Source organism: Budorcas taxicolor, chromosome 22 (assembly GCF_023091745.1).
Source record: "Budorcas taxicolor isolate Tak-1 chromosome 22, Takin1.1, whole genome shotgun sequence".
NCBI lineage: Eukaryota > Metazoa > Chordata > Mammalia > Artiodactyla > Bovidae > Budorcas > Budorcas taxicolor.
The window spans coordinates 26,646,113-26,790,291 of NC_068931.1; the positions used below are offsets into that span (position 1 = coordinate 26,646,113).

The 144,179-nt window shown below is 39.4% G+C and overlaps 2 protein-coding genes across 2 annotated transcripts; both read left to right on the forward strand.

Annotated features, from left to right (window-relative positions):
* The first annotated feature begins 4,308 nt into the window (after positions 1 to 4,308).
* On the forward strand, positions 4,309 to 39,521 carry DSC2 (desmocollin 2). Its single transcript, XM_052660446.1, has 16 exons — positions 4,309 to 4,377; positions 12,957 to 13,041; positions 14,203 to 14,402; positions 15,524 to 15,643; positions 17,023 to 17,178; positions 18,393 to 18,537; positions 19,705 to 19,871; positions 23,864 to 23,998; positions 24,795 to 24,980; positions 26,688 to 26,938; positions 27,288 to 27,421; positions 33,243 to 33,470; positions 36,001 to 36,237; positions 36,623 to 36,750; positions 38,368 to 38,658; positions 39,324 to 39,521. Exons 1-16 carry the CDS (start codon positions 4,309 to 4,311, stop codon positions 39,519 to 39,521), a joined length of 2,730 nt encoding a protein of 909 aa, XP_052516406.1.
* A 19,117-nt stretch (positions 39,522 to 58,638) lies between these two features.
* On the forward strand, positions 58,639 to 110,652 carry DSC3 (desmocollin 3). Its single transcript, XM_052660472.1, has 16 exons — positions 58,639 to 58,707; positions 66,439 to 66,523; positions 68,393 to 68,592; positions 69,968 to 70,087; positions 76,048 to 76,203; positions 77,662 to 77,806; positions 80,839 to 81,005; positions 84,468 to 84,602; positions 84,989 to 85,174; positions 91,346 to 91,605; positions 91,715 to 91,857; positions 93,504 to 93,728; positions 96,065 to 96,289; positions 99,169 to 99,290; positions 108,062 to 108,322; positions 110,455 to 110,652. The coding sequence occupies exons 1-16, from the start codon at positions 58,639 to 58,641 to the stop codon at positions 110,650 to 110,652; spliced, it is 2,697 nt and encodes an 898-aa protein (XP_052516432.1).
* The last annotated feature ends 33,527 nt before the right edge of the window (positions 110,653 to 144,179 follow it).

Below are 144,179 nucleotides of genomic sequence, written 5' to 3' on the forward strand. Positions count from 1 at the left end.
TTATAGAATGCTGTTTATGTATCATTTTGCATACATAAATGATGTATGCATACATACAATCTCTTAAATTGAGATTAGCCTTTTCTTTTACAAAAGCATCAGCATGAGATGAATTGCAGATGAAGAGGGGTTTGCCTTAGGTGTTTGCCTGGAGCACAAGCCTTTTCTGTTTTAGGCACCACAGCAATCTCAGTGCTGGGAGCATGCCGGAGACAGAGTAGATACTGAATAATACTTGTCAAAGTAGTTAGTAAATAATTCAAAATTCTGTGGTTCTAAGGATATATTTGTTCATAGCACTCCACGGTGGCACATGTCAATGGCATCTATTAAAGGTACGAGCAGACATGGTCAGGTTCACCACAACTGCCTGGGAATTCATTCATTGGCTTCTTTTTATTGCTGTGCTGTGCTTAGTTGCTCAGTCCTGCCCAACTCTTTGCAAACCCCTGGACCATAGCCCGCCAACCCTCTGTCTATGGGAATTCTCCAGGCAAGAATACTAGAGTGGGTTGCCTTACCCTCCTCCAGGGGATCTTCCCAACCCAGGGATCGAACCCAGGTCTCCCACATTGCAGGTGGATTCTTTACTGTCTGAGCCACCAAGGAAGCAAGTTTATAATAAGAATTGACTTATTGTTTGCTTCACTTATTTATTTTAAAAATAAATTTTGAAAGGTAATCGAAATTGAAGAGTACACTCTTACTGAGCACAATTTGGAAGAAAGCTTCAAAGAAATAAGGACAGCATTAAAAAAAAATATTTAATGGATAATGTGGCATTAGAAAGAAAAAAACATTTTTTCCTATCATAAAAGGACTTGGATGGTCCTTGCCCTAAGAAGCTCACAGTGTAAAGGACAGATAGGAAAAATGAACAGAATTTCTATTGAACATGTTAACCACAATACTAGGAATGCATGCCAAGAGGGCTATAGAAATACATGGTGGACATTCAGTAAATGTTTGTTAAATGTTGAAAAAAATTGATCCAAATTTTCAGTAAGTAGGAAACTAGCACAGGCTGTAGCATCTCATCTTAGGGTTGCACCATTTAGTCCTTTTGAGTCAGACAAAGTCTGAAGGTCTTGTCAACAGGAAGGAGGCTTAAGGATCTGGGATCGGTGAGTGCATTAACACTGGGTTTCAGCCCTCGAGCAGGACCTGAGGAGAGATACTGGAAAAGTAGGAACTAAGGAGCTGTCACAGGGATGAGGTGGGTTGTAAAGGTATGGGGCTGTGGGGTAAAGAGGGATACCCATGTTAACCAACACTTACGGAGTTCTTAGAATGTGCTAGGTTTTATTCTGCATGACTTCATGAACCTTATTTAATCCTGTAACAACTCTGAGAGGCAGTTTAATTGTGCTCTTTTTACCATGGCTATCAGACATTTTCCTCTCTACTCTCACCTGTAAATAACTAGCCAATGTCCTTCAATCTTGTTTTTGTTTTCTCCTTTCAGTCTGTTTCCTTTGCTTTGGGGTTCCATTCTGTGTCACTGGCCATGCCAAGAGAGATGCACCCTGAACATCACATGTCCACATGGACCCTTCTCAGTGGACTCGTGCAGCTCAGAGAGAGCTGTTGCTGTGTGCACATCAGTGATGAAGTGGTATTTTGTTGTTCTTGCCATTTATATTCAGTTACCACTTTCTGAAATTAGAGAATTGTGAAGCCTGGTTGCAGAGATGTGCCCCATGGGCCTGGGGTTGCTATTGGTTCATCTTTTTAAGAACAACTCTGGTTCTGACTTTCTCTTTGAAAAGGAACACCCATCTCCAGCCAACTTTCTCAAAAATCAGCCACAAGGAGTCTAAATAGTTTAATTTTAGACATGGAAGCCGCCATAGACAGCATCCAGTATTATTTTAATTATCTTCCTTAATGAATGAGAGTGCTGAGGGCTGAGGTTACCTGAGCAGCCCAAAACACAAAGGAACTTGGTCCTAACTGTTGGTTTGGTGCGTCCTTTACTATAGCCCAATGGAAAATCACTTCAAATCAGCAAAATCATGTTCACAGCCAAAAGACATTCTTAAAAAAAATTCCTCTTCTCACATTTCATGTCTCTTTAAATTATATCTGCTGTTTCAAGATCGTATTATTAAAGAAACTATTTCAGAAGCCATATAATGTAATCTAAAACTATTAAATAAATCTGGTCCCTTGTTTAGAGTTTATATTTCATTTCCTTAAGAAATTCACGAAGAAACAAATTACCATCTTAATAGCTTCAGTCAGTTACCTAGTGTGAAAGATGAAAATAAGGATCTAAGGCAAATTCTTTTCAAATTACCCTCTTCCCTTTTCTGGAATGTGGAAAAACATGAGTCACCCTTAGGTGTTTAAGGTTAAAGGGTAAGCAAGAATTTGAAAATGTTCTATTATCAAAGACCATAACAGCCTGAGTACATCTGTCGAACACGAAACTGGCATGATATCACCATTAACAGGATGAGGAGTGTTAATGAAATCACTGCTGGAAAAACATAAGGGTTAAAAAATGTGGAAACAGAAGGATGTCAACCAGAGTCTCATGCCGATGACCCAGGCTGATTTTACAAGCAAAGTTTCAGTGATAATTTTATAAACATGGAGACAACAGAACAGCTCACTATGTGTCATTCAATAATAAAATAGAGCATGGGACTAATACTTAGAATGTAAGACAGGCACTGTTTGACAATACTCTTGAATTTAAGTATATGGTCAATATTACAATAATTTTGGCTCTGTGTATAATGGTATTGGGAGCACACATGTTTTCAACAGCTGAAATCTGAGTGTTATGGCTGGCTTTTCAAACAGGTTTCTCCACACACCCCTGTGCAGACAAACCAAATGAAATGGGACAGGTTTCTCCTTTGTGGTCAGACTTCTCTAGTTTAAGCCAGTAATTGAAAAGAGGTACGGCATAATGAGTCAGAATGCCCCGTCATTGCTTTCTGAAGAGCTGCAAGAATACCACTTTTATATTTTAATCTTCCAGGTTAAGCACTCCTATAATTCACCTGGTTTAAGTATACTTCAAACCTAAACATAGATTCTATCCTATTCTTTTTCTTTTCTTACCACAAACTCTGGTTTGGGTGATGGGAAAGGAAGAAATCTCAGTGAGACGTCCAGGAGTCCAACTTAGGAGCTAAGTGATAAGAAGGTCAGTGGTTGGCTTTAACTGTGACAAAGAAGGGTCTTGGAGAAAATCAGGAGGCCACATTTAGCCAACGTCTAGGATCTCAGAAAGATTCCATAGTTAACTCACCCTTGATGCCTGGATTCCCTTATTTTAATTAACTAATTAATTATTTCAATTTCCTTATATCGTTATTATTCTGGCCATGACATTTATTTACCAAAAAAAAAAAAAAAAAAAAAAGACAAACCTCTCCCCGGAAACCAACGATCAAACAAGACCCCAAGAAAGGTGTGCATACTGGTTGTCCGCAGGAAATTAACTCCAGGAGAGTGTGGGAAACAGTCTCCCTGGGTGCTCGACCGCTCAGGCGTGTCCGACTCTGCGATCCCAAGGACTGCAGTCAGCCAGGCTCCTCTGTCCATGGGAATTCTCCAGGCAAGAATACTGGAGAATACACGCTCTCCTCCAGGGGATCTCCCCAACCCAGGGATCGAACCCGTTTCCCGCATTGCAGGCGGATTTTTTTACCGTCTGAGCCACCAGGAAGTCCAGTCCCCCTGGGGCCAATCCTCTACTAGGTGGGCCTCAGGCAGCCGCGACACCAAAGTCCGACCTCTCCACCTCCTTCCCCGGCGGCCTCTGCGGGTCTGCAACTGACCACAGCGCGCGGGGCGGAGTCGGGTCGGGAGCGCGCCCGGGTCCTCGCCCCTTCCCGCGGCCCGGCGCGCTCGGGGAGTGAGTCTTTGTACAGTCAGGGCTTCTGCTGGGCAGGGCCAGCTGTTAATCCTCCAGGCGGACACCGGGGCGTGGGGGGGGTGGGGGGAGATGGGGCATATAGGTGGCGTCCGCTGGTGAGAAACACCTAGCGCAGGTAAAAGGGCGGCGGCGAAAGGGAGTTCCCACCTGTTGCGTTCTTCCAGAAATGAATACATAGGAGGGGCCGATCGGTGTCTTTCGGACGCGCCTGGAAACCCCACCCTCGGTCCGAGGAAAAGCCTTTGGGCTGAGAGGCTGGAGCTTCAGAAAAACCGAGAAGAAAAGCAGCTCCTCCGCGCGCCAGGTTCTTGGCCTCGCACTCCTGCGCCCCGGCCGCGGCCCTTCGCCCTGCCGCGCCCTCCCTCCCCCGGCCTCCGGGTGCCTCGGCCGGCGACCTACCCCGGAGTCCTCCCATGGCGCCAGCCCGAGCCCCAGGCTCCCCCAGCGGGGCCCTCTGCCGGCAACTCCTACTGACCCTCGCGGTGAGTGGCCGCCTGGACACCGGGCCCGGAGGGCGCACGGACAGATTTGGGAGAGAGGGGCACCTTTGGGAGCAGAGATCTGTGGGTGGCGAGCCAGGCGGGGGTTCTTGGCGCTTGGGGCTGGCTGCAAAAGTGCAGTCGGTTCGGGTGAGGGAGGGCGGACAGAGGACGGCGACCTGGGTGCTTCGATCCCGCAGGGGACGAGGAGGAGGGTGTCTCCGGTAGCGGCTGCAAACGCCCATGCAAATCCGTGGCCCCTGGGTACGAGCCTCCGAGCGCCTCCAGCCCGCTCACCTCGCCGGGGAGGACAGTCCAGGCCGGCTCAGGGTCGGGTTCCGGCCACCGACCAGGCGAGCCGCTGGGCGGACGCGACCAAACGCGCCGATCCTGGGGTGAAAGAGAGGTCTAGGCGCCTTTTGGGGAATTTATCTTAGGCTGTAGGTGAAGGGGAGGGAAGCGCGGAGACCGAGCGGTCTGGACCCTCTGCGCGTGAAAATAGTAGACAGCTCCCAGATGGTCCTCAGTTAAGGTTTCCGTTGTGGGTCCGCACGTGAGGTTTCACTCCCTTTAAACTTTGGGGAAATGGTCGCCTCGGAGGCATCCGGATTCTTCCTCCCACCGCCCGCCCCTCCTCGCCCTCCAGCTTCAGTTTCTTTTTCCACTTGGTGAAACACAATAGCTACAAGCCCACCTCCCCAAAGCGCTGAAAGAAAGTGGGGGTGGCCTTATTTGGAAAGGACAGCGCCACCACCCTCACCCCGCCGTCCCCGGGCAGAAAAGCCTGGGATCTCCTTGGGGGAGGGGCTGCAGCCGCTGAGAAAGTATGGGACCAGGAGTTCCCCAGACAGAGCTCCCGGGGTACCCTGGGAGGAGAAAAGTCACGGAGACCGAGAGCAAGGGGGCTAAGCCCGTAGTGGCCTTTTCAAGCTGAGCCGCAGGCGTTAGGGCTCCAGGCAAACCTGAAGGACGCGGGGACGAACCTGGAGAACAGACAGTCAGGGAATTCCTTCTGGGACTGGTGGAACTGGCGGCGTGAAATATCCAGTTAATTTCCCTTACTCTACCGCTCTCCTGTTTCACGGAATTCCTGAAATTTTTAATGAATGAAATTGTAGTTGTTGCTATCATTAGAATGGCTTTCCTTCTGGACTTCAAACCTTAACTCATTTCCTGGGGCACGTTAATAACACAAAGGACCCGGTGCACAGCAATTAACAGTTCACACTCGAGGAACTCGAGAATGGAATATGTAAATAACGGTCATAAAAGGTATCTTGATTTTGATTAGATTCTCAGTAAAGTTGACTCCCCCACACCCCCCCCCCCTTTTTTTTTTGGACGCTTCTTTCTGAACCATTGACCTTCAAGGAAAAGAGCACAATTAGGCTCAGGCAATGAAATGCACAGGTCATAAATATTCCCAGGCGGCTCAGATGGTAAAGAATCTGCCTCCAGTGCAGGAGACCCAGGTTTGATCCCTGGGTCGGGAGGATCCCCTGGAGGTGGGAATGGCAACCCACTCCAATATTCATGCCCGAAGAATTCCATGGGCAGAGGAGACTGGCAGGCTACAGTCCACCTGGTCGCAGAGTAGGACACGACTGAGCAACTAACACTGATATACTAACAGAAGTTTCTGTGTGTCTTCTCAGATTCTTTTTAGAAAAAGCAGATATAGGGAATAATCTAAGGTTGAATAATCCTCTTTCTTTGACCTTCCTTAGCTTCAAAGCTGCATTGGCCAGAAGTGGGGTGACTCTGGCCGCACCCCTCATCCTGCTGCATTTTTGCTGGTCGGGTTGAGCTCTTCTGAGGCTCCTGTGCACGTCTGAAGAGCCCTGGCAGCCTCAGATAGTTGTGGTTGTGAGCCTCATGTGTTTGTGTAGAGAAGAGAAGCGTTACTGAATAAAAATGGCTTGTGAGACAATCTCTTCCTCCCCATGCACCCAAGTAATCCTTCACCATTCCATGAACCAGCTCCCAATTTCCTAGTCCTGCCTCACCTCACACATTTGCACTCCGCCTCCACCTCAATGTACTTCCACTATGGCTCAGCCGTAAAGAATTTGCCTGCAATGCAGGAGACCCGGGGCTGATCCCTGGGTGGAGAAGTTTCCCTGAAGGAGGGCATGGCAACCCACTCCAGTATTCTTGCTTGGAGAATCTTCACAAACAGAGGAGCCTGGTGGGCTACCGTTCAGGGAGTCTCAAAGAATCAGACATGACTGAGTGACTTTCTGCCCAACACCTAATGAAGCTTCTCTCTCTAAGGTAGTCAGGGATCTCCATTGTTAAATTCAAGTCATTCCTTAATGCAATTTCATCTTGTGATTGGAGCCTTTATGAAAAAGCTAATCTACCAATACATAAAGAGTTCTTATAAATCAAGTCCAGCATTAACATGAAAAACCATAAAGTAATAAAAATGTCTCATAAAATATTTCAGCCTCACTCATAATAGGGAAAGGTGAATTTTAAAACTATATTGAAATGTCATTTCTCATTTGGCAAACATCCAAAAGTTTGAGAGCAGGCTCTGTAGGCAAGAATGTGGAGAAATAGAAGCTCTTAGATGGTTGGTGAGTGTAACAAAAAATTACAACCTTTATGATCTATATGGGTTGTGACAAATGCGAATAGAAACTGTTTTGCTTCTTTGTATCCTATTTGTATGCACTTAGTTCTGTTGATATACCAAATGCTGCATCCTTTTAATTACTGAGACTTCCTAACACCTTTCACTGTCATTTAAAGCTAATATCCTTTCACTGCTTTTTTTTTTCTTCATAATTTTTCTGTTTCTGTTTATTAATTGTTTATGTTTTCCTTATGACCTCTTTAAAAACATATCAGTTATCACTTCATTTTTTAAAAACCTTTTTATTTTGTATTGGGGTGTAGCTGACTGACAATGTAGTGATAGTTTCAGGAGAACAGTAAAAGGACTTAGTGATACTTATACCTGTAGCCATTCTTCCCCAAACTCCCCTCCCATCCAGGCTACCACATAATATTGAACAGAGTTCCCTGTGCTGTTTAGTAGGTTATCCATTTTATTATTATTTTTTAAGCCTGAATTGTTTTTTTTTTTTTAATTTATTTATTTTTGGCTGCACTGAGACTTCCTGCTGTGCATGGTGGGCTCTCTCGTTGTGGCGAGCAGGGGGCTGCTCTTCGTTGTCGTGAGTGGCCTTCTCATTGCAGTGGCTTCTCTTGTTGCTGGGCCTGGGCTTTGGTTGTTGCAGCATGGCATGTGGAATTTTCCCTATCAGGGGTCGAACCAGTATCTCCCTCATTGGCAGCAGATTCTTATCTACTGTCCCACCAGGGAAGTCTGGTTATCCATTTTAAATATAGCAGTGTGTACATGTCCATCCCCAGACTCCCTAACTATCCTTCCCACCCGGTTTATGCAACCATAAGTTTGTTCTCTTAAGTCTGTGAGTCTATTTCTGTTTTCTGAGTAAGTTCATTTGTATCATTTCTTTTTAGATTCTGTGTATAAGGGATGTCATACGCTGTTTCTCCTGTCTGACTTAAGTTCGTTTGCTCATTATGACAATCTCTGGGTTTCCTTATGATCTTTTAAGTTAGCTAGTTTAGTTCTGGAAAAAAAGTACTGTTGGGATTTATTAGGTTCATAAGCTTCATAATTTAACTTTGTGTAAATTGATATACTTACATTGTTGATTTTTTTTTCTATTCAAAATAATGATACATATTTATTTTTGTGCAAGTCTTTTGTGTCCTTCAGAAAAATTTTCAGATTTTTCTCACTTAAGCTTCAGTTTACTTTTTGGTATTCTAGCTTTTTTCTTTTACCACTTTTGAAAATGATTTCTTTTTTCCCAATATATTGCTTAACTGGCTTTATGTGGACGAAGACTAATGATTTGTGTATTTTAGCAGTTATTTCTGCACCCTTACTGAAATTCTGTTACTGTTTTATGGTTAATTTGCTTGGGTTTTCCAGATAAATAGTCATATCAAATGCATTTTACCTCCCTCTTTTCATTCATATATCTAATATACTTTAATGTAATGTTAACTATAGGTGATGACCCTTGGGAAGTCCATCTTGTTTCTGAGTTTAGTGAGGCTATCCTAGTGCCTATTGGTGATGTGATTCTCATGTAAAATAAAATTCATATTGAAATAGCACTTATCAATTCCTACTGGGGGCTCTTTTTTTTAAAAAAAGTTTAAGAATGGTTATTGAATTTGGCCAAATGGTTTTCAGCAGCCATGGTGCTGATCACATGCTAAGTCTACTTACTTAGTGGCTTGAGTTTCCTAGACCATCCGAATGACATGAGGGTGGCTCGCAAGTCCATGTGAGGCCAGTTTGCTTCTAGCTCATACCTACAGTGAAGGTTCTGCATTTGGGAATCCAGATTAACGTGAGTGGCTCTTCCCTTAGATCTTGGGCAGATCCATGCTTTGATTTTACTCCCTTCTATTTGAGGCCAAAAAACCAAAATCTAATCTTTTCAGATTAGAAGTTTTTTCTGGTTACTCCTGTGTTCCATCTTAATCCTCAGTTTTTGCCTAGGACTTCCTTGTAAGATGTTTTAGGATGCTTTAAAAACATGTATCCATCATTCTTAGTTTTGGCCCGGAGACTTGACTGAACGCCCTAGGTCCCTTCTTGGCAAAGAAAATTGTTCCCCGAGTTCATTTGTCACACTGGTCAGAGTTACCTTACTCCAATAGAAAGTTGCTTATGTCATTTGTGTGTGTGTGTGTGTGTGTGTGTGTGTGTGTGTGTGTATGTGTGTGTGTATGCACGTGCTAAGTTGCTTCAGTCTGGTCCAACTCTATGCAACCCCATGGACTGTAGCCCACCAGGCTCCTCTGTCCATGAGATTATCCAGGCAAGAATTCTGGAGTGTGTTGCCTTGCCCTCCTTCAGGGGATCTTCCCGCCCCAGGGATTGAACCCACATCTCCCGTGGTCCTGCTTTGCAGGCAAATTCTTTACAGCTGAGCCACCTGGAAAGCTTGCTTATGTCATTTATCTGCTTAAAACAAATCTTTGATTTCTTATTATCTTTAGGGAAAAAAGATCTATGTGTGTCCTGTGTGAAGGCTGTTGAGACTCTCCCCCACACCTGCTTCTCTGAATCCATTTTCAGTTCCTCTCCCTCTTGTGCTATGTACATCAACCAGGGCAAATGGCATTTTCAGGTTTGTAGCTTCTCTGGGTCTTTGCACATGCAGTTCCTGTGTTGGGAACAACAAGCTCGGCCTCCCTCGGACGTGACTAACATGTCTCCCTTCTTCACCTGTGCCTTAGAAGGGGCTGGTTCCCAGCGCTCTCCCAAAGCACCCTGAACTTCCCTGTCATAGCTTTTATCCTCCTGTATTGAAATTGCAAATGTCTTACCTTTGACGTGAATGTTTCATGAGAACCCTGTTTGCTGCTTGTGTCTGGAACATATTAGACATTCAATAAATATTCGTTGAATGAATGAATGAGTGAGTGGATGTCCAGAACACTGTTATCTGAGATGCTGTCTTAATTTGGCCATCCTCACCTTTTCCATCATTTTTACCTTAGTCCAAGTCACCACCCCTCCTGTCTTAGATTCCTCCTTGCTTCCACTCTGGTCCTCTATAGTATGTTCTCTGGTGGCTCAGAAAATAAAGAATCTGCCTTCAATGCAGAAGATGTGCGTTCGATTCCTGGATTGGGAAGGTCCCCTGGAGAAGGGAATGGCTACTCACTCCAGTATTCTTGCCTGGGGAATTCCATGGACAGAGCAGCCTGGCTACTGGTAAAGATGGTGAAGAATCAGACGGCAAAGAATGCTAAAAATCAGATGGTAAAAAATCCGCCTGCAATGCAGGAGATCCAGCTTTGATTCTTGGGTGGGAACGATCCCCTGGAGGAGGAAATGGCAACCCACTCCAGTATTCTTGCCTGAAGAATTCCATGGACAGAGGAGCCTGGTGGGCTACAGACCATGGGGTCACAAAGAGTTGGACTTGACTGAGCGACAAACGCTTTTGCTTTTCCGTCTGTTTTCCTGTGGCCACCTGAATGAATCTGTGTAAATGCTCACAACGTGATGCCACAGTCTCTAAACATATGGTTGCTTCTCTTTGCCCTCAGAATAAAGCTGGCCTCGTTCCTGTGGCCCTTTAGACCTTGTCTACTATGCCCACGACTGTCTTTTCAGTATCGTCCTGTCACTCGTCCCTCTCTGTGTTTACTGCCATTATGTTTGTTGTTTGAGTTGCTCAGCTGGGTCCAGTTCTGTGATCCCATGGACTGTAGCCTGCCAAGCTTCTCAGCCCGTGGGATTTGTTAGGCAAGAATACTGGAGTGGGTAGCCATTCCCTTCTCCAGGGGATCTTCCTGACCCAGGGATCAAACCCATGTTTCCTGCTTGGCAGGCAGATTCTTTACCACTGAGCCACCTGGGAAACCTGTATTTACAGTTCCAGGCTCCTTTGTGTTCCTTTGACACTCCAGGTGAAGCCGCCTCTCAGGGCCTTTGCTGCAGTTTTGCTCCACTTGGAAGGCTCTCCCCTAGTCAGTGAATTGGTTTGCTTTCTTGTTTCATCCTCGACTTTTCTTTTATCACCCTCTCTCCCTGTTGTACTTTTCTTGTAACACTTAACTCGTGGCGTTATGTGATCTTTGTGCATTTGTGTATTGACTTTTTGTCTCTCATTATAAAATAATCTCAGTGAAGTCAAGGAGTTCTCTTTGTTCACTGTGGTAGCCTTTGAACACTGCCTGGCACCTGGGCAGCAACCAAGAAACATGGGTTGAATGAATCAGTGGGTGTGTGCTTTCTGTCACCTTGGGCTGGGCTCTTCACATGTCTTCCTCTTTGCTCTAGACTAGGCAACCAGTGACAATTCTCCTCATCTTTTTGTTTCTCAGTATTTTTATTCGAGTATAGTCTCTTAGTTATGTTCATTGCTCAGTTCCAATTGAAATGTAATCTCTGCCATGCTTAGTCCTTCATACACAATTTAAATTGGATAATTAAAGGGTCTTTAATGTGTTTTGGGGGAGAAGGCAATGGCACCCCACTCCAGTACTCCTGCCTGGAAAATCCCATGGACAGAGGAGCCTGGTAGGCTGCAGACCAAGGGGTCGCTCTGAGCGATTTCACTTTCACTTTTCACTTTCATGCATTGGAGAAGGAAATGGCAACCCACTCCAGTGTTCTTGCCTGGAGAATCCCAGGGACTGGGGGAGCCTGATGGGCTGCCGTCTCTGGGGTCACACAGAGTTGGAAACGACCGAAGTGACTTAGCAGCTGCAGCAATGTGTCTTGGAGATAAAAATTTTCATTCCAATTTTGACAATTTTAATTTATGTTTATAGATTTTTAAATAACAATGTAAATGATGGTTAGTTATTTTGCTTTTGGTCAAAAACCTTTGCAAAAATATAGGAAAAAAAGACTCAATCTTTCAGAAGCATCCGTTTATAGTTTCAGTGAGAACTAAATTTATTTTCAGTGGGCTCAGATATGTATTGTATTGGAACTCGTTCACCATAAATCACTAAATCGTTTACATTAAAAAAAAAATTTTTTTTCGTTTACATTTTTTAAGTGAAATATTTTTAACACTGACCTTAATTTTCATTAATGAGAAGTTCAAAATAAGTTCATATTTCAAAGTTGTGTGCATGTATGCGTGGGGCCACATGTAAATAATTTTTAAATATCTCCATGGCAGTGAGTCAGGGCTTGTCTTTAAAAGTGTTGGTCTTTTCTTTAGAATATTTTTGATTTGGTACCACAACTCATAGGCAGTTCACAGATAATTGAAATGGTTTGCTGACTCATTAGATTTGTTTTTATTTTGTTATTTTTACATATCTGTGCTGCCTTCCTCGGAGAAGGCAATGGCACCCCACTCCAGTACTCTTGCCTGGAAAATCCCATGGATGGAGGAGTCTGGTGGGCTGCAGTCCATGGAGTCGCTAAGACTTGGACATGACTGAGCAACTTCACTTTCACTTTTCACTTTTATGCATTGGAGAAGGAAGTGGCAACCCACTCCAGTGTTCTTGCCTGGAGAATCCCAGGGACGGGGGAGCCTGGTGGGCTATCGTCTATGGGGTTGCACAGAGTCAGACACAACTGAAGCGACTTTGCAGCAGCAGCTGCCTTCCTAATAGTTTCCAGTGTTTTCCCACAAAAGGGTGTCATTACTGCTGCTATTGCTACTGCTGAGTCGCTTCAGTCGTGTCCGACTCTGTGCGACCTCATAGACGGCAGCCCATCAGGCTCCTCCATCCCTGGGATTTTCCAAGCAAGAATACTGGAGTGGGTTGCCATTTCCTTCTCCATTATTAACTCCATTTTCAGACTAGGAAACAAATCCCAAGAGGATAAGGAATTCTCTGGGTTTACATGCATTTTGAGGGAAGGAACTATGGCTCTCTATTGGTTTTATTCTATGCAATTTTTTTTCTGAATTCTTAATCCCATTATATGCTTGGCATTTTATTTTGATAATTTTGTAAACTGATTTATAATTATACAAATGTGTGCAAACTGTGTACACATGAAAAGGCTCTTTTTCATGCATAATATTGATTTATTTTAGATCTTAACATTTGCCTGTGATGCCTGCAAAACAGTTATACTACATGTTCCGGCTAAACTAGATGCTGAAAAATTTATTGGTAGAGGTAAGAAACTGCCACAGTATGTAATAAATCCTAATTTGCTGTGATCTTGTAAAATTAGTGTAATCTTTAGAACAGTGACTGTGTTGGAATTAATAGTTAAAACTAATACAATACATTGTAATACAATACTTTTTAATACATGTGTCAATCCAGTGAATGAAATATTGTTCTTTATTGAAAGACATATAACATTAAATTGTTTTAATTTGCTTAATGAAGTAATTACTAACATTTACATTAGATGTAGGCTATGATATGCCTCAAAACATGTCTTTGAAATTGAGAAATAGTATTGAAACTATTTCTTGAGTTTAAAGGTGTGGTTTTTGGATTTTTGTCCTAAACTATTTTGGCATCTTCCTGACATTTATTTCCAAGTTTTTTTTTTTTTTAAGTGGGCTTTTCTGGTGGGGAAGAATGGTAAAGATGATGACGAATCAGATGGCAAAGAATGGTAAAAATTAGATGGTAAAGAATCCACCTGCAATGCAGGAGATCTGGGGTTTGATTCTTGGGTGGGGATGATCCCTTGGAGGAGGAAGTGGCAACCCACGCCGGTATTCTTGCCTGGAGAATTCCATGGACAGAAGAGCCTGGTGGGCTCTAGTCCATGAGGTCGCAAAGAGTCAGACATCACTGAGAGACCAACACTTTCATTGCTTTTTTATCAATTAGTTTTTTTCATATAACTCAAATGTATAACTAAAGATCGGATCAATGTAGAGACAGAATATGATGACTATTTAACAACAGATGCAGAGTTCAGTAATAATTTAATAACTCCCAGTTTTAATTTCTAGGTTCTATTTAACTTAATTTATGTGTTTTATTGTGTTGCTCTGTGGCTAGTTTCAGTTGATAAAGAAAAACTTCTTTTGGTGTGAGTTTAATATTCAAACTGTGGAGTTTACATGTCTTTAAGAACAAATGTCTCTTTTTAAAAAAGGATGTGAAGTAGGTAAAAGACATGGTAGATATGTGTAATTAAGAACAACTTAATTAACCATGTAGTTTCATATGTCCTTTTAAAAAATGCAAAATTTACAAGTGTCAATGTAGTTAAAGTTTTTGATCGTCCCACCTCGAATGCATAGCTTACGGTTAAAATTATATATTGCTTTGATTTACCTCACAAATGAATGCTCTGTGCATTTTCTACAGTTAACCTGAAGGAGTGCTTTAAATCTGCAACCCTCATTCACTCAAGAGACCCTGATTTCCAAATCTCAGAAGATGGTTCAGTCTATACAACACATGCCATTCTTTTGTCCTCAGAGAAGAGCTCTTTCACCATACTGCTTTCCAACACAGAGACCCACGAAGAGAAGGAAATACTTGTCCTTTTAGAGCATCAAACAAAGGTATGCCAAAGTATGATGAAAAAAATGAAGTATGATGAATTGACTTCTTCAGGTGTAACTCACATGAGCAGAGAAGATGTGAATCAGAAAAGATAGGGGTTAGTTTAGCTTGAAGAAGAAGGAAAACCATGACTCAAGATAACAGTGTGGAAATGGAAAAGAGTGGCTCAACCTAGGTTATCCCAGGTTATAATTTCCTTTTATTTGGGGCATAAAAGGAGAAGTTGGCATATGGGACAGAATGAGAACTTGAGATTAGACATGGAGCAACGTTTCTTGATCTTCACTGTGGAGTAGGTTTCCAAAACAATAGACATTATTGCTTAAGATATTCGTATGTAATTTGGGGTATGTAGCTTTTAAAGATTCAGGAACTCATATGGCATGTTACTTACTCGTATGACATGTTGCTTAGTATGATGTCTTATTTGGGCAGCGGTACTCGGGTCATCATACCTGAGGCCTTCAGAGATAGGTTTCATGTATCTTGGCATAATTTTTACTCTTAGAAAATGGAGGGCTATTTTAGGTGAAGGTTTGGATCTCATGCACGCAGTTGACTTTGTGACACCCCAAATCAAAGTGACTTCTGTTCAGCCCCTGGCCATTACTCATGACGGCCGTCTGAGAGTTGTCACTGTGTTTCTCTCCTCCTTCTGACACAGATCTCTCTGTTGGTCCCCTGGCTCTTCCTAGTTGCTGGTGAGTGGAAGATGCTTATGCTGAATTTAGAAGGGCACCTATCCACTTAACGTTCTTTGCATATCTCTCCTCCTGTGTTTCTGCATGGCAATGTGGCAATAGTTAATTTTTCTTTCCAGTTTTGCTTCTAGGCTTCCGATTCCATCTCTCTCTCTTCCATGTTCCCACCAAGTTATTTTCTCAAGAGGATTGTTGAGATAACAGTTAGGGCAGGGTTTTCTTCTTCTTCTTCGTCTTTTTTTTTTTTTTTTTAATGATATTGACATTTTGTTTAGTTTTCAAGCACTACTATGGTCCTACGCCTCCCCAGCTAATCCTCATGAGATAACAAGAGAAGAAAGATGTATCAGTTTTCAAGTTTAAAAATAAAGTAGCTGTTGACTTGATTATTTTTTGTTGTTGTTGTTTTCTAAATTGAGGTACTAAAGAAAAGGCATTCTCAGGAAAAAGTTTTGAGACGTGCCAAGAGAAGATGGGCTCCTATTCCTTGCTCAGTGCCTGAGAATTCCTTGGGTCCATTCCCACTTTTTCTTCAACAGGTACAATTTACTTTCTTTTCACTGTGAGAGTCTATGGTTTCCATCTCTTTTAAAAATTTGGACAATGAGTATGCAATTATTTTAAAAAATGTGTATATAAGTGAATGAGTGTGTCTATCATATGCTTCAATATGTAGTATAAATACATCTCTCTATACCTGCATAAACTTTTTTGCATTTGTAGTGATGCAAAAGCCATTTATAAAGCTGTAAAGCCCATCTAGCACTCTCAAACACATGCTTCTTCAATGGGTTTTCATATCATCAAGTGTATCTCAGAGCCTGGACGTAGTCTAGAAAACCTCCAAACATCTTCCATAATAAAGGATGAAATTGTTGATAAAAAGTCAAATGCCATGAAAGGGAAAGACGATACACCTTTCCATGGTTTCTTTCCAAGTTCACTGTTAAATCACACTGGGTCCACATTTTCTCTCTCTTAATTTTCGGTGGAAACGTCAGCAAATGTTTGTGCCTTCCTCCACCACCAGCGCTCACTACGAGTCAGTCTAGCCCTTAGATTTCTTTTCCACCTATTCTTGAATCAGTGAGAAAGATACCTTATTTAGAGCCCACCAATAAATTCAGTGCAACTGAGAGAAGAGCATTTTAAAATTGAGAAAAAAATGTTCTGAAAATAATCGTGAGTCATCCTGATAGGTAGTCAATATCCTACTAAGAGATGAAAACACTTTGGAAAAAAATGTGTTTTGATGTAGAATCTAGTTCCCTGACCAGGGATCAAACACATGCCCCCTGCATTCAAAGGCAGTCTTAATCATTGGACTGCTGGGGAAATCCTAGAGAAAATTTTCCTTTTGAATCAAATATCGAAGTAGCACATTCACCAGGATATTCTGTCATTTCCATTTTCACTCTTTTTCATCCTCCTGTTGAACCCCTATGATAAAGACAATGCTGAGAAATAAAAACTAATTAAGGAAACCACTTTCCAATGTTTGCCCTACAGACAGTATACTTTAAATCCAATGTCTCAAATATTATGTTATATATAATAAAACTTCAGATGTTAAAACAGTTGACAAAAGGATAACTTTTCATGCTCAGAATACTTTGTTTTCTAAGACAAGAAAAGTCCAGAATGCTTGATCCATGTGGGTACATGTAGTGAAAGTATTTGTTAGTTATTCTGGAAAACTAAGGTGCTCTTTCATTATTTTCCTCATGTCTTGCTCTTGAATTTCTCAATTATTAGGCTTCCTTATTCTATTGTTGTCTTTTATTCATACATAATAATAAATTAAAGAAGGTAATTACTTATTGTAATAAAAAATATCAATGTGATTGCATAAATATGTAGATGAAAGTTTTGCTGAGATACAAATTTGTCTTTTATGTATATACTGTCTACTTTCTAGATTCAATCTGATACAGCCCAAAACTACACTATTTACTATTCCATAAGTGGGCCTGGAGTTGACAAAGAACCTCGCAATTTATTTTATGTAGAGAGAGATACTGGAAACCTGTTTTGTACTCGTCCTGTAGATCGTGAAACATATCCATCGTTTGAGGTAACGTTTACATATTGTTTAGTAGCATTAAGCTTGGCTCTTTCGCCTCTCTTCCTCAATTCAATTACTCTTTTCTGTCTCCTGAGTTTCTCATCTGTGCTCAGGTAGTGTTGTACAGACCTGATAGTTGCCTGGAAGCAAAAAAGAATTTTATAAAGTAAGTAGTCTTCAGTTTTATTAGGTTGTTCTGGGAATTACAGTTTTACTATTTCTGTTTTCCAAAGATAAAAGAGCACCACTTTGAAAGTAGTTATTTATTTGGCAGAAAAGATCTGTGAACCTCTTTATGGTACTGAGAATGATGCCGTAGGAGATAAGTCAAGCTCAGAAGTTAAGCCTCAGAACCTTTGCAATGAAAGAAAATTAATTTGTGAGCAAGTAAGGAGTGTGGACAGTGTTTAACTAGGATAACAAGGCATTTCATCATCTAGGCAACCTCCCATGGGGGATGAGTGTTAAAATGTAAGAATTTAACCTAATGTTGTATTGAATTTCCCACAGGAACTGGTCATTTTGCTTAACTCAACTTTAGTTATATGTTTTTGGATGAATTAATTCTTTAGTTTCATAATTACTATGACATGGTCTTCTAAGTACCTGTGATGGTCTGTTCTTTCTATGACAGCTGTTAGGAGATAAAATGGAATTTAAATTCATATTGTATAATCAAAAGAATAAATTGCATTCTAGACACAATCTATGGCCATTTGGTCCATTTCTGACTCCCCTTTTTAAATTAATTCTTATGAAGACAGTTATCTAACTATAGCCATCAATATGACTAAAATTCTAACTAGAAAATAAAATAGTATCTCAGTTGACTACACCTGGGGAGTTTGGAATCCTAAGAATTCAGTTATAAAAGATCCAGAAAATTGTATTTAAAATACATGCACTTGAAACTTTCAAACAAAACAAAATAGTTCTCAGGACCCTTTCAAGAAAATAATAATAAAAACCATTACACTCATGAACAACAATACAGCAATGGTGAGGAAACCAAATTTATCTATGTTATTATATTAGATATACTATATTATAAATGCTATAGTACACCATGAAATTAGCCATCTCTTGTGGCATTAAGATTATGCTCACATTCAAAAGTAGTAACAAATGGTGATGCCTAACAGTCTCCAAATGAAAGGCAAAGCATAAGCAAGTTTGAACCATATTTTATTTTCACTTTTTTTTCATTGTTACTCTCTTCACAGCTGGTTGCCTTTGCAACAACTCCAGATGGATATACTCCAGAATATCCATTGACCCTACTCATCAGAATTGAGGATGAAAATGATAACTACCCAATTTTTACAGAAACAAATTACAGTTTTAAAGTTTTTGAAAACAGCAAAGTTGGTGAGTACCCACCTTGGCAATGTATGGCAATTTAGTGTTTCAGTTCATTAGCTGACTTTCATTCTGGCCACTGGGAGGTAGCCTAGCCTGCTGCCACAAATAAGGGACTTGCCAGACAGGTGGCTGTGGGAGGCATTTTACTCTGCCTTTTGCTAGTTGTGTGCTGTGACCTTGGGCAAGTTTCCTAATCTTGACAAGCTTTGGTTTCTTCATCTGTAACATGAGATATTAACGTACAAGGTTAAATGAAGTGCAGTAAACCTTGAATGCCAAGCACAGTGGCTGAAAAATAGGAGTTACTCAATGTTAGTTTGCCTTTCTGTGTGAGATGAAAGAAATACTTTTAAGAGGCCATATTTTCTAAATATTCTAAGATTTTTTTTTTTCTGAAAAGAAGTTATTGAGCAGTGGAAGTCTTAGCCTTGAAGAGATCTGCTGATGTTCTATAGTGATTAAATGATAGACTGTATTCTGGGCATCGCTGGGCTTCTCAGGTGACCCTAGTGGTAAAGAACCTGCCTACCAAGGCAGGAGATGTAAGATATGTGAGTTCATTCCCTGTATCGGGAAGATCCCCTGGAGAAGGACATCTTGCCTAGAGAATCCCATGGACAGTGGAGCCTGATGGGCTACAGCCCATAGGGTCGCAAGAGTTGTACACGACTGGTGTGACTTAGCACGCATGCACACATGCATTCTGGGCATTGTTATAAAGGTCTTGGAGAATAAATTTTCTCAATCTCTTGAAAAATGGACCATTTCAACTAGGAGTTAGAATTAGATTTTTAGTCTTCCTCTAGAAAGATCTCAGTAAGCTAAGAATTTTCAGAGCAAAACTGACCCATAGGATCAATTTAAGTGCAGGCTTATAAATAGAAAAAGCTTAAAGAATAATTGGAATTCTTTAGTTAAGAAATACTAAGGCCATAGGGGGATATTATCAACATTTATAAAATTATGCAGTAAACATAGTAAATATGGATATGGTCAAACACTGGGATATTTAAAAGGAAGTGATACTTTATATGGAATCCTGAAAATATACAAATGCTATTCCTATTATTAATTTTGTCATGCAAAACTTTTTTGTGGTAGAGAGAGAGGAGTCAAAGGGGAAGTTGAAACTGTAAAGGTTTTGGAAATTAAAGAGGATTTTTGTGTATGTAGGTACTACTGTGGGACAGGTTTGTGCAACAGACAAAGATGAGCCTGACACACTGCACACGCGTCTGAGATACTCCATCATTGAGCAGTTTCCAGCATCACCCACCCTCTTTTCTATGCATCCAACTACAGGCGTGATCACCACAACATCATCTCAGCTAGACAGAGAGGTAACAAATATTAACAAATAAAACCTGATTTGTTGTTCAATCACTGAGTCGTGTTTGACTCTTTGTGATCCCATGGAGTGCAGCATGCCAACGCCAGGCTTTCCTGTCCTTCGCCACCTCTTAGAGCTTGCTCAGACTCATGTCCATTGAGTCAGTGATGCCATCCAACCGTCTCATCCTCTGTCGTCCCCTTCTCGTCCTGCCCTCAATCTTCTCAGCATCAGGGTCTTTTCTAATGAGTTGGCTCTTTTGGTGCACCTGTGTTTCTCTGTATATCACCTGCAGATAAGCTTTTGAAAAGCATATTGTGAATCTAACAAAAATTATTTTAGGTAGGTTGATGGAGGTCATTATTTTGAACTGCTAATTCATTCTCTCCTGAATTATATGATTTATAAAATCAAATTTCCTAATATAAACATATTTATAGTTGAAAAAAATAAGAAATGTTGTAATTGTACAGTAAAACTTGGAATTTGTAGAATTTTCTTATCTACAGATAACAATGCTTCTCTATCTGTGTAACTTGATTAGCAATCTCATCTACATTTTCCTCTTACATAGGTTAAGTGAAAGTTTATCTCTTGCTGATGTCTGATTCAACATTTTCAGTTGACTGACAGGAATCCTTATTTGAACATTTCACAGCTACCTAAGATGCAGTGCATCTAGAATTCTTCTTTCCTTCTGAACATGCTCTCTTTCCCATGCTTTTAGTTAAAATGACATTAAAATGTTCTTTTCCTTTAGTGATTTTTCTATTTTCACCTTCGCTTTATGTTCTAAAAATTGTATTTGATGTCTCCTCTTGCAAGTCAAATTACTTTCCAAAGCATGTTATTAACTCCACAATGATCTTATATTCACATCTATCCATTGTCCCTGCAGCTAAACTAGTTTAGTAATTACTCATTTTGTTATTCAACTGTTACTCAACTGTTAGCATTTATTTATCTGAATTCTTATAATAGCTTATCTGGCCTACTTCCTATATTTATAATCCTTAATTTTAAAATATAGTAATATGTGTTTGTCAGGTTTCTCTTTGATTCCTAAAACTCTGTATTAATTCATTTCCTCTCCCATGAATTAGGGAAGTGGTTTGCAAGTTTTCTGGTCTCAGGAGCTCTTTATAGTCTTAAATTTTATTGACAATTCTAGGCTTTTGTTTATGTGGGTTATATTTATCACTGTTTCATCCAAAAATGTTTAAAACTGATAGAAATTAAAAAATATATATTTACTTACCCATTTAAGATATTACATGTTAATATAAATAATATTTTTATAAAAATAATTACATTTCCAAAACAATTTAATGAGGAGTAGCATTATTATACATTTTACAAATCTGTTTAATACCCGACTTAATGTAAGGGTGATTGGTTTTCATATCCCCTGCATTCAGTCTGTTATCTAGTTTTAGTCAAGGTATATAAAGAAAATCCAGGATGACCTGAAGTTAGAATAGAAAGGAGTGTTTTAATAGTAACTCCAGATCATTGTGGATAGTCTTCTTTGACATACTACCCCAAAGCTTGACAGGTAGTAGTTTCATAAATGCTTTTTGCAGTGTGCACTCTTAAGAAGCCTTGTCTGTGAGCTTTCATACTTTGTCACATCAAAATCCATTGTCTTGTACTGTAAGTGACCAATTTATTTACCGTGTGTGGTTTTGTAACATCGTGCATTGGTCATATGGGAAATACTGGCTCACTGAGTTATGCAGATCCTCCAAATATTGACACATTTAATTAAACAATATTAAAACAATCACCTACTCATCTCCATTAATACCACAATAGTTCATAAACGTTTTCTAGAATCCTTATTTTTGCTTGAAAGCTCCAATTGATCATTTGCATCAGATAGCCTTTTCTTTAAGTGACAGATTTGCCTTATGTGTGTCAAAATGTCTTCCAGATACCAAACTGAATAACCCTAGGTGTCTTTTATGTAAAAACAGTTTAGCTTCTAAATCAAACAATCCTGAAAGTACTTTTCCTTGGAAGAACATCGTATTATATTATGCAGAAGGGCTTTTACACATACCTCCCATTTCTTCATGTGGACTGAAGGTTGAGATTTAATAACAGTGGTTAAAATTAATCATTTTTACTGCATTTACAAGGACATTCCTAAGTAAAATTTCTATTTTTAAATTCAATTTTATTATTTATAATTTATATATTCTTACAATGAGTCTGTGCCAGTGAAAGGGCTTCCTGGGTGGCTCACGGGTGAAGAATCCATCTGTAGTGCAGAGTGGGTTCAATCCCTGGGTCAGGAAGATTGCCTGAAGTAGGAACTGGCAACCCACTCCAGAGTTCTTGCCTGGAGAATCCCATGGAAAGAGGAGCCTGGTGGGCTATGGTCCCTAGGGTCACAAAGTCAGACACGACTGAATCAACTGGGCAAGCATGCATGCACGCACATGCCGGTGAAGAATGGGGTATCATTTGCTAAATGAATGGATTGCTGTCATAGGTCTACAGATTATAGAGATTCTTCATGGAATTTGTATGCTCAGGAAGAGCAGGTTATAAACCAAATTTTCTTTTATCATCAAGCCTTAAATAGATTATTCTGATAAAACACTTGAGAACATTTGACTAATGAAGGAGTCTTGGAGTTCTTTTACCCAAGAAAGCTTTGGACTCACTTTCTGATCCCAGGTTTCTGATTTTTTTTCTGTTGGTCTTCCACACTTTAATCTCTTTAAGCATCAGAGCTTTTCTTCCATCTGAAGATAATCATAGGTTGATATTTAAGTCCCAACCTTCATTTCTGTCTTTGTGTTATCTGCTAGTTGATCATTCCCAATAAATCGTAGCTTGCTACAAATAGAATCCATATTTCCTCCTAGAAGTATACTAGTCTGAGCTTTTAAAATTTTTGAATAAAAGAAGACCATTAATTGTTTCAACTCTACATATGTGATTGATTATGAGAGAGGAGTAAATCAGGAAAAAGTCAGGAGTGTAAAAGTATACCCATTGAGAGAAATATTATTAATGGTTTTATTTTAGGTAATATTGAGTCCAGTGCATGAGGACTAGAAAGTTTAAGAAGTCTAAAGGAAGGATAGCTTCTCTGATAGCTCAGTTGGTAAAGAAACTGCCTACAATGCAGGAGACCCCGGTTCAATTTGGTTTTCTTAGAGAACGGCAACTATTCTAGGTGGAAGGTCAGGAAGTTTTTTATATATTTTTTGTCTTATAAAAGGTCAGTTACTTAGCAAAGGTATTATTATCATTTTATAGAAGAGGAAAACTAAGGAAAAAGATTTTTTCAACTGCCAAAGATTACATTTGTTATTTTTGAGCTTGGCAATAGAACCCAAGCTTCCTAATGTTCAGTCTAGGTGGCATTATTATTAGAGTTGCTGTTAATCCTTTCATATCTCAATACTTGTGACAGATGAGACCGTTATGAGGGGAAACACACTTTCTTAAACTTACTAGTGATGAGTCTGCAATCTCTAAAGAATGGAAAATCCTTTAAAAAAAGACACTATTTTCCATGAAGAGAAAAAAAAAATTTACAAAGCTCCAGAACTTTCTTCTCATGCTAATTTAATGATCTTTTAATAAATGTCAAGTAAATATTTAAAATCCACCACTTTTACAAGAGAGTATGTTATTGCTTTATCATAAGACTGGTATAGAGTCACTGTTAATGTATTTTTGAATGTAAGAATGTACTTTGAATAGGAGATAAAGATTTTAATTAATTACTAGGCAATTTTAAGTGTGCTATGACAATATTTTTTCTTTCTGTTAAGTAATACAAAAGCCAAGTTGATTCTATGAGTAGCACTTTAAATCTGAGAAACTATTATATTTTCATAAATTAATTGAAAATTAGTATGAGGAAATTATTCCTCTGGCAGTACATGAAAACTATAAAGTCTAATAGTGTACTTCTTTAATTTATGATTTCATTTATAATGTTGCTTTCACTCAGTAATTAAATTCTTACTTTCTTTTCAGCTAATTGATAAATACCAGCTGAAAATTAAAGTGCAAGACATGGATGGTCAGTATTTTGGTTTGCAGACAACTGCAGCTTGCGTCATTAATATTGAAGATGTGAATGACAACTTGCCAACATTCACCCGTTCTTCTGTAAGTGTGTGATTTTAATATAAGAAAATGTAAAAGGCAGAGTTAGTTGCTAAATATGCATATCTCTCTTCATGCCCAGTGATTTCAAATGAAGTTTTCCCAGCCATATATAAGTAGTTTGGACTTAGGGTTTAAAATCATGTAAATATAGTTTGGGGCTTCCCTGATAGCTTAAGAAAGAAAGTGAAAGAAAGTGAAGTCGCTCAGTCGTCTCCGACTCTTTGTAACCCCATAGAGTGTAGCCTACCAGGCTCCTCCGTCCATGGGATTTTCCAGGCAAGAGTACTGGAGTGGGTTGCCATTTCCTTCTCCAGAGGATCTTCCCTACCCAGGGATCGAACCCGGGTCTCCCGCATTGTAGGCAGACGCATTACCATCTGAGCCACCACTTAGTTGGTGAAGAATCTGCCTGCAATGCAGGAGACCCCGGTTCGATCTCTGGGTCGGGAATATCCCCTGGAGAAGGGATGGGCTGCTCCCTCCAGTATTCTTGGGCTTTCCTTGTGGCTCAGCTGGTAAAGAATCTGCCTGTAATGCGGGAGGCCTGGGTTCGATCCGTGGGCTGGGAAGATTCCCTGGAGAAGGGATAAGGCTACCCACTCCACTATTCTGGCCTGGAGAATTCCAGAACTATAGTTCATGGGGTTGCAAAGAGTCGGACGTGACTGAGCAACTTTCACTTACACTTTTCAAACATAATTTTTGAAAATTAGAAGAGCCAGGCTTACTTTACATGATGTTCTGCTTTTGTGAGAGTTACTAATTAAACTTCTTTTGTCATTTTTTGTTATCTTAGTATGTGGCATCGGTGGAGGAGAATAGAATTGATGTGGAAATCTTACGTGTTGCTGTTCAGGATAAGGATTTAATTCATACTGCTAATTGGAGGGCTAATTATACCTTTTTAAAGGGTAATGAAGATGGAAATTTTAAAATTGTAACAGATTCCCAAACCAATGAAGGAGTTCTGTATGTGGTTAAGGTAAGAATAAATCAGCAGATTATTATTTGCAGCTTATAATATGATAGATTAGCATATTAGAGCTTAATGAAAAGAGAGGAATTCTAGTAAGTGTAAATCTAAAATAGTTCAGTAAATGTAAATACTGTGTTCTTCATGTATATAGTGGGATGATTGTACTCGTTTTGGGGAACATTTTGAAAAGGTATGATAGTTTAGAATTATTACATATATGTATGTTCAATTAATAAGATATAGTACCCACTTTGTAACGAGTATCTCTGGTTTTTTTTTTTTCCTTTTTTTGTTTTAACCAGTATCTCTTAACAGTCAAAAAGCTAGCACAGTTTTGGCACCAGTGAGACACTGCCAGGCTATCCTAGTCCATTCTTTCTATCACTGTGTCAAGGAGCTGCTAGTTCATTATTGAATTTCCCAAATAATGAGTTATTCTTGGTCAGACTCATAGGGAAGCTGTTTTATAGATCTTTTCTTGTGGATACAGTGTACATTATGTTCTTTACTTCCTGGTTCAGAACGGGAGTCCTCAACCATTCAAAGATGTAAATACTTCCAAAACCTCTTTCTAATAATCTCTAATTATCTCAGGAGACATCACTGCTAATTCAGGTGGCAGAGTTAACCCATAAAGTCATCTGAGCTCTGGCTTTGGACAAAACCATAGGAGCCTATGGTTCTGCTGCTTCTTTTACTAGAACATGATTCTATCCTGGGTCTCTGGTTTCGCTTTTCTACATTCACAAGGAGAATGGGTTATAAAAATGATGATTGGTTTTTCTTACTGTGATGAAAATTAGCTGCATTCTGTGGGTTAATTTCTGCTTCAAACAGCAAAGGGATTGTCCCTTAAATCTTGTTTCTTTCTTTATCCAATTCTGCCCTAATCCTTGGCATTATAGAAAGGAAAATTATCTCTGTGAAATCTAAGACCTGACAACACAGGGAGCCCAGCTTGGCACTCTGTGATGACCTTGAGGGGTGGGATGGAGGGAGGGAGGGATGGAAGGCTCAAGAGGGAGGGGATGTATGTATATATAGTTGTTGTAGTGCAGAAACGAACACAACATTGTAAAGCAATTTTCCTTCAATTAAAAAATAAAGGGAAAAAATCTGTCTTCTGGGAAATGGTTTCACCCATTTTTAATACAGCTATGAATCAGGCAAAATAAAATTAATACCTTCTATTAAACTTGATAGTACCCCCATTTTTTAAAGAGTAACTGGGGTAAAAAAGGTAGAAAAGAAAACTGTATCACCCATAATCTTTCTGTTTTCTTGTCTCTTATCTTAAAAACATCTTATAAAATTTGACCCACCTTTTCTGCCTTAAACAAGGTATAGATATTTGTTTTCACCTCAGGAGGATAGGATAAACTGCATCCAAACTGATGGAATAGTAAGTTACTGTTGATTAGGGCATCGAGTCCCAAAAGTAATATTTCAAATAATAATAGTTAATTAAATACTATCTAAAATTGCCGTTAGGACCTATGATATTGTGTTAAATTTGCAATTGAGGGATTTTTTTTTTTTTGCTGGCTCTACCCAAATACTGAATCAGCACATTTGTGGGTATATGTTTAGTATTTTCATGACTCTTCCTGAGCCAGCACTTAGTACATATTCCCAAAGCTAACTAGCTACACACTAGTTCACATGGCCAAATACTGCATCTTGATCTGATTATCAACATGCTTGCTTTTGTAGCCACTGAATTATGAAGAAAAACAGCAGCTGACCCTGCAAATTGGTGCAGTTAATGAAGCTCCATATATTGGTAGTTCAAGATCAACCATGAACATGGCAACAGTCACTGTTAATGTACAAAATCAGGATGAGGGCCCTGAGTGTGACCCTCAGGTACAAACTGTTCGAATTAAAGAAAACGTACCAGTGGGAACAAAGAACGTTGGTTATAAAGCATACGACCCGGAAACAAGAAGTAGCAGTGGCATAAGGTACTTGTAATTCTATTTTGGTGAACGTCAAATTGACCATGTTTTTTTTTCTTAGAAAAGAAAAAAAATTTCTGTGTACATTGGGCTTCCCTGGTGGTTCAGCTGGTAAAGAATCCGCCTGCAATGCGGAAGACCTGGATTCAATCCCTGGGTTGGAAGATCCCCTGGAGAAGGGAAAGGCTACCCACTCCAGTATTCTGGCTTGGAGAATTCCATAGTCCATGGGGTCGCAAAGAGTCAGACCCGCCTGAGCAACTTTCACTGTTTAAAATGTATAATTTATTTTGATACTGTTGTTTCAATTTGACTTATGATCTGTTCTGCTATTTTAACTCATCATTATTTATAGGTATATGAAGTCAAGTGATCCAGAAGGGTGGGTTGATGTGGATGAAAACTCAGGAGTAATCACAATTTTGAAAAGACTCGATAGAGAAGCCAGAAGTGGTGTATATAATATTTCAATCCTTGCCTCAGACAAAGGTAAGGACTTTGTGTTTAAGCCAGCTATGTAGACTCTCAATCACGTACATCCTGTTTTTAAATTAACACTGTACATTCAAAGTTTTTTCCTCCCCAGATGACAAGTATTGAGGGGTTTGTTATAATTTATTAACTCGAGTTTGCTTTCCAGTAGCACCTTCAGTTTTGTATGTAAGTATAAAAGAATTTAGTCATAGAAAATATATGACTGTACTTTATTAAAATTAAATAACCATTCATTTTAGTGAAGAAAATTACTTTAGTAAAATCAGCTTCATTTTATTTATTCATATCTCTTAAAAAATACTCACTTCAGCAGGAAAATTGATTATAGAGATAATATACTTAATTTCCGCATAGACAGTCCTAAAAGGGCTTCCCTGGTGGCGCTAGTATTAGAGAACCTGCCTGCCAGTGTTGGAGACATAAGAGATTCTGGTTCAGTCCTTGGGTCGGGAAGATCCCTTCGAGAAGGACATAGCAACCCACTCCAGTATCTTGCCTGGAGAATCCCATGGACAGAGGGGCCTGGCAGGCTACAGTCCATGGTGTGCAAAGAGTCAGACATAACTGAAGCAACTTAGCACACACAATCCTAAAAACGTATCTGATACTATAAAATTAGAAAACAAATACTGTGAATCCACAAAATCATGTAAAATGTAAAGTCATTTTCTATGAGCCCTGTATGGAGAAGGAAATGGCAGCCCACTCCAGTATTCTTGCCTAGATAATCCCGTGGACAGGGGAGCCTGGTGGGCTGCTGTACATGGGGTCGCACAGAGTTGGACACGACTGAAGCGACTTAGCATGCATGCATGCATTGGAGAAGGAAATGGCAGCCCACTCCAGTATTCTTGCCTGGAGAATCCCAGGGACAGAGGAGCCTGTTGGGCTGCTGTCTATGGGGGTCGCACAGAGTCGGACATGACTGAAGCGACTTAGCAGCAGCAGCAGCAGGAGCCCTGTAAAACTGGAATGTGAGCACAATGATCAGGAATGGGATCCTCTTATTACATAAAATATAATTTTTACTGTAACATACACTTGAACTTTGTGCCTCTGTAAAATAAATGTTAATTACAGTAAACATAAATTATTATACCATAGCTTGCAAAATAAGATTTTAGAAGTGATTTTGGAAGATGTTTTAGGTACTTCAGCTTTTTCTACATTAATGAGAAATGGCTCATATCCATTGATTGATTTGGTAAAGTTGAAACCATTTTTAATTTAACTTCATACAATTAAAGACTATCCTTAAAGACGTCAGCTTCCTTTGCCCCTTTGTCAAGACATGCTTTTTGGTCAAAGTCAAGTGAAAAGAGAAATAACATGAATATCAAGTCCATTATTTTTACATTTTATATTGCAGTTGGCAAATGGTTTGTTCATTGATGAGATAAAAATTAGTCTGGAATGAGAGATTTTGGATATGATTTTATTCCAAATTTTCCTCTGTTGCAGAGGAGATAAAAATAAGCAAGAGAGCAAATGTTTCATGGTGTTTAGAGAGGCACTGTATCATCCTTGTGGTCAAAAATAAATGTATAATGTGGTCTTTTCCATTCATTTCTTTTGAAGCTGGTCAGGGATAAGTAACTCCACGTATTTTTTTTTTTTTATATGAACTGAGATTGTACTAAAGTATGTTTTTTGTTTATTTGTTTTCATTCTTTACCTTTTTAAAAGATCTGTATCAACTCATTCCCTTTGGACCTTCCCCACCCCACCTACTTCCATGTGAGAAATGCTGTCTCCTGTGAGCACTGACCTCTGGGCTTATGCTAAATTCCTCTCTCCGGCTTCCCTACAGCACTTGCTTCTTCCTCTTTTAAAAATTCTCCCTCAAGTCTTCAGTGTCTCAACTTTTCCACACATTCCTCTCATATCTCTGAACTTTTTAGTTGTATTGCCTTCCCCTCTTCTAAACATAGGTCTTTTTTAAGCTTTGAGTTCAGTTTCCTTTCTTGATCTAACCTCAGTTGGCAGTTTCTCCCAGGTGTCTCCTCTGTGTAGTTGAGTTTTACATTTCTTCTCTTGTAAGATTCACACTGTTGGGAGGAGGAGTGTGCTTTCAGATTTGTAAAAGCATTTAGCAGGAGAGTGTCATGCACATAAATTGTGGACCACCTTCCAGGACTTTTTTGAAATTGGTATTTACCCATATAGAATTGGGAACCAGGACTTCCCAAGTGGCACTAGTGGTAAAGAACCTGGCTGCCAACGCAGGAGACATAAGAGATGCGGGTTTGATCCCTGGGTCGGGAAGATCCCCTGGAGAAGGGCATGGCAATCCACTCCAGTATTCTTGCCTGGAGAATCACATGAACGGAGGAGCTACAGTCCATAGGGTTTCAAAGAGCTGGACACAACTGAAGTGACTTAGCATGCACACACGCCTATAGAATTATATTAATATTAGAAGCTGAGCATTGCATGCATATACTCCAGTAAATAAAATAATATTATTTATTATTAACACATGAAGAACAGAGCTGTGAGACACTGAGTTAGATGTCTAAAATCTTTGGTTGACATATTCTATACCAATACTGATCACAATGTGAAAAAAAAAAAGTTTATTGAACAACTCTACACATTACATGACAGGGGAATTCAAGCATTTATTACAGTGGTAGAACAGCAAACAATGTAGACTAGGTCGGTTTTTAAAGCCATTACAATCAATCTAATTCAGTCAGTAAGACATGTGCTTTCAACTCTGTGTGTGGACCCAAATCGTATCCTGCAATCCTTATTTTCAGAGCGAGCAAGAAAACACCACGTAGCATGAGAACCAGAAAAATCTGAGGGAAGAGAATATTCTGCCCTAATAGAAAAGTTTGTCAGGCAGATAAAATACATGTTTGCATATATTCTTGCTACCTTTCTGTCTTTTTTTTTTTTAAGTTGTCCTAAGTGAGAGATAGTTGCCTTGTTTCTTGTATCTCATTTCTTCTCTTCTAGTTCTCTTTCCTTCTTGCTGAACTATATCTTTCACTAGTTCTTTCAATGGTGCGATGTGGGTGATAAACCCTCAGTTTTCTTGTTCTGAAAAATATTTCAATATCATCCTCATGTTTGGTTTTGTCATTTGACTTGCTTTAAAATTTCGAGTTAACTCTTTCTTTCCCTCAGTACCCTGCAAGTGGTACTCCATCGTCCTTTGGCATTTCTTGTTGCCAATGCTTATTTTAGTGTGTTGTCTTTTTGTAGGTCATACATCCAGATAACTTTTGTAGCTCCCTAGGTTGTGTTCAATATATAGTTTTAATTCAGTGTTTATGCTGAGAATTTAGTTTTATTTACCCAGTAGTGCAGTCAGATCAGAACATTAAAAAAAAAAAAAAGTCCATGTTTTTCTTTAATTCTGGGATATTCTCAGCCAGTATTTCTTTAAGTATTGCTTCCTTACCATTTTATTTATCCTTTTCTTCTAGAGTCCCTATTAGATGATTATTAGATTATTTCTACTGGAATTTCAGCTGTCAATTGCATTCTTATTTAAACAGTTAACTTTATGTTTTTGAAAATAGTAAATATACATGATTTGAAGCTATCTTGCATAAAGTGAGTTAATCTTCTGATTAGTGATTTTGTTGGCTTTCCTTTAAACATTAACCTTGCTCATTCTGGAAGTTTAATTTGCAGGATATTAAATACGAGGTATTGACTTGCCTTCATCTTCAGACTTTTGCTGTATTCCACTGTCAGTTCAGTTCAGTTCAGTTCAGTTCAGTCTCTGAGTTGTGTCGGACTCTTTGCGACCCCATGAATCACAGCACGCCAGGCCTCCCTGTCCATCACCAACTCCCGGAGTTTACCCAAACTCATGTCCATCGAGTTGGTGATGCCATCCAGCCACCTCATCCTCTGTCGTCCCCTTCTCCTCCTGCCCCCATCCTTCCCAGCATCAGAGTCTTTTCCAATGAGTCAACTCTTCCCATGAGGTGGCCAAAGTATTGGAGTTTCAGCTTTAGCATCAGTCCTTCCAATGAGCACCCAGGACTGATCTCTTTTAGGATGGACTGGTTGGATCTCCTTGCAGTCCAAGGGACTCTCAAGAGTCTTCTCCAACACCACAGTTCAAAAGCATCAATTCTTTGGCACTCAGCTTTCTTCACAGTCCAACTCTCACATCCATACATGACCACTGGAAAAACCATAGTCTTGACTAGATGGACCTTTGTTGGCAAAGTAATGTCTCTGCTTTTTAATATGCTCTCTAGGTTGGTCATAACTTTCCTTCCAAGGAGTAAGCATCTTTTAATTTCATGGCTGCAATCACCATCTGCAGTGATTTTGGATCCCAGAAAAATAAAGTCTGACACTGTTTCCACTGTTTCCCCATCTATTCCCCATGAAGTGATGGGACCAGATGCCATGATCTTCGTTTTCTGAATGTTGAGCTTTAAGCTAGCATTTTCACTCTCCTCTTTCAGTTTCATCAAGAGGCTCTTTAGTTCCTCTCCACTTTCGGCCATAAGGGTACCCCAGAGCAATTTTGTAGTTGCTTCCACCATGTCCTTTTCTGTGGCCCCCAGTTCAGCACCCGTTTCTTAACTTGATGGGCTGTGGCTCCTGGCCCATGATGACCCTGGAAATACAACTGGTCCTGTTGTTGGGTTGAGGTAGTGGCTGCAGGGCTCTGCCTGGTCTCCTCACTTTCCTTAGGAGGGCAGCTTCGTATAAGACACAGCCCTGGGTTGCAGATGGCACAAGTTTACTTCATCCTCTTTTCCACTCTTCATAACCATGGCCTGCTTATTAATAAGCAGAAAGAAAAAATAGTTTATAGACACAAGTCCTGGATTTATGTTCACTTTTAGGCTTACAACTGTGTTACTCATTTGTAGCCGGGACCCATGCCCACTTCATCTTCGAATCTCCCAGATTTTCCACTGCAGAGCTCTGTCCCAAGTAATTACTCAGTAAGTTTATTGACTGTATTGATAGATGAATTCCTTAGGCTACCTCAGAGTGATTATTTGGGTTTGCAAGTGATTTTCCACTTCTGGGGTCTTTTGTGTGTTAAACATTTTTGTGTACTAATTTTGTTCTAATCTTCCAAATGCATATCTTATGCCTTTTACCCCTTTTACTTTTCCTGCCCCCAAACCTTCGGAGAAGGCAATGGCACCCCACTCCAGTACTCTTGCCTGGAAAAATCCCATGGACGGAGGAGCCTGGTAGGCTGCAGTCCATGGGGTCGCTAGGAATCGGACACGACTGAGCGACTTCACTTTCACTTTTCACTTTTCACTTTCATGCATTGGAGAAGGAAATGGCAACCCACTCCAGTGTTCTTGCCTGGAGAATCCCAGGGATGGGGGAGCCTGGTGGGCTGCCGTCTCTGGGGTCACACAGAGTCAGACACAACTGAAGCAACTTAGCAGCAGCAGCAGCACCAGCCCCCAAACTTTAAGTGCTTTCCACATGCCTTCCCTTTCATTATGTCCAGAACATAGGTCTGTATATGTGTTTTCCCACCTTATTAAATCTCCTTGTGTTTTGACTATACCAGAAATGCCCTTTTCGGTCCTCTCTTCCTTCCTCTTTTTAAAAATCTGTTAAAACTCACCTCTACAAAAATTCCATGTCTATTGCAGCTTTTTAGTGAATGGACAACAAATCTAAATAGCAGTTATTTTTTGTACAACATCTTTGAAATGGATTATGTCTTTCTATTAACGTATTTTAATGATGTAACCTAAGACTGTACCTGTTCCTGTTATTTCTGTGGTACAAATGCCTAATGTGTAATTGCCTAATAGAAACTCAAAAATCAAGAATTATATTTTCATATCCAATTTTCTAGATGGGAGAACATGTAATGGAGTACTGGGGATTATTCTTGAGGATGTGAATGATAATGGCCCAGTCATACGTCAGCGGACAGTGATAATCTGTAAAACTGTCATGTCATCGGCCGAGATTGTTGCTGTAGATCCTGATGAACCCATCCACGGCCCACCCTTTGACTTCAGTTTGGAGGGTGTTTTGGATTCAGAGGTACTTAGAATGTGGAGACTGACAAAGGTTAACGGTATGTATTTCTAAATGTTACTCTGTCGTTTTCAGCATCAAAATGTCTAAAATATAGAGGAATAATTCGCTGTACGGTAACCACCAACAAATGAACGTGAGTTTCTCAGTATTGGTGGGAAGAGCCTGTTTCTGGTCAGTCCTGTGCCAGGATTCCCTACGATTTGCGTGAATTCTCATTCCCACGCTACACGCTATCCCTCCTGCCCCAACCCCACCAGACTAGATCTGATAGAACCACTGCCAGGCTTGTGTGCCTCCCACGCACACAGATTTTTCACATGGCGGTGGTGTCCTTGGTCAGAAGGGAATCCCCATCCTTTGCAGGTGTGTTCTCAGGGAAGCGGACACTGAGACAGTCTTTCTAGGCTGAATGTTTATCAAGGCGTTTCCTAGGCATCAGTACACGTGAATGGAAAGAAAGCAGAGTGGAGCAGAGAACTCAAGCTGCAGCTCGGGCCAAAGGACACCCTTGACTAACGCATGAGTCATCTCCATTCCTCAGTGGCCATTCTGTTCTGTGCTCTTTCGTGACTCTGTCAGTGGTTTGGGCTGCCCGAGGGGGCATGACCTTTGGCAGGAAGGCCCAGTCCCTGGTGGTGCTGATAGTCTCCCAGGCAGCTGGGACCATACATCCCTGGTTGCAGGGGATCTGGGAGTGCCTCACTGTGTCCACTGTCTGATCCCTTTTCTGCTCTGCATTGACTTTCAACCATTTCTTATCTAACGTTTTTTATGTGGGATTCTTCCCCGACTTGGTCCCAGTGTGTACTTCTGACTTTACCTTTGTTAAAATCTATGGTGACAAGAATGGCAAAAGCAAAAGGAACTTCTCTCCGGGCCACCGTTGTCTCACTCCCTACATCAGCTCTCAACTTTCCAGCACATTCTGGGTCTCCTGACTGCACAACCTGTGCACCATGTCCTGTCACTCCAGCTTTCATGACCCTAACTCTAGCCTTCATCTACTGTAAACTGAATGGGGGTTGCCTTTAAAATGCCCTTGAATGGTTTTCCTCCCCACGCTTTCAGTGAATATTTCTTGATTTCCTATTATAAGTTGCTCTGTGAACTGACAGACAAAATTTTCAGTGTTTTTAATAACATTCCAATGAGTCCCAGGTAGAGCTAGTGGTAAAGAGTGTGCCTGCCAATGCAGACATAAGAACTGTGGGTTTGATCCCTGGGGGAAGATCCCCTGAAAAAGGGAATGGCAACCCACTCCAATATTCTTGCCTGGAGAATCCCACAGACAGAGGAGCTTGGAGGGCTATAGTCCATGGAGTCGCAAAAAGCTGGACACGACTGAAGCGACTTAGCATACCAATGAGTGTGCATGTGAGAAGCAATCTTATATTTAGATGACCTCTCTACTTCTTTGGTGTCATAACATCACATCTTTTTATGTAATGTTAAAAGAGGCAGTAATTTTAAAAAATTCCTACTTATTTAGTACAGTGAAATGCTAACAGGATTATGTTGGTCAAAACTGTATTAAAGTTTTGCTGGGCTGTGCAATAGTCCAAAAGCCTGAAAAGTGCTAAGTGGAGAAGACTGTGTTCTAAGGAGGCTTTAGGTCTCATTATACTGTTTATTCTTCTTGGGCATTCATTCATTTATTCATGTGTAAGATGGGATTATAGGGGGAAGAAAACAAGACAGACAATGCAAATAGACCATGGTATGTTTTGAATCATAAATCTCGGTTTTGTTAGTCTTATTATCATTTCTTACACATTCATGGACACCGGGTTAATCATGCTTTCCTTTAAAATTGACTCAATTCAGTGACTTATTTTTTTTACCCAAGTATTGAAGGTTTACATTTAGAGCATCAAATATGAAGTAATAAAAATGTCCCACTGGGCCAGCTAACTGGGGAGAATTATTCTGGGGCATGGGTACGTATAATCTATATGTAAAGTGGCATATTTTTGGCTCTGTCCCCAAGACTGTTGGATTTTGATCTGGATATTTTTCCACTCTTGACTTAAAAAAAAAAAAATCAAAAGCAAAAAATATAAGGTTGGTCCCAGTGTCTTATAGGATCATGAGGAGAAGTTCCAGCATCATAATTGATGCCTTGATAGTAAGTTCATGGTTTGGCATAATATATGAAAATAAAGTAAGGAGAAACATCTGGAATTCAGACTATGAAATTCTCTGATGAATCGTGCATAAAAGAAGATATATTAAAATTAAAATTTGGGTCATATTAAAAATTTTTAAAGATACGATAAAAATCAATCTCTTAACAAATCTATTATTTGTGATGAGAAGGATTTGTGTATGGACAGATAAAATATATTATTACAAAAGCCAAAAGACCTTTGTACAAAGAGGCAGCATAAACAAACTTGTATATGATCAGAAAGGCTTTGTCCAAGCACACTTACAATCGAGTAGGACTTGAGCCATTCCCATTAGGAATATCCATTGTATGGAAATGATGCTGAATATCTTGTCACTAGTTATTTATGCTCAGGAGAAATCAATGACATTCTATAAGTCATGGTTTTATTTCCTTTCAGGTACAGCAGCACGTCTCTCTTATCTGAATGATCTCCAGTTTGGAAAATATACAGTCCCTGTGAGAGTTACGGATAGACTTGGCCAGTCACTCGTCACTCAGTTAGACGTGATATTATGTGACTGTGTTACCCCAAATGACTGCGACATTTACCCAAGGCCGAGGACTGGCAACAGAGAAGTGATACTTGGAAAGTGGGCCATCCTTGCAATACTGTTGGGCATAGCATTGCTATTTTGTAAGTCCTTTCATGAATTTAAACGATAACCTTTAAAATAACTTTCAGGACACATTCTTAGACTCAACACTGTTATCTATGGCTGCTCATTTGTATGTAGCTGCGTTTCTATTTAACACACACATGTTTAATTCTTATATTGAAAGTGCATGTAGGTATCATATTAGTGCTGTCGTAATTGGTGCAGACATGAAATTCAACACAAATACAGCACTGAGCGTGTCCTTGTTTGTGGCATATCTATTTAAGGCAGGCTTTTCTAATGGATGCTGCTTTGACTCAAGCAATAATATTTATGTTTTCTGGAAAGTTGTTTTTGTATTTGTCATCATAAATTCATAACAGTCTTTTATGATAAACCAAAGTCATCTCTCTTATCCTGCAGGTATCTTATTCACCTTGGTCTGTGGGGCTACTACTGGGGCAGCCAAAAAGCCAAAAGTATTTCCTGATGATTTAGCTCAGCAGAACCTCATTGTGTCAAACACTGAAGCTCCTGGCGATGACAAAGTGGTAAATGTTTGTCTTTTCAAAATAGATACAGACGATAGGGATTTCCCTGGCGGTCACTGGTTAAGACTCTGCACTTCCACTGTAGGGGGTGCCGGTTCAGTCCCTGGTCAGGGAGTTAAGATCTCTCCTGCCACGTGGTTCAGCCCAGATATTAGTATACATTCAAACAATAAATTTGCCTAAACAACTGTAGTGATCTTTTCTGGGAAAAGTTTTTTTGAAATCAGATAGCTTACAATATATAACATGTCATCAGTTGCAGGGGACAAATTAAATGACATTGATCCCATGGTGATATGTGGCATTTCAATTTGGCCATGTAATGTTACTTAATAGTAAAAATCCTTTGGCATATCAGTATTTTTTTTTTCCCTATTTCAAGTGTGTCACGGCTTCAACTTTAAATCCTGTCTTTTTTATATAATTGAAGCTGCTGGTTGTACTGTAAAAGGGTTTCATTTAGTTATTCACCAATCATCAGCATAATGATTTTAATTTTTTTTCTGGCAGCAGCCATAAAATGACTACAGGCTTTAATCATCGTGGGAAGAACTTTAATGGAGGCTTTCAGGCTCTACTATGGGTTAGAAAGGAGCCTGCAGTCAAATGTATGAAGCAATCATGCTAAAAGGTGATTGCACTGCTTCAGCTTTGAGTTCCAGCCTTGTATGTGGATGAAGGAAAAAAGTGAAGTGAAAGTCGCTCAGTTGTGTCCAACTCTTTGCAACCCCATGGACTGTACGGTCCATGGAATTCTCCAGGCCAGAGTGCTGGAGTGGGTAGCCTATCCCTTCTCCAGCAGATCTTCCCGATCCAGGAATAGATCTGGGGTCTCCTGTATTTCAGGCAGATTCTTTACCAACTGAGCTATGAGGGAAGCCCCAGTATGTGGATGAGGAATAAATAAATTCCCTACCAAAATGTAATTGATGATTAGAGCAGGAAGGATCTAGAAAACAAAAGGATGTTGACATCTAGGAAGGTATTAGAAAAAATGAAACTTAGAGTTTCCTAGAAAAACGTAACATGGGAAGTTAGTGTCCAGAGCTTTGGTGTTCTTACTTTCTCTGCTGATTTGTCTTTGTTTAATTAGATGACAAGGATTTAGTATTGCTGCTTTTTACGGCAACTTGTTATTTCTGTTAATTTTGTTTCAGTTGAAGGGAACGCAATTAGTCACTGAATAAAAATACCGATTATTATTTTTGTTTTTGTTCTAGTCAGGTGAAGGGAATGAATTTAAGCAGCATCAGTCTGTGTGAGACAATAGTATGGAATCCTGAGCCTGAGATGTGAGATGCTGGAAGGATTTCACAGATGAAGTTGTACAGTATTCTAAGCAGTTATTAAAAAAGGAGTACACATCAGGTTTTCTGACTTGTCTCAAGGCTCAGATCACTTGACATCTTGCAGTTGGCTTCCTGTATTGGAAGCTACCTAGTGAAGCAGTAGAATTAAGGTAGTTAGGTACCCAAGACTGCCAAGATAGATTGAGTTCCAGCCCTTGGAATGCTTACCTCCTAGCATGAAAATTCATAGCATTATCTGCATGATTTGTTCTTTTTCTCATTTTTTGTTTTTCTCTGTATTTCCCCAATGCCAACTGTTTTGTTTCAGTATTCCACAAATGGTTTCACAACCCATGCCGTGGGTGGCTCTGCTCAGGGAATTTGTGGCACCCTGGGATCCAGAGTGAAAAGTGGAGGGCAAGAGACCATCGAGATGGTAAAAGGAGGGCACCAGACCATGGAGTCCTGCCAGGAAGCCGGGCATCATCACACCCTGGAACGGTGCAAGGAAGGTGGACAGCACACTCTGGATTCCTGTAAGGGAGGACCAATAGCAACTGACAACTGCAAATACACGTACTCCGAGTGGTACACTTACACTCAGCCCCGTCTTGGTGAAGTGAGTTTCCCATAAATCTGTTTTGCTTTCTTTTCAACTTTCTAAATGATTATGAAATGATTATGATCTTGATTTTTCACCTAATGGTTAATCTACTCATTAGAAATTTGATTTTCCTTAACTTTGATTGAATTGCAATCCGAGGTTAAATGGGTATTGACTTTTCTTCCTATTTTGTTTGGTTGTTCATTCTTTCTGAAAGAATAAGATGATACTTAAATTCTTTTTCTCATGGCTTTGTGTTGCCATTTCTCATTGGACAAATCAGGTCTTAGAGACCAACAGTGGAATCTGAGGCAACTCCAACCTGCAGTCACTCTGCCTATCTGGAAAGCTTTGAGCCACATGCATTCAGGTTCAGTTGTACGAATGCATTTCACATTAGTCATAATCTGGAAAGGGAAAGCAATGATAACTTAAATGCTTGCATACTTGCTGCCACATGTGTGACTTTTAGAAACCTGCTATGTAGTTAATTAATTGATGGTTTAATTTATGATACAGACCAATCATGTGCATTTTTTATACATAGGAATCCATTAGAGGACACACTCTGGTTAAAAATTAAACAATGAAAGGTAAATCAAAGCAATTATTTTTATGCTAGTAAGTCTTGGTGTTTAAAATAATAATAATAAAATATGTTGTGTTTTTCCTCTTGGCAGAAGGTCCAGCAGTGTGATCAGGATAACACCCATATGCAAGCTCAAGACTACATCCTGTCCTATAACTACGAAGGAAGAGGGTCGGCAGCTGGATCTGTGGGCTGTTGCAGTGAACGACAAGAAGAAGATGGGCTTGAATTTTTGGATCATCTGGGACCCAAATTTAGGACACTTGCGGAAACATGCATGAAGAGATGAGTGCCTTCTAGATGGTCTACAAAAGCCAATGGGTTTATCGTCTTTTTTTTTTTTAATAAGCTAAGATTTTTTTAAACATAAAAGATGCTATATTTGGGGCTTTTCCCCTTTATTTTGTTGGGATCTCTTTAGCCAAATGCGCATTCACTGAGGGATGCTGTAAATAACTGCCCAAATTTCCTGGCTTTTTCATAGTGTTTAATTACTTGCCTTCCACCTAAGGACACCTGCAGATAGACAAGAAAGTCTGCGTTATTGTTTACATTTGGGTATAATGACAGCAGCCAATGTATAGTGCAATACAATGTAATGAATTCACGTGTATAGCATAGACTACTTGAAGTAGAACCAAGTGGAAAATTGTGGAGACCTTGCTCTAACTTCATCTTGAGTTACCTAATTCATTAATCGCTTGTATGGTACTTAAAGACTGCTGTTCTCCTAAACATTCTAAAGTGTTTATACTGTATTCTTGATGTTGTTTTAGTCTTGTAACATGACCTGTCTTCATAAACAAGTGTTGACTGTTATTATAATTACATTTTGGTGGAGTTTACTTTCTACCTTGTATTCTTTGTGAAATCTGGCACTGACTTACACTTGCTCTGTTACTCACCTTCTCTGAACATTTACATTTTAAAAAATGCTTTAAGGGTGTATTTTTATTTCGTGAGGCTTTGGTCTTTGGTCTCCTCGCCCCCGCTCTCCACCGCCCCCTCGGGTTCTGCCTCTCTCTCCTCCCTTCCTTCCCTTCTCCCTCTCTCTCTCTGTCTCTATCTTGTTTGTTCTTAAAGTTTTTATTTGGGTTGGAGAATCTAAATATAGTTAAAAGCCATCTGTCTTTCCTCTCTTATAACGTTCTGTGTTTCTCTTTTATATAAGCACCTATATTCTTGGCTTTTCTTAAAATCAATGTAATGTTGATTTTATTGTTTGGACCGTTTTGGTGCTTGCTTCATTATCTTCTCTACAAAGACTCTTTAATTTTGCCACTAAATTGTAGAAATATATCATGCTTTTATTAGATGCAGCATTTTTTGTTAACAAAAGAAATACTGTAATTAACATTGGGATGTGGGCATTTTAGTATATTTGTTTGGTTCTCAGTTGCTCAGTGGTGTCTGACTCTTTGTGACTGCATGGACTGTAGATGCCAGGCTCCTCTGTCCCTGGTATGTCCCAGGCAAGATTACTGGAGTGGATAGTCATTCCCTTCTCCAGGGGATCTTCCCGACCCAGGGATTGAACCCATGTCTCTTGCATCTCTTGCACTGGCAGGCGGATTCTTTACCACTGCAGCACCTGGGAAGCCCAGTAGTATATTTATAGTTCATTATTGTAAAGATCCAGTTTATAAACGCAAAATAGTGATGGTTTTTGAAATAAAGTTTGAAATGCAGGGATCTTGAAAGCTGTCTAGGAATAATATAGCTTTTTAGATGAGATGGCTAGTTACAGCTATGTGTTTGTAAAGTTTGTTTTTTTTTAATATTATAAGATTAAAGTTTTTAATGAATGTAGAAGTGGTCCAAACAATTTAAATTTTGAACTGATAAGACAAAATTAAGCTTAATAGCCAACCAAATTCCAGGGTAGGTTTCACAGCTGATTTCAGTCAATGAATTTTCTATCTATACTAACCATTGGACATTTAAAAAATATTTCAATATTTAGAATTGTTAGTAATATGCCTGCTTTTGAATTCACAAGATTGGCTTATACCAATTAAGAATTAGCATTGGGTAGTTTATTGAATAATCTGTTTATCTTTTCAGTAGTTTCATTGCTGCTCAGTCAAAAATACAGTTTCTCAATGTTATTTATAAAATACTTGTGCATGACTAGTTATGATAAAGCAAGTCAGGTAGTTTTAAAAATCAGTGTGTTTGTTAATCATGTGTCTGATGTGAGCTTATGGGATGGTGTTTTCTTACTTAAAGAAGTGAGGCTCTTTTAGAATCCTGTTCTACACATTTTAGGATTTTAGAGTTCGATTTGGAGAGGTCTTTGGTTGTTACCATCACATTTATCTAATTTTACTGTTCTAAAGACTGTGATTCGATGGAATGTTGGTTAAGTTGCATAATTTCTCCATGTCTGGTTTTTTTCACCTAAAATGGGGGATAATAAATAGAACTCCTTTTCTAGGGTTCTCCTGGGGTGGCTGTAAGACATTTGAATAAAAAATGGTTTTTAAGCATGAAAGTCACTCAGAGTGGTCCACCCAAAAGGCACTCCTAATAAAACTAAACAATTTAAAATAAGTTGCATTAATAACCCATTTCATGTTAACAAAGATCAATTAAGAAAATAAGATAATGGGAGGATTGTCTTTGTTGTTGTTATTTTGTTTTTGACTTTTGAATATCTGTCAGTTGAGCATATGTTTCTCTGTAATGATCATCCAATGACTGAGTCTTCTGTTTCCAGTGTTTCAGAACATACATTGCAAAGACTGCTGAAGTATCTGCAAAGGATTGCTTTGTTGCAAGTAATATGAAACTACTGTGTTCAAATTGGATGGAAAGAAGAACATCCACTTCTTAAAATGGGCACTAATTCTGGACCCCTATGAAAATTGCATGTGCTTAAGACTCCTCCTTCAAGCTTATTCTTAGCTGTTCTTCTAGCTTTTTCTGCAAAGGAATGGTTTCCCTCAGAGGCAAGCAATTGCTTGCCTGGGAGTTTAAGACTCTTTGGCATTCACCAGGGTAACCTAAATGCAAACACTCCAGAAAGACTGCCTTGATGCAAATGCCCAGCCCCACACTTATTGGCTGTGGGATTGGAGAAGTCACTCAGACTTTGAGTCTAGTTTCCTCACTTGTATGACCTGTACTGAGGATGTTGGAAGAGTCTGCATGCGTGCTAAGTTGATTCAGTTGTGTCTGACTCTTTGCAACCCCATGGACTGTAGCCAGGCTCCTCTGTCCTCCAGGCAAGAACACTGAAGTGGGTTGCCAGGCCCTCCCCTCCTCCAGGGACTGGAAGAGTCTACTTCATAGTTGTCAGAATTAAAAGAGTTAATTCATGAAAAGACTTGGCACCAACTTAGCCCTCAGTATATATATTGGGCTTCCCTGGTGGCTCATGGTAAAGAATCCACCTGCAATGCCGGAGACCTAGGTTTTGATCCCTGGGTTGGGAAGATCCCCTGGAAGAGGGCATAGCAACCCACTTCAGTATTCTTGCCTGGAGAATCCCCATAGACAGAGGAGCCTGGCAGGGTCGCAAAGAAATATATGTATGTTACCTGCTGCTATTATTATAGGAGAGGAAGATGCCATAGTTGGGAATAATCATAGATCCAGGCTCCACTTTCTTTTTAGCTGACATCTTGTCACGATGTTCCCATTTATTTTCCCCAGAAGCTTGGTCAGTGTTTTAACTGTGATAGTCTTTGAGAACATCACAGCTAGTAATAGTGTCCAGATCGCTCACTCTTGGTAGTCAAGAAGTTAAATCATATTCATAGCCCACAAATCAGTATGATCAATTTTCAGACTTAAACAAAAAGTAGATAAAATTCCTCATAAGCCATACACTGGTGTGGGAAGCAAAAAAGGAAGCAAAAATACTGCTTCAATAGGGGAAACCTACAGGGAATTGCCATTAGTTCAGTGCAGTCTGCATTTGGGGGTCTCCATGTAATCATTTTCTGCTTTTAGGGATCCCCCATTTTGATACTGGCTTTATCTTGGTTCCCATTTTTTTTTTTTAGTGGAAAATCTGACTTTGACAACAAGCTTTCCTTTAATCTCCATCTCCAGCCTTTTCCTGGGCTCCTGATTGAAATCTCAAGCTTAGATTTTGCCCTGGTCGTCCCCTTAGGCAGTAATGTCCTGAAGACAAAATGCTTCCTTCTATGGACCTAGAACCATCATTTTTTCTACCTCCATGCATAACAAAGCTCTAAGAGGTTGCATGAGATCTGTGTAGGTCTGCACCTCTCATTCCCGTTTTCTGTGAGACCCACGTGACTCTGGTAATTTTTAACTCATTATGAGTAAAGACAAACAGTATGTTACCACATCCAGTCAGGCCTTCCCGAGTTTCCTGTGTCGTATCCTTGTAATTACATGAAACTCTAGAATCCTCAGTTTCTCTTTTTTGCCTGCATGGCATATCCTTTTATTGCCCCAAACTGCCAAACTTTCTGAGAATTTTAATCACAATTTCGTTTGTTCACTTCTTTGCATACAGTCATTTAATGTCTTCCCAGTACCGCCACGGAAGGCCTTCCTAATACAGACTGTGCTCATATGTCAGAAGGAGCAAGCTGAATCAGCTATGTTTGGTGTCCACACTGGCACAGGACAAGGCATGGTGGAGTTGTCCCTTGTGCCCCTCAGAAAATCTGTGCAAAGCTAAGAGGTTAGAGCTTTCGAGTTTCTGCTGATTGCCTGCCTACTCTTAGTTATGTTAGACTGTAGGAATGAGGATGGAGCAAAGTGCTAATTCTGTCACAGTTGACAAAGAGTAGCAAATTTCAGCAAATTGCTGACATATTTGCTGACACTATCTTTTAGAGTGTGAGTTCATAGCTCATTTGCTTCAGAATCATCCATGGTGTTTGTTAAAATAAAGATCTTGTATTGAGTCAGAATCACAGGGTTGACAGGCTATTGAGAAGAAATATGGAAGGCTGTGCTTTTTCATAAATTTCATAAAGTCTGAGAACCACAGAGAGGGATTGGTAACTAGGTTTTGGTAATTATTGGGACACTTATGAAACAAATATTTTAAAGTTTTGCTCCTTCATATCAGCTGCTTTGTGCAAAATGCTGGAAATGTATCAAAGTTGACACGTGAGTTTGTAAAATCCCATAATTGCAGTTAATTAGCCATTTCTGAATGAATTTTCTGCTCTGATTCCTGCCAACCACATGGAGGGAAACTAGAGGCAAAATCTTAAGGTAGGATCGTGGGATGAAGGTACTAAGTAAACAATAACAGTGAACTAATTTTGCTGCATAAATGCTGCTAGCCAATAAAATACATGCAAATTATGTTGTATATATTCCCGGAACAAATCAGGGTTGTCAAATCTCCAGAGACAAATGGGACAAGGAGGTCAGCACTAGGAGCAACAGGTGACTCTGTCTATGAAGTGGCAGATACTTGGCAGTGTTATACTGTTACGTGGAAGCTGTGACAGGTAGGGTGATAGGCACTGATTGCTAGATAACCATGATGGCTAGGAGCTCCAGAGGGCCTTATGAAATAGGACAGGAACTTGGGGAAGAGTTGAGACTTTGGCTTAAAGAATGTTTCCTGTGGGAATTGGGCCAACTGGAAAATTTCTGAGAACCAAGGACATGAGGTGGAGCCATGGGGAATGAGATGTTGTGAAAGCTAGAGTTGAAAGGAGAGTGATGGGGTCAACCTACTGAACTTTGGTGCAAAATTACCAGTCAAATCAGGTAAAAGGAATTTATCCTGACAAAGTGAGATAATGGTGCAAAGACTCTACACACACGCAAGGATGTTTAGCTCAGTGATGTGAGATACGTGGATAATTGGAAATAAGCTCCATGTCCCATAATGGGAAAATAAATGATTTGTAATACATTATTGTGATACAAGGTACTATAAGTGAGGATTACGAATGTGGTGACTATGGACCCTAACTCTGACAGACATGAATCCAGATACCAACTTTGTTTCCACTAACTGAGGAGCCTTGGTAAGTCATGGGAACCTCAGAATTCTTATGTATAACATGGGGACAAAATAGGAAGAAATGACATAATACATGTAAAGATTCTTTCTTAATGCTTGACTCATCAATGTATTAATAAATGTAGTTGTGATGATGATAATAGAATAGTAGGCTCTAGTCCATGGGGTCGCCGAAGAGTTGGACATGGTTTGGCAGCTAAGAAAAGGTATAAAACATAGCATTCATTAAAAAATAGAATAATTCTCTAGATCAGTATAATTCCATATTCATAAATGTAAAACTATGTAATATACTAAAATATTGAGTGGTAATCTCAGATGAAATATTTCTTCATTATGTTTCTGTGTTTCCATTTTACAGTGAGTCTTTATTGTAAAATCGGGGGAAATTGATAAATAACAAAAGTTCATGGACTTTAGGCTTTTGGAGATTTATAGAACTCTGAGAAAAAGAAAGAAAAACTTTAAATCTTAGCCTTACAACATCAAGGCTACAATGAACATACATTCACAGTAAATGACTGAGTTGAAGCAAAAAAATTTTTATCATTTCATAATAGAATGTACTCATGTTTTTGGTCTAAAATTTTACATTGTGTGTGTGTGTGTACTCAGTTATGTCCAATTATATGCAATCCTATGAACTGTAGCCCACCAGTCTCCTCTGTCTATGAGATTATCCAGGCAAGAATATTGGAGTGTGTGGCCACTTCCTCCTCCAGAAGAGCTTCTCAACCCAAGGATCCAACCCTTGTCTCCCAAGTCTCTTGCATTGCAGGCTGATTCTTTACCACCGTGCCACATGTGAAGTCCTTTAACACACAAATTTTATCATTAAATTTTCATATGCTGGCTAGGGACCAAGAAAAAGTAATCAATTTTCTAGACATGCCAAATGAACTGTTTCAAATATTTGCATGAGTGCAACTGTGAACCAAGTAAATTGTTCATTAGTAGTAAGCCAAGCTTTACCACTTCCTCCTACCATGGACACGAAGTTAAGACTTTCAGAAGACTGCTGAAAAAGTCATTTTCTAGTTATTTTAATATCTCCTTTACACATTTCCACATAAACATCAGTAACTTAAATTCCTTCTTTTTGCATGATGCATATGGAAATGTTTTAGAGTATAAATATCATTTTAAAACTTCTAATTACTAAAATTATTTCCAAAACTCTTTATATGGTTCATTGACTGTTCACAATAAAAGAATTTGGATAGTTTCCTAGAACAGGATTTAACTTGCAGATAGAGTTTGATTGTTTTATGGTTATAATTGGGTGCTGTTTTCTTACAAGAATAATAATAATTTAAAACCTGCCAGTGCATCTTTACATTTAAGCAGGAAGGCAAAAAAGCAACACAATGAGTTTCAACCATTTTTGGTTTTAACAGATTACCTCCATAAATTTTATTTTTAAGGAAAAGGAATATGGGTCCAAATTCTGAATTTTTATCTCAACTGTTTTGGAACTCATCTGCATCTTTAGCTAAATCACATAATTTCTTCTTTGGGTGTATGTTTCTTCAGTAAAATTAGAAGTTAGTCTAGATTAACTTCCTTGGTAGCTCTGATGGTTAAGAATCTGCCTGCAATGCAGGAGACCCGGATTATCTCCCTGGGTCAGGAAGATCCTCTGGAGAAAGGAATGGCTTACCCACTCCAATATTCTTGCCTGGGAAACCCCATGGACAAAGGAGACTGGCAGGCTCGACTCTTTGGTTGCAAAGAGTTGAACATGACAGTGCTTAACACACTAGACCAGATTAAATATCTAGTCACTTTGTTATAATTTTCTATGATCCTTTGATATAATTTTCTATGATCCTGTTAATTAAATATGAGTGAAGTGGTAATTCAGTCTTGGTTTATTACTGATCTCCAAACATCCTCCAAGTCAAAGAGATTGCATTGCAGTATCTGTGGTGTGGGGGAATGTACGTCAAGGACTGGGAAGGGTAGTTGGATTAGTCTGGTGTTGGTTCCAGGATAACATGAAGCTGGTTAGTGTCCCTGATAAAATGTCTTTAACAGACAAAATGCACAAGTCTATCCAAGAACTCTGCTGATGCTTTGATTTATATAGTTGCCTGGATATGTGCCTAAAACTCAATTACTTAAGTTCTCTTTTGCCTTTTTTGGGGTCTGAATTCCTTTCGGAATTCTTCCAATAACATTTTGGCAATTTTCAGTCTCTTGCAAAACCCTTCTACTTTTTCATTCTTTCTTTGTTCTCACCATTTCCTTCCTTTCTCGACTTCAGTTTACTTATTCATTACTATATTCCATTATAACCTCAACTTTCCCTTTCCGTCTTTGTAATTACTCAGTAAAACCCTATCACTGGATAAACCCCATTTGCCAACTATTTCATGAATCTTACTTGAACACGGCTCAAGAAAAAAAAAAAAAAACAGTTAACCATGCTGACTCTCACAATTCTGCCCTGTTACCCAAGTTCAGGGTTTTTCAAACAGGGAGACATGGACAACTGGTTGAGACACAGCCAGTTAACCTGAAGAATGATCACCTGCATTACTAATGAATTAGAAGGCGATGAACAGAAATGGTCACTGTGTGTTACACATGGGAATAGTAGGTATTATTCATGAAATTTAAGTTCCAGATTACAAGTATGAAATGTGTACTATTTTCACAACATTAAAAATACTTCTTGTCTAGTACAGTCAATAATTCAAAAGACTGGTCTGGTGAATTTGCTATTTTACACCTACTCTCTGCATAAGTCTCAATTGACCTTCCGCACTTGGCAGATAACTTTGCATCTGCTTCTAATGGCAAAATAAAAACAGAAGAGAACTCCCTTATCTTTCCACCACCAACTCTACCAGACTCCAACTATACCATGTAATTTGACCTCCATCCTTTATAATGGTTGAATTTCTCTCTTTCCCTTTAAGGCAACCTCTCCAATAATACATTGGTTCCCATGCCCTTTTGCTTCTTCAAGATTTTTGTTCAAGAAATGAAACCTCTCCAGTGTGTGCGTGTGCTTAGCCGCTAAGTCATTTCCGACTCTTTGGGACCCCACAGATTATAGCCTGCCAGGTTCCTCTATCCATGGGATTTCCCAGCAAGAATACTGGAGTGACTTGCTATTTCCTCCTCCAGGGGATCTTCCTGACCCAAGTATAGAACCCGAGTCTCCTATGTCTCCTGCATTGCAAGCAGATTCTTTACCTGTTGAGTCACTGGGGAAGCCCAAACTTCTCCTGCATTATCCATAATCTGTTCTGGCCTGGATCGTTTCCTGGATCATTTTCTTTCCTGGATCGTAAATAAAAATGCTTAATGGAAATAACAGCCTGGATATAGTAGTTTTTATGTGCCATACTGTAAGGACTTTACATATGTTAGTTATTTTTATGCTCATTCAAATTAGGAACCATTATTATTCCCATTTTATGGATGAGAAAAGTGAGATAGAAATGTTAAATGACTATTCAGGGTAGTGGTACTAGGATCCAATAGAACCAGACTAAGCAATCTGACTCCAGAATCTAGGTTCTTAACCACTCTGCAATTGGCTTCTTTCATGTGAATACAACTTATTTACCTCAAGTTGTTCTTCAGCTATTGCCTCATTTTTTTTCTGTCCCCTTTCATAGAAAAACCTACATAACAGAGACCTGAATGATGTTTTTGCAGAAGACTGTGAGTCCCACAGAACATTTTAGAACCCAATTTCAAATTGCTTAGGCTGACAGCTCCACATACCTGCCTCAAACTTCACACATCTAAATGTGTCCAAACTTTACACATCCGAATAAAACCCTTTGTATCTTAAGCCAAATTCTGTCCCATTTCCTTCATTCGTTTATTCATTGTGTTCATACTGCTGCTTAGTCCAAAGCCCTTGTCTGACACTTTTGAATCTTCTCTTTCTCTCGCATCCCATCTCCAATCTATTGATGACTCCTACGAGGTTTAATTTCATCACTAGTTTCTTAACAGCAGCCATAATTGATTTATAAAATATATAACTCAGACCATGCCTCCCTCTCTCACCACTACCCAAAAATCTTTCTATATCTTTTTTTTCAAGAGGTTTCTATACATTTTTATGAGCAAATGAAATCTAAAATAAAACCTAAACTCTTTAACAGGGTTATGAGTTTTTTTTTTTCCTTTGTTGCTTCTTTTTTACCATGTTATGTGATAGCAGCTTTCATTCCACTCCAGCACCTGTTGGAGTCTCTGTGTTCTCGGAACAGACAAGCTTGTTCTTGATATCCAGGGCTTTTGCACCCTCTATTCTCTCAGACTGGGATGCTTTTCTTCCAGATTACTGGTCCCCTCTATCATTCAGGTCTCCAAGCTCACATCTTGATAAATCTGGCTAGATGACCTGTATAAAATACCCGTTTCCCAGGATATTTAAACTAGCTTGGGTATCAAGGCTGTTTGGTCTTTAAAAAAGGAGTGGCAGAAAGCTTATGGTTTCAGGAAGCATGACTTCGTCACTGTCAATTACATGTGCTTTGAGAACACTTCTATTTTTATTGTCCCACTTGAGACTCCAGAATCTGCAATGGAAAAGCAAAAAAGTAGGCAAGCCATGAGCCAAAGTAAGAGATTTTTAAAAATACAAAACCCAAGGGGTGGGTTTGTACATCTATGGCTATATACACCTATGGCTAATTCATGTTGATGTATGATAGAAATCAAACCAATATCATAAAACAATTATCAATCAATTAAAAATAAACATAACAAAAAAGAAAAGTAATCCCCAAATGTAAAAAAAACCCCCAAACCAAAAGGATTTTACTGGTGGTTCAGTGGTTATGAATCAGCCTTCCAATGCATGGGATGCCAGTTTGATCCCTGGCATCAGGGAGTTAAGATCCCACATGCCACAGGGCAACTAAGCCCACATGCTATAACTGCTTAGCCTGCTGGTCACAACTGATACTCGATGTAGCCAAATAGAAATAAATAAACACATAAATATTAAACCAAAAAACAAAACCCCTAAAATCCAGGTAGAAATGAGCAGACGTATCTCAAAGGGACCTGTGGTTTTTTCAGACCACAGGTTTGAAAGTTATATCCTGATACTGCCTTGCAGTACTTAGTGTGAAGGCAATGGAAACACTCTTCTTTGTCCTGTGTTTACTGTGTTATGATGTTAAAAAGTCTCACATGATAGCTTTGGTTGTCTAAGTGGAATGAATACCAAAACAATACCTGATCTTTTTCTTCTCCCACGGTGGCATGTGGGATCTTCTCCGACCAGGGATCAAACCCATGTCCCCTGCATTAGCAGGCAGATTCTTTACCGCTGGATCACTGGGGAAGTCGGGAATGTAGAAGCTCTTGACTCACTCTGAAATATGATGACAGATACAAAACCTAGGAAATGAGGAGACTGATGTTGCAAGAATTCAAGTCTTTGGGTTCTCCTACGATGAAAATTCCTAACCTCTTTTCATCTACAAGTAAATCATTGGCTTGCGTGCATCTAAATAAATAGTGAGAACTGTGTTAATTGCAAGCAAAGTGTTAATAAACTGAAAAAACTGGTAATCACTTAAAACTCCAAGCCCCAAGAGTTAGAATAAATATTCTTGCCTTGAAATAGGAAAACGGAGCCATTAGAACCTTTCTAGCCGTGAATATTTCACCAAAGGTAGGAAACATGTAGACCTAAATGAGTCTGTGGAGGAAATACTTCCTTGATATAGATTTCTTTCATAATTGATTGCAGTAAGAATAAAAAAATATAGGTAACAACAGTCCAGGTAATAAGTGGACCAGAAACCACAATATATTTCACCATGTTTACCATGAAAAAACTTGATGAAGTATACAAAAGCAGACCTGAGTCTTTCTTGTAAAGTATTGATTAAATAGAGTATATAAGTGCTAAAAAGAGGGCTAAAAAATGGGGAAATGATTTACCTGTAGATGAAAAGAGGCTAGGAATTTTCATCGTAGGAAAACCCAAAGACTTGAATTCTTGCAACATCAGTCTCCTCATTTCCTAGGTTTTGTATCTGTCATCATATTTCAGAGTGAGTCAAGAGCTTCTACATTCCCGACTTCCCCAGTGATCCAGCGGTAAAGAATCTGCCTGCTAATGCAGGGGACATGGGTTTGATCCCTGGTCGGAGAAGATCCCACATGCCACCACTACTGCACCCACGTGCTGCCACAGCTGAAATCCTTGTACTCATGAGCCTGTGCTCAGAAACAAGAGAAGCCACTGTAAGAACTACTGATCTTGGTGATGATATTCCTCAATTTGAAGGTAGTCTACTTGCGGTTCCACTGGATTTGTTTTTAAGTTCATGTACATGACTTTTGGCATGTACAAATTTAGTAACATTATGATGCCTTTTGTCCTACGTAATCTACTACTGGGGACATATAGGAAATAAATGAAACTCTATGCCTACAAAAAGACTTACACATGTTCACAGCAGCTTTATTCATAAATGATGGTATTAATAACACATTTACACACATATATACATCAAGTTTCTGTCCCTGGTTTGGGAAGATCCTCTAGAGGAGGGCATGGCAACTCACTCTAGTTTCTTGCCTTGGAGAATCCCCATGGACAGAGGAGCCTGGCAGGCTATAGTCCATGGGGTCGCAGAGTCGACACGACTGAGTGACTAGGCACAGCATACCTGGTCAAACTTGTACACTTATATTTGTCAAAACTTACTGAAGTGAATGCTTAATGTCTATGAATTTTATCCTATGTAATTCAAATGTAAAAGGAAAATTCTTTTCTAAAAATTTACACGTTCACAAGATGGAGAGGCTAGAGACTTAATAACTACCTAGCCCAGGACAATTATGTCAAACAACTTAACAGGCAATTTAAAATTTCAGTTACAATCTCTAAATAGATGGGGTTAGAGTACCCAGATCAGGCTGTCTTGGATCCCTGTTATTTTTAGAGGGAATTTCTTTATTTTACTAATACTATGTTGTTTCCAAAAATGTCTCTTTGATTTCGCCTCAACAATGGCCAAGTACAAAGGTTCACTGTGAACTAAAGAACGTTGCTAAAAAAAAAAAATAATAAAGAACATTGCTTCCACTTGTTCAAAATTAAAAGAAAGGATTAGGGGAAGAATAAGCTAGAAGGCCATGGACAAACTTGAGGAAAAAAAAAATACCTGGCATATTCCTGGCCAATTGCCATTACATAGGATCTCCTGCTTCTTTGAATAGAAAAGTTTGGAAAACTATTGCTGAGAGAGACTAGTAGAGCAAGGCTCAGACCATCTGTTCTCAGAAACACTTTGTTTATTATGATAAAGGAATGTGGCTGAAAGTAAGATGTCTTTATCTTACATTATGTCATAAGAACAGTGTGAGCTTATCACTTTCCAGTATCTCTCTGGAGAGAGAAAACTTTATTCCCAGTGTGCCAATGAAAAGGAAAAGTTGATATCGGGTGACATTAGTGTCAGATATCTTGGGAATATTGTCATTTAGTCAATAAGTCCTGTTCAGTTCATTTGTGACCTCACGGACTGTAGCCTGCCAGGCTCCTCTGTCCACGGGATTTCTCAGACAAGAATATGGGAGTGGGTAGCCGTTTTCTTCTCCAGGAGATCTTCCTGGCCCAAGGATCAAACCTGTGTCTCCTGCTTGGCAATCAAATTCTTTACCACTAAGCCATCTGGGAAGCCTTGCAAGTTAAAACTAGAACTTGTCAATGAGGAAAATATATAGCTTATTATAACACTGAAAGGCAAATGCAAGTATGATCCTTAAAAGCCATGCAAGAAAAGAACCTTTGCTTTGTCCTTTAGTGTTTCAGTGAACACTAAGTAGCTAATTGGTGGAAAGCTACTGCTCATCTGGATACAGAAGGGCTTGCGAAACTGAGCAGGCTGAAAAGAGAAAGAAAAAATTAAGAAGAATAAATCTTGAGTAAATGACATTCAAGAGTAGATAATGAATAATCAATAAAATAAATGATTAATAGCAATAAATAATAATTGCTGAAGTAAATCATTGACTGCACATAGAGAATTGGTGGGAAAACCTGCTTCTTCCTTCCTGAGTGCGTTTCCTGAGCAGGGGGTCCGCCCCTTCCCCCAGCTGGTTTTGAGGGATGGTCCTTCTAAATTTCTGGAAAGAAAGAAGGCTGACGGTGCAATGAATCAGATGAATGACACATGGGATCTGGAAGGTGGCCTGTTCACACCTGTAGCCTTGGAGCTCAAGTAACGCCCTCTGAACAACGGAAGCACAGTGAGCTCCTGGCATCATGAGAACATACAGGAGAAACTACAGCCTCACCCAGTGGGAGGACATCTTCACGCTGAATGAAGCAAAGGATTATGGGAAGGTTCTAAGATGAGAAGAACTAAGTTCAGTCTGTAACAGGGCTTTGTTACACTGGGTTCCTCCAGTTACTGTAAGAAGTCATCACTCACACAATGGAGTTGCTGTCTGTGTGGAAATTCCTATTCCTTCCAGCCTGGTGTGAAGTCATCAGGAGACCACTCCTCCTCTCTCCTTGAAAGGCTTGTTTGCAGAAGACAGGCTGTTGGTCAAGGCCTCTGAAGATTTCCCTGGAGGAAGAGTAAAACCATTGTCACAGTGGCTTGAATCATTTCTTAAGGAGAGACTGAAAGGGAGCATTTCTGAACCTGGCACACCCTATCTGGATTGAACTGTTGACAAGGTTGTTACTTAAATGGAATATTTCTGAATTTGAAAGATGTACCAACGCTCAAACTGTGTATGTTTGATGCAAAGTGAGAGCAAAAGGCCACACCTCTGTGGAGGGGAATGTTTTCTCTGAGAAGAAATGGATAGTCCTACTGTCAATCACTCGCTGTAGAGATCAATCCTCAAGATTAAGAACTGAGCATGAAAGATGAGAAAGTGTAAACTGCTGTTCCCCGGAAGGCCAGGTCTCGTTGTGGTCTTGTTCTGAGGTTCTCTTTGCTTCCTGGAGCATTTCTGTAGGGGTGAAAGGAGAGCTTGGAGAGGTGGCTTGCCAGGGGGAAGACAGGAGGGGAAGGAGGCAGATGGAGATCCTGGGATGGCTCTTGTCCTGAGCAGCAGTGACATATTATAGCTTACTCTTGACTTCAACTGTCTCCAGTAGTCTTTTTAAAAGACCGCCAAAATCAAGCTCTTCTTAGTGATGCTCTGGGAATTTAGTGGAGGAACTTCAGTCACACTTTGAAATGTGGTAACAGGAAAGCAGAGTCCTCTCCTGGAGGCTGGCATGGCAGTAGCAGAGTTTTTTACTCTTGGAGGAAAGGGGCAGCAGGGATGAGAGAATCCAACTGTCTAGCTCCCAAGCACCAGGGAGGAGCTTTCTCCAAAACAGCAAGTGTACACATTAAGGGGTGCGTTCCTGTGTGCTCAGTTATGTCTGACTCTTTGCAACCCCATGGACCATAGCCCGCCAGGCTCCTCCGTCCATGGGATTCTCCAGGCAAGAATACTGGAGTGGGTTGCTACGCCCTCCTCCAGGGGATCTTTCTGACACAGGGATCGAACCCACGTCTCCTATGTGTCCTATACTGGCAGATGGGTTCTTTACCACTGAACCACTTGGGAAGCCCACATTAAGAGGAGATAATCCTGGGGAGCTAATTTCTAAAAATAAAGTCTGGGAAGGCTCCTGGCATTTGAATACATGTTTGTACAGTCTTCCTCACTGTCGCTCCAATAAGCAATTTGTTTGGATACTGTTTATCAGGGTGACTATTTCTCCTAAACAATATTCTACAAATGCCTCGGAGCTAATGTTTCAGGGCAGAGCTCATCTGTGTCACTAGCAGCACTGTTCAATGTGAAACTTGCACTCAGTTTTATTGTCCGCTTTTCATAAGTATTTCTTCCCTACCAGCAAATTTGTGCCAACTATCATACAGTTTTTCGGTTGTGTTTTACAGGGATATGTGAGGAGACCCACATTTGGGGTGTCATGCCTATTTAAACCACTGAGAAGAGTGGGTGTGTGAAACCAGCACCTGTGGGCATGGAGTTGTGTAAGGCAGCCTTCTTAGTGGGCCAGGTGTCAGCTCCCAGCTCCTAGGGTCATTATCCTTTCTGTGGCTAGAGAGTTCTCTTAGCTATGGAGAACTCTTCCTAGTGATCTTAAATTTGCTTTCTACTGAAAAAATTGATAGTTCACCTAGATCTCTGACATTTTATACGTTAGCATAAGCTCACCTTCCATTTTTGATCTATTTAATTATTGCTCTCACTCCTCAAACTAAGAAGATAACGAGGAAAACTAATATTTCTTTTCCATTTTTTGCACATTATTCTTTTAGTAGTGACTTACTTTGCAAATTGGGGTAAAGTATTGAAATAAAGATATTTCAGAATAACTCTTTATGGTTTACAATGTCTCGTGATGATTTTAAAATAATGCTGTTATAGAAGGCATCTGATTCTAACCATATTCAAACCAAAGCTCATATTTTAAATACATTTTCAATAATCTCATTTATAATTATAATTTTCATAGGAAAAATAAAAGCAGTTTCAATTTATCTTCAAGTCATAGTTATGTTATAATCATAACTGCCCATGAAGATTCACTTCTAAATTATAAAAAATGCATTGCTTTTTATTGGGACTAGGCTAATATACACATGATGGACAGATATATGCCTTAGCAAAACAGGAAATTCCAAGATAGTTGCTAATACTCCATATAGAAATTATTCAGTATTCATATTGCACCTAGAATTTTATAATACAAATAGAAAATATCACCCATATGCTTCCTTTCAGCATTTCTAGAATAAATCCCTATAACTTTTATTTTGTAGAAGCCATGGAAACCATGGAAGCTCAGAGTAGCTGTCATATAATCAGTAGGTTTAACAATCGGCTTAATTATACAGTACATGATAGTTATCTTATGGTTTTAGTCGCATAGAAGAGAGTAGGAATCAGGTCAGACTCTAGTGGACAAAGCTGAAAGTACTGAAAGACTCTGATGCTGGGAAAGATTGAGGGCAGGAGGAGAAGTAGGTAACAGAGGATGAGATGGTTGGATGGGATCACTGACTCAAATGGACATAAGTTTGAGCAAACTGCAGGAGATGGTGAAGGACAGGGAAGCCTGGGGCGCTACAGTCCACGGGGTCACAGAGTTGGACATGACTTAGCAACTGAACAACGACAACAAGGAATACCCATATAATGGCAGAAAGAGGTTCATTAATGAAGTTAGTGAGCCCATTTAACTCACCCAAAGTGATCATTTTACAGACTGAATGGCTGGCTCTCCATCTCATCCAGGATGAAATTCAACTCCTCAGCCTGGTTTGTTAGGAGACTATCTTTCTAACCTAATTCCCAGCTCAGGAGTTCTTCCATCCGTGGTTCTGAAGAAACTTCTTTGTGTTTCCTTGACGTGGGAAACCCTCAAGATTCTCCAGAGTTCCACTAAGGTTATTTCTATGGCCTTAACCCCAAACATGCTCCTACCCTTCCCCTTTTCTCTGTTGGTTCTTATCTCAAGCATTATTCAGCCCTGGAGGCTGAGGGTTAAAAATCAAGGGGCCAGTAGATTTCCTTTGTGATGAGAGCTATGGTCCAGGCTTATGTTTTAAAGTCTACCTGAGGCCAGAAAACACTTTGAGAGGCTCGGTCTTGAGGTCATGGTCAGAGTGAAGGTCCGGAGGATGGGAGATGAAAATAGTTGGAGTGAAGTGTGGAGAACTTTCTCTGAGACTGGAAGAGCTCCTCCATACAGAGGCCTCCAGAGGTGAGACAAAGACTCTGTTGAGTGCATGGGAGCCTTGCATGCCTCAGAGACAGGACTAGGAAACTGAGCTCAGTGTCTGCATCCTGAGAGCTTAGGCCTAGTAGTTCAGGAAAGCCCAAGACTTTAGGAAAACCCACGACTTAGACAAATAGCCTATAGGGGGTGACCAGCATGGGATGAATGAAGGTCTTAGTGCCTTCTCTGAATAATCTGCACTGCCTGAGAATCCTGACCTTGGAATTTGTGTACAGACTTTGAGACAGCAACAACACATGTCCAAGAGGGAGTTCATCCTGAGTCTAGTAGGTGGAGGCTTAGAGAACACAACTCAGTCTAGGGAGAAATAAAGAAATGTGCCCTTATGTTAGGGTGCTTCTCAGGCAGTGTTAGTGGTAAAGAACTTGACTGCCAATTCAGGAGATATAAGAGACTCAGTTCAAGCCCTGGGTTGGGAAGATCCCCAAGAGTGGAGAAGGGAATGGCTACTCACTCCAGTACTCTTGCCTGGAGAATTCCATGGGTTGAGAAGTCTGGCAGACTACAGTCCATAGGGGTTGCAAAGAATTGGACATGACTGAAGCGACTTGGCATGCACACCCTAATGTTATAAGCTACCTCTTTATTAAAAGGTTTAGCATACTGGGCAATGATCATTACCTTTAATCCCTTCTAGACTTTGCATTGCTCTGGGCGGGATCTGGGTTGTTTCCTTTCTTCCAGCGCCTGTGTAACTCTTGGCCCTGATGAACGTTTGTTAAATGATATTGAATCTGGAAGCCTCATTTTAGACTACAAGCTTTTGTGTGGTGAATTTCTGTTTGACCACGAACTGAAAAACTGCATCTTATATAATTACCAGGTAATTCCTCAAATCAATAGTTTCATATGAGAACAAATTCTTTCTTACAAGGTTCAAATAAGGCCACACCATCGGCCGGACATGAAAGCTCTGAGCTTAATCCCTCACATTTGGGGTGCGTGAAAATGGTGAGATGTCAGCATTTCCTTTATTTGCTTTCAATTTCTGATGTACCCAGTGTCAGCTTATTCGTGCCACTGGCGATAATTTCTCCTCTGTCCTTTATCTTATCGAGGGAGTGAAGTTTGGGAAGAATACATATATATTTTGCATTAACAAGGAGACTGCGCTCAACGTTTTATCAGAAGCTGGAGGGAGGATTCGCCGGTCCAGTGACAACGGTGTTCCTGGCACCTAGGAGCGCCCGTGTTGGGGCAGGGATCCCTGAAGGCGGTTTGGGGTTCTGCAGTGGGAATGCGCCGAGCGGCGTCTGCGAGGAGGACGCCCCAGGAGTCGGGGCGGAAGGCGGGGCAGCCGCGGGGTGCGGGGCGTGGGAGAGCAGGCCGAGAGGGGGTGGCCTGGACCGCTTTCACGCGAGCGAGCACCCCGCCGGGCCGCCTGGAAGCCGAGGGGCAGGCTCGGGCAGCTCCCCCGGCGGCTCTCGCGGTGATAAAACTTGAGAAATAACAAGGAGGGGCGGCTCGGCGTCTCCAGAGTCCAATCCCGTCTCAGGAGCGAACACGCTCTCGGGCAAGACAAGCCTGAAAGAGGCCCGGGCGACTTAACGAGCAGCCGAGAGCAGCGCACCCGCGGCGCCCCTGCACCTCGGCGGCCTGTGGTCTCCTGCATCCCGCCCGGTGTCCGCATCCTCCCCTCCCGGGCCCCGCGCCCCGATGGCTGCGCCCCGGCCCCAGAGCTCCCTGCGCGGAGCCCTCTGCAGGCAGCTGCTCCTGACCCTCGCGGTGAGTGGAGCCCGGGTGGGGTGGGACCTACCCAGAGTCGGGATGGAGCGGGGGGTGGTGGGGGATGGGCCGTGGTCCCGCTGGGGGGCCGATGCGGGCGAAGACGACCGAAAGGGGACGTCCGCGCCTCTGCTCAGTCTTGCGGGGGCACGGACCAGCCAGATTCGGGCTCGGTGGGCTGAGGAGAGGAAACGCGTCCTAGCGAGACGCACCCGGACCGAGGTTTTTATTTGGGACTTATTCGATTGTTTGAAAGCGGGCTGGGCTCTGGTTTCGCTGAGCTCCCTTTTGCGCCGCCGCGAGTGGTCCGGGGTCGGGGTTCGCGCTCCTTTCTTGGCTCCTAGTGATGGTGGTGGGGATAGGTTTGGGTAGAGAGGGAAGAAGAGTGTTTGGTTAGGTTTCTGAGGATCCCTGAGTGAGTTACAGGGCGTTACTGGTGGCTCAGACGGGTAAAGAATCTGCCTGCAATGCAGGAGACTCGGGAATCTATCCCGGGGTTGGGAAAACCCCCTGGAGATGGCAATGGCAACCCATTCCAGCATTCTTGCCTAGAGAATTCATGGACAGAGGAGTCTTGTGGGCTACAGTCCATGGGGTTTGTTGCAAAGAATCGGACACGGAGTGAGTTACTCCGGGGTCCCTTAGGATGGGGACATTGGTGGGTGGAGGGGTTGGAGCGGTGTCCCTGGGTCCCGGGGTTGAGTTACCCCTGAAAAGCGGCTTCCAGGTTTTGCCTCGTTTGATGGCTATTCAGTAACTCACCGGAGTGGTCCACCCACGTGAGCCACCCGGCTTGGGGCAGAGTGTACCTGGGGCGTCAGAGGGTGGACAGCTGAATTAGGGTTGGAGGTTGGGGTTCGGTGGTGTGTTTGGGGAGTGGGGTAGGGTGGAGCAGAGCAGATAGAATCAGACTGAGAGGAGTGTTGGGGTAGGAGTGTGGGGTTGGGTGGCACTTTGTCCCGGTGCAAGGAGGATTGCACAAGTCTAGAGCCCAGCCTGGGGTCTTTTGTGCCCGGGACACCTGAGACCCGAGATGAGATTCACCCGGAGAGGAAGTTTGGGATGATTCTCGAACTCGGGAGACACAAAGCAAAAAGTGGGGACCCCTGATGGTGTGATCCCGCTGAGCTGCGTTCTGGGCGTGCTCTGGAAAGGAGCCTCGGACCCTCGCCTTCCCCGCGCGTGAGGTCGGGTGGCGAGAGGGACTAGCCTGGCTCCGGAGCCGGTCGACTCAGGCTAGCCAACTAGTGCTTAGTGCTCTTCTGCCCCCAAGCAGGGCGAGTAGGTGCAAGCTTTGTCCTCTGTTTGAATCATCGAGCTACGAATAAAGGATTGGTAGCTATGATCTAACATATTTATGGACAAAGCATCGCATAAATGGGCATGTCGATCTGCCTGGCAGCTATTCCAAAAAAAAAAAAAAAAAAGAGCTGATGACAGGACTCTTTACACAGGAGAGCTGCTCTCAGAGTGTGTTCTGTTCTGATATATTTCAAAGCGTTTCCAGCTAATCTGTTTAAAAGCGTGAATTTAGTGTTTCATGGTTTCTCTGAGAAAGGAATTTGGGAACGGAGAGAAGAAACTGTGGAGGTGCTGTGTTCCCAAGATTTCCCGTGTATTCACTGGAGGGGAGGGAGTGGTATTGGAGGAACTGTCTGGGTGGCAGGGGGTGGCGGATCGGGTGTTGGGTTGTGGCAAGACAAGATAGTGCCTGTATTTAAATAGAGATAACATCAGCTTTAGTATATGATTTTCTTGTTTAGGATTATTTTTTAAAAGAATTTCCTAAAGATTAGATTAAATGATATCTTGGCTTCCCTGACCAGGGATGAAGCCCACACCGGCTGCATGGGAAGAGAAGTCAGCCACTGGACCACCAGGATAGTCCTGAGACTCCTTGTTGACCATCTTATGTCTGTATTTCCTTTTGACTCCCAGGACCTCTCCACTTTTCAGTTTAATATTTAAGGGCATAGCATTTGGGAAATGCAACTTTCATTTTATAGAATCCTTAATGGCGCTCTGAAAGACAATCCCTTGTTTAAAGTGAGAGCCCTTCAGAGAGTTCTTTAACACAGAACTGAAACTTTTGACGTATTCACTTTCCCATGCAGCCACCCCGTAGTTTGTGGGATCTACCTTTTTCACTTTTCTTTTCTGAATCTGCATCCCTGTCCCACCCTTCTAGCCTCAGTATACTTTGTGTGTGCTCTAAACTGCTATTTAATGCACTTAGTGGCTCAGTCATGTCCGACTCTTCGACCCCAGGAACTGGAACCCACCAGGCTTCTCTGTCCATGGGGATTCTCTAGGCAAGAATACTGGAGGGGGTTGTCTTGCTCTCCTCCAGGGGATCTTCTCAACCCAAGGATCAAACCCAGGTCCCCTGCATTGCAGACAGATTCTTTACCTTCTGAGCTACCACAGAAGCCCCTAAACTGCTACAATTAACTGCAAATCCTAATCATGTTTCCTTACACATATACAAAGAAGGGGGCTGGTGGGGAAGGGAAGAAAGGAGAGGGAGAATCTAGAAAAGAACCATGTCAGATCTTCCTATTACTACTGAAAGAACTGAGTGTCTCTTAAAATGTTTCTCCTTTTAATGTAACACAAATTGTTAGGAATGGTGAAAACTAATTTGTATTAGCTCAGTTGCTCAGATGTCTTATCCTCTATTATAAATAATGAGATCCTTTTACATGTGTATTTAATGTGTTTGCCATATCAAATCCACTTTGGGAATTAAATTTTCTATTCTATATTATACATAGTGTGTACTTGGACATGGTTAATCTATCATTTGCTAAAAGGGCTCTTCAAAAGGAATTAAAATAGCATTTTCCTTTATAACATACTTTCCCCCTTGAAGTATGTGGAATTCTACCTGCAACCTATGTTGACAACCTATGTGTGCTGTGTCCTTTCCCAGAATTTATAGCATTAAATAATGAGAATAATATGACTCCTTTCCCACACTTTTTGTTTATTGCTGTTCTTGATAACATTTGACATATTCACCTTTTTAAGATAAAAGCGAGTATAATACTATTATCTTTTGCATTGGAGGGAAAAAAAGCTTAGGACAAATAAAGGAGGAGAACTAGCTTATTTCTAAACTGTGTGCTTAAGAAGTCAGAGTTGTATTTATTTACATCAGTGCATCTTTATTTACCTTCTTCAAAGAAGGTTATTGTTATTGGTATTCATACTGAGATACAGCTATATTCCATTGTACTTTCTGAGTCACTAAATATGTGTAAGCCATGCACATTTTTTGGTCCTGTTGTAATCCTTGTGACAGTTGCTATGCCATATATGGTAACTCTGGTGACCTGTGGCTAATTATACTTCCCATTTAGGGTCCCATCTTATGGAGTTTGGATAGAAAGAAATTTAGTAGACTCATCAAATCATTGAGAATATAGAAAGGTAAATCTTACAATTCAAGGTGATAAGAGTTTGAAAGGTAAGATTTCTGTCTTGGAGACAGCCAGTGTCCACAGGAGAAATGATGAATTGGAAATTCTGTGATCTTTATGCTCAAGGAGATATCCTTTATTTTCAGATAGTCTATAAACACCTATTCTTTGGCTTCTTTTTCCTCTGTTGAGAAAGGTGTCATTTTAGAAAGCCTACTTATGCATTCACTCTAAAATTGAGCAATAGTACAAAGGTGAAACACTGGCAGGTACACTGTTTTTTTTTCATTCTCTCTTGGCACTTAGACAGTTCCTTGAGGATTTGATGATTTGTACGATAAGCTTTCTATGATATGATTAATTAAATTTGGACAGTACTGTGAAATGAAACAAAGCAATTTATTTTTTCCAAACTAGCATAGACAATACTTTATATTATCATTAAAAAAAGATACATTTTAAAAAAGATACATTTGTTACATTTTAATTTAAAGTTGCTTACAACTGTAAGTTCTATCAATCAGATATTTAAAGTTGTTCTAGAGGGTTCCTCATTAAAAGAAATTCTTTTATAACTCAGTCAATCCAGAATTCATTAATATTAACAAATTTTTGTTTTGTATCTTGTATTTTTCATTGGGCAGTCACCAGTTATTCTTAAAATACCTTTAAAAGTTTGTCATGTAATGGTGGTTTTATTATTTTTTTCTACTTTATTTTCAGTAATATATCCAAGTCTCACTAGCATAGCATTACATGTCTTTCTATTTCAGGAAACATAGCATGACTGAAATTTATATGTGAATATCATCCTTTGCAATGTCCGTCCCTTATATTAGGGCATCTCTGATAGCTCTGCTGCTGCGGCTAAGTCGCTTCAGTCATGTCTGACTCTGTGCGACCCCATAGACGGCAGCCCATCAGGCTCCCCCATCCCTGGGATTCTCCTGGCAAGAACACTGGAGTGGGTTGCCATTTCCTTCTCCAATGCATGAAAGTGAAAAGTGAAAGTGAAGTCGCTCAGTCGTGTCCGACTCTTAGCGACCCCATGGACTGCAGCCTACCAGGCTCCTCTATCCATGGGATTTTCCAGGCAAGAGTACTGGAGTGGGGTGCCATTGCCTTCAGATGGTAAAAAATCTGCCTGCAATACAGGAAACCCTGGTTGGATTCCTGGGTCGGGAAGATCCCCTGGAGAGGGGATAGGCTACCCACTCCAGTATTCTTGGGTTTCCCTTGTGGCTCAGCTGGTAAAGAATCTGCCTGCAATGCAGGAGACCTGTGTTTGACCCCTGGGTTGGGAAGATACCCTGGAGAAGGGAAGGGCTATCCCCTCCAGTATTCTGGCCTGGAGAATTCCATGGACTGTATAGTCCATGGGATTGCAGAATTGGACACGACTGAAGCGACTTGCACTCACTCTCTCCCCGGAAATCCAATTCGTGCCATAATTTCAACCACTCTCCAGCTACTGCTGACTCCCTGATTTGTATATCTGGCCTTGAGTTGCCCTTACGTATAGGTCTATCTATCTAGCTGTCTTCTGGACCTTTCTGCTTAGATTTCCCGTGTGTGTGTGTGCTCAGTCGTGTCTGACTCTTTGTGATCCTTTGGGCTGTAGCCCACCAGGCTCCTCTGTCCATGGGATTCTCTAGGCAAGAACACTGAAGTGGGTTGCCATTTCCTCTAGGTGGAATCTTCCTGACCCAGGGATCGAAACTGCATCTCCTGAGTCTCCAGCATTACAGGTGAATTCTTTACCAATGAGCCATCAGGGAAGCCACTCTGCTTCCACTAGATTTCCCACAGGAATATAGAATTTAATATACACCAGGCAACACTCATTTTTTTCACCGTTTTTGCCATCCTTGCTAGTATTCTGCTCCTCAAGGAACTGCTCTCTTCCTATATTGGTTGGTGATACTTCTGTCTGCTCATCTACTTTATCTATTCTATATTATAAATGGTACGTACTTGGACATGGTTAATATATCATTTGCTAAAAGGGCTTGTCAAAGGAATTAAAATAGCATTTTCCTTTATAGCATATTTTTCACCTTGAATTAATTGTACATCATTTCCAGTGATGTTTATTATACAGAGACAAAGACGAATGACCTGCTGCTATATATCCAGCATGGATAAATTACACAACATAATTCATGCAAAGAAATCAAGTTGCTTACAATTAGTGTATGACTATATATATGTAAGGCTTAAAATTGATAAAATGAACCAGTCTTCTTTAGGGGTACATACACATGGGATACAATTAAGTGGAAATAGGGATGTAAATGATTTACCGAAATAAGAAATCATCCGTTAGAGTTTACTTGAATTTGGAGAGGTCCCTCCATCAGGGAAGAAAATGCAATTGGGGAGAGTTAAATAGGAACTTTGAAAATAATAGTAATGTTTTATTTCTAAAACTTTATAACTTTAAGGCAAACTATAACTTTAAGGCAAGTGCCCTAGTGTTTCTTTTATTTTTTATTAAAATACATGTGTAGTTAGAATACATCTTAAGGGGGACAGTTTTTTAAAAAATGAAACAAACAATATAGAGGATTAACGAAACCAAACACTATTATTTGAAAGTACAGACAAACCTGCTACAATTGCATAAGTGAAAAATAGAAAAGGCATAGATAAAACAATATTAGGAATAAAAACAGTCACATTTATGGAGAGGATAGAAGTTTTAACAAATAGATAATAATATTTATGTATTATTCTAGCTAATCTGAAAAGAGACAAAATAGGCAATTTTCCACAAGGTAAAAATTGCCAACATTGACTTGAAGAGGTGTACAAATTCTAAATAGACTTATAAAGACACTGAATTGGAAGCCAAATACCTCCACTTACACACACCCTCATATCCATCAAGCCTAGACCTGTGTGATAGGTGAATTCTTCCATAAATTTATGGAACAGATAACCTCTACCTGATATAAATTGTTTCAAAGAATAGGAAAAAAACCTGGAACTCTCCCTAACTCATTTTATGAAGATGGTATGAAAAAAAGTAGAAGCCTGATCTCTCTTATGATCAAGTATTTTAAATATTAAAATCAATGGCAGCAAACCAGACCAATAATGTATTTTTAAGAACATAAAGGCCTGTTTATGGAATTTCAGTTCTCTTCCATTCATCTATATGTTTATCCTTATACTAGTACCACTCTGCCTTGATTATTGTATTTTTGTAGTAAGTTTTGAAATTGGGAAAATTTTCAACTTTGTTATTTTTCAGGTTAATTTGGGTCTTTCATTGCCCTGAATTTCCTCAAGGATTGATTTTCAATTTCTGCAAAAAAAAAAAAAGCCTATTTGGGATTTTGATAGAAGTGCCTTGAATCTGCCAGATGAATTTTGGAAATATGTGTTTTGACCTATGAAGAGGGGTTTTCTATTGTAAATGAAATTGTTTGTTTACTTTTGGTTTCAAATTCTTTTCATTGCTAGTGGACAGGAATGCAATCAGTTTTTGTGTGTTAACCTTGTATTCTGCAACCTTGCTGAAACCATTTATTATTTTTGATAGTCTTTTAGTGGATTCCTTAGGATTTTCTATGTGTAATACAAGATCGTATTATTTGAAAATAGAAACTATTTTGCTTCTTCTTTCCCAGTCTGGATGCCTTTTATTGTGTGTGTGTGTGTGTGTGTGTGTGTGTGTATCTGCCCTGGCTAGAAGCTAGAAGCCCTAGTACAGTGTTGAATAGAAGTGATGAGAGCAGGTATCATCGTCTTGTTCCTTCTGTCAGAGGAAAGCATTCAGTCTTTCTCTGTTAATCATGATGTTTTTCTTAGATGCTGTTTATTATGTTGAGCAACTTCTCTTCTATTCCTAGTTTGTTGGAAAATTTTAAATTGTAAATCAGTGTTGGATTTTGTCAATTGCTTGCACCTATTGAGGTGATCATATGGCTTTGTTCTTAATTCTTTAAAAAAAAACAAACCTACTTTACTGAGGTGAAATGGACACACAAAAAGCTGTTCATATCAAAGCATACCCCCTGATGGGCTTGGTGATAAGTATATAGCTGCAAGATCATCACGCTGTATACCATAAGCATATCCATTACCTCCAAGTTTTCTCTTGCCTTCTTCACTGATTGTTATATTTTATTTTGGTAAGAACACTTAAGTTTTATCCTCTTAGCAAAAATTTTAGTATACATTACAGTATTGTTAACAGTAGGCACCATGCTATACAGGAAATCTCTAGGATTTATTTATTTTGCATATCTAAAACTTTGTTCTCTATTCTATACTGTATTAATATGACCAATTTTTCCCTTAGGTCTTCAGTTTTGCTTGTGAAGCCTGCAAAAAGGAAACATTTATTATACCTTCCAAACTAGAGGCAGACAAAATGATTGGCAGAGGTGAGCACTTTCAAAACAATGTTTTTAAAACAGAAATGTAATTTACTTATGCTGGAAAGAGCGTATTATCCAATCTTTGCTTTTGGAATTAGCCTGAACGTATATATAGTTAGATATAATTCAAGATATGTTAAACTATATGTTCTATTCTTTATAACCCTATAGAATTTTGTCATCGATTCTAAGGCAAATGTTCTAATCCATGCTTTTGTAGTCATTTATGTTTTAACAGTAAAAATTATGTAAATAATTATATGTAGAATGTAGCCCTTTCATTACTCCAGGATCCAAGCATTTGAGAGACATATGTAAGGAGCTCAGAGAGTCGGAGCAGAATTTTTATCAATGCTATGGCTGCAGTGAGAAATATAACATGGTGTGCTGTTCCTTTCAAAACTGGGTTTATCAGTCATTTGCCCAGTGAGAAGTTGCTGCTGCTGTTGCTGCTGCTAAGTCGCTTCAGTCGTGTCCGACTCTGTGCGACCCCACAGACGGCAGCCCACTAGGCTCCTCTGTCTCTGGGATTCTCCAGGCAAGAACACTGGAGTGGGTTGCCATTTCCTTCTCCAATGCGCAAAAGTGAAGTCGCTCAGTCATGCCCGACTCTTAGCGACCCCATGGACTGCAGCCTACCAGGCTCCTCTGTCCATGGGATTTTCCAGGCAAGAGTGCCGGAGTGGGGTGCCATTTCCTTCTCCGCAGTGAGAAGTTGGAGAACCTCAAACTTTCCCAACAACCAGGCAGCTCTCTTCAGATGGAATTTCTCCATGGAACAGGAAATACTGGAGGAAAATATCATGATTTTGTTGAGAGATACAGCTTGTCCCAGAGATACCAAATTTACTTTTTCAAAAAGCGTCCCATTCCTGGGAAGGAAGAAAAGAAAGGATGTGAAGAAATGTCAGGGGTGTTCCTCTAGGGAAATGGACCAGAGTTTATCACTCTGGTAAAAGCGTGAACAGAAGGGAAATAAATCATCACTTCTAAAGATGTTTAGTTTTCTTTCTTTTCTTTTTTTTTTGACTTAACGTTTCCATCTGTGACAGATTTGAATTAAAGTGAAAACACTACACATGGGTAACATATGAATTCTTTGAGAGGATATTACTCAAGTGGGTATTAGAATATCACTTTGGTTTCTGTTAAGGCAGATAAGTGGAAGAATGGGATGTATTTGATACTTTTAGATATAATATTGAAACACTGGTGTGAGACTTGTACTTTATAACTTTGCACTTGGGAAATTTCCCAGGGAGAGAAGAATTTCAGAATTTCAGTAGGAAGCCCCAGAAAGAAAGAAACAACAGCACAAAGAGAACTGTGGTCCCCAGGGGAGTTAGTGAGGTTGGGTGGGGCAGGAAGAGTTTAAAGATTTTTCTTATTTGACTATTTGCCGAACTCATATACTCTGTCACTCTTTGAGTTCATGTGTATAATTTCTGGCTGAAGACAGGTGTATCTTAGAAGACTTACTATATTGTTAAGAAAAGCTCTTCTGTTTGTTTATCCAGGTGTGCGTGCGTGTGTGTGGGTGTGTAGTTCAGCTTTGTCCTGATTGCAACATGCATATGTCTTCAATAGGAAGATCATTTTCATAAGCCTTTTAGAAGAATATAAAAGTTTTAAGTACCTTATTTAAACAAATATGCAATCCAGAATTATCATTTTTAACAGAAGAAGAATGATCACTTTTAAAAAGTACGTGTAAAGAAGCTGGCTAAAATATTTGCTAAATGCAGACTGATTGGTTCATTTCATTCCACTTCAGGGTTTTGAAGAAGATTGTATACATTATTAGAACATTCCTCCCCCCCCCTCCTTTTTTGGCATGTGTTTCTTACTTTACAACTTGAAAATTCTTACTTGCAGTTAATTTGAAAGAGTGCCTTGGGTCTGTAGACCACATCCAGTCCAGTGATCCTGATTTCAGAGTTCTAGAAGATGGGTCAGTATACACAGCCCACGCTGTTGTGTTGTCTGATGAGAAAAGATCTTTCACCATACGGCTCTCTGACGCGAAGAAACAGACACAGAAAGAGATTCTTGTGCTCCTGGAATATCAGAAGAAGGTATTCAAAGTCCATTGATATTTTCAGGCGTGTTTTTCTTCTCATTTAAATGCTCTCATTAAACATTGCAAAGAAAAGGATAAAAAAGATTTATCTTCCTCTTCTTTTTTTCCCCTTTCTGTTTGCTTTCCCTTCCTCCCTGTCTCCTTTTCTCCCTCCTCTTCCCCTCTCGACATTGGTTAGACATTGACTTTGGATCTGGCTTTATTGGATCTGATGGCACCTCTCTGGGAAGGCTTCTTCCACCTCCAAAGTCTACTTGCTTTTGCCTGCCTGCGTTGGTTTGGTAATCCCTCTGTTGCAGCCTTGGTAATTTTTTATTAGTGCAAACAACCTATCCACAGTTGCTTAAGGACATGAGTCAATCTTTGTTACCTCTGTTACTACTGCTCAGTTACCCCTGACCCTGAGTCAATAGGTACATTTTAAATTAAGGCTAAGTGCAGTAGTTCCCAGTGATGTCAAGTGCCACAGTCATTCTGATGTTAAAATAGGATGGAAATCCTGTAGTATGTATGTGTCTGAACGGTATTAGCTGTCAGCCAGTGATTATTCACTGTAGTTCCAGATTCTACATCAAGAGGAAGGCTGTTGTGAATTACAACTAATCAGTGTGAAGTGTATTATAGTAATGAAAAAAGTCACTTAAATTAATAAATTTATGCTTAGCACTTTAATAATTGCTTAATGTATTCTTAATTAATTCTCAGGAAATACCACATCTTCCTTACTATACCATGAAATGAAATGGAAATCACTAAAAACTCCAATAGAACTTTCAACAATGATGGAAATGTTCTGTAATCTGCACTGTGTGATATGGTCACCCAACATTAATTAATTAATGACTACTGACAATTATCATGTGACTAGTGCAACTGAAGAATGGAATATATATTTTACTTAATTCTAATCAACTTAAATGGTCACATGTGGCTTGTGGCTTCCTTATTGGACAGTGGAGTTAGAGTGTTCAGGCAATGAAGAAAATGCATGATCTCACTCTGGTTCACCTGAGAGTATGAGGTTTTAGCGGAAAGAACAAGTAAGAGCTGTCTATAGCTTGTTAGAAAGAGGATGCATTCTCTGTTTCATTTTGGGACAAAACAGAAAGAACTGAAAGTACAGTGATGATCTTCCTAATCTGAAAGTTTGGTCAGGATTAATATAGAAATGTATACAAACGGAAATTCTTTGGTTCATGAAACCTTTAAAATCTGGTTACATTTTTTTAACCTAATTCAGAGAAGATCGTATTATCTAGTCTTTAGGTTCAGCATGCACATACTGGAGACTGGTCCATGTACTGTTTTACAATGAAGTAGGCTGTGATGCTTTTTGTTTAAAATTGTTAATTGTCTTTCTCTCGATTCAGGCATTGAGGAAAAGACACGCTAAAGAAACTGTTCTCAGGCGTTCCAAAAGGAGATGGGCGCCTATTCCCTGCTCAATGCAGGAGAATTCCCTGGGACCTTTCCCCTTGTTCCTTCAACAGGTAGGTTTTCCATTCCTTCTGACTGGGATTGCTTTAGTTCCAAGAGTCTGTTTTGTTCAGGTTTTGGTAATTCTTTAAACATTTAAAAATCAACAGATTTGAAGATAATCATGAAGAGTAAAATCACTAAAAAATTAATAATGAGAAACACTAGAACATCACTAAAAACTAATAATTATAATATGGTAAAGACTCTGTAGCCATTAAATGATCTTTATTAGTTAATTCATTCATTTAGCAGCTGGCTATTGAGAACCCACTCTGTCCTGTCGAAAGCACTGCTCTAAGTACTTAAGCTAGAGATACATTTAGTCATTTGGGCTTCCCAGGTGGTGCTAGAAGTAAAGAAATTGCCTGCCAATGCAGGAGAGTTAAGAGATATGGGTTTGATCCTTGGGTTGGGAAGATCCTTTGGAGAAGGGCTTGACAACCCATTCCAGTATTCTTGCTTGGAGAATCCCATGGACAGAGGAGCCTGGCGGGCTACAGTCCTTAGGGTCACACAGAGTTGGACACAACTGAAGTGACTTTTAGCATGGCATGACCTTTGCTCTCATGACCTTCCCTGGTGGCTCAGATAGTAAAGAATCTGTCTGCAGTGTAGGAGATGTGGGTTTGATCCATGGGTCAGGGAGATCCCTTGGAGAAAGGAATGGCTACCTACTCTAGTATCCTTGCCTGGAGAATCCCATGGACAGAAGAGCCTGGAGGGCTACAGTTCATGGGGTCGCAAAGAGTTGTATATGACTGAGTGACTAACACTTGCTCTCATGTAGTTTATGAATCTAGTGAGGAAGATAGAAGTAGGCAAATGATTGTAACATGAAGTGATAAGCCCTGAGATGGGAATGGATTGGGGTGATCTGAGAATTCATGGGGTGAGTACCATGTCCTGAGATGACAAGTGGTAAAAAACAAAAAGATGACTTAGAGGGGGAGGCAACTAAGCTCAGTGCTGAAGGATGGGAGAGTGTCATGCAGGTAAATTGTTGCAGAAGAAGAAAGAGGGACAGAGGTGGAAGCAAGCATGGTTCCTCATAGGAGCTCTCAAGAGCTTAGTCTTCCTGTGTGTGATGGGAGTGGAACAGGAGATGGGGCAGAAAGGCAGGTAGGGTCCAGCTGGAATGGGCCATTTGTGCTCTGCTGGGTAGTTTAACTTCTTCCTAAAAACAAGTCTTTTTAAAGCAGGGTCAGATTTACTTTTCATAAATGAAAATAAATAATAAGTGTGCAATGAAAATAATGACTGAGGCGGAACTATGGCATGGAGCTCGCCTTTTTCCTTTAAATGTCTATTACTCCGGTCAGTGTTTAATGCTAATGGTGCCACCTGTGTCCTACTTATTTATGTTTTTAACTATGCTTCCGGTGTCTTTCTCGCTTATAGGAAACTCTACCCAGTGCTGTCCCTTTGTTTCTTCTTTTAGGTAATTGTACTTTAAGCACTGATGAGGCCTATTAAGAAATTGATTTCTGATTACCAAAGTTATAGTGATCAGAGATAATTACGGCCTTAGTACTGTTAAGCCGGTCACCACCTCTCAATCCTCGTTTCCTTGATGTGTGTGTCCATTTGACTTAGCCGACCTCTCCCTTTCTTCATCCAGGACAACGCTCACCCAGCTTTCCACCTTTTTCGCTGGCCACTCCTACTTGGTATGTCTTGCTGGTTCATCCTCACTCCACTTCCCCCTATTCCCCACCACCCCAACCTCTGTCTTAAATTTTGGAGAGCTCACCTATGAACCTTGTCTCATGTTTATTTATATTCATGTTCTCAATGATCTCATCCAGCTTCATTGCTTTAAGTACTTTTTATACACTGGAAACTTAAAACTTCATTATCTCTAGCCCAAAATGCCTAATTAAGATTTCCACCTGGAGGTTAAGTAGACACGTCAAACTTTGCATATAAAAATCAAACATTTGGATTTTCTTACTAAAAAATATCCTCTCTTCTCAATTAATGGCAGCTCCATCCTTTCAGTTGTTACCACAGTAGAGTCTGTTTGGTAAGGTTTTATTGTGGAGAGCATACTTCTCCTTAAGGAATTAATAGATAGGAATTTACTGCGTTCGTGCCAAGTCGTTTCAGTTGTGTTCCACTCTGTGCGACCCGAGGACTGTGTAGCCTGCCAGGCTCCTCTGTCCATGGGATTTTCCAGGTAAGAATACTGGAGTGGGTTGCCATTTCCTTCTCCAGGTGAAATAGATGTTGAGCCCCTATTTATCATATCCAACCATTCTTTTCAATTAAAATTGTAATTCCTTTATTATTATAGGACAAAAATCTAGCTGTATTTTACTAAGATCTTAAATTATACAGGATAAATATGACAGAGATTTAGTCATTTCATGTCAAAGTATGATCCAGTAAAGAGATTCTAATTTGAGAAATCACCAGGGACCCAGGCTTCTTCCTTTTTAGGCTTGGCCATCCTTCAGGTTCAAGATGGCTCATCCTTCTGTCCAAATGATGGAACACACGCCTCCACTTTTCTAGAGCACAGTCTGAGTCTCACCTCTGTTGGGTTGGCCAACAGTTCACTTGAGGTTTTCCGTGAGATGTTATGGAAAACTCTAACAAACATTTCTGGCCAGCCCAATATTATTATTTTTTTTTTGCTAAATCCCATTGATCCCTTTTTGCATGATCATACCTAATTGCAAGGGAGATAGAAAAATCTTTCTTCTGGACCATCTTATGCTCAGCTGTAAGTTCTAACATTAAGGAAGACGGGCAGAATAGACATCGGGGAATACTAGCATCCTCTGACTTAGTGACATCCCTGACTTCAGTCTTCACACCACACAGCCAATCCATTGTCAAATCCTGCTGGCTGTATCGTCAAATTCGATCCAGAATCTAACTGTTTTTCACAACTGCTGCTGCTGCCATGCTAGTCTAACAAATAATTCTCTCCCCTGAATTTTTACAGTAACGTTTTTTTTTTTTTTAGCAGTAACTTTTAAATAGCCTTCCTGTTTCTTCCCTTACTTCTCACCCAAGTCTAATCTTGACAGAACAGCAAGAATTAGCCTTCTAAAATATAAATTGGATATTGTTGTTTAGTCGCTTAATCGTGTCTGACTCTGTGAGATGCCATGGACGGTCACCTTGAAGCTTTCTCTGCCCATGAGATGAGATTTCCCAGGCATACTGGCATGGGTTGCTATTTTCTTCTCCAGGGAATCTTCCTGACCCAGGGATGGAACTCGCATCTCCTGCACTGGCAGGGGAATTCTTCACCATGGAGCTACCAGAACTCCAGAAATTGGATATTCCAGTTCCAGTTCAGTCGCTCAGTCGTGTCCAACTCTTTGCGACCCCATGAATCGCAGCACGCCAGGCCTCCCTGTCCATCACCATCTCCCGGAGTTCACTCAGACTCACATCCATTGAGTCAGTGATGTCATCCAGCCATCTCATCCTCGGTCGTCCCCTTCTCCTCCTGCCCCCAGTCCCTCCCAGCATCAGAGTCTTTTCCAATGAGTCAACTCTTCGCATGAGGTGGCCAAAGTACTGGAGTTTCAGCTTTAGCATCATTCCTTCCAAAGAAATCCCAAGGCTGATCTCCTTCAGAATGGATTGGTTGGATCTCCTTGCGGTCCAAGGGACTGTCAAGAGTCTTCTCCAGCACCACAGTTCAAAAGCATCAATTCTTCGGCACTCAGCCTTCTTCACAGTCCAACTCTCACATCCATACATGACCGCAGGAAAAACCATAGCCTTGACTAGATGGACCTTAGTCAGCAAAGTAATGTCTCTGCTTTTGAATATACTATCTAGGTTGGTCATAACTTTTCTTCCAAGGAGTAAGCGTCTTTTAATTTCACGGCTGCAATCACCATCTGCAGTGATTTTGGAGCCCCCCAAAGTAAAGTCTGACACTGTTTCCACTGTTTCCCCATCTATTTCCCATGAAGTGATGGGACCGGATGCCATGATCTTCGTTTTCTGAATGTTGAGCTTTAGGCCAACTTTTTCACTCTCCATTTTCACTTTCATCAAGAGGCTTTTTAGCTCCTCTTTACTTTCTGCCATAAGGGTGGTGTCATCTGCATATCTGAGGTTATTGATATTTCTCCTGGCAATCTTGATTCCAGCTTGTGTTTCTTCCAGTCCAGCGTTTCTCATGATGTACTCTGCATATAAGTTAAATAATGAGGGTGACAATATACAGCCTTGATGTACTCCTTTTCCTATTTGGAACCAGTCTGTTGTTCCATGTCCAGTTCTAACTACTGCTTCCTGACCTGCATACAGATTTCTCAAGAGGCAGGTTAGATGGTCTGGTATTCCCATCTCTTGAAGAATTTTCCACAGTTTATTGTGATCCACACAGTCAAAGGCTTTGGCATAGTCAGTAAAGCAGAATAGATGTTTTTCTAGAACTTTCTTGCTTTTTCCATGATCCAGTGGATGTTGGCAATTTGATCTGTGGTTCCTCTGCCTTTTCTAAAAGCAGCTTGAACATCAGGAAGTTCACGGTTCACGTATTGCTGAAGCCTGGCTTGGAGGAGTTTGAGCATTACTTTACTAGCATGTGAGATGAGTGCAATTGTGCAGTAGTTTGAGCATTCTTTGGCATTGCCTTTCTTTGGAATTGGAATGAAAACTGACCTTTTCCAGTCCTGTAGCCACTGCTGAGTTTTCCAAATGTGCTGGCATATTGAGTGCAGCACTTTCACAGCATCATCTTTCAGGATTTGAAACAGCTCAGCTGGAATTCCATCACCTCCACTAGCTTTGTTCATAGCAATGCTTTCCAAGGCCCACTTAACTTCACATTCCAGGATATCTGGCTCTAGATTAGTGATCGCACCATCATGATTGTCTGGGTCGTGAAGACCTTTTTTGTACAATTCTTCTGTGTATTCTTGCCACCTCTTCTTAATATCTTCTGCTTCTGTTAGGTCCATACCATTTCTGTCCTTTATCGAGCCCATCTTTGCATGAAATATTCCCTTGGTATCTCTAATTTTCTTGAAGAGATCTCTAATCTTTCCCATTCTGTTCTTTTCTTCTATTTCTTTGCATTGATCGCTGAAGAAGGCTTTCTTATCTCTTCTTGCTATTCTTTGGAACTCTGCATTCAGATGCTTATATCTTTCTCTTTTCTCCTTTGCTTTTCGCCTCTCTTCTTTTCACAGCTATTTGTAAGGCCTCCCCAGACAGCCATTTTGCTTTTTTGCATTTCTTTTCCATGGGGATGGTCTTGATCCCTGTCTCCTGTACAATGTCATGAACCTCATTCCATAGTTCATCAGGCACTCTATCTATCAGATCTAGGCCCTTAAATCTGTTTCTATGTTACTATTATCTAAATTCTCCAATGGCTCTCAGTCTGACTCCAAGAAAAAGCCAACATCCTTGGAATCTCTTATATGCCATTGCCCTGTTACTGCATTCATTGTCATCTACGACTTTCTTTTCCCTTAGTCCTCTCTACTCCAATCACACTGCCTTCCTTGAACACTCCAGACATCACCCTGGTCTGATCACTTTGCACTTCCTGTTTCCTCTGCCAGGAAGAGTCTTCTCTGTTTATTGTCATTCTTTTCAGTTTTGCTAATTCATCTCCCTAAGAAACATTCCAATTGACATTCCTTTCATCAGGATATGAGAGTCCTTGTTTGCCTCATCCCTGCCCACAATGGGTAGTATTGTTTTTTTCTACCTTTGCCAAATCACTAGATGGGAAACTATGCCTTTTTGTTTTCAATTAGGTTTTCTTTGGTTACTATTTATGTTGAACATTGTCTTCATTAAATTTGGGAGCTTTTAAAAAATCTTTTGCCAAATTATCACAGTTTGTTACCATTTTGCAGGTTGATGAAGTGACAAAGGTAATTATTCTTAAAATAATCTCTTTAAAATAAAAAATGTAAACATATATGTTGTATTTAGAAAACAGCATTTTAATGAAAAAATTTTTACATATGCTTTTTCCTTTTAGGTTCAATCTGATGCTGCACAGAACTATACCATCTTCTATTCAATAAGTGGGCGTGGAGTTGACAAAGAACCTTTAAATTTGTTTTTCATAGAAAGAGACACTGGAAATCTGTATTGTACCCGGCCTGTGGATCGTGAAGAATACGATGTTTTTGATGTAGGAGCTTTATCAATACACATGACTCTTAAGTGATTAAACTCTGTTTCTCCTGATACTCCGTCTACTCTTTCCTGTCTTCTGCACTCTCTTTTTTGAGGGCATCTTAAAGACAAAGGAAATAGATTGTATAATATTTTGGAATGCTTGGTCTGCTCTTTATCTCAACTTCTGTTAGGTAAGCCTAAAATGAAGCCAAGAAATTTAATTGCATTTGGATGTAAATTCCAGCAAATTTCCAAAAGTTAGTTTTGTTTCTGAGGTTTTCCTTCTCTCTTTGGTCATGGTCCTTTCTCTTCTCTCTAGGACATGGCCACAGTTGATTGGAAGAGTCATCTTCCAATGTCCCTCTTTTGCTCCTTTTTTTTTTTTTTCTTTCTTTCTTGGTATTTCTTCAGCATGTATGATTATCTGATGATATCTGAGAACTACATAATGTAGCAAAAGTGGGAGACCAAGCCCAAACAAGGCACAATAAGTCAGTATACTGATAAGGATGCTGCTGCTGCTGCTGCTAAGTCGCATTAGTCATGTCCGACTCTGTGCGACCCCATAGATGGAAGCCTACCAGGCTCCCCCGTCCCTGGGATTCTCCAGGCAGGAACACTGGAGTGGGTTGCCATTTCCTTATATCAATGAGGAATAAGTCACTTAATTTTCAGTGTAATAATTCAGACAATTTTCAGCATGATATAATAAATGCTCTAGGGTTATGTAATTATTCCTGTGGTTCAGGGGAGCTGATTCTCCATAGAAAAGAGGGCTTCTCTTCCTAAAAGAAAAAGGAAGAGGTGCTAGGTAAGTAAAACATGACTGATGGTCACCATGTGACACTTTGCTTTTGGCTGGAAAATTTTCAATTCAGTGTTATAATCACATGCTAAAGAGAAATATATTCTATTTGACTTTACACTGCTTTTGGTTAACCAGTAACGCAGAAGTAAATGTAGTGGTTTTGTGAGAAAACCTCTTACAAATATGTGATCTATGAGGTAAAATAATAAAGGAGCTTAGTAGTGACAAAATTTGATAATCTTTACTTTATTTAGATGATGTAGTTTGGATTTTTCCCACTGCAGTGAAGTGACTTGTTTCTCCCTATATGATTTTATGATTATGGGGAGAATAAGGACTATAATCCACCCTGCTATATTCACATTTAATTCCTTAGTCTAATGGCCTGACACGCTGTATTCTCTGACACACTGTATTCTGATCTAGGATTTATTTGAAGTGTAGCCACTTCTACCAAACACTGAGTAGTTTGAACTATAATATTAACAGTGATAGTCTTTCTACCTTCAATGCTTTGATAACTAAAGAAGTATTAAATAGAAATTTTTAGAATGATTTATTACTGAAAAGATTTGCAGAGAAGTTAGTAGATAAAGCATAGAATTTTTTCTTGCTGGAATCTTTCAAAATGGACTGTTCAGTTTGCTTTTCACTATTTTACAGCTGATTGCTTACGCGTCAACTGCGGACGGATATTCAGCAGACTTCCCTCTTCCACTGCCCATCAGAGTGGAGGATGAAAATGACAACTATCCTATTTTCACAGAAGCAATTTATAATTTTGAAGTTCCAGAAAGCAGTAGAATTGGTAAGACAACACCGAAGAGCAAAATATGCTGTATTAAATGTTTATATACATTGTTGGAGAGATTGAGTTTTTACTCAATGCCAGATCATTGTGAGATGACACTGGACTCATATCTACTTAGTTGGATGCATATAATCCCATCAGATTCAATCAATGTGTAATTTACAAGGTACTGTAGGAGTTTGATATTATAGGCTTCCTAGGTGGCTCAGTGGTACTGAATCCACCTGCCAAGCAGAAGATGTGAGTTTGATCCCTGGGTCAGGAAGATGCTGGAAAAGGAAATGGCACCCCATTCCAGGATTCTTACCAGAAAAGTCTCATAGAGAGAGCCATGGGATTGCAAAAGAGTTGGAAATGACAGTGACTAAACAACAGCAACATAGGAGTTTGTGGTGTTGCCGGAATACCAATGAATTATAAAGGGAGATAACAGTTATTCAAGCTTTGTACCATATTTTGCTTTTATACTTCATTTCATTTTATTATTATGTGGGTTTATCATTATCCCCAGCTCCAAGGGAGGATATGCAGTGTAGACTCTAATAAAACTAAAATCAGTGTAGATATTTTTATTAGGTTTTATATAGGAAGGTGTTGAATGACATCCACTGAGTATACAGTTTTTTAAGCTCCTATTTATGTCTTCTCTTTAAAGTACTGTTTTACTACTCCCAGTTTAGGGTGAATACTGAAATAACTTTAAAGAAACGTGCATCACATGTTCTCCATCCTAAACACCTGCTCTCACATGAGGGAAAACCATATGTTTCACTTTAGTTCGCCCTTAAATGTGGCATTCTTGATGTCTTCTAGACTTGAAATGTGAAAAATTGTTGTTCGTGTATTTGTTGTTGCTTGGCTGGGTTCAACTCTGCAATTCTTTGGACTGTAGCCTGCCAGGCTCCTCTGTTCATGGGATTCCTCAGGCAAAAATACTGGAATGGGTTGCCATTTCCTCCTCCTGGGGATCTTCCCGACTCAGGGATTGAACCCACGTCTCCTGTGTCTCCTGCATTGCAGGCAGATTCCTTATTGTAGAGCCAGCAGAGAATTACCTCTTGCAATAAAGTTGAAAGGAAACGAGCTGAACCATAAAGCAGACTTTACCAACTTGCTTATTAATGTTTCTAGTATAGTTATTTACATCTTCACTGGATTCTTACAGCTGCTCTTTCTTTTTATATTTTGCTTTGATAATTTGGTGTCATAGATGTTAACCTCCTTAGTACTCACATGGTACAATTAAAAAAATAAAAATAGTTGATTTGGAGTTTAGGAAGCCTAGTTTTTGATTCAGGGTCTGTTATTATTTCACTGTGAGAACTCACTGAAGTTCCTTTGAGTTCACTGATCTATAGAATGAGTTTAATTATGTTAGATGATTTAAAATGTTTTTAACCTCACAAGTCTATGACATTTTACATTTTTCTATTTTCAAAGAGGGATTATTGGTCTTAGATTTTTTCTCTAGCATTCTCTCTCTTTGGTAGTAACAGAGAAAAATTGAGGATACTTTGATGCCCAGATTAACCCAGGATGCTTTAAGCATCTCACACCAGTAGGTTCAGACCAAGTTAAAGCTGTATTAGTCTAAAGGTGTTCCTTGAATTTATTTCACACACACATGCTTTGGGCAAAGGATGCTCAGCTAATACTGAAGTATACACTTGTGGAAAAGAATTTTCAAGTCAAGATTTTAGGACGATTTTATGTAATAAGTAAAGGTGTTCTATATCCAGAGAATTAAAATAGTGTTTATGTCTTCCTGTCAGTGAAATTGCAGAAAGAAAATTTATATCTTACAAAGCTTATAAATAGTTTTCTATGAGAAGATAATTTATTTTCTTATAATAAGATTATTACTTCATGTCTTCATACTGATCCACTGCAAAAATCTTTTTGTTAGTTATAAATATGTATTTGGACATTCTCTACAAATTTATATCTATATTTGTATACATACTGGAGAAGGAAATGGCAACCCATTCCAGTATTCTTGCCTGGAGAATTCCATGGACAGAGGAGCCTGGCAGGCTACATATATATATATATACATATAAAAATATATATATATACATATATGTATATTTAAGCACAAATACATACACATATATAAGGTTTAAAAATATAATGACAAAATTATTAAAAATTAATACTTCCTTGCACTAATACTTTTACTTGCTTTTATTTCCTCAAATATAAAATTTCAATGAACATATGTATCATGTATATGATTGTATGTGTCTATATATTGTTCCTCAGGCCAGCCTCACATACAGGGCTATAGGTAAAGTGGATTTATGTATTATAATTTCATGGGAACACTCTTTTTACACTTTAAAATGCCATATGTATGTCCTCTTTGATACCTGAAATCTTTTACCAGAGCAATATTCATACTTTCCATACTGATGAAAAATACCAGTAGCTCCAACTGAAGCAACAGTTGACTTAAATTCTCCCTAAATAGTAAATAGTATGAAATAAGATAACGTAGGGCTGGCAGCAATGGGGTTTGGATACTAATCTGGTGAAAGAATGAGGCAAGTCAAGAATTAGCAAAAAGAAAATCGTAGAAAGGAGAGACTGAGATGTGAAAGGTCAACATGATCATCTATCCAATTATATTCCAAGTCAACCTTGATTAATTATTAATCAAAACTCTTGATTTTGAAAACTCTGATTTACTTTAGAGATATGGTTTATCTCTCCATATTTCAATATGTGGGAATACGTGTTGAAATTATTCTTAGATGCTATTTATATGTTTTTCAGTAAATTTACTTTCAAATAGTTTAAACTGTGGACAAAGTAAATCTTGATTCTTAGCATTAAAGTTTTTCATGTTATAAATTTGAAGTCATCTTCACCAGTACTATGTAAAGATGGAATATTGCTGGTAAGAAATACAACTTAAATGAAGTTTCCACTATCAATGTTAGACTTTGAGAAGTGTAGCTACGCCTAAACATATTTTGCAGTTCTGAAAAGACTCCTTTTTTCTTAAAAAAAAAAAACCAAACATGTAGGTACTACTGTGGGAGTGGTTTGTGCCACGGACAGAGATGAACCAGACACGATGCACACGCGCCTGAAGTACAGCATTTTGGAGCAGACACCAAGATCACCTGGGCTGTTTTCTGTGCATCCCAGCACAGGTGTGATCACCACAGTCTCTCATTATTTGGACAGAGAGGTAACTTTCACAATCTACAGATTTATTATTTTACTGGAGGTTGAACCCACTACCTCCAATTTACTATAATTGCTATCCTATGGATTAGGCATGTGTGCATGCCCAGTCATGTCTGACTCTTTGTGACCCCATGGACTGTAGCCCACCAGGCTCCTCAGTCCATGGGATTTTCTAGGCAAGAATACTGGAGTAGGTAGCCATTTCCTACTCCAGGGGATCTTCCCGACCCAGGGATTGAACCTACATCCCCCGTGTCTCCTGTATTGGCAGGTGGATTCTTTACCACTGAGCTACCTGAGAAGCTGGTGGATTAAGAGTTTCTCATTTTATTTTACTTAGGCATAAGACAATAAGAATTCCTGGCTATATTATTAAGACTTGTTATAATATGATTTCTATTTCCTTATATAAGAGAAACCATGAGAGATAGAAGTAAAAATCAATTAGTATTCAGGAGTGAGAAAAAGATATTACTTATGAAAGTTGATATTATTGAATATTGTTTTAGTTCTTGTGTATGACTAGTTGGTTCTAGCTCAGTGTTCCAGCTCAGTTCTCATGTAGGACAATTAGTTTTGCTTGTCCCATGAGTATAGATCACACCCTGATCCCTGTCCTGTTATTATAGATAAGTACTTGGAGAAGGAAATGGCAACCCACTCCAATGTTCTTCCTGGACAGAGTAACCTGGCAAGCTACAGTCCATGGGGTTGCAAAGAGTCAGACACGACTTAATGACTAAACAACAGAAAAAAACCAACATTTAATCAGGAAAAGATTAGTTAAAGTAGATGGATTGTCAAAAATTTGCAGCACTATTTGGATGATATTAAGAGTGTATTGTTATGTGTATAGCACTTAATGCTCAAATTCTTTATGCATAATTTTAATTCATCTTGATAATTTCCTTGTTGGATTAGGTAGGGATTACATCCACTCTATGGAGGAGAAAGGTGACAGTCAGAAGGATGGATTGACTTGCCCTGGTCAAATTACTGCACTGTATTTTCTGATCTTTCATTGTTGCTCTTATACATTTCATCAGCCCATATTTAATCCAGAGTTTTGCATTATTGACCAAAGCAGATCAATCAGTTTCACATGTACAAAGAAGCTTTATTATAACACTTCAGTGGTTATAACATAAATGGAAGGATCGATATGACTGGGAGAGATATTAAAACAGAAATCAATGGTATTTGATCCCAGAGCAAAAGGGAGGGATGGTGAGAACATATCAAAAAGAATTAAAAAATTACAAAGCTTTTATTTATTATTATTTTTATTTTTGTGGGATTGTGACATTCTATGTGATAAAACGCACAATGGTCATAACAAATGGGAATGTTTGAAGGGAATTATATGAATATATTTTTGTATCTGTGGGATGTGGTAATCAAGTGAAAACAAGGATTTTTCCTAATTTTTCAATATTGACAAATGAGACTTATAGTAAATAAATAAATTAGGGTTACACAGCTTGTAAGATACAGATTTGGGATCAAACCCCAGATTTGCTCACTTGATCAAAAAAAATCGAATGGGATTTTGTGGGTAACAACCATGAAATGTGTTGTAGGGGACAATGCAGGAAGTAAAGAAATGAAAAAGGGAAATGAAGAAACTTCATTTAGAGGAGGATCTCAGAGAGTTCCAGAGCTTTTGGAAGGAATAGTTTGGGATGGGAATGTTAGTTTCCACTGTAAAAGAAGGATGAGTAAAATAAAGACCAAGGAAGGGATAGAGGGAAATAGAAAATGATGAAAAATAAAAGAATGAAAGGAGTGGCTAAACAAGAGTAAAATGAAGAGAGGGCAACAGGGGTGATTGTGCCACAAACCAGTGAGTCCATTTCAGCATCAGCACACTATCTGCAAACTCCAATCTCAGAGGTCAACAGTGATCACCTAACTGCCTAATCCAGTGGTTAATTATTAAAGCTCTATTGCTGGCAATTATGAAAACTCTCTCTTCTCTTGGATTTCTGGTTCTCCTCCTGCTTCCCTGATCTTTTGTTTTGAGCATCTGTCCTTTGCTTATTCTTCTTACTTCTAAGCATGAAATACTAGTGTTCCTTACATCCTCTGCTTTTCTCATCCTTTATTCTCTCCCCTGATAACTCAGTTGGTAAATAATCCACCTGCAATGCAGGAGACCCTGGTTTGATTCCTTGGGCAGGAAGATCCTCTGGAGAAGGGATAGGTTACCCACTTCAGTAGTCTTGGGCTTCCCTTGTGGCTCAGCTGGTAAAGAATCCACCTGCAATTCAGGAGATCTGGGTTCAATTCCTGGATTATGAAGATCCCCTGGAGAAGGGAAAGGCTACCCACTCCAGTATTCTGGCCTGGATAATTCCATAGACTGTACAGACCGTGGGGTTGCAATGAGTCTGATACGACTGAGCGACTTTCACTCACTCTTTCCCTGGAAATTTGATTCTTGCCATAATTTCAATCACTCTCCAGCTACTGCTGACCCCAAGATTGGTATTTCAGTCCTTGAGCTTCCCTTAAGTATAAGTCTATCTATTCAGCTGTCTTCTCGACCTTTCTCCTTAGACTTCCCGTGTGTGTGTGTGCACTCACTCATGTCAGACTCTTTGTGATCCTTTGGACTATAGCCCACCAGCCTCCTCTGTCCGTGGGATTCTCCAGGCAAGAATACTGGAGTGGGTTGCCATTTCCTCTAGGGGATCTTCCTGACCCAGGGATCGAACCTGGATCTCCTGAGTCTCTTGCATTACAAGCATATTCTTTACCACTGAGCCGTCAGGGAAGCCACTCTGCTTCCATTAGATTTCCCACAGGAATATAGAATTCAATATACACCAGGAAAAACTCATTTTTTTCACTCCTCCTTGCCAACCTTGCCAGTACTTTCCTCCTCAAGGAATCACTGTCTTCCTGTATTGGTTGGTGATACCTCTGTCTGCCCATCTATCTAAGTAGGACCCCAGAGCAGCATCCTCAGCCCCTCTTTCTTTCGTAACTATGCATACAATCTGTTCTCAAGTCAAACTGCATTTTGACTTATAAATAACTTTCCTATCACCCTTGCTTTTTGTTCTTATTGCTAATGCCCCAGCTTTTGACTGTTTCAGGAGGCTTCAACAGGTTCCTTGGAATTCCAGCTCAGTTCACTCCCAATTATGCTCAACCTTCTTTAAAAACATTCTTTCTAAAACTCAAATGTTCCTATTTTTTACTCCCCATATGACTCCCATAAAACCTTCTATTACCTGCAACCTAAAATGTAAATCTACTTTCTTACTATGGATCTTTGTCACTGAAGCTCTGCCTACTTTCAGCTTTCTTCCTGTCTACCATGCTTTTGGGTGTATACAAATAGGGAAGTCAAGTAAAAGCATGGATACACATTAATAGAAGTGTGTGCCACTGTGGTTTCCTTTATACATCCAAACAAAGGTTTTCAAAACTAATTACATATTTCCTTTGTTTTCAGGTTGCAGACAAATACTCATTGATAATGAAAGTACAAGATATGGATGGCCAGTTTTTTGGATTGATGAGTACAGCAACTTGCATCATAACAGTTAAAGATTCAAATGACAATTTGCCCACTTTCAGACAAAATGCTGTAAGTGGATAATATAAAAATTGATTTCTATTGCTGTTTTTAATTTAATCTGAATTAATAAAGTATTTATCATTCTTCAAAGTATCTATGCTTATTTTATCAATAAAATGAAACAGATGGCATATAAATCTCTTTTATTTATTCATATTGGTATTTATATTATCTTTCTTTTGTTAAAGGCTATGGTATTAGTCTTCATTTGTAGCAAAGTTCTTCATTCATGTAAAAGTAACCCTTAATAAAACAATGCTTTCATGATTCATGTTTTGAAATAATCTAGGCAAAAGCTTTAAGAACAAGTACTTTTGGAGTGAAAGACATGTTTTACTTTCTTTGTAGAAGTTTCCCTTATAAGATAAGGTTTTAATGAGTTCTCTCTGTTTCAGTATGAAGCATCAGTCGAGGAAAACATGGTCAATGTGGAAATTCTAAGAATACCTATAGAAGATAAGGATTTGATTAACACTGCCAATTGGAGAGCCAATTTTACTATTTTAAAGGGCAATGAAAATGGACATTTCAAAATCAGTACAGACAAAGCAACTAATGAAGGTGTTTTGTCTGTTGTAAAGGTACAGTAAATAATGAATAATTGACAATTTGGCAAGTTTTTTTTTTCTTTTGCTTTTATTTTTTAAAATTAATTTATTTTAATTGGAGGCTAATTACCTTACAATATTGTGATGGTTTTTGCCATACATTCATATGAATCAGCCATGGGTGTACATGTGTTCCCCATCCTGAGCCCCCCCTGCCACCTCCCCCAACATCCCATCCCTCAGGGTCATCCCATTGCACCAGCCCTGAGTGCCCTGTCTCATGCATCAAACCTAGATGGCGATGTATTTCACATATGATATTATACATGTTTCAATGCTATTCTCTCAAATCATCCCACCCTCGCCTTCTCCCACAGAGTCCAAAAGACTGTTCTTTACATCTGTGTCTCTTTTGCTGTCTCACATATAGGGTCATTGTTACCATCTTTTTAAATTCCATATATATTTGCATTAGTATACTGTATTGGTGTTTTTCTTTCTGACTTACTTCACTCTGTATAATAGGCTCCAGTTTCATCCACCTCATTAGAACTGATTCAAATGCATTCTTTTTAATAGTTGAGTAATGTTCCATTGTGTATATGTACCACAGCATTCTTATCCATTCATCTGCTGATGGACATCTAGGTTGCTTCCATGTCCTGGCTATTGTAAACAGTGTTGCGATGAACATTGGAGTACACGTGTCTCTTTCAACTCTGGTTTCCTTGGTGTGTATGCCCAGCAGTGGGATTACTGGGTCATATGGAAGTTCTATTTTCAGTTTTTAAAGGAATCTCCACACTGTTCTCCATAGTGGCTGTTCAGTTCAGTTCAGTCACTCAGTCATGTCCAACTCTTTGCAACCCCATGAATAGCAGCACACCAGGCCTCCCTGTCCATCACCATCTCCTGGAGGTCACTAAAACTGATGTCCATCGAGTTGGTGATGCCATCCAGCTATCTCATCATCTGTTGTCCCCTTTTCCTCCTGCCCCCAATCCCTCCCAGCATCAGAGTCTTTTCCAATGTATAGTGGCTGTACTAGTTTGCATTCCCACCAACAGTGTAATAGGGTTCCTTTTTCCCCACACCCTCTCCAGCATTTATTGTTTGTAGACTTTTTGATAGCAGCCATTCTGACTGGCGTGAGATGGTACCTCATTGTGGTTTTGATTTGCGTTTCTCTGATAATGAGTGATGTTGAGCATCTTTTCATGGTGTTTGTTAACCATCTGTATGTCTTCTTCTTTGGCCCATTTTTTGATTGGGTTGCTTATTTTTCTGGAATTGAGCTGCAGGCGTTGCTTGTATATTTTTGAGATTAATTCTTTGTCAGTTGCTTCATTTGCTATTTTCTCCCATTCTGAAGGCTGTCTTTTCACCTTGCTTATAGTTTCCTTCATTGTGCAAAAGCTTTTAATTTTTATTAGGTCCCATTTGTTTATTTTTGCTTTTATTTCCATTACTCTGGGAGGTGAGTCATAGAGGATCCTGCTATGATTTACATCAGAGAGTGTTTTGCATATGTTTTCTTCTAGGAGTTTTATAGTTTCTGGTCTTACATTTAGATCTTTGATCCAGTTTGAGTTTATTTTTGTGTATGGTGTTAGAAAGTGTTCTAGTTTCATTCTTTTACAAGTGGTTGACCAGTTTTCCCAGCACCACTTGTTAAAGAGATTGTCTTTTCTCCATTGTGTATTCTTGCCTCCTTTGTCAAAGATAAGGTGTCCACAGGTGTGTGGATTTATCTCTGGGCTTTCTATTTTGTTCCATTGCTCTATATTTCTGTCTTTGTGCCAGTACCATACTGTCTTGATGACTGTAGCTTTGTAGTAGAGCCTGAAGTCATGCAGGTTGATTCCTCCAGTTCCATTCTTCTTTCTCAAGATTGCTTTGGCTATTTGAGGTTTTTTTTTGTATTTTCATACAAATTGTGAAATTATTTGTTCTAGTTCTCTGAAAAATACCATTGGTAGCTTGATAGGGAGTGCATTGAATCTATAGATTGCTTTGGGTAGTATACTCATTTTCACTATATTGATTCTTCCAATCCATGAACATGGTATATTTCTCCATCTATTTGTGTCATCTCTGATTTCTTTCATCAATGTTTTATAGTTTTCTATATATCAGTCTTTTGTTTCTTTAGGTAGCTTCATTCCTAAGTATTTTATTCTTTTCATTGCAACAGTGAATGCAATTGTTTCCTTAATTTCTCTTTCTGTTTTTTCATTGTTAGTGTATAGGAATGCAAGGGATTTCTGTGTGTTGATTTTATATCCTGCAACTTTACTATATTCATTGATTAGCTCTAGTAATTTTCTGGTGGAGTCTTTAGGGTTTTCTATGTAGAGGATCATGTCATCTGCAAACAGTGAGAGTTTTACTTCTCTTTTCCAATATGGCTTCCTTTTATTTCTTTTTCTTCTCTGATTGCTGTGGCTAAAACTTCCAAAACTGTGTTGAATAGTAGTGGTGAGAGTGGGCATCCTTGTCTTGTTCCTGACTTTAGGGGAAATGCTTTCAATTTTTCACCATTAAGGATAATGTTTGCTACGGGTTTATCGCATATGGCTTTTATTATGTTGAGGTATGTTCCTTTTATGCCTGCTTTCTGAGGTTTTTTTTTTTTATATCATAAATGGATGTTGAATTTTGTCAAAAGCTTTCTCTGCATCTATTGAGATAATCATATGATTTTTATCTTTCAATTTGTTGTGATATATCACATTGATTTATGAATATTGAAGAGGCAAGTTAAGTTTTAATATATTAGTGGTTTAATCAATTAAATGGTTTCAGATTATACACTTTATGAGTTGTAAGATAACTTAATCTATTTAGTCCAGCAGTTCTGCTTTTATGCTGTCTTTCTTCTATAATTTTGTTATCAGTTATTAGGCACCTACTTATGCTTGAACATTCTCAATTATTAAGGATCTTGACATCTCCACTGGTAGCTTACTCCATGTCTGGAGAGCTCTGATCCTCAGAAGGTCTTATTTATACTGTGTCTAAATTATTCTCTCTATAACCCATGTCTTGGACCAGGTTTTATATCTAACGCTTTACAGAACAGGTGTAATGCTTTGAAAAGGCTTTTATGTCCTTTGAGACTTACCCTGTCTAGGATAAATATTTCCAATTCCTTTAACAATAGTTAAATGATATAATTTATTAGATCATATTGTTCTCACTCTTTCTCTTTTGAATATAAGCCTGGGTGTAGTTGATCTTTTTAAAAGGTGATATCGAAGATGAGATATAGTATTACCTCAAACAGCACTGAATAAACATACTCTTTGTTCTATATAATGTACTGTTGGTTGCACTACTACATTCTAGGATCCATATTATGAGGGCAGAAAAAGGTCTTTCTGGAAAGACCCTTGGTTTTGTGTTCTTAACCCAGAACAAGAAAGAAAATTGTCTTGTAGTTTAAAGCACTTACTGTGTGCACTAGTGTTAAATGTCATTCTGAGAACTGTACAGAAGAGAAAACTTAGTCTCAGATACATTAAGAAACCTACACAAAGTGACACAGCTTGGATGTAGTAGAGACAAAATCTGAGTCTATGTTTCTTTGATTCCAACTTGTTGTTGTTCATTGGCTAAGTCATGTCTGACTCTTTGTGACACCATGAACTACATGCCAGGCTTCCCTGTCCTTCACTGTCTCCCGGAGTTGACTCAAACTCATGTCCATTTAGTCAGTGATGCCATCCAACCATTTTATCCTCTGTTGCCCACTTCTACTGCTTGGTCATATTTTTTCCAGCTGAATTATAGTTGTTTTAATAACATATTTAATACTAATATTCACTGTTATTCTTTCAACTTTGTGACTTTTTTCCCTTGGTCATTTTAACATAGAGCATCTTTAGTTCCATCTTCACATTACATTTTCTAGGGAGTTGTTAGCATCTTAGTGCAGGTAAGGGATATTATGGAATATTTTTGGACAGTTTTTTTCTGTTGATGAAACAAAAAGATACCCTGTGGTTGAGGAGAATTCATAATTCTTCAATAATCATTGTTTCATCTCACCAGATTTCTAATTTTGAAGAGTTTAAGCCACTAAGGCAATATCTAGCTTGAGCCTTAAAAATTACATAAAGAAACTCTAGGGCTTATAGCAAGTGACTCTAGATCAAACAAACTGCACTTTTTCCAGGGCAGCAGCTGTTTTGTAAATTCCTATCCATTTCTCATCACTAGCAGATGCTCTAACTCTCAGCATGACCATAGCAATGCATGTAATTTGTGAGAGAGTGTTCATTAGCAACAAATAAACAGACATCAGTCCTTTTTCTCTCTTGGTGATACATTTTCTGAGCTTTTAATAAAAGAGTCAAAAAGAGTTTCACATGCATTTTGCAGATTCTAAGATTCAGAAATTTTTTTGACTTCTTATTGGACTAGTATTAGTATGCTTCCCAGGTGGTGCTAGTGGTAAAGAACCGACCTGCCAATCCAGGAGATGTAAAAGACAGAAGCCTGGTGGGCTATGGTCCACAGTGTCGCAGAGTCGGACATGACTGAAGCAACAAAGCACAGCACATTAGTACTTCAACTTGATAATACTCAGGTGTGGAGAAAGGTTTAAATGAAAAATTTTGCTCTTCAGTTTTGATTTTGTTTAGTATTTAGCCAGTGATTATTTAATAAGCAGAAAAAGAATCAAAGAAAAATTGTTCTAATGTAGAGAACAAACGTGATTGCCAGGGGGGAGGAGGAGAAGAGGAAAGATGGACTGGGAGTTTGAGGTTAGTAGATGCAAATTATTACATATAGAATGGATAAACAACAAGGTCTTACTGTATAAAACAGGGAATAATATTCAACATTCTGAGATAAACCATTGTGGAAAAGAATATAAAAAACAATATATATGTATAACTGAATCACTTTGCTGTATAGCAGAAATTAATACAACACTATAAATCAGCTATACCTCAATAAAAAAGAAAATGCTTTAGTTTTTCAGTACAGTAAAATAGTGTTTTCTAGATTTAGCTTGATTTGCTGTATAAAAATCAGCTGTAATTAAAGAATTGGCTCAAAAGATTTCAGAGGCTGGTGAATCAATTAAGCATAATTGTAGTCGTGTGGTTAGGAATACTGACTTAAACCAGACTACATGGCTTCAAACTCTAGCGCAAGAGTTTCTTTTGGCCATGGGAAAACCAATTTATCTCCTCTTCTCTTTTTCCTGCTTTGTAAAATGGGGATGATGATAATAATAGTGCCAACTAGCACATATATTTTTCTTGGGTGTGTGCATGCTAAGTTGCTTCAGTTGCGTCTGACTCTTTTGCCACCCTATGGAACATAGCCCGCCAGGCTCCTCTGTCCATGTGATTCTCCACGCAAGAATACTAGAGTGGGTTGCCATGCCCTCTTCCAAGGGATCTTTCCAACACAGGGATTGAACCTGTGTCTCTTACATCTCCTGCATTGGCAGGTGAGTTCTTTACTGCAAGCATCACCTCCTCTGCATTTTCACTGTGAGAATTTCTTTGGATAAACTACAAGTGATACCAAAGTATAATTCTCAAATTGTCAAACATAAAATTTTCATGCAAGTAGATGATGAACAGGGGTAAAAATTTTATTCAACAAAGAAGGAATTGGCAAAAAGCCAAAGCAGATTTCTAAGAAGAAATGAGAACCTGTGTGGATTTTGATAGAAGGAAAAGCTTAAATAAAGATTGCTTAGTTGTATGCCTTACAGGACAATTCAAACATGCATTTGAAATATGGTTTCTATCAGAGATAAAATCACTGCACCATTTCAGTTTCAAGTCAACATCTAATTTTATAAGAGCCCTTGTCAGTGGAAAATATTAATAGTAAGTTGAACATTCTCCATGAGTCAGATGACCCTTAAGTTCGTCTTCTAAACAAGGCCAGAATTCTGTCTTGTTTTTGTATTATCTTCAGGTTCAGAATATTTTCCCTTTGTAAGAATGAGCTATAGAAATATTTTAGGAATTGGATTCCACAATTTTCAGGCCTCTTTTGCTAAAATCGTAGTGAAAAATTACCTCTCTTTAGCGAAGGAAGAAAGTCAATATTGGCTAAATGGGAGCACAGAATTTATGCAGCACTGTTCATAGTGACAAAAGTTCACTTGTTATTTGAAATACCTAATGTATTTTACACTGATGTTGATATACTTGTCCTTTTCTTTTTTGAAAGCCACTGGATTATGAAGAAAACCATCAAGTGGTCCTGGAAATTGGAGTGACCAATGAAGCTCCATTTACTAGAGATGTTGCACTCAGGATGACAACCATGAACAGAGCTGTGGTTACAGTTCATGTGAAGGATCAGGATGAAGGGCCTGAATGCCGCCCTGAAGTCCAGTATATACAGATTAAAGAAAACTCCGCAGTGGGTTCAAAGATCAATGGCTATGAGGCATATGACCCTGAAAGTAAAAGTTCCAGTGGTTTAAGGTACAAAGAAATCTATAACCACATACTTACAATGTATTTGTAATGATTGAGACACTAATATATCAATGCATTTTATAGTGCTAAAATCATTTTTATTTTTTATTAACAGGTACAAAATATTGCATGATCCTAAAGAGTGGATCACCATTAATGAAGGTTCAGGCTCAGTACAGACTTCCAAAACTTTGGACAGGGAGGTTATAACACCCAAAAATGAGTTGTATAACATTACCGTCCTGGCAATAGATCAAGGTAAAACACGAGTTTTCATTTGGGATGTTACAGAAGAGTTAGAGAATAAACTGCAGTTATTTCTGGGCAGAATTACTCCTGTGCTATGTGCGTGTCTGTGTGCTCAGTCTTATCCTACTCTTGGGACGCTATGGACTGTAGCTGGCCAGGCTCCTCTCTCCGTGGGATTTTCCAGGCAAGAATACTGGAGTGGGTTGCCATTTCCTTCTCCAGGGGATCTTCCTGACCCAGGGATCGAACCTGAGTCTCTTGTGTGTCCTGCATTGGCAGGAGGATTCTTTACCTCTGCGCCACCTGGGAAACCCATATTCTTGTGCTGAAACTGAAGTCTTAGTCGCTTAGTTGTGTCCTACTCTTTGTGACCCCGTGGACTGTAGCCTGCCAGGCTCCTCTATCCATGAGATTCTCCAGGCAAGAATACTGGACGGGGTAGCCATTCCCTTCTCCAAGGGATTTTCTCAACCCAGGTATCAAACCCAGGTCTCTTGCATTGCAGGCAGATTCTTCACTATCAGAGCCACCAAGTAGATAGAGTTCTTAGAAATTACTTTAAAGATTGTTTCTATTTATTTTAACCATAAGACAAGGTGAAACTGCTGTGACATGAAACCATGCCTTCTTTATCTTTGTGCCCCTAGCATGGCAACATCTTACAAGCTTATAGATTTCTGTGTCAGAGGGCAGAGGTGAAACTCAAGTCTAGGACTAGATGAAATGGTCTCACCAGCCTCTTCTAGATCTCTTTATGTCTTTTTAAATTAAATCATTAAATAGCTCAGCTGACTATAGAGTCAAAATGATTTTTTCTTTACATTCTGTTCCTTAAGGAAACCCAGAATTTCTCAACCCTGGCTAACTATGAAAATAATTGGGGATGTTTAAAAGTAATTTCAAGGTATAGACACTATCTTAGACCAACTGAATTAGAATCCCTGGTCTGGGAGCCTGGACATCATATATTTAAAAAAAAAAATCTGCCTAGATGGTTAAAATGCATACCAGGATTAGAAAAGCTTTTCTGTGGTCGCTTTACTCTTTCTAACATTTGTACCAAAAGGAACCCAAGGAACTAGAGAATTTGAGATTCAGACATTTATTTTTACTTTTTGGTAAAAATTCTGGTAAAAGGTTTATGGGCAGTTATATGTGATACTATCAACAGCACAGTAGTCATTTTAGATGCTCTACAGGTTTCATTTATCCATCTACCTTCTTATTTGCCATTTTCTCTAATTATCAGTTTATTTATTTAAAAAACCCAGAGCTTTCCTGGTGGCTCATTGTTTTTAAAAAAAAAAAAAAAAAAAATCTGCCTGCCAATGCAGGGGACTGGTCTGGGAAGATCCCACATGCTGTGGGACAACTAAGTCTGTGTGCCACAACTCCTGAGCCCATGTACCCCAGAGTCCATGCTCGGCAGCCAGAGAATCCAGTGCAATGTGAAGCGCACTGCAATTAGAGAGAGGCCTCGGCTTGCCACAACTAGTGAAAGCCCACGTGCAAGCAATGAAGACCTGGCACAGCCATAAATAAATACATAAAATTAAAAAATTTAAAAAGCCCATGCATATTTAGAATCGAGCTGATTTTTTTTTTTTTCCTTAAAAAACTGTGAACTACACTCAACTTTTTTTCTTTCTTCCTAGATGGTAGATCATGTACTGGAACCCTTGCAGTTAGCATTGAGGATGTGAATGACAATCCACCAGAAATACTTCAAGATTATCTAGTCATTTGCAAAGCAAACATGGAGTATGTTGACATTTCAGCTATTGATCGTGACAGTTCTGTCAACGGTGCTCCATTTTACTTCAGCTTGGCAAACACTTCTCCAGAAATCAACAGACTATGGACGATCACCAGAGTTAATGGTATTTTATGAAAAATAATGATTTGTATGCTCTGAAATAACTGAGGCTGTGTTTACTGCTTTATTCACATGAAACATAATGTAAAATGGGTTCTCGAGAACAGATTTTAGAAGGCTAACTTTAACTTTTGCAAATATTGTATGGGGCCTGTGTTATATATTATATTAATACATAAAATGAAAACAAAACTCATAATTTTTATGAAGGCAAAATTTGCAGTTACAACAAAGACAAAAACCCTTGTTAAACTATGGGGCAACTTATTATTAAAACAAATTGCTTTTGCTGTGTTTTTGAAGTTACTACAGTAAGATGAAGAAAAAACAGAAGATGGGCACCTTAAATTTTAGTGTAAGCAAACTCTGGAAATGAGCTATCTGGGTATATGCGATAAGCACTCTGTGATGTTCTGGAAGGAAACATGGTAGGCTATGGATAGAGACCAGCCACTGAAGCCTGCAGCGCAACCTAGTCCAATGGTAGTTTCTAGAGGCTTCAATTTTCTATGTTACAGCCATAGATCACTACTGATTTGTTACTATGCTATGCTCTTTCATGCAATTCGACTGTTGCATATGCTGTTCCTTCTGCCTAGAATACCTCCTTCCCACTTCTTTGTTGTCGTTGGTTAGTTGCGGAGTCATGTCTGATTCTTTTGTGGCCCCATGGACTGCAGCTCACAAGGATCCTCTGTCCATGGAATTTCCCAAGCAAGAATACTGGTGTGGGTTGCCATTTCCTTCTCCAGGGGATCCTCCTGAGAAGGAAGGATTGACTCTGCATCTGCTGCTTTGGCAGGCGGATTCTTTACCACTGAGCCATCAGGGAAGCCTGCCCACTTCTTAGCTTGGTATTAATTCATAATATTTATGAAGAACCTACTATCCACCTATTCTGTCTACATATAATCTTCATGTTTTATGATTATCTGTTTACCTTTCTGTTCTAATACATGACTTCCTCAGAACATTCATAACCCATCTGTGTATTTCCAGCACCTAATTCAGTGCTTAGTAGATACTAACTCCTTAATAAATGTTTGATAAACAAATATGCATAAAAGAAGGAAAGTACCAGGGCAATAAGTAAGCATTGGTGTTTAGAAGGTTTTAGTAGGAGAGCTTGGCAGGAGGAAGGATGGAATCTGGTGGTGAAGGGCCTTCTGTACCAGCCAGACTGACCTTTGTATGGCTGGTGATAGCAGGTACGCATTGAGAGTGTGCATGCAAGGCAATGCTGTATTGGATTTATGTCTTTAAAGAAGTGACAGGGATAACAATTAGGAGGGTAATCTGAAGAGGACAGAGTTGAATGGCAAGAAAAGTCAGAGGCTGCTGCGCTAATATGAATGAATGAGACATAGATATGGCTCAGCTTGTGGTCTTGAGGGACGAGAGGGACTTGAAAGGTTTTACTTACGGCACAATATAATCCTGCAAAAGTTCCAAATAACCCTCAGTGGTAATTCACATTCCTCTGGGGAGCTTTGGGTCTGAGGTACAGCCAGAAATCTTTGAAGTTCTTAATAGCTGTAACAGTGCATTTAAGAAATGCTTAAACATTACAGATCACTTCCAGGAGGTACATTGCCGTATTTTGTCATTTCATTTATTACAAAACCCAAAAGATTGTCATTGCCATTGAAAGTGTGTGGAGCTTTTGGTCAGTTGATAATATGGATCATTGAAATAAGGTAACAAGATCATGGGGGAAATATCACAGTTTGTAGAAATTTGTGTTGTTAGGATATAACTATATCCATGTTGATGTGAGCCTACCTAGCCTGGAGGATGTTCATTAGCTTTCTGGTATTGAGATTACTTCCAGAGGGAAGGCGTTATTAACCAAGGGTCTGTTGTGTTTTGAAAAATTGTCTTATACCTAAAGACAGTGGACAGGTACCAGGAGGTAAATAAATAAGAGAATACGAACGTGGGACATCTGTTATGTATAACTGGTTGGTGTTAATTTTTTATGAGTATCGTAACCTGCTACTTTAGAGAAATGCTTAGAGTGTATGTCAAGAGCCAATCTAGCGTCATTAGCTTGTTGATAAGAGAAGAGATAAGGGGGTATTAAATATTGCTGAAATGCTACTGGGTCACTGCAATGCCAAGTTATTTCTTCAAGCCTCTCTTCGAAAAAGTTATAGTGGGTGACATATATACGGTGGTATTAGTACTTGAAAAGGTTGAAGATCGTCACCTTTCTTTATCCATTTTCACGTGGCAGGTAGTTCCCCGAGAATGATATCTTTAAAAAATAGAGGTGGTAGAACAAATTTTAAAGTAGGAATCCACGTTCATTAAAAATATAATTCCTTTATTTTCTTTCAGATACAGCTGCCCGTCTTGCATATCAGAAAAATGCCCAATTTCAAGAATATTTCATTCCTGTTGCTGTAAAAGACAGAGCAGGGCTATCTGCAACAAAAACCTTGAGAGTGAACCTCTGTGATTGTACTAACCCCTTTCAATGCCGGAGCACTGCACGGAGCGCGGACGTGATACTTGGCAAATGGGCGATCCTTGCCATACTTCTGGGCATAGCACTACTTTTTTGTAAGTCCCTTTACTTACCCAATGTCAACATAAAAGATAAATATGAGTGCAAGAAAAGGTCTTTAAAAAGAAATCTTGTCCAACCATCCATCAGACATGAGTCCCCTTTACAAATTCCTTTTTGTGTGATTTTCTGAGTTCGGATTGCCTCTTTCTGTGAGAGGTAGCAAGATCCTTTTTGAGATCAGAGACTTCATACTGGGACAGAACCATTGAAAATTCCTTAGATCGTGCCAAACCCGTCATGCTGTAGCTTTTATTTCTTGGTCCTCGTACTACCCCATTTAAGGTCAAATCAAACAATCTAAAAACTTCTGCCACATGCAAGTCCACCAAAAGCCACTTGCATTTTACATCATTTCATTTCAGTTACAGATTTGTGGGAGATGTTCAAATCACAGCAGTATTTCTTCTTAGTTGTACCCTACCAGCTTTATTAAATTCTGTTAACCTCCTTCTTATCAGTTGTATAGTTCCCAATAGTGCCATGTTTTTTCTTGTCTTTTCATTTCCATCCAGTCCTTCAGCCTATTTTAGCTGTTGTTCCTTTATTCTGTGATAGGACAAGTGGTTAAGAGTAAGACTCTGGAACCAGACTGTCTGGTTTTGGACTCTGGCTGTATTATTTTTAAGCTGTGTTATATGGGGCAAGTTACTTTTTACTGTGCTTCAGTTTCCTCCTCAGTAAAGGGGATGACTGTAGCAGCTTATTTTCTTATTTATTTTTAAACAAGTTTTATTTATCTATTCATTTATGGCTGTGCTTGGTATTCATTGCTGCATGCCTGGGGATTTTTCTCAAGTTGCAGTGAGTGGGGGCTACTCTCTAGTTCAGTGCGCAGGTTTCTCATTGCGTGTATTCTCTTGCTGTGGAGCATGGGCTCGAGGGCATGCACTTCAGGAACTGTGGCATGTGGGCTCAGTAGTTGTCACTCACGGGCTCTAGAACATGGGCTCAGTAATTGTGGCTCATGGGCTTGGTTGTCCCACAGCATGTGGGATCTTCCTGGACCAGGGTTTGAACCCATGTTTCCTGCATTGGCAGGTGGATTCTCTACCACTGAGCCACCAGGAAAGCCCTATAATAGCTATTTTATGGGGTAACACTGAAGATTCACTGAGTTAATGCATATGAAGAGCTTAAAACAGTGCATGGTACATTTGTAATGTGTTCATTGTTTTTCATCAACTCAACAAAATAAATACTAATATATGTTGAAAAAGAGAAAGTGAAAGTCACTCAGTCGTGTCTGACTCTTTGCGACCCCATATACAGTCCATGGAATTCTCCAGGCCAGAATACTGGAGCGGGTAGCCTTTCCTTTCTCCTTACTAGCTGAGCCACAAGGGAAGCCCAAGAATACTGGAGTGGGTAGCCTATCCCTTGTCCAGGGGATCTTACTGACCTAGGGTCTCCTGCATTGCAGGTGGATTCTTTACCAACTGAACTATCAGGGAAGCCCAATATATGTTGAGCACCTACTATATACTGGAAGTGTCTAGGTGCTTGGGTTTCATCAATGGACAAAGCAGATGAAAATTAACAAACCAAAACAAAGTCTTCCTGTGACAGTAAAGTGATAAATGAATTAAACACCCTGGAGGGAAAAATGGAGCGAAATAATTAGGGTCTATAGTGTGGTAGAGTGTGTATGGGTGAGGGTGGGGTTGAATGTTAGTGATGGTCATTTTCAATAGGTGGTTGGGCCAGCCTAAGTGAGAAGGTTATCCTTGATGATTTTTGAAAGAATCAGCCAAGAGCTTTTGGTCAGAGGGTAAAGTCAGTTCAGAGGCCCTAAGGTGAGGGAATGCTTAGAGAAATCAAGGAAGGCAAGGAGCTTGAAGTGGCTTGAGAGTAGGGGATGAGGGAAGAGGAGTAAGAAATGGAGCCAGAAAAGTAGCAAGGGGCCACAATGTAACTGGGGTTGGTCCACTTTCCATTTCCTCCTCCAGGGGATCTTCCGGACCCAGGGATTAAACCTGGGTCTCCTACATTGTAGGTGGATTCTTTTCCATCTAAGCTACCAGGGGAAGCCCCTGTAAAGGGCCAGCTAGTATATATTTTAAACTTTGCAGGCTGTATGGTTTCAGTTGTAACCAATCACATTTGCTCTTGTATCAAGAGAGCAGCCATAGAAAATATTTAAACCATTGGCATGACTGTGTTCCATTAGAATTTGATTTATGGACATTAAAATTTGAATTTCATATACTGTTCACATGTAATTAACTATTATTCTTTTGAAATTTTTCAGTCATTTACAAATATAAAAACCACAGCTCATGAGTGATACACAGCATGGTGGGCTGGATTCAGGGCTATAGGCTGGCAATCCTTGGTATGAGGGCTTACTGAACCTTGTAAAGAATTGTGGTTGCTGTTGCTATTAGTTTTATTATCACATATTCCAGCTTTGTACATGAGGTAGAATAAGAATTCTGAATATGTAAATTACAAAGTAAATTTAATTAAGATACCTGGGGAGATAACTCTATTCTGGGGTGGGCGGTGGTGGGGGGAGAAGTCTGTTTTGTTATATTTTCACATTGGCGAATCATTCTTTTGTGAGTCAGTAAATCTTTTTAAAGTCTTTGTCTAAATAAATATCATTAATTTTTAAAAAATTCATGATTTGAAATACTTAAATGGTGGGTGGAATTCAAACTCTTAAAGAGGGCTGTAATAAAAATATAAATATAATTACTTTAAATTTAAAAGTAAGCTAAATCATGGCCTATTACTTTAGAAAGGCCAAGGTCATCTGTGGGGCACCATGTTCAGTGTCTTATTTTCTTCTTGTGTATCTTAGGTAATAAGAAATAAAAGATGAGTATTTTATTCTACGCATGTTAAACTTTTGTTTTTGTTTTTAACTCAGCTATATTGCTAACTTTAGTATGTGGAATTGTTAGTGCCAGAAATAAAAAAGCTTTTCCAGAAGATTTGGCCCAGCAAAATCTAATTATATCAAACACAGAAGCACCTGGAGATGATAAGGTGGTAAGTGATTTTTTAAAAAAACAGATATTTATCTCTGAGTATTTTCCATAATTTCTTTAACTCATCCATAGGAAGTTACTACAAAATTTAGAAGTTAATTTATATTCTTAATTTGATCAGATTTTGTAGGCATAAATATTTTATCTGCCAATATTCAAAGACTTATGTAGCGGCTTTTATTAAACATCTTACACCAGATATATTGTTTTAGTTATCTTTTTTCCATCCTCTCATGTTATGATTTACTACTACTGCTTTGATGTTGTGAATTTACTATAAGAGCAATCTTTTTTGACTGCTCTCCACAACATGTATTTTCAGAAATTATTTGTTTATCTCACTCTTTGACCATTTATAATTGGAAAAACTTGCTGAGAACTCTCAAGATAAACTAAGAAAATATAAAAAAGATATATGTGTTTTAAAAAATGTATGTGTGTGTGGGACAGGTTTAGATTGGAAGATAACTGCCATTATTTTTTCTTACATATTTCTGTGGTGCTTGGGCCTATGCTTCTCTTTGGGGGGAAATATATGAAAGAGTTCTTATAAGGCATATTCTCACCTCAAAAAGATTTCACATTATGAAAAATTGAATCTACTCTTGTGGGAAAACTAAATAGGAACATGACAGTAAATAGCACCAATTTGTTAGGGTACAGGTGGAGTTCAAAGATATAGATGCTGCAAAATATATTCATGATGTCTGGATCAAACGGAATTGCCTGGTGGAAGATTCACAGATTAGTCTGTAACTTAAATAATAGGAAGGGTTTGCAAGTGAAGATATGAACAACAGCTTAATGAATGTAAAAAGGAGATGGCCAAATTTAAGGATTATTCAACAAATAGTACATAAATTGATTGAAAATGGAAGAAATGATGTTCTGGAATAGAGATTTGACACTTGAATTAGGTTCTGGAGGAAGAGGATATAATAAAAAAGCAGTGGGAGAGGAGACTTTTATATGCCACACTAAAGGGTTTCAGATTTATTCTCTTGATAAGCGAGAGCTAGTCATGGCTTTTCTGCTTGAAAGTGGCATAATGTAAGTAGTGTTATGCCGAACTTGTATGCTGACCAATAAGATTAGGAAGACATAGGACTGGGGAGGATAAATTTTTGGGATCTTTTGGTAGTTTCAGCATGAGCTAGATAACTCTTCTAGAATAATGATTATGGGAAAATCAAAATATGGATGAATAAGAAATATTTTAAATGTATAAATGAGATTGTTGACCACCAACCATGTTGCAGTGGTAAAGAATCTGCCTGCCAAAGCAGGAGATGCAGGAGACGTGGGTTTGATCCCTGGGTCAGGAAGATCCCTAGAAGAGGAAATAGTAATCCAATCCAGTATTCTTGCCTGGAAAATCCTATGGACAGAGGAGCCTGGCAGGCCTGAGTCGATGGGGTTGCAGTCATTTAGTCGTGTCCGACTCTTGTAACCCCATGGACTACAGTCCTTGGAATTTTCCAAGTCAGGATATTGGAATGGGTAGCCTTTCCCTTCTCCAGGGGATCTTCCCAACTCAGGGATTGAACCCAGGTCTCCCCCATTGCAGGCAGATTCTTCACCAGCTGAGCCACCAAGGAAGCCCAAGAATACTGGAGTGGGTAGGCTATCTCTTCTCCAGGGGATCTTCCCAACCCAGGAATTGAACTGGGGTCTCCTGCATTGCAGGCAGATTCTTTACCAGCTGAGCTACCAGGGAAGCCCAGAGAGTATGAGTCAAGGACTGGGGACTAAATCTATTTTATGAATGGAGAAATAATTACAGGGTTCCTCATGCAGGCATGTCAAACATAGATGAGCTGTGATTTTGTCTGATGGTAGGAAGGAAGTGAAAGGAAAACAGTTGATAAGAAATATCTATATTCACCTTGAGATGTAGAAAAGGCCTGATATAAAATCACTGTCCCTGGCTTATAGCTTCTGTCACATCGACTCTACTTTTTATTTTGTTATTTAAAAGTAAACAATCTTGAGTGCTCAGTCATATCCGACTCTGTCACCCCATCAACTCTAGCTTGCCATGCTCATCTGTCCATGGGATTTTCCAGGCAAGAATACTGGAGTGGGCTGCCATTTTCTCCTCTAGGGATCTCCCTAACTCAGGGATCAAACCCACGTCTCCTGCATCTCCTGCATTGGCAGACAGATTCTTTTACCATTACACCATGGTTGGTGGTCAACAATCTTATTTATACATTTAAAATATTTCTTATCCCTATTTTACTCGTAGTAACTTCTTATTTTATGTCTAGGAATGGAATGACTGAGTTGTACTCACTGTTTTTTCTTTGCCATTTGACACTGGAGTTGGTGACGCTGATCAGCTGCTTCACTATAACATACTCACACCTATTTACCTGTTCTCTGTTACTAGCGCTTCTCAAGTGCAGTGAAGTCGCTCAGTCGTGTCCGACTCTTTGTGACCCCATGGACTACATGTAGCCTACCAGGCTCCTCTGTCCATGGGATTTTCCAGGCAATAGCACTGGAGTGGATTGCCATTTCCTTCTCCAGGGGATCTTCCCGACCCAGGGATTGAACCCGGGTCTCCCGCTTTGTAGACAGACGCTTAACCAAAAGGACTTGAAATTATTAATTTTATACCAGTTTGTAATTATAGGCATATTTTTACAAAATGCAACAATATTTCACAGTTTATATGTAAACTTATTTTAATGCAGTGAGTAAAGTTGGTAAATTTAGATCCATGTTTAAGTCAAAGGCATTCACATGGGGTTACGAGTTGGGTAAAATATCAAAACTGAAAAAGTAAATCTGAAAATCCTTGATGTGGAGAAGGAGTTGCTAATGCCCCGTGAAAATAAACTTGAGGGAGGTCCTGGAAGGTGGGTAGGAAGGAACCAAGATGAGAGAGAATGTGAAACGGCTCTGTGGGTTCAGGTTTGATTTTAGTTTATTTCCAATTTCCCCTTCATTAGCTTCAAAATATGATCTCTGAACATGTACTTATAATGACTAAATCATGCCATCAAGAGGATTTGATAATAAGGATTTTTTTTTTTTGGTAATAGAATTTTACTGAAGCAACAACCTAAGCGAAAAATGTAGAGTAGCAGTGCCACCAAATGGCTACTTTTCAGTTCTCTTTCCTTGTAGTTTTTTCCTAAGGCAGTGAAATAGTATATATGACTTTTATGGATATATTTCAGATTCAGTGAATCATCTTGAAAACTTTTGATAGCGACTCTGCCTATTAAATATAAAAAATAAATTGGTAAGAAGATGACATAACGGTACCTATTTATACTGGGGGTGTTGTCATGAAAGTGAAGCTTTACAGTTTGAACTGGTGCACCAAGGTTATGATTTGCTATAACTCACATTCTCCCCAGTGACCTGGAGGGTTGACGTGCAGTTCCACAATTAAGTTACTGTTTAATCAAATCTTTTCCATTTTCAAACATTGTCTTGACTCTGACTTCCCCTAGATCCCTCCGTATTTCTTTTTCTTTGAAACTGATTTTTTTGAGAGAAAGATTTTTACTCAATTTCTCCAAGATGATAGTCCTGTTCACCCAGCACTCTGTGGAAATTTTCCTGACAAGGATCACCACTGGCCACTTTTTTACTTGACTCATGGGTGCTTACTTTTTTTGAGCCAGTTCTTACCCTACTTGGATTGTTTCTGAACCATTGACCTTACCCTAATCCTCTCTTAGCTTCAGAGTCATGCTTTTTTGGTTATATATTATCTCCGTGGCTATTCCAGAAATTGAATCAATTCTGTCACAATTCTGAATCAATTCTGAAAAATCAATTCTGTCACAGCTCTAATTCCTTTATCCACCCTTTAAAACATGATTTTTCCTGTTGTTCGATTCTTAGCTTGTTTTCTTTCAGTCTGCAGTTTTCTCTGGATGAGATCATTTACTCCCATGGTTTCAGCTCCCGCGACATGGAAATGACTCCCAGAATTATACTTTAGCTCAGGTCTCTCACCTGAGGTCCAGACCACATTCTCATATACTCATCTTGGATAACCACAGGTTTCTCAAGTTTACCATGTCCAAAACTGACTTGCTCACCCTCCTCTCACCCACAAGTGCATCCTTCATTTCTGTGAATTATGCCGTCTATCTAGTTGCACAAGCAGGACACATAGGAATAACTCCCGACCCTTCCCTGTGCTGCCTCATCCATCTAACCAACAGTAAGCTCTCTATGAAGTCCATCCTCTTCTTTTAATCGTCACTGTTTCTACTTTGGTTTAGATCCTTGTCATTTTTCATCTAGAATTATTCGTGACTTCTCTGATATCCATGACATTAAACTTGTCTCCTTTGTATTGTCTTTCACATTGTTGTCTAATATTATTTAGAGAAAATATGTCACCTGGGACTTCCAAGTGGTCTAGTGGCTCCACACTTCCAATGCAGGGAGTCCAGGTTAGATCCCTGGTTAGGTAATTAGATCCTGCATGCTACAAGGAGTTCACATGTGGCAACTAAAGTTCCTGCATGCCAAAACAAAGATTCCTCTTGCTGCAGCTAAGACCTAGTCCTGCAAAAACAAAAACAAAAAAGTCCCCTGCCTGTTGTTAAAACCCCATTTTGAGTCCCCATAGTCTTCAAGTTCTGACAAAATGTGGTCCACTGGGGAAGGGAATGGTAAAACACTTGAGTATTCTCGCCTCGAGAACCTCATGAACAGTATGAAAAGGCAAAAAGATAGGACACTGAAAGAGGAACTCCCCATGTTGGTAGACACCCAATATGCTACTAGAGATCAGTGGAGAACTAACTCCAGAAAGAATGAAGAAACAGGGCCAAAGCAAAAACATCCCGTTGTGGATGTGACTGGTGATGGAAGTAAAGTCCAATGCTGTAAAGAGCAATATTGCATAGGAACCTGGAATGTTAGGTCCAAGAATCAAGGCAAATTGGAAGTGGTCAAACAGGAGATGGCAATAGTGAACATCAGAATTTTAGGAATCAGTGAACTAAAATGGACTGGAATGGGTGAATTTACTTCAGATGACCATTATATCTACTACTGTTGGCAAGAATCCCTTAAAAGAAATGGAGTAGCCACCATAGTCAACAAAAGAGTCCGAAATGCAGTACTTGGATGCAGTCTCAAAAACAACAGAATGATCTCTGTTCATTTCCAAGGCAAACCATTCAATATCACGGTAATCGAAGTCTCTGCCCCGACCAATAATGCTGAAGAAGCTGAAGTTGAATGGTTCTATGAGGACCTACAAGACCTTCTAGAACTAACACCCAAAAAAGATGTCCTTCCCATTACAGGGGACTGGAATGCAAAAATAGGAAGTCAAGAAGCACCTAGCTGCTGCTGCTGCTAAGTTGCTTCAGTCGTGTCTGACTCTGTGCGATCCCATAGACAGCAGCTCACCAGGCTCCCTCGTCCCTGGGATTCTCCAGGCAAGAACACTGGAGTGGGTTGCCATTTCCTTCTCCAATGCATGAAAGTGAAGAGTGAAAGTGAAATCTCTCAGTCGTGTCCGACTCTTAGCAGCCCCATGACTGCAGCCCACCAGGCTCCTCCGTCCATGAGATTCTCCAGGCAAGAGTACTGGAGTCGGTTGACATTGCCTTCTCCGAAACACTTGGAGTAATGGGCAAATTTGGCTTTGAAGTCCAGAATGAAACAGGGCAAAGGCTAACAGAGTTTTGCCAAGAGAATGCACTGTTCATAGCAAACACCCTTTTCCAACAACACAAGAGAAAACTCTACACATGAGCATCACCAGATGGTCAATACCGAAATCAGACTGATTATAGTCTTTGCAGCCAAAGATGGAGAAGCTCTATACAGTTGGCAAAAACAAGACTGGGAGCTGACTGTGGCTCAGATCATAAACTCCTTATTGCCAAATTCAGACTTAAATTGAAGAAGGTAGAGAAAACCACTAGACCATTCAGGTATGACCTAAATCAAATCCCTTACAACTATACAGTGGAAGTGACAAATAAATTCAAGGGACTAGATCTGATAGACAGACTGCCTGAAGAACTATGGATGGAGGTTCATGACACTGTACAGGAGGCAGTGATCAAGACCATCTCCAAGAAAAAGAAATGCAAAAAGACAAAATGGTTGTCTGAGGAAGCTTTACAAACAGCTATGAAGAGATGCAAAAGGCTAAGGAGAAAAGGAAAAATATATCCATTTGAATGCAGAGTTCCAAAGAATAGCAAGGAGAGATAAGAAAGCCTTCCTCAGTGATCAATGCAAAGAAATAGAGGAAAACAATAGAATGGGAAAGATTAGAGATCTCTTCAAGAAAATTAGAGATATCAAGGGAACACTTTATTAAAGATGGGCACAATAAAAAACAGAAATGGTATGGACCTAACAGAAGCAGGAGATATTAAGAAGAGGTGGCAAGAATACATGGGAGAACTGTACAAAAAATATCTTCACAACCCAGATAACCACGATGGTGTGATTACTCACCAAGAGCTGAACATCCTGGAAAGAAAAGTCAAGTGGGCCTTAGGAAGCATCACTACAAACAAAACTAGTGGAGGTGATGGAGTTCTAATTGAGCTATTTCAAACCTAAAAGATGATGCTGTGAAAGTGCTGCACTCAATATGTCAGCAAATTTGGAAAACTCAGCAGTGGCCACAGGACTGGAAAAGGTCAGTTTTCATTCCAATCCCAAAAAAAAGCAATGCCAAAGAATGTTCAAACTACTGCACAATTGCATTCATCTCTAGCAAAGTAATGCTCAAAATTCTCCAAGCCAGGCTTCAATAGTACACAAACTGTGAACTTCCAGATGTTCAAGCTGGATTTAGAAAAGGCAGAAGAACCAGAGATCAAATTGCAAACGTTCATTGGATCATTGAAAAAGCAAAAGAGTTCCAGAAAAACATCTACTTCTCCTTTATTGACTATGCCAAAGCCTTTGACTGTGTGGATCACAACAAACTGCAAAATTCTGAGAGAGATGGGAATACCAGACCACCTGACCTGCCTTCTGAGAAATCTGTATGCAGGTCAGGAAGCAACAGTTAGAACTGGACATGAACAAGACTGGTTCCAAGTAGGAAGAGGAGTACATCAAGGCTGTATATTGTCACCCTGCTTATTTAACTTATATGAAGAGTACATCATGAGAAATGCTGGACTGAATCAAGCCCAAGCTGAAATCAAGATCTCTCGGAGAAATATCAATAACCTCACATAAGCAGATGACACCACCCTTATGGCAGAAAGCAAAGAAGAACTAAAGAGCCTCTTGATGAAAGTGAAAGAGGAGAGTGAAAAAGTTGGCTTAAAACTCAACATTTAGAAAACTAAGATCATGGCATCTGGTTCCATCACTTTATGGCAAATAGATGGGGAAACATTGGAAACACTGACAGACTATTATTTTGGGCTCCAAAATCACTGCAGATGGTGACTGCAGCCATGAAATTAACAGACACTTGCTCTTTGGCAGAAAAGTTGTGACCAACCTAGAAAGCTTATTAAAAAGCAGAGACATTACTTTGCCAACAAAGGTCTGTCTAGTCAAAGCTGTGGTTTTTCCAGTAGTCATGTATGGATGTGAGTGTTGAACTATAAGGAAAGTTGAGCGTCAAAGAATTGATGCTTTTGAAGTGTGGTGTTGGAGAAGACTCTTGAGAGTCCTTGGACTGCAAGGAGATCCAACCAGTCCATCCTAAAAGAAATCACTCCTGAATATTCATTGTAAGAACTGATGTTGAAGCTGAAACCAGTACTTTGGCCACCTGATGAGAAGAGCTGACTCATTTGAAAAGATCCTGATACTGGGAAAGATTGAGGGCAGGAGGAGAAGGGGACGACAGAGGATGAGATCATTGGATGGCATCACTGACTCAATGGACATGAGTTTGAGTAAACTCCGGGAGTTGGTGATGGACAGGGAGGCCTGGTGTGCTGCGGTCCATGGGGTCACAAAGAGTCGGACACGACCGAGCAACTGAACTGAACTGAACTGAACTGATAGTCTTCAAGATTTTCTAAAAAATTTTAGCATAGCCTTTTATGACCTCTCTACCTTCTCTCTGTCTCTGAACCATCTATGGTAGCCATTCTCAACAGGCTGTAATTGAGAATCCTTGAGGAACTCTGTGTTTGCATCTAGATCTTCTTGCAGATAATGTATTCTTCTCCCATTTCAAGTAGGAGTCCCTCAGCTTGGAGTTTCCTCAGTATGTCCCACTTAGTTTCTCTGAGTTTGAATTTTCATACTCTTCCTCTGTGTTCCTCTAGCATTCTGCATTCACGTATGTGGTGGTGTAGTCGCTAAATCATATCTGACTCTTGCGACCCCATGGACTGTAGCCCACCAGGCTCCTCTGTCCATGGGATTTCCCAAGCAGGAATACTGTAGTGGGTTGCCATTTCCTTCTCCAAGAAATATTCTCAGCCGAGGGATTGAACCTGCGTCCCCTGCATTGTAGGTGGTCTCTTGATTGCACGCAGATTCTTTACCAACTGAACCACCAGGGAAGCCCTCTGATGTGTTCACCTATACATCATGGTAATCATATTCCTAGAGTAATTGTCTGTTTTTCTGCCTCATTGGAGTAAGAGCTCACTGGGGCCACTGAGGGACCATGTCTCTATTTTTGCATCCTAGACTGGGCACACAATTGAAAATGATGAATGTCTGTTGAATGAATGAATGAATAAAAAATTTAAGAGTAAACGAGCTCTCTCCTTTGCCTCCTTGTGACTTTACTTTGAATCCATTTCCAACCGATATGAATTGTCTTCTTTTATTTTATTTCAGTGTTCTGCCAATGGGTTTATGACCCAGACAGTCAACAACGCTAACCAGGGCTTTTGTGGTACTATGGGATCTGGAGTCAAAAATAATGGAGGGCAGGAAACCATTGAAATGGTGAAAGGAGGACACCAGACCTTGGAGTCGTGCCGCGGGGCCGGGCATCATCACACCCTGGACTCCTGCAGAGGAGGCGCTGTTGAGGTGGAGAACTCCAGATACACTTACTCCGAGTGGCAAAATTTCACTCAACCCCGTCTTGGTGAAGTGAGTTTCCCTGAGCATGCTGTCTCTACAATTTAAATGTCCCAGTGGAGAACTTTAGGAAATTGAGATTAACATCTATTTTCAGAAACTTCTTTTTCATATTCTCCAAAGTATCCTTTCTCTCTCACTCTCTGGCTATTTTTGCCCCTGCTCTTTGATTTTGTTTCATTACTTAAGTTAAAAGATTTTATTTCATCTGTCACGTTTTTCTTAATTTCTAAAATCTCATGAAAATTGAAGGAGTCTACTCTTCCTCACTAAAGTTACATTTCATTTTTAGGTGTGTGTTTATCTCACAAACTCTTCTCATATAGAAAAATAGAGGGGGAAATCTTATTCTTCACAATTACAAAAATCCCCAAGTCAAATCTGCATCTCTCTGTGAAAGCAAGGCATCTGTACAGAATTCTAGAATGAAAATGAAATAATATGATCTGTCTGAACTTTTTTTTTTTTTCATGTAAAAGCACCATGCAAATTAGCCAGGATCTTCTGTCCATGGGATTCCCCAGGCAAGAATATTGGAGTGGGTTGCCATTCCCTTCCCCAGGGTATCTTCCCGACTCAGGGATCGAACCCTGGTCTCCTACATTGCAGGCAGATTCTTTACCATCTGAGCTACCAGAGAAGCCCATGATGAGCTATGCACCATGCAAACGTATCGTGGTCGCTAATCAGAGGAAAGCAAGGATGTAAAAGATGTGAAGTTCAATAGGGATTTTCAGTCATGGCAGCACCTCAGAATTCACTGGGGAGCTTTTAAACAGTGCTAATGCTATGCTTCACCTTGAATGATTCTGATTTAGTTGGTTTGGCTTTTCTTTCTTTTTTATTTTTACTCTCCTCTATGATTCAAATGTGCAACCTGAGTAGAGAGCCGCTGGATTAAGTATTCTTTCTGGTACTGAGTTAATCTCGTTTCTGTTTCTAGACAGCCAGTAACCATATGAGATCAGGTTGACTGAGGAGGAGCAAAGCTTAAGAAGCACTCTTAGGGATGTTCTCCAATGTATATGTCTAGTAATGGGATGTGATGCTAAAATGGTCGTAAAGAGAGACACTTGCTAACATAAGCCAAGGAAGTATCTGCTGGGTTTGAGAAGGGATAGGTACACCGGTGAGAAAGGGAGGGAGTTCATGAGTCTGACAAGGTCACAGACAGGCCAGTGACAGCCAGCCAGGGTAAATAAGGCTGATCACTTGGCCCAGTTTTTACAGTGTTGCTAAGTCTCTTCAGTTGTGTCCGACTCTGTATGACCCCATAGATGGCAGCCCACCAGGCTCCCCCGTCCCTGGGATTCTCCAGGCAAGAACACTGGAGTGGGTTGCCATTTATCTTGATTATCTTTAAATTTCACTGAAAATTTGTGCATCTTTCTATCTTGCTGTGTTTTGGCTGTCTTGGAAACTTGATTCTGAAGACAATGTGGTAATCCTTACCCACATTATTTTTGCAAATAGTAGCAATTTTCGTTGATGTTGATTGAACATTTACTATGTGCTGGCTGTTTAATAAGAGTGTTTTTCATGCATTATTATTTTGTCATTTAATTATGATCCAGTGAGATAGTCACTGTCTATATTCTTATTTTAGAAATCAGGAAACTGAGGCTTAAAGATGTTCAGTAACTTGCTCAAATTCATATAGCTAGTTGACAAACTAAGCTATGACTCCAGATCAGGACTGTTTACAAGCTCAAATTCCAAATAACTATGCATATTATCACCATTTTGTGGTGATATAAAATTTAGGGATAAGAATTTAATCTTATATTTTAAGATTTAAAATTTACTAAATTAAACCTTAATTTAATAATAATTTAATTGTACTTAATAATTAAATAAAATATTAATTAATATCTTAAACATTACATTAGTAATTTAAATATACTTAAATATAATGTATATTCATTTTTTTTATTTGTATGGGTTACTAGAAATGTAAAATGTACTGACTTTATAGTATGGCTGTGACATAGACCAACCATGTGCATTTTTTGTATGTAGGAATCCATTAGAGGACACACTGGTTAAAAATTAAACATAAAAGGTAAATAAAAATAAATTTTATGTTTATTGGTTTCAGTGTGTTTAAAACAACAATACAATCCCTTTTTTTGTTTCTTTTACAGAAATTGCATCTGTGTAATCAGGATGAAGAGCACATGCCATCACAAGATTATGTCCTTACGTACAACTATGAAGGAAGAGGGTCTCCAGCCGGTTCTGTGGGTTGCTGCAGTGAAAAGCAGGAAGAAGACCGCCTTGACTTTTTAAATAATTTGGAAGCCAAATTTACTGCCTTAGCAGAAACATGCACAAAGAGATAATGTTACAGTGCTACAATTAGATATGTCTTTGTCAGACTTCATCTTTCTAAAAGAGATATTGTAACATTCAATTTATTTCTATATATCTAGCAATATATAGATATGAATATGTATGAATTTTTGTCTAAATTTTTAAAATTATGCTATCTACTGATTTATACTTTCAAGCAATTTGCTACTGATTTTTTTAGGAAGTTAAAAATGTTAGAACAGTTTGTCCCTCTTTTATTACTGAGTAAATAGTCAACCAGGAAATCTCATGCTATAGCATTGGATTTAAGGTCTATAACGGACCATCTCTCATTTACAAATATGTTTTCAGTAAATGCATTGGCTGAATATTAGTCCAACAATAGAAACTTGTACTTGATTGAATATAGTAGAACAGCTTTCTGGACTAGAAATTCCATTTTTTCTCCACAGACCTTTCCCTGAGATTCAGGACTACTCTTGGTAACTTGTCAATAATGAAAATTATACTGAGAAAAAGTTGCTTTTCTCCTCTTGAGAATTGTACTTTCATATTTTCATTTGCATGTTTAGCACGTGTGGCTCTTTATTTTTCTACTGACAGTAGTCATTTGCAATTAGAATATCTTATTTTTAGATGGACTGTGATTATGCCATAGAGTCAATCTGAAGAAACAGACTCCCTTTGTAGTTATGGTAGTAATGAGTATTAACATGCATTTCTATTTACTACTATTTTCAAATAAAATACATTGTTCATTATTAAAGCAGGTAAATACTACACAGTGCTAGAAAGAATCAAACAAATATAGGAAAGGAAACTTAAACCTTAGGTGCAATTTAACATCTTCCAAGATGTTGCTTAAATTTAGTGCTTCTCAAATTCATTCATGTGCTAGAACCTCTGGAAAGCCTTGTAAAATTCCCCAAGGCAAGGATGTTTAAACTTTAAATAATTAGCATCTACTCTTATGATAAACCTAATATCACATTATTGTATACTTACTTCAAATGATAAAAAAATAGAAAACAAATAATAGGTATCACTAGTTGAAAAAAATTTTGAAAGAAAATACTTAAGGTTAAATTAATTAAAAAATTTTGCAACTATGAGGAACTGGGACCTACTCCCCACCCCTGACTCTTGCCAAAAGAAAAGAAAAATTCTTTATTTGACTTTGGAGGCAGATTTATTGAGTTAGCCCAGGAGGTAGCGATGTTCTATAGGGGCACTGTTCTGCACATACTGCTAACTGCTAACTGCTAACTGCTAAGTCACTTCAGTCGTGTCCGACTCTGTGCGACCCCATAGATGGCAGCCCATCAGGCTCTGCCGTCCCTATGATTCTCCAGGCAAGAACACTGGAGTGGGTTGCCATTTCCTTCTCCAATGCATGAAAGTGAAAATTGAAAGTGAAGTTGCTCAGTCGTCTCCGACTTTTAGCGACCCCATGGGCTGCAGCCTACCAGGCTCCTCCGCCCATGGGATTTTCCAGGCAAGAGTACTGGAGTGGGGTACCATTGCCTTCTCCAGTTCTGCACGTATATATCATTTATTGATTAATAGTTGTATAACCATCAATCAATGCAACATTTAAAACAAAGTGAAAAAGCAAAGGAGAAGATATTACTTTTAAGTGTGACTGGGGTGTGGTGTGTCCTCTGATAGGAATACAGGGTTTAAAAAATAGAACTTATGTTTGGTTCTTAGGTGCTGCATGATAACTAAGCATATCAGGAGATAGTTCATGTACATTTATGTAATGTTTAAAATCGTATACAGCTAATTAAGCTTTTTTGGTTTCAGTGGAAAGAGGGGATTAGGTGAAACTGTAGATTTGCTTTTTGGTCTCTTTCCTTATCCACAAAGTGGGACCAAACGTGACTGGCTAAGGCTCCCTCCATCTAAGGCTCCTTGACTTCTGGTGGCAGGTTTCCAGAGACGAAATGTTTTTTTTTTTTTTTTTTTGTGGTGCTAATATTAAAAACTTCTTTTAACTGAATTCTGGTAAAAATAAATCTTCTATCACCATTTTCTTTATGTCTCCCACCGATCAACACTTTGAAAAATTTAGAGCCAAATAACCATGTTCTCTCAGTCAGATTTTAACAGGTAAAGGGAGCTAGGGGTTGGGGGGAGGGCATGAAAATTTTACGTGAGTTGTGACTGTCCTAAGATCCCAAATCTATCACTTTTGCAGTGGGTTCTAATCTGGAAACTATAAAATGTCATTTTCCTGATCACTACCCTGTTTTAATTATTTTAAAATAATTTTTAAGTATTTTTTGTTTTGATGTGGACCTCTTTTAAAGTCTTTATTGAATTTGTTACAATATCGCTTCAGTTTTATGTTTTGATTTGTTTGGCCACGAGGCATATGAGATCCTAGTTCCCCACCAGTGTTTGAACCTGCACCCCATGCTTTGGAAGGCCAAGTCTTAACCACTGGATCGCCAGGGAAGTCCCTCACTGCCATGTTTTAAAGAGACATAGATGTGATTCAAGGTAATCAGCCATCAGGCCCACTTTCTTTCGTCTCTCTCCCAACCTTGTCAGTAACACTTACCTAGCGAATACTTCAGGCTGTCAATCACCCTTTAGTATGAATTTCATTTTTTATGAGTTTTGCTTTATTAAAATGTTTAAAATAATAGAAGGATTAAGAATTTTGAATTCATGAAAGAAAAAGATCATGTGGTCACTTAGGAACACAGGGAACTGCAGGAGAGAGCATGCCTGAGTGGGTATTTGCACGTAGAGGAACATGAAAACCCAGGGCTTCAAGGGCAAAGAGAGAGGCCACCAACAGGACATGAGTTGGAGTAAAAGCAACCTTGTTTGCTTCTTAAGCTGTCCTAGGCCAGGCCCTTTCTTCTCTTTTTTCCTTAGGCCAGTGGCACCTGCCATTTGGTTTTGGTGAAGTGTCACTGAAGTGTCATCAAGCCTTTCTCTGAGCCTCACCTTATATAGAGTGTGGGAACAAGAAGAGAGCTGACTGCCTGCTAAGTGTGAAGGCATTTTCAGGACTGGCCGAACGGGTTGTGCAGGACAAACACAGCATTCATGGGGGTCGTGGGATTTCTTATGGCTCTCTAAGATAGCAGGTCTCCCATTAAACGGGGGTCTGTGAATTTGATGCTCCATTTTATGTTTTTTAATTTGCTCCTGAAATCTAGCTTCTTAGATTTAGACATGCTAAAGAGAAATTTTCCTTTTAAAGGCTTAGTTTTAATGTAAACATTTTTAATGAAGAGTATTCTTCTTTCCTTTTATATGTAAGGCGAAAATTAGGCTATTTTAGTGTGAAAGGATATATCTTTTTGAAGCTTTCACTTTTCTTCCAGTGAATGTTCTTGAATTTTTATGGCAATGTACAGATCATTTTTCTTATTTTTGTAAGGAAGCAGCTAACTGTCTAAAAATGCAGTGAGATTTTGCAACCTTTTTAACAGAGCTTTAATTTTGTTCTTAAAAGAAGTTACTTTGCTTTTAGAGAAGCATAGCAGGTTAAAATAAGCAAACATTTAATGTGTAAAGCAATATTTACAGATATGAGGTGTGTAATAAAGCAATGTTAACTTGATTTCTTGTCTTTGCTGTTTTTAGAGATTAAATTATTCCAAGGTGGTCATGTTGCAAAATTGTACTTTAGACTAGCATGGAAACAGATCCTCAGTAATAGGTTCATTTTAGTTACAGGGAAATACTTTAGAGAAGGGATCAGTACCAAATTGTTGACATTGTTATACTATTTGGGAGGAGATGGCTATTTAGGGAACAGCTTTCCAAATATCTAGCTGTCTCCTCACTGTCTATGTGTCTATCTATCAGCTGATTTTGACTGGGTGAAGTATTATAAGGTTGTGATTGCAGAATGTTCCAGAATTAATACAGTGATACAGTGTTCTTGCTTGGAGGAGCAGTGTAGTCAAGAAAAAATGAGTTAAAAAAAAAGGTGATATTTCTTTCTTGGTCTGTCACTTATAGGATGGATGCCCTCCCAGCTTTAACCACAAATGGATTATGTGGTTATGTGCACTTCAAGGCAAATCTTTCCCCTGGTGTGTGTGTGTGTGTGTGTGTGTGTGTGTGTGTGTGTGTGTGTGTGCGTGCACATACACTTATGCTTCCCCACAAATGTAAGACTGCCCATTTAAAGAATGTGTGGGTTGTAGCAAAATCTTTCAATTTTAATCTAATTTGAATCATTTCAATTTTAAGAACTTTTATTGTAATCATTATTTTTGTGTGTAAACATTTAACTTTGACAAGGTTCCTTGAATTTTGTTTGTGACAGCAAAATATTGGATAAATTCCAAGTGTTTGGCAGACTTGGTTTGGTTAGATTTTGGGTCACTGTGGCTGAGAAGCATGGAATCTAGAGTCAGAAGGTAGATTGTTTGAATCTGAATCCTGGCTCTACCACTTGCTAGCTGTGTGACTTTAGAAAAGCTACTTATCTCCTCTTGAAGCCTTAGTTTTCTTATCTCTAAAATAATAATAAAAAAAAGCAATACCAACTTTATGGAGTCATGGGGATGATTAAATGAGTTAATATATTTAAAGCATGTAGAACATTGTGTGTGCTAAATTGCTTCAGTCGTGTCCAACTCTTGGCAACCGCATGGACTATAGCCCACCAAGGTCTTCTCTCCACGGGATATTCTAGGCAAGAATACTGTAATGGATTTCCATGTCCTCCTCCAGAACACTGTACCTAGTAAAAAATTTATGAATGTTAGGTATACAGGAAGTAAAATTATGTAGTTGAATTTAACACAATACAAAAGTTTATGGTTATATAGGCGAAAAGGAGAATGGGGGAAAGACACTTATTTCCTATTTGTACTTTGTGCTCATAATACAGAAACAATTCTATAGAATGTTTTTCTTTCTGATGGTATTTTTTATTCCCCAACCGTCATGCCATTTAAGCAACTAAGTCCTTCTGTGTTTATTAGCTACTCTGTAAGTGTGCCAGAACATTAACACCTAGAGACTCCAGTCTAAGGCACCCAGGTGACCTTGATCAGAGTAGGAGTTTCCTTAGTGGCTGCTTGAGTGAGTTGTTGACCGACCACCAGACTCTCTTCCTACTCAGTGCGGCTTAGTACTCTACAGGAGTGATGAGACTTAACCCCAGAAAAGAGCTGAAGGTCAAATCCCAAATGACTGAGGCTTATTTTCCGCCACCTTGACTCAATAATGACTTCAAAAAGAAATTGGAAATAGAAAAGTAACAGATGTTTTCCTGGAACTTCTGGAGACGTTGTGAGGTTTTTTGGTACTATTTGAACAAGGAACTGGTGATTGTTGAAAGACAGGGAAGTAAGTATACACCATATTTTCTTTATCCATTCATCCGTCCCTGGACTTCAGGTGTTTCCACCTCTTGGCTCTTGTGAATAGAGCTGCAGTGAACATGAGAGTTGAGGTATCTCTTCAAGATCATGATTTCAGGGTTTTTTTTTTTTTGGGTTATACAGTAGTTCTGTTTTTAATATTTGAGAAACGACCATGTTTCTCACAACAGCTACACCATTCAGCCTTAAAAAAGAAGGGAACCATGCCATGTGCTACAACATGGACGAACCTTGAACACATTATGCTGAGTGAGATAAGCCAGACACGCAGGACAAGACTGCACAATCACATGCATGTATGTATGGAAAGCAGCCACAATCACGAAAGCAGAGAGCAGAATGGTGTTTGCCGGGGGCTGGGGGCAGAGGGAGAAAGAGGCAGCTGCTGTTCAGTGGATGTAGAGTTTCCATCATGGGGCATGAATGTTCTAGAGATTTGCGGTACAGCACTGTGCTCACACTTAACCGTACCACACTGCACACCCAAACACAGGTTGACGGTACATCTCAAGTCATCTGTTTCTCACCACATTGGAAAAAACACCCAACATACTTCTCTTCAAGAAAAACTGGTTTCAGGTGTAATTTCCATGAGTCTTCAAGGTAGGAGAGACTTGATGTTCTGCCCTTGCCTTTGGTTCCCAGAACCTGGGGCCTCTTTTAAGTATCTGTGGAGGACACACCCTTCAGTTACTCACACATCTGCTGTGTTTGAGCAAAACCTGAAGACACCCGGGGCTGCACAAACACATGTGCTGTGCCAGAGAAATACACTGTTGTTCTAACATGTAACTTCAAAAGCAGAAGGCTCTTTGGAGCCCATTAGAAACAAGACAAACATTGGCAGAAATACATGCAACCTATGTCTTATATAATCGTCTCTCTCCTGTGCACAGCAGAACCATAATGGGAAGGAAACATAATGTGAGATATTATAAGCTAGTATTTTATGTAAGGGAAAGCTAATAGATGTAATATTCTAGAAGAAACCTGAATATTTGTTACTAAGTTCCCACATATTTTAAAATTGATTTTATTGTTATATTTTTAAATACAAGCTGTGTGATATGTGTCTACACAATTTTGTTTTTGGTTGGAAAGTATTCGTTTTATTTTCATTTTAATATTTTAACATTTTCTTTTAACCGCAATTAGACAAAAATGAAATTTTCTTCATGTTGTTTTAATAGTCATACGTATTTTACTTTTCAAGTCTATGACATAGTTAGTGGACAGTATTTTAGTCTGGTACACTAAACTTTCAAGTTTAACATTTAGCAAAATTTTGCTTCACAAAGTCACTTTGTAGAATGACAGGGAATATATACAACTTTGAATCCAGATTCAGACAAATGCCCCTTTCCCTTCCTCAAAATAAATGCTGTTAAAAAGTGTAGTATAAAAGTTTTAGTTATGAAGGCACTGCATAATTCTGTATTATATGGCTAGTGTCTTGATTAGCAGCAAGAGTGATGAGAATATTCTACATTTAATTTACTGGAGCATAAGAAACTTTTTGAGGAAGGACTTAGCTCTCATCAAAGAAAAAGAACCTTTTGGCCCATTTAGTTAATGCATTCCTTTTCAAGATTGCTTTTAAAAAACCTCATCTGAAAAAGCTATCTAGAATATGTCTACCACAAATAGTGTCTACACATTTTTAAAATTATTAATAAAAGACAGATTTTCGTGTTACCTTATTAGATGCACATCCTGTGTAGAAATAAATTGTCTGTGGTGGTGAATTGTATTACCGGTTGCAGCCTTGGTATCCTGGCTTATAGACTATGAGAGTTTCTCTGATGTGATGTGACGGGTTTCAAGCAAAAGTGCAATTTCACAAAGATTCCTGATACACTGAAATTTTTGTGTTTTTTTTACATCATCATAGTAAAGAAGATAGAGAATAATATGTTTATTTGGGGAAATGCAAGAAAATTGCTTAAATCTAATAGGCATAGAAAGGAAAAAAAAAACAAAGCGGGGGGAAAAAAAGGTGATCTGAATTTTATTAGAAACACATTGGTTTAGTCAGATTTTGTTCTGTACTTTTAACTAGATGATACTAGAAGTATCTTCATCCATCATGGGAATAGTCTTCAGAATTAAACATGAATACTTTCCTCAGTCCAGTTCTCAAAACACTGTACTCTTCAAAAGGATGCCTTATTCACCTCACCCCCTCGATTCAGAAAAATCCTACATGATTTCGAAGGAATTCTATGTTGTATACGTGTAAACCTAGGACACAACTAATATGCATGATCACAAATCCAGATGTTGAAAATATGTCAACTTTTTTCATAACTAATTAATAATTTGTCTTTATCTTTACACTTCTGACACAGCTTAGTTAGCTGGTTGACCATAATAAAATAAAAATGAACATTTTTTTTTCGGACTAAAATGAGGGTTCTCTTTCATTCGTCTATTCGTGGATCCTGTCCAAGTTTCAGAGAGTTTATGCTACTTCCAGCAATTGAGGACCAGAAGGAAGGGTTTCTTTCCCTGAGATCTTCAGATCCAGGGTATACTCTAAGTTTTTCAAGCTATTTTGCTCATCCTTGAAAAAGTTGTATGTGCCTCTAGCTTGTTTTCTGACCAGATTTGTGAAAGTGAAGAAATGAAAGAGTTAGCTGCTCAGTCGTGTCCGATTCTTTGCAATCTCATAGACTGCTGGTTCCTCTGTCCATGGGATTCTGCGGCAAGAATACTGGAGTGGGTTGCCTTTCCCTTCTCCAGGGGATCTTCCTGACCCATGGATCAAACCAGGGTCTCCCACATTGCAGGTGGACACTTTATTGTCTGAGCCACCTGGGAAGCCTATTTCAGGCTTTCAGTAGACTAATTTTCTATCTCTAATCTATATACCAACACTTACATCAAAGATGTAGTGACAGAATAAGATTACTGTCTTGATAGATGAGCCAAAGGGAAGCACAAGAAAATAAAACAGGAATATACATATATACACAAAGAAAACATCAAGTTTAAATTTGATGCAATGTATGTTCTGAATTTCTACAAAGATTTATTGGCTCATTACAGGAAAATTATTTAACTTGCCATGTAACCCAAACAAAGTATTTAATCTCACTGTGCTTCAGTTGATTGTCTAAAGTAAATCCCTTCATTCACTCCCCACTTCCCTCCCTCCCTTCTTTCCTTGTCAGTCACTAAATCACTTACAATGATTTCTTGATCAACTACCACATGCCAAGCACAATTCTAGGTGCTAAAAGATATAGCAGTGAATAAAATGGCCAGTCTGTCTCTCATGACAAATCCCAAGAAGAGAGTGGAGATAGATAAAGAATATGTGTAGAAATACGTGCCACACAGCAATGAATGATGTAAAGAAAAAAGAAAAGCAGAAAAAGGGCATACAGAAATATGGGAGATTTTTATTTTATTTAACAGTGGTTAGAGAAGGTCTTTATGGTTAGGTGATATTTGAGCAACAACATGGAGGAAGTGAATGAGGACAGCCCTGTTGAGAGGGCAGGGGAGGGCAGAGAATGTTCTGGGGAAAGGAGACAGCTAACTGATGCTCTGAGGCAGGATTTTGTTTGGTGATGTGCTCCATACAGCTGGTGCTGTTGAAACTGAGTGCAAGAGAGGAAGGGTGGGAAGGTTGAAGAGAGGGTGTCACTTTGGGCTCTGAACCTATGAGGATGGTTTGGGGTCTTCCCCCCATTGGCGGGCTCTCAGAAGAGGAGAGAGGTGAATTAGAACAACAGTTCCTACTCCGCAGGTCAGATGGACTCATAGAAAGGGTTTTCTTCTTCCTCTTTTCTTCCTTCTCCTCTTCCTCTTCCTTCTTCACTTTTTTGTCTTTTTTAATGTTCTCTTCTGAGCTTTTCCCTCTTTCTCATTTCTTCCTCTCCTTCCTGCCCACCTCCTCTCCACTGGCTCCACCTTCTCCCCGAGTTAGATTTGAGTGGCCTCCTAGCTTTGCCAGATGCCCTCCTTCACATGTCACCATGGAGGCGCCCACGTGAGTGACTCTGGAATATCACAAGGAATATACAAAAAGGCGTGACCCAGAAAGTGTTTTGGGGAGCCGAAGTTGCCAGTATCAGCATTTGGCATCTTGCTTCTCTTCTAACATTGGAAATCCAAATCTTGTCTTCTAACATGTCTTTGCAGACACGGGCCTGGTTTGATTTCAGATTTGATGTTTGCCCTCCAGCCTGCTTACCTCATCTTTGAATGTTTTGTCTCCATCCCAAGTGGATCTATTTTTGCTACCATGCTTGAAAAATATTCTTTTTAAACAGAGCCCATGTGTCCTTCCTAATCCGATGTCATGATTTGGGCTCTCCATATTCCACAGTAGGTTTTCTATTTATCTGTACATCAACAGTCCTACAAGTTTTCATGCTAGTAAGAAAGGTAAAGGACGTATATATGTATGATCCAAGGAGCCTATCAGATAAACAAACATACAGAACCATTTCATTGATGATTCGGCAAGTTAAAGCCAGGATCTCAAGGAGATTAGATTTGGCAATTTATCTAAATTTTATTATAAATTAAAAATCACCTTAATTGTGTTTACTGACGTTCACTATAAAAACAGATCAGGCATTCATCCAGTTGCTTTACTAGGGAGCTAATTTTATCTTGGAGTTTATTTTACGTGCCCAAATAATGTTTAGATAATTTTAGAAAGGCATCCAACATGACTAGTGTATAATAGAGTGATTATTAATCCACTTTATTCTTAATTATGTCAGCTCTACCTGAACTCGCAGTTAACTTACTGTTTTCTTTTTCCCCCCCTTTCCTCTTCTCTATTTAAAACCAAATGCTTTATTTCACACACCATAAAAACTCAGTGCAGTTCATGTGTGGTAGATAGCTATTTATAAATGCTTTCTTCCTGCTGCTGCTGCTGCTTATACCAAACATGAATCAAATAAATGTGCTGGAGATGATTTCTATGAGAAAATTAATTTATTTTTCTTACCTTGTCAACATTAGGTGAAAATTCCAGTTTTGGGCTCTGGTCTATATTTCTAAAATTCTATGTTAAAATTAACAAGGTTAAGATTTCAGAATAGAGACCAACACAAGTGGTGCTTTTCCCTGTTCCTTTATTTTCTACTTAAAATTTTGCATGCATGAGTGCTAAGTCACTTCAGTCGTGTCCTATTCTTTGTGACCCTCTGGACTGTAGCCTGCCAGGCTGCTCTGTCCACGGGATTCTCCAGGCAAGAACACTGGAGTGGGTTGCCATGCCCTCCTCCAGGGGATCTTCAAGACCCAGGGATCAAATCCACATCTTTCTGCGGCTCCTGCATTGCAGGTGGACTCTTTGCTGCTGAGCCACTGGGGAAGCCCTTCTTCCTAAAATAAGATTAGCTAAAGATGTAGATATTGATCACCACTCATTTCATGCCTCGTACCTCATTCATGGATGAAGTGGCTTTTCCCTTCCCCTTCAAATTTAGGCAGTTTCAGAATCCCTGCATTTTGGACAGTGGGGATTTTTTTTTCCAAGTAAAGTGTATTTCACTACGACATTTGAGGCAGGAATAATGGACAGTTATTAGTAATACCAAACATGTTACATTATTTGAGCTTCCCATTATTTTAATGGGAAGCTTTCTTTTCTATTCCTTAACAATAACATTACATGGCAAGCTGGCATAATTTCTTGACCTGGAAATTTTTCAGATGAATTTTGTGAAGTATTCTTTTGGAAGTGATATACAGTTCTTGTAAACTTCTTGTGGGAGATTTTACTCTGAATGAAGTGAGAACCCATTGGTGGCTTTTAATCAGGGGAGATATATAAGATATGCTTACCTCACTGGACTGCTCTGACCTTGAACTGAGCCAGAGCCTGTGAAGTACTTAGAACTCTATCGGGCACTGAGAGAGTGTTCAGTGAATGTCAGCATTTGTCTGATTATTTAATATGACCACATCTAGAGTGAGATTTCGGTTTGAATTCCCAGCTTCATCACTTTCTAGAATCCCTCAACTTATGATACTGGAGAGGCCCTGACAGTGAGTTGAGTGACCTTAGCATCTGGACTCCAACCAATACATCAAGGGGCATCAATTAGCCTGTTCCATTTGGATCCCTAACTTTTATCACTGTGTGTGTGCTCTCAGTGGCTCAGTTGTATCTGACTCTTTTGCAATCCCATAGATTGTAACCTGCCAGATTCTTCGGACCATGGAATTTTTCAGGCAAGAATAGTGGAGAGGATTGCCTTTTCCTGCTGCTGCTGCTGCTGCTTCTAAGTCGCTTCAGTCATGTCCGACTCTGTGCAACCCCAGAGACGGCAGCCCACCAGGCTCCCCCATCCCTGGGATTCTCCAGGCAAGAACACTGGAGTGGGTTGCCATTCCTACTCCAGGGGATATTCCTGATCCAGGGGTCAAACCCATGTCTCTTGTACCTCCTACGTTGTCAGGAAGAGTCTTTACCTCTGTACCACCTGACAATTTGGTGTCTTATCCCTAGTTGTCCTGCTACTGCTGCTAAGTTGCTTCAGTTGTGTCCGAGTCTGTGCAACCCCATAGACGGCAGCCCATCAGGCTCCCCCATCCCTGGGATTCTCCAGGCAAGAACACTGGAGTGGGTGGCCATTTCCTTCTCCAATGCATGAAAGTGAAAAGTGAAAGTGAAGTCGCTCAGTCGTGTCCTACTCTTAGCGACCCCATGGACTGCAGCCCACCAGGCTCCTCCGTCCATGGGATTTTTCCAGGCAAGAGTACTGGAGTGGGATGCCATTGCCTTCTCCTAGAATCTAAACAAACAAAAAAACTATTTAATGATTAATCACTTGAGTGGCACAGTACTTGGGTGAAGATGCTTTGTTATAAGGAATGTCATGTATAGTTTATGCTCTAAAGTGATAGATGATTAGTTTTCTTTTATTAGCCTAAAATATCCCTGACTCTTTCTATGCAGCTAATGATGTTTCTGTTCTTTGAGAAGAATAAATTCCATTAGCATTAAACAAAAAGGAATGTATTAAGTCAGCTAGATGAGGAAGTCCCTGAGGATGGAAGGGAGAAAACAATCACCTTCGCAGCTGAAGATGCCCTTCAGCTTCTTCCTACAGTGTCGCCAGGCTGTGGTTTCTATAATCCTGTCTTCCTTGCATCTGCGAACTAACCTGGTTCCTCGAAGGTAACCGTTGACGCCAGAGCCCATACAATTTTTTTTAACAAGTTCAAAAGCTTTTGTACTTTAGGATGAACTTTCAGTTACAAGGAATGTGCAACTGGTATATTCTTAGATTTTCCCTTACTGATACTTTCAGTTCAGTGCTTCTTTCTTCCTTGGAATGTTTCTACTTGACTTCTGCAGCTTTTTAGTAACTGTGGTATATATTTTGTTGCCTGAGAATTAGAACTGTGGGTTCACTTTCTATTGTTGTGTAACAAGTTACTACAAACTTAGAGGCTTAAAACAACCCATCTCTGTCATCTCAGTTGCATGGGGCAGGAGTGTGAGCACAGCTTAGAGAGGTTATCTGCTTGGGGTCTCACAAGGTTGTGCTCAAGATGTCAGCTGGGCTGTGCTCTCATCTGGAGGCTTGATCGGGAAGCATCACCTCCACACTCTTTTGTGTTGTTGGCAGACTTCATTTCCTCACAGCTGTGGAACCGATCTCTGCGGTTTGCTGACTATTGTCTTTGTAGGGTTTTTCAGGCCAAGTAAATTCCCCAGTATCTTGCCATGTGGGCATCTTCAACACAGCTGCTTGTTTGTCTGCTAAGCTGGAGTCTTATACTGTAACTCCCTCATCATGGTAGTTACATACCATCATCTTCGCCATATTCCATTTGCTAGAAGCAAATCACAAGTCCAACTTGCATTCAAAGGGAAGGATGCCAAAAAGATGTAGATGCTGGCAAGTGGGAAACCACTGGGGGTTACCCTTGGGTCTGCCACTATAGGGTGTCTCCTGGTTTCACTCAAAATAGAGTTTCATGGGTTCATGCTTATTTTGCTTTATTTTTAATGATTTTCAAGAGGGAAGGAAGAAAACCACTGACTTAGACCTCTATGTTCATACTGAAGGTCCAGTGAAATTGCATAATGATTTACTGAGGGATATATTTCTTTCAGGGCTTCCCTAGAGGCTCAGTGGTAAAGAATCCACCTGGCAATGCAGGAGATGCAGGTTTGATCCCTGGGTCTGGAAGACCCCTGAAGAAGGAAATGGCAACTCACTCCAGTTTTCTTGCCTGGAAAATCCCATGGACAGAGGAGCCTTGTGTGCTATAGTCCATAGGGTTGCAAAAGAGTCAGACATGACTCAGTGACTAAACAACATCATCTCTTTCTTTTTTCATCTATATGTACTTTTTCCTATGTAACATCTTACATCTGTATAGCAAACACATCACATTTCCTGCTGTAACTACTTTATCTAGATGAAATTTAAGATTATAACTGAAGTCTGTATTGTTTTAGATAATTGGGAAGAAGAGAGGAAGAAAAAAACCCAATATTACTGAATACATGTTGGATGGTTTATAATTCTATTCTGACATGTTATTATATTTATTTTGTAGATTAAATAGCCCAAGGCCAGAAATTCGGGAACTGGCACAGAACCGTAGAGGTAGGAGGGAGCAAAGAGATGGAGAAGCTTAAATTCATACATCAATTTGTTTCCTTCAGAATGTTTATTCAATTTCTACTATGTTTTTTTGTTCATAAGTAGTTATAATGCTGAAAATCACATAGAAAACTTCTCAAATCAATGCACATTTTGTTATTTGAAATTGGTCTAAAATATGGAGTATTCTACTTCACTGCTTTTCAAAATGTAAAAGAATATGTTTTTTTGAAGTTGCTGAAAGTAATGTTTTATATATGTTGGTTAGGTCAATCATTTCCCATTTTTCCAATGGGAAAAAAAAAATTGGAAAAGACCCTGATGCTGGGAAAGATTGAAGGCAGGAGGAGATGGGGACAACAGAGGATGAGATGGTTGGATGGCATCACGGATTTGATGGACATGAGTTTGAGCAGGCTCTGGGAGTTGGTGAAGGACAGGGAAGCCTAGCGTGTTGCAGTCCACGGGGTCGCAAATAGTCGGACATGACTGAGCAACTGAACTGAACTAGGTCAATTTGGTTGATTAGGCTCTTCAAATATATATATATATATATATATTTTTTACCACACATTTGGTTTGCTCATGCTATCACATGTCTGTACTGAGAGAGGTATGTTAAAACTTCCAACTATGATTATTCGCCTGTCTTTTAAATTTTTTGACAATTTTATACATATTTGGAATTATGAAAATTTAATCTTTCTGTTTAACTGATTTATCATTATGAAGCGTTTCTTTGTATCACTTATAATATTTTTAGCCTTAAATTCTGATTTGTTTAATAGTGCTACAGCTATGCCAGCTTTTTTTTGCTAGATAGTTTGGTAAGAGTATACCATGGGCTTCCCTGGTGGCTCAGATGGTGAAGGATCTGCCTGCAGTGGAGAAGACCTGGGCTCAGTCCCTGGGTGGAGAAATTCTCTGGAGAAGGAAATGGCAACCCACTCCAGTATTCTTACCTGGAGAATCCCTTAGACAGAGGAGCCTGGTTTTCTTTTGGTATCATCTGTTTTTTGTTATTTTATTCCTCTTTCTTGCTTCATTTGCATCAATTCAGTTAAAAAAAATTCATTATATCTCTACTATGGATGTGAGAGTTGAACCGTAAAGAAAGCTGAGCACCGAAGAATTGATGCTTTTGAACTGTGATGCTGGAGAAGACTCTTGAGAGTCCCTTGGACTGCAAGAGCAAACCAGTCCATTCTAAAGGAAATCAGTCCTGAATATCCATTGGAAGGATGGATGCTGAAGCTGAAACCCCAATACTTCGGCTAGCTGATGCGAAGAACTGACTCATTGGAAAAGATCCTATTGCTTGGAAAGATTGAAGGCGGGAGGAGAAGGGGACAACAAGAGGATGAGATGGTTGGATGGCATCATCAACTCAATGGACATGAGTCTGGGCAAGCTCTGGGAGTTGGTGATGGACAGGGAATTCTGGTGTGCTACATATAGTCTATGGGGTTGCAAAGAGTTGGACATGACTGAGAGACTGAACTGAACTGAAATGAACCAGTTTTCTGTATTTACTTATTTATTGATCTGTTCATCAATTAGCTTACTTATTTTAACAGTTTATTGAGATGTAATTCACATACCATACAATTCATCTACTTTAGATGTATAATTACTTGAATGGTTTTCATTATAGTCAAAGTTGTGCAACCACCACCACAATCAATTTAAGTATATTTTCATCACTCCCTCAAAGAAATCCTATACTCACTAGTTAAAATCCCCTTGTACCCTCATCCATATGTAACCACTACTTTATGTTTCTACAGATTTGTCTGTTCTGGATGTTTTATTTCAACAGAACCATATAATATGTGGTCTTTTGTGAAACTGGTTTCTTTCACCTAAGATAATATTTTCAAGGCTTAGCAATATTGTAACATGTGTATTATTTCATTCCTTTTACAGCTGAAAAATACTCCATTGTATGGCTATACACCTTTTGTTTATCATTGATGAACATTTGGGTTGCTTTCACTTTTTAGCTATTATGAATAATGCTGCTATGAACTTTCATGTACACATTTTCGAGTGGACATATGCTTTCATTTTGTTTGGCTATATAGCTAGGAGTGAAACTGCCAGATCTTGTGGTAATTCTATGTCTAAATTTTTGAGGAATGGTTAAAGTGTTTTTCAAAGCAGCTGTACCATTTTACATGACCACAAATGGTGTATGAAGGTTCTGGTTTCATTACGTCTTTGCCAATACTTATTATCTTATGCATTTTGACTGTAGCCGTTTCAGCAGATGTAAAGTCATATCTCAATGACAAACAAAAATACACCAAAAAGAAAAAATGAAAAAAACCCAACAACTATCTCTGCTGTTTTTCAGACTAGCTTTTTGTTGAGATAGTCCTTCATGGATCAGCACAAAGTGAAAGCATAAGGTCTCCTCATGACTCTTGTGAGCCTGCATCTTGCCATCTGGCATGTATATGATGTGCTGGAATCTCCCCTATAAGCAGCTGCTTCTGAACGTCCACACTTCCCAGAGCTCACTCCAGATTCTCCTCTAGGCCTTCAGCGGTCTATTGCAAGTCTGTCTGTGACCTCTGAACTCCAGGTGTCTGCAAGTTTGTAGCCCCCTGGGGGGCTTCCCTGGTAGCTCAGCAGCTAAAGCCCCTTGTAGCGCTTTGGAGGAGTCTGGCAGTTGACCCTGCCTGAATTCCAAGTTATATGAGACAGAGGCTAGTGACTCTGCCCTTCAAATATCCTCCGACCAGATTAGAACAGACCCAAGCAATAACTTGGGGCTTCTCAGGTGGCTCAGCAGTAAAGAATCCATCTGCCAACTCAGGAGCTTCAGGAGACATGGTTTGATCCCTGGGTCAGGAAGATCCCATGGAGGAGGAAATGACAGTCCACTCCAGTATTCTTGCCAGGAAAATCCCATGGACAGAGGAGCCTGGCCGGCTACAGTCCACAGGGCTGCAGAGTCGGACACGACTGAGCGACTGAGCAGCATGCACAAAATAACTTACAAATAAAGTCTGCTCTGCTCCCTCCAGTCCAAAGATGTGGGGACTGGATTGCTGCTGCTTAAGACCGAGTCTGCCACTGCACCAGGCAGGTGAGGGTAGATGGAAAACACCACACTGCTTGCTTCAGCAGCATGTATACTAAAAAACTGGAATGATACAGAGGAGATTACCATGATGAAGGGGGAAAAAAATAGGTCAATTCTCATTCTGTGCTCAGCAAAAGTACATTTTCAAATTCAAGGCAAAATAAAAACTTTCTCAGATATACAAAAGCTGAAAGAATTCACTACTAATAGATCTTTCCTACCAGAACTGTTAAAGGTAGAAATCCAGACAAAGTCATTGACAATAGCACTAAAAAAAAAAAAAAAAAAAATTAAGGATAAAGTTGACAAAGTACATGAATGTCCTGTACACTGGTAACTGAAAAACACTGCACAAAAATTCTAAAGAAAAATAAAAGGACAGATATATTGTGTTAATGGGTCAGAAGGCTAAATATTATTTAGATGTCAATTATCCCCAAACTGATCTATAAACTAAATGTAATTATAATCCACATCCCAATGGACACTTGAAAAATTATATCTGATTTTAAAATTCATGTGGAAGTGAAAAGAAAATTGGATAGTTCAAGCAACTTTGAAAAAGGAAAGCAAGTTCAGAGGATGTTCACTGCTTGATTTCCATAGTTACTATAAAGCTACTCTAAACAAAAAAAGAGGATATGTGTATGCTTGTAAATTAATGCACTAAAGTCAAGACATGCATAAAGTAGGCTGTATTAGTGGTTATTTCTGAGAAGAAAAATATGACTATATGAGGATTCAACAGAACCTTCCCTTTATTTAGAAGGTTTGACTGTTTTTTTTTTTTACTAGAACACCATCTGTGTATATTATTTGAATAATTATAAATACACTTGAAATAAAATGGAAAATTTAAAATGACCACCCCTGCGCCCCCTCCTCCCCAAAAAACCCCAAAAACTTTCCTGCCACTTTGGAGATGGCTTTTTCATGGTTGGGTGTTTGCCACATCACAAACCTTTGTTTCCAGAACTCTTACAAGGCTGGTGTAGATAGCTTCTGGTTGTTTTCTTGATGTTTTTAGGTAGAAAGGAGAGTTTGGATCTTCTTAGTCTGTCTCTGATGTTAGAGTCTATAGAGTTTGTAACTGCCCATATGATGCCAATTTCCCCCATGTTTCTCCCCGCTTTCTGGCATTTCATTTGCCAGACAGGCTAAGGAATGAAAAAAAAATTAAAGGGTACATTGTTTTTTGTCTGAAAGTTGAGTTTTATTCCCCATTGTGTTATAAGTAACATACTAAATCCTAATAGTTCAGGCTCAATGAGAGAGCTTGCACATAAAAATATTTGTAAAATTTTTCTGACTTGGGTAATGCTTATATAGAATATCTTATGGTGCTATGTTTGATTTCTCTGTACAGTGGGTAAATATCTTCATATTTTTATATACTTCAAGTATCACATTTAATTTCAAGTCATAAAATTGTTTGCTGTCAATTTAAAACAAGGAATAGTGGTTTCTGCTTTTTAAAGCACAATTTGAAATATCTAGTATCATTGCCTTCATGTTTAAAATCCTTTTCTGGAGATTTCTTAAGGTTTTCATTGTCAAAGAATGATCTTTCTCTTCTGATAAAATGTAATATGTGGTCATAGGAATTGTCTTTGTGAAGATAATTTTCAAAATCGTGTTGATTTAATCAACCCAATTAATGTTGTAATTATGAGTATCCTCACAAGTAGGTTTCAAAGTTGGTTTTTACTTTCAATTACCTTTTCAATTAACTAAGAAGTGCTTCACGGCTGAAAATTTGTTCAAATAAGACCTTTGAGAATAAAGGGGTCATTTTGAGAGAATGACCAACCAAACACTTTTAATGAAGAAAGAGTAAATGTTAAAGAGATAAGGTGTTTCAAGTTTTTGACAGCCTGTAATAACATGCCAAGAGCTATATTTAAAATAGATAATCAACAAGGACCTACAGTATAGCACAGGGAACTTGGCTTAATATTCTGCAATAACCTAAATAAGAAAATAATTTGAAAAAGAATGGATACTGGCATGGGGATAACAGTATCCCTCTGCTAACCTGTAACTAACACACCATTGTCAATCAACTACTCTCCAATATAAAATAAAAATGAAGAAAAAATCATGCCAAAATAGTAAAGGTCACATGAAATGATAACTGCTAATATCATGATAAACCTTCTAGTGCTTGTGTTTTGTGAATATTTTTGATTACTCCATTATACTTTTTATATTTCTGGCTTCTTAAAAAAATAAATATTGCACAACAAAAATGATGCAAACTCATTATTCAAGAATGTAAACATTGACATGAAAGTACAAATAACAAAATACACATCATCCCCAAATTATGTCAGTCTGAACTAGCACAGTTAGATGTCATTTCTGTTCTTATGACAGCAAAATTTCATCAACCACTCAGCTTTGTGTCCCAAAAGATAAAAGCTGCGTTTGATCTTTCTATCAAAGCTGAGGTCTCAAGGTGAACCCCAAGAACTTCTACTCACAGTGGCTTTTCATTTATAATTTCCAGGTTGGCTCACTCAAATGATCAGTCTCCATATATCAGAACTGAAGGCTTTTAATAGGAATATTTGGGTTTCCCCAATAGCTCAGCAGGTCAAGAATGTGCCTGTAGTGCAGGAGACACAAGGGATGTGGATTCAGTCCTTGGGTCGGGAAGGTCCCCTGGAGGAGGAAATGGCAACCCACTCCAGGAATCTTGCATGGAGAATCCCATGGACAGAGGAGCCTGGCAGACTATAGTCCACAGGGTCACAGATAGTTGGACACGACTGAAACTGAAGGGACTTCGCACACATGCATTCTTCCCCCCTCTCATTTGTTGTTTGATGCGTCTAATTTCCCCAGGTACTTTGAACTTCTTTCCAAGTGAACCAGCTGTAAAAACTCTACTTTCTCTTTCTCTCTCCACTCCCTACTACTTTGGCTACAATGAAGGAAGATATTCAGTCTATCTTTGAAGGGAGGGTAACACTCTTGGATACAACAAATAAAGTCATCCATACTTGGTCAGCATCATTTTGAGTGTTACCACTGTCACTCAAGAGCGGACCTGAGCCCTTTGTACTTGTGTGGGGAGACTCCCAGGGGCTAGTTGTGAGTAGTTTGAGCAGAAGTTCACACAATTATATCCAGAGCCCTCAACTGAAAAAATAAAATACAGGGCTTCCCTGGTAGCTCAGAAGGTAAAGAATCTGCCTACAATGAGGGAGATCCGGGGTTCGATCCTTAGGTTGGGAAGACCCCCTGGAGAAGGAACCACTCCAATATTCTTGCCTGGGAAAATCCCATGGACAGAAGAGCCTGGTGGGCTACAGTCCATGGGGTTGCAAAGAGTCAGACATGAGTGAGTGACTAACACTCACTTACTCAAACTGAAAAATATTTTGTTCCCATGAAAATGCCCCCAAACAACTTGCATTCCACATTCAAATGTGAGTGGGATCAACAACCAATCCATGTCTTAAGGCCATACCACAGTCATTGTCTTATGAAAATCTCTGCTCCATAATGTCCCCAACACCTGAGTCTCCAAGCCAACTCCTGTACGCCTGGGGTACTGGGTGTGCGGCTGAGAGTGGACTTACATTTCTGTATGTTTGGGGTTGAACTGGCTAGTTTAGTGTGTTCAGTCTGGGGAAAATGAGGAGCAGATATCACTGGAATATAACCAAGCCTGAGTTTCATTAACATAAAGAGATATAACATGTTAACAGCATTCACTGGAAGATATACATATCCTGAAAACATTTGGGTCCAAGAAGTTATAAAAGACTGCAAAGGGATGATGACATACAGATACTAGTGACTCTTAAGAGGTTAAGCTCCTTTCTACATTGAGGCTTTTAAATATACTCTTTTTTTTTTTTTCTATTTGGAGTCGTGTTGGACTCTTTGCAACCCCATGGACTGTGGGTTGCCATGCCCACCTGCAGGGAATCTTCCCCAGCCAGGGATCGAACCCAGGTCTCCTTCACTGCAGGCGGATTCTTCATTGTCTGAGTCACCAGAGAAGTTTGCTGCTGCTGCTGCTAAGTTGCTTCAATCGTGTCCGACTCTGTGCGACCCCATGGACTGCGGCCCACCAGGCACCTCCGTCCATGGGATTTTCCAGGCAAGAGTGCTGGAGTCGGGTGCCATTGCCTTATTTCTGAATATAATTACTGTGTATGAGAGCTTCCAGCCAAATGGCCACTTTTTTTTTTGAGTTCAAACTGTGATTTAACACATGGCCACTAGATGGCAATACATATCGCTAAATTAGATGATTTTCACAGGTCAAGTCAGAGTTCCACAGGGCACAGTTTTCATACAGGTCTATTTTAAGCTAACGGAGTCATTTACATCGTTTAAGATACACGAGAAACTTTTAAAATAAGCCAAAACTGTTGTTTCAGGAATTTGATGGTATTTTCAATGTTAACAAATATTCTTTATTGATAATGAATTGAATTGGAATCTCAGTATTTGTGGGGTCAAATGCCAGTTTTGCATGTAAAAGATATGGATCTTGAAATGTAATCTTAATGATTTGGTTCATATGTTCTAAGTCAGGGTTTCTTAATGCAGGTTAATAGCAGAGTTTAAAAAGCTGGATTTATAAACGGTGAAATAAATTATTTTTTGTGTGACTTTTCAAAGACTTCATGTGTTAATATGTATTCTTTCTTTCCAAAAGAAATCTTATATATTATGCCTCAAATAGACTTCCTTTTGAGAAACATTTCCTTGGGAAGTAGTACTCCACAATATTCCAACGAAAATGCTGTTATGTAGGCATGTGAGTAAATAGGAAATACATGTAGAGCAAGGAAATATAGAATGTGGGGATTCTAAATTTAACTTTTTAAAACATTGCAATTTTTAAGCTTTAAAGAATTACCTAAGAGTACTTTAAAAGTTCTCATCATAAGAAAAAAAAAATATAACTCTGTGTGTTGATGGATGTTGACTTTCTGTGGAGAGCATTTTGCTATATACACAAATTTTGAATCATTTTGTTGTATATCTGAAGCTATTATAATGCTATATGTCAGTTATGTCTCCATTCATAAAAAACCAAAATAAGGTGTGAACTCTCAAAGAATAGCTTGGCAGCAAGAAAAAATATGGCCAGTCAAGAACGTGTAAGTGATACAACTCGTGGGGGTGGGGGGTGGGGCAGCGTGGCACTCAGGTAAGACCCGAGGGAGAGCTGACCAGAGCATCTTTGATAAACAAAGGCATCCAAATGGAGGGAGAAGAGCCAGGATAATGAGGAAACTGGCTCCCAAACAGGAGAGTAACAGAAATCAGTGGAGAAGTGAGGAACTCACCCACCCTCTGGGGCATCCTGAGACTCAGGGAAAAAAAAAACAAAAACAAAACAGTTCCTAAAACTCACTGGCTGGTTCGTCCAGTCTGAAGATAAATTATATCCAGGTCTGCAGAAGATAATGGGACTGTTAAAAAGCCTGTGTTAACGAGCCCAAATCACTTGATATACTCGAAAAGGATTTTTGTACATTTTACTTCCCTCTTCATGAGCTAGAGACACGGAGCTGGAAACAGGAAACTTGGAATGGGTTTTTAAAAAGCAAATTCTCAGGCCGTTATGGACTTTTCACATTTTCTTGTGAAGCTTTCCTATTTCTCACGACAAATTCATGTTACCAACGGGAACACTACAGTATGAAGACAGAGTCAGCTATGGTTTCTGCTGGACTAAATTGAGAAATTACTTGGTAAAGTGTGACCGCAACCACACACGCTGGGACTAAGTATCACACACATTTTCGCTACGAATAAATTTGTTACCAGTTCCATGTGTTAGGCACGAAAGAAGTCACGCCTGATTAATAACCTCTGGTGGGTGCGTCTGAATTAGGAATCAATTTTGATTTATCGCCCTATGCTGCCATCCGGTGGTTACTTGCGAAAAGAATAAAGTGGAGAAATGTAATGTTTAAATAAATGATTTGAGCTAGCTGCTTCTGTGAAATAAGAGAAATAAGAGACGCAAGCACGCATGTGCCTTCTGTCTCCAGGAAGAATGATATTGGTGGCATTCCTTCATTTATTTTCTCTATCTTTCACCCCTCAGAGATAGGCTGAGTTTAAAATAGTCACTGCATAATGTATGAAGGAGACAAATCCTGAGAGGACTTAACAGTTCTGAGAAATAATTGTCTCTTCTTCTTAAATATTTCTACGGTGAGGGGGAGGGAAAAGGGACATCAATTTTCACCTTAATTTTGGTTTGATCAGGAGAACTCATTTCTTTTTGAGCAGTTTGTCTAAACTAGGTTTTGAAAAATATCCATCATATCCATATGGTAATGAAAAAGCTGAAGCCCATCAGCTGAGAGCTGGGCTGATTTATTTTGGAATGTGAATCCTGTAGGTTTTATCTTTTTTTTTTAAATCTTAATGAAACATGGTACTATTATACAAGTGGCCTGGCCATTACCTGCAAAATAATCTACCCTGTAATGGAATGAAAGTCTGTCTGAAGCAATTCAATGTAGAAACACTTTCATTTATTTACAGTGGATAATGAATTATCTTCTAAAAGAAGGGTAGCTTTTGATCAGTTGTTTATGAATTTAAAACAAATTACTTGCTCTTTCAGAGTTGCAGCTAATGAAAAGATAATTTAATGAACATTCTGTTAAGGATCATCTTAATAATCATCTTACCACTGTATTAATTGTCAAACCAATTAAAGTCATTAGCCAGTAAACCCTAATCAAGAATTTTTCTGTTAATATTTCTGTTTCACATAAATAGATACGATGAGGTTTAGTATGTAGATCAAAGTCACAGAAGAAAACAGAAGTTGAAAGAAAATGAGAATTCTAAACTATTGATTCAGGTTTATGTTGAATTATTCATTCATATAGCCATTGATACTGCATTTTAGAAAACATTAAATTTTCTTATTAAATATTTATATCTGGCACCTCTGTGTTAAAACAGTTACAAATCATGACTTTGCCTAGTGAAAAAGAAAGCCTTGATGCTAACTTGCTGAAGTTTATTTTATCCCATTTCTGCCTTCTAGTTACCTACTAAATAAGAATATTATCTGTCACATATTGTGGTGAAAATCTAATTGTGTAGGATATTACCACTAAATAATCCTTTTATCTTTGTATTGCATGTTGAATTTAGTAAACATCATATTAAAATGTAGCCACCTTATCAATTATAAGTACATACTTACAGTCATCCATTCAAATTAATTTCCTTCTGTAGGAGAAAAAAACAATATGCATAACAAATCAATGTAAAATGAAAAAGGTAAACAACAGCTTGCTGAATAAATAACATAAAACAATTCTCCATCAAAGCCTCAGTAATTACTTTTTGGAACAGGCTGCCCTTAATACAACAATTAATAATTTTTCCAAGTGAATTATGCAAGCCAATATATTTTCTTCATTAATGTTTTGTTGAAGTCATTAAGTTTCATTAATGAATAACAAAGGAGCATTTGGGTCTTTATTCTAACTGATATATATTAATGGGCTTAACTTGAACTAAATGTGTTTCCAGTATGTAATCAAATTTGAATCAATCAAGTCAATTTACCAGTCAAATGTCCTTTTGGAGTTCCAGCTGCTTCATGTGAATGGCTCGTCCCAAAGAACAAGCAGAAGGTGACCCAGAAGGCTCCATGGTTCTGCGAAATATCTCAACAATTCCTAATTACAATCTGTCTGATTTTCTAGAGGAGCCTATTGGTGCTTCACATAGAACTCTATTATCTCATCCTAACGATGAGGGCTTCCCAGGTGCATAGTGATAAAGAACCTGGCTGCCTATGCAGGAGATGTAAGAGATGCAGGTTTGATCCTGGGTTGGGAAGATCCCCTGGAGGAGGGCATGGCAACCCACTCCAGTATTTTTGCCTGGAGAATCCCACGGACAGAGGGGCCTGGCGGGCTACAGTCCATGGGGTCACAAAGAGTCACACATGACTGAGTGACTAAGCACAGCACGATGATGATGCATGTGACTAAAAGCTTAATCTGCTGCTGCTGCTGCTAAGTCGCTTTAGTTGTGTGCGACTCTGTGCGACCCCATAGACGGCAGCCCACCAGGCTCCTCCATCCCTGGGATTCTCCAGGCAAGAACACTGGAGTGGGTTGCCATTTCCTTCTCCAATGCATGAAAGTGAAAAGTGAAAGTGAAGTCGCTCAGTGGTGTCTGACTCTTAGCAACCCCATGGACTGCAGCCTACCAGGCTCCTCTGTCCATGGGATTTTCCAGGCAAGAGTACTGGAGTGGGGTGCCACTGCCTTTCTCTGAAAGCTTAATCAGTATAAAATAAATGTTTATTAGCTAAAATGAAAGTTCCTACCCCAAAGAAGTAAGAGGATAGATTTTTTTTCTGCTGATGGTAGCTCTTTAAGAGTATCGACATGGGCAGGTATTATTCCACTTTCATGTCAGATGTGGCCCATAAATACTAAATGTGTCTGAAGGGCAATAAAGCTCATCTTATTTACATTTCAAGGTGTCTATATGAAAACAAAAAAATTTATTGGCTACTATCTGATATAATGACATCATGACCTACGGTCTCACTGCTGGGAGAAAGCTGGACTCTAAACCCTTGTATAATTGGGGGAATATCTGAACAGAAACACTAAAGCATTAAAACGTTCAGGTGTTTGTATTGTCCATCAGTTCCTCAGTCCCCAGAGGGGACTGCAACACCAGTGGTATTTCTCCATTTTCTAGATTCTTCAGAAAGCAATAAACTTTAGATATCTCATCTCAACTTTCTATTTCCTAGTTTCATATCTTTGTAATGAGAGCATTTTCATTTAATTATAGGACATCACAGAAAAGATGGTAGTGTATCAAAGTCACTGTTACACTTCTGAAAGAGTGATGAGTGCTTCGAGGTCCATTTAGACAAGCTCGAGTAGTTCAAGCTTTGTTGTGTTTACGCTGTAACATTTATAATGACAGGCCATCTGGATGAAAAGTAAAAGTTCTGTGAATTAACCAGATGTGTCCAAGTATCTAAATTTTCAGCATCAAAAGACTGAGTGAATTTTTAATCTTACAATAATTAGCGTTCTTGCTTGACTGAAAGATGGAAGATTATTAATACCACTAGTGGATGGCATCAATCAGATGCCATTTGGCCAGTATCCCTTGATTGTTGTTCTTGTTTAGTCACTAAGTCCTGTCTGACTCTTTGTGATTCCACAGACTGCAGCATGCCAGGCTTCCCTGCCCTCCACTATCTCCTGAAGTTTGCTCAGGTTCATGTCCATTGAGCCAGTGATGCTATTTAACCATCTCCTTCTCTGCTACTCTTTTCTCCTTTTGCCTTCCGTCTTTCCCAGCATCAGGGGCTTTTCCAATGAGCTGGCTCTTCGCATCAGGTGGCTAAAGTATTAGAGCTTCAGCTTTAGCATCAGTCCTTCCAATGAACATTCAGGGTTGATTTCCTTTAGGATAGGCTAGCTAACAGAATTTTGCCAAGGAAATGCATTGGTCATAGCAAACACCCTTTTCCAACGCAAGAGATGACTCTACACATGAACATCACCAAATGGTCAAATCAAAATCAGATTGATTATATTCTTTGCAGCTGAAAATAGAGAAGCTCTATACAGTCACAAAAACAAGACCTGGAGCTGACTGTAGCTCAGATCCTCAGCTCCTTACTGCAAAATTCAGGCTTAAATTGAAGAAACTAGGGAAAACCACTAGGCCATTCAGGTATGACCTAAATCAAATCCCTTATGATTATACAGTGGAGGTGATGAAGAGATTCAAGGGATTAGATCTAGTAGACAGAGTGCCTGAAGAACTATGGACAGAGGCTTGTAACATTGTACAGGAGGTAGTGACCAAAACTAGCCTGAAGAAAAACAAATGCAAGAAGGCAAAGTACTTGTCTGAGGAGGTTTTACAAATAGCTGAGGAAAGAAGAGAAACAAAAAGCAAGGGAGAAAAGGAAAGATATACCCAACTAAATTCAGAGTTTCAGAGAATAACAAGGACAGAGAAGAAGGCCTTTTTCAGTGAACAATGCAAAGAAATAGAGTAAAACAATAGAATGAGAAAGACTAGAGATCTCTTCAAGAAAATTGGAGATATCATGGGAACATTTCATGCAAGGATGGGCATGATAAAGGACAGAAACAGTAAGGGCCTAACAGAGGCAGAAGAGATTAAAGAGGTGGCAAGAATACACAAAACTGTGCAGAAAAGGTCTTAATGATCCAGATAACCACGATGGTGTGATCACTCACCTAGAGCCAGTCATCCTGGAGTGTGAAGTTAAGTGGGCCTTAGGAAACATCACTACAAACCAAGTTAGTGGAGGTGATGGAATTCCAGCGGAGCTATTGAAAATCCTAAAAGAGGATGCTGTTACAGTGCTGTATTCAATATGCTGTATGTCCCCAAAATTGAAAAACTCCAGCTTGTGGCCACTGGCTGGAAAAGGTCAGTTTTCATTCCAATCCCAAAGAACGGCAATGCCAAAGAATGTTCAAACTACCATTTGATTGTGCTCATTTCACATGCAAGTAAGGTTGTGGTCAAAATCCTTCAAGCTAGGCTTCAGTGGTACATGAACCGAGAACTTCCAGATGTACAAGCTAGGTCTGGAAAAGACAGAGGAACCAGAGATTACATTGCCAACATTTGTTGGATCATGAGAAAGCAAGGAGATCAGACCACTCAATCCTTTGATTGTAAAGAATTATTAACATTATAATTATGAGATTTTCCAGGCAAGAATACTGGAGTGGGTTGCTATTTCTTTCTCCAGGGGATCTTTTCGACCCAGGGATCAAACCCACATCTCTTGTGTCTCTTGCATTGGCAGGCAGATTCTTTTCTGCTACACCACCTGGGAAGCCTGTCATGAATGTTTGAAAATGTCCAAATTCATCAAACTGTGCAGATTAAATATTTACAGTGCTTTGTATATCAACTATGCCCCAATATAGCTGTTAAAAGAGCAGAAACAATTACAAACACCAAGGTCCATTTGGTGAACTGCAAGCAATTCAGTCGGACTGTGACGCAGAAGAGCACAAGGGGAGGAGAGGTTATAGTGAGACATGACTTTGGCTGAATGAGTTGGGAACAGATACTGCAGGGTGTGTCTGTCATGCTTCAGGGTATAGGCTTAGCGCTGGAGTCAACATTAACCTGCTGGAGTCAACATTAACCGTTGAAACACAGCTTCTAAGAAAGATCACTTTATTGTGAATAAGGAGAATTGGAAAAACAGAAGACTGAGAGACTATTTAGGAGATTATCATGTTATAATAATCTGTTTAAGGGACTTCCTTGGTAGCTCAGATGGTAAAGAATCTACAGTGCAGGAGACCTGGGTTTGATCCCTGGGTTGGGGAGGAACCTGTGGAGCAGAAGGGCAATCCACTCCAGTATTCTAGCTTGGAGAATTCTATGGACAGAGGAGCCTGGTGGGTTATAGTCCATGGGGGTCGCAAAGAGTCGGACAAAACTGAGTGACTAACACACTAACACTTTCACTTTAAAAAGTCGGTTTGAAGGGTGAGGATAGTTTAAATAAGTAGCTGTCAGTGTTGGCCATACAGTAAAACAATTTGGGGAGTTTTAAAAAATTACTGATTCCTGAATTTCACTCTAGTGAATTTTATCAGACTCTCCAGGGGGTAGAACCTGGTGTGGGTACTTAAAAAGAAATCTCCAAAGTGCTGTGATATGCAGCTAATTTTATTTGGGTCCTGGAGTATGATTGTGGGGGTGGAGGTGAAGAGCGGGAGCTGGGTTAGAGGGTTTTTTAAGGTGTGAAATGCAGAGCAATGCTACTAAATCTTTACATAAGAATAAACAAAGGATCTGGCCAAAACTTCAGATTCTGATTTGCTGGGGTCTAGGATGAGGACTGAAATACTGCCCCTCTAACAAGCTCTCAGATGTCTTCAGACCATATTTTGTGGAGTAAAGTGATGTATTTTATAGGGCACAAGAGGAAGAAAGTGAAGGGCGGGGTTCTTATTTCAGACTACAATGACTAAAGGAATCTGGTAATAAAAGTTTAAAAGTTGAGATAAAGATCATGAATTCAGTTTTGAGCATATTGCATGTAATGTACCTGGGAAAACTATGAAAGAACATGCAGGTTTTAAAGCTTGAACTAGATATCTGGGCAGGAGACAAAGATGTTTCCATCATCAGCCTCTTGAGAGTAGCTGAAACCATCAGAGTTGACAGAAGTACCTGGGTAAAGTGTGATTTGTGGTTGTAGCCAAAGATGGAGTCCTGAGAGCTGTAAGAATGGGATGGTGAGGGACAGGTTAACCACCAAGGAAAATAATAGTGAGGTTTTCTAAGATATGGGAGGCTAGTGCATGTAAGATAAGCCAAGGAAAGACAGGGATTTGAGAGAATGGTTTTTTGTTATTGTTCAGTCACTCAGTCATGTCTGACTCTTTGCGACCCCATGGACTGCAGCACACCAGGCTTCCCTGTCCTTCACCATGTCCCGGAGCTTGCTCAAACTCATGTCCATCAAGTCAGTGATGCCATCCAGCCATCTCATCCTCTCTTGTCCCCTTCTTCTCTTGCCTTCAATCTTTCCCAGCCTCATGGTCTTTTCCAGTGAGTCACCTCTTTGCATCAGGTGGTCAAAGTATTGGAGCTTTAGCTTCAGTATCAGTCCTTTTAATGAATATCCAGAGAATGGTTACCTCTGTCAAAATCTGCTTGAGTTCCTGCAAGATAACTGAAAGCAGCCCATGGGATTTACCAATAAAGAGTCACTATTGATCGGGTTTGAAGGTGGCTTCAGAGTGCCAGTGAGCAAAAGAGACTACATCTGCCTATTCAGATAGATGTAGTCACAGGGTCCAGAGAAGGGGTTATTTACTTATCAATTTTTATTGTGTGGATCAGAGAAGGCAATGGCACCCCACTCCAGTACTCTTGCCTGGAAAATCCATGGACGGCGGAGCCTGGTGGGCTGCAGTCCATGGAGTTGCTATGAGTTGGACACGACTGAGCGACTTCCCTTTCACTTTTCACTTTCACGCATTGGAGAAGGAAATGGCAACCCACTCCAGTGTTCTTGCCTGGAGAATCCCAGGGATGGAGGAGCCTGGTGGGCTGCCGTCTATGGGGTTGCACAGAGTCGGACACAACTGAAGTGACTTAGCAGCATTGTATGGATGTGAGAGTTGGACAGTGAAAAAAGCTGAGCACTGAAGAATTGATTATTTGAACTGTGGTGTTAGAGAAGACTCTTGAGAGTTCTTTGGACTGCAAGAAGATCCAACTAGTCCATCCTAAAGGAGATCAGTCCTGGGTGTTCACTGGAAGGACTGATGTTGAAGCTGAAACTCCAATACTTTGGCCACCTCATGTGAAGAGTTGACTCATTGGAAAAGACCCTGATGCTGGGAAGGATTGGGGGCAGGTGGAGAAGGGGACAACAGAGGATGAGATGGCCAGATGGGCATCACCAACTCGATGGACATGAGTTTGGGTGAACTCCAGGAGCTGGTGATGGACAGGGAGGCCTGGTGTGCTGCGATTCATGGGGTCGCAAAGAGTCAGACACGACTGAGCAACTGAACTAACTAACTAACTAATTGCTCTACAATGCTGTGCTAGTTTCTGCTGCACGGCACAGTGAATTAGCCATACATATACATATATCCCTTCTTCCTCGGATCCAGAGGAGGGTTTTTTAAACATTAACTTGTTTGCGTGTTAATTTTAACCATGTGTCTTGTTAAGAGTTGGTTTATTATCTCTGTTTAACTTATAAAAGTACATTTTGACTGATTTTGGCCTGATCCAGTGTTTTGATTTATACTTTGCTGCTAGTTTCTTAAAAAACAATTATTTATTTTGGCTGTGCAGGGCCTTTTTGGCTGTGAGGCTTCCCTAGTTGTGGCGAGTGGGGGGCTGCTCCTTGTTTCCGTGCTCAAGCTTCTCATTGCAGCGGCTTTTCTTGTTGCACAACACGGGCTCTAGGTGCACAGGCCTCAGTAGTTGTGGCCCATGGGTCGCTCTTCAGTATGTGGAATCTTCCTGGACCAGGGATCAAAACCTTATCCCCTGCACTGGCAGGCAGACTCATATCCACTGCACCACCAGGGAAGTCCTGCTGCTAGCTTGTCACGAAATACCGACTTTGTGTCTTTATGTTTCCAATTCTCTTTTAAATTCTTAGTATAAATTGCTTGCAAAGGGCCTTTACTCTAACATAGACAGCCTTCCCCATTGCCTGGTTCCCAGCCTCCCTGGCTATGCTCAGGTCCTTCCTCCTGGGCAAGTTCACTTGACAACATCTCTTCTCAGCACTTCCTTTCCACGGTGCCTAAATTGGTAGTAATTTCCTTGCTCAAGGCTTCTCGAACACTTAAGGGTGGGTTTTTATGCTGGAATGTACATTAGAATTACTTTTAGAAATACAGATGCTTGGGTCTCCTTCCAGGCCATTTAAATCAGAGTCTCTGAGGTCTGATCTGAGTCCCTCCATGTGACTCTTCTGTGCAACCGGGGTTGAGAGGTACTGCTTTGTAGACACTGGCACTTTTATTTCTTCCTCACAATGTGAAGAAAACCAAGATACCTGTTTTAGCAAGTTAATAAGTGTAGTCATGTGTATCTGGATGAATATATTGATCTTGGGAATGTTATTTTTATAATGTCACAAAAACCTATTGAAAGGGGAAAGAATGACCATAGGCAGAAATTTATGACTGAGATAATTCCTGGGAAGGAAGAGGGAATTAAGATAGGAGACAGAAATGGAGAAGGATCTAGAAATAACATTTGAAGATCTAAAAGGCTGAACAGAGGCTTGAAAAGATATTGGAATCAAACCAGAAATACCTGGAAGAGTGACAGTGAAACTTACCTAGGACAAGACCACAGTTAAAGATAACTTCAACAGATTGTGTATTTATAATGAAGGGAAAGAACACTAGCAGCCTGGAGTGCCAGGCAGCTTTTAGGAAAACAGTCTCTACTTGAAATGTGAAGTCACATCTGAATTACAGACAAAGATAACCTTGTTTTTTCAAGAACTCAAGACACAGCTTAACCAGGCTGGAGCTAAAACATGTTAAACAATGAGAAAGCAAGGTTTACCAAATTTTTATAACCTGGCTCTTTTCTAGTAACATGCCAACAACAGCTCCTCATTTCAGAAGATAATGATTCGTGTTAATTTTGCATTTGAGATATAGTGTAAGTGGAATTATACTTCAATTTCTCTGTCTGGCTGTGCCTGTGACCACTGATTAATTTGAAGAGATGTTTCTGCTATGAGAATAGATGACCCATCAGTCAGTTGCTACATGATTATGGCAATTTAGACCTTGGCACTCAGGATTTTATTTAGTAAGTCCAAATGACCATTTAAAAACATTGAATTTAAATGGTCTTTCATGACTGAACAATGGGCTGGTTCTCAATCATATAAAAGCCAAAAAGGTATAATCAACCAGACAACAAGATAATTTAGGGCAGAATTAATTGTGTGTAGTTTTGTTCTCATTGCAATCAATTTTTGTAGCTTTCTGTCATTTTAAATTATTGACAATAAAAATTAGAAAATGTTTAAATCCATTTTAAGTCCCTTTAATAGCTAAGTTACACTATTTAAAGAATAGATGTTATTAGTTCCTACAATTATTCCACATTTATCACAGTAATTATGAACTTGCTGCTGTGTTTACTGTTGCATTAATTTGATTATAAATGCCAAAAATGGTTTTCACGAAAAACTTCTTGGTAAAGACACATTCAGTATGTGATACTTGTATTGAAACTTCATAATTTGTTACATTATTATGTAATCATTATAAAGCAAAAAGGCAATACTCATCAAAGGAACAACTATTAAATCTAAGATGTTAGAATTTATTAAATTGCTAAGAGTAATTTATGTTAACATAAAATACTTAACTTAGAAATTAATACTTAACAATTTGGAGGAAAGATTTTACTTGATTTTTTTTTCTGATTCTAGAAAAATATTTTCTAGTTTGTGAAGGAAACAATTTATTTAGTGACCTATGCTTCTCATCATTTGATACTTTCATTGATATTAATGGATTAGTTTTCTAGAACTGTGACTTCCGCATAAGCACTACATGTGGCTGTTGATGGCTAGACATGTGACCGATGTGAATGGAGAAGTGCTGATTCAGATTTTGATAATTTAGTATGACCAAAGATGTATGAAATAGCTTACTGTCATATTGGCTACATATTGAAATAATTATGTGTAGATATGTTGATGTAAATAAAGACGTGAGCAATAGTCAAAACAACAGGACCCTGAGGCTCAGAGTAAGGACATTTTTTTCCGTAACTGCCCAAGAAGACATCAACAGGTTTTGAGATGACAGTAACACAACTAGCTTTTGAAGAGTTCATTTGACTTCTGTGAGAAGAATGGGATTGGGGTGGGGGAATGAGATTGATGTAGAAATATTGGGATTTTTGTATTAATCCAAGTGGTTTAGGTGTGAGTGCAGAGGGTG

Coding starts and splice junctions, on each gene's coding strand:
- DSC2 (XM_052660446.1), top strand. CDS start 4,309: ATGGCGCCAGCCCGAGCCCCAGGCTCCCCCAGCGGGGCCCTCTGCCGG. Junction 13,042..14,202: donor TGAAAAATTTATTGGTAGAG/GTAAGAAACTGC, acceptor CATTTTCTACAG/TTAACCTGAAGGAGTGCTTT. Junction 23,999..24,794: donor CAACATTCACCCGTTCTTCT/GTAAGTGTGTGA, acceptor TTGTTATCTTAG/TATGTGGCATCGGTGGAGGA.
- DSC3 (XM_052660472.1), top strand. CDS start 58,639: ATGGCTGCGCCCCGGCCCCAGAGCTCCCTGCGCGGAGCCCTCTGCAGG. Junction 85,175..91,345: donor GTGTTTTGTCTGTTGTAAAG/GTACAGTAAATA, acceptor CTTTTTTGAAAG/CCACTGGATTATGAAGAAAA. Junction 91,858..93,503: donor CGTCCTGGCAATAGATCAAG/GTAAAACACGAG, acceptor CTTTCTTCCTAG/ATGGTAGATCATGTACTGGA.